At 44.6% G+C, this 140236-nt stretch overlaps 8 protein-coding genes and 1 long non-coding RNA gene across 30 annotated transcripts; 4 read left to right on the forward strand and 5 right to left on the reverse strand.

The window, feature by feature from the left end:
- The first annotated feature begins 3938 nt into the window (after positions 1 to 3938).
- Positions 3939 to 8611, forward strand: TREM2 (triggering receptor expressed on myeloid cells 2). The gene is made up of 5 exons (XM_067753015.1): positions 3939 to 4102; positions 5565 to 5915; positions 7349 to 7439; positions 8173 to 8366; positions 8449 to 8611. Exons 1-5 carry the CDS (start codon positions 4063 to 4065, stop codon positions 8463 to 8465), a joined length of 693 nt encoding a protein of 230 aa, XP_067609116.1. The 5' UTR covers positions 3939 to 4062; the 3' UTR covers positions 8466 to 8611.
- Positions 8612 to 12428: 3817 nt separating this feature from the next.
- On the forward strand, positions 12429 to 17510 carry TREML1 (triggering receptor expressed on myeloid cells like 1). Of its 3 annotated transcripts, none has more exons than XM_067755831.1 (6): positions 12429 to 12511; positions 12699 to 13031; positions 15062 to 15179; positions 15568 to 15650; positions 16147 to 16199; positions 16559 to 17510. In XM_067755831.1, the coding sequence occupies exons 1-6, from the start codon at positions 12469 to 12471 to the stop codon at positions 16871 to 16873; spliced, it is 945 nt and encodes a 314-aa protein (XP_067611932.1). In that variant the 5' UTR covers positions 12429 to 12468; the 3' UTR covers positions 16874 to 17510. The 3 variants fall into 3 exon arrangements, with proteins under 3 accessions (XP_067611932.1, XP_067611931.1, XP_067611933.1); XM_067755830.1 differs by having other exon boundaries at positions 15565 to 15650; positions 16559 to 17509; XM_067755832.1 differs by lacking the exon at positions 16147 to 16199 and having other exon boundaries at positions 15565 to 15650; positions 16559 to 16728.
- Positions 17511 to 23782: 6272 nt separating this feature from the next.
- Positions 23783 to 62429, reverse strand: LOC137232005 (adenylate cyclase type 10-like). 4 transcript variants are annotated; one of them, XM_067753017.1, is made up of 31 exons: positions 62226 to 62429; positions 61198 to 61302; positions 58615 to 58653; positions 57751 to 57894; positions 53583 to 53788; positions 53028 to 53303; positions 52228 to 52419; positions 51383 to 51504; positions 46963 to 47039; positions 46669 to 46858; positions 46122 to 46177; positions 45269 to 45422; positions 44919 to 45108; positions 43620 to 43706; positions 41382 to 41653; positions 40720 to 40856; positions 39919 to 40044; positions 37434 to 37703; positions 36256 to 36585; positions 33953 to 34016; positions 32519 to 32738; positions 32052 to 32177; positions 29546 to 29718; positions 28835 to 28991; positions 27243 to 27447; positions 27057 to 27153; positions 26486 to 26604; positions 26105 to 26222; positions 25296 to 25494; positions 24540 to 24747; positions 23783 to 24020 (listed from the first exon to the last, which is right to left on the reverse strand). In XM_067753017.1, the coding sequence occupies exons 1-31, from the start codon at positions 62380 to 62382 to the stop codon at positions 23953 to 23955; spliced, it is 4884 nt and encodes a 1627-aa protein (XP_067609118.1). In that variant the 5' UTR covers positions 62383 to 62429; the 3' UTR covers positions 23783 to 23952. The 4 variants fall into 4 exon arrangements, with proteins under 4 accessions (XP_067609118.1, XP_067609119.1, XP_067609120.1 ...); XM_067753018.1 differs by lacking the exon at positions 23783 to 24020 and having other exon boundaries at positions 24031 to 24747; positions 53028 to 53116; positions 53213 to 53303; XM_067753019.1 differs by lacking the exons at positions 23783 to 24020; positions 24540 to 24747; positions 26486 to 26604 and adding exons at positions 47817 to 47855; positions 48306 to 48350 and having other exon boundaries at positions 25323 to 25494.
- A 962-nt stretch (positions 62430 to 63391) lies between these two features.
- Positions 63392 to 89174, reverse strand: NFYA (nuclear transcription factor Y subunit alpha). 12 transcript variants are annotated; one of them, XM_067753023.1, is made up of 11 exons: positions 88069 to 88238; positions 83140 to 83225; positions 81975 to 82122; positions 80319 to 80405; positions 77449 to 77595; positions 73675 to 73806; positions 73378 to 73483; positions 72047 to 72213; positions 69498 to 69671; positions 68617 to 68718; positions 63392 to 65994 (listed from the first exon to the last, which is right to left on the reverse strand). In XM_067753023.1, the coding sequence occupies exons 3-11, from the start codon at positions 82047 to 82049 to the stop codon at positions 65941 to 65943; spliced, it is 1044 nt and encodes a 347-aa protein (XP_067609124.1). In that variant the 5' UTR covers positions 82050 to 82122; positions 83140 to 83225; positions 88069 to 88238; the 3' UTR covers positions 63392 to 65940. The 12 variants fall into 12 exon arrangements, with proteins under 12 accessions (XP_067609124.1, XP_067609128.1, XP_067609127.1 ...); XM_067753027.1 differs by lacking the exon at positions 88069 to 88238 and adding an exon at positions 87142 to 87258; XM_067753026.1 differs by lacking the exon at positions 88069 to 88238 and adding an exon at positions 85227 to 85422.
- OARD1 (O-acyl-ADP-ribose deacylase 1) lies at positions 88408 to 95120 on the forward strand. Of its 6 annotated transcripts, none has more exons than XM_067753042.1 (6): positions 88408 to 88696; positions 89457 to 89536; positions 89873 to 90017; positions 91051 to 91109; positions 92140 to 92252; positions 93645 to 95120. In XM_067753042.1, exons 2-6 carry the CDS (start codon positions 89498 to 89500, stop codon positions 93745 to 93747), a joined length of 459 nt encoding a protein of 152 aa, XP_067609143.1. In that variant the 5' UTR covers positions 88408 to 88696; positions 89457 to 89497; the 3' UTR covers positions 93748 to 95120. The 6 variants fall into 6 exon arrangements, with proteins under 6 accessions (XP_067609143.1, XP_067609139.1, XP_067609140.1 ...); XM_067753038.1 differs by having other exon boundaries at positions 88408 to 88631; XM_067753039.1 differs by having other exon boundaries at positions 88677 to 88815.
- A 1132-nt stretch (positions 95121 to 96252) lies between these two features.
- APOBEC2 (apolipoprotein B mRNA editing enzyme catalytic subunit 2) lies at positions 96253 to 108043 on the reverse strand. The gene is made up of 3 exons (XM_067753036.1): positions 107770 to 108043; positions 99292 to 99855; positions 96253 to 96670 (listed from the first exon to the last, which is right to left on the reverse strand). Exons 1-2 carry the CDS (start codon positions 107898 to 107900, stop codon positions 99312 to 99314), a joined length of 675 nt encoding a protein of 224 aa, XP_067609137.1. The 5' UTR covers positions 107901 to 108043; the 3' UTR covers positions 96253 to 96670; positions 99292 to 99311.
- Positions 102915 to 107757, reverse strand: LOC137232013 (uncharacterized). Its single transcript, XR_010946836.1, has 2 exons — positions 104862 to 107757; positions 102915 to 103287 (listed from the first exon to the last, which is right to left on the reverse strand). It is a non-coding gene; the product is annotated as an uncharacterized lncRNA (long non-coding RNA).
- Positions 108044 to 117016: 8973 nt separating the features above from the next.
- TSPO2 (translocator protein 2) lies at positions 117017 to 120320 on the reverse strand. Its single transcript, XM_067755833.1, has 4 exons — positions 119824 to 120320; positions 118232 to 118424; positions 117741 to 117882; positions 117017 to 117502 (listed from the first exon to the last, which is right to left on the reverse strand). Exons 2-4 carry the CDS (start codon positions 118402 to 118404, stop codon positions 117302 to 117304), a joined length of 516 nt encoding a protein of 171 aa, XP_067611934.1. The 5' UTR covers positions 118405 to 118424; positions 119824 to 120320; the 3' UTR covers positions 117017 to 117301.
- Positions 120321 to 125961: 5641 nt separating this feature from the next.
- On the forward strand, positions 125962 to 132580 carry UNC5CL (unc-5 family C-terminal like). Its single transcript, XM_067755835.1, has 8 exons — positions 125962 to 126346; positions 126870 to 127170; positions 127904 to 128166; positions 128875 to 128976; positions 129237 to 129304; positions 130172 to 130272; positions 130424 to 130537; positions 132358 to 132580. Exons 1-8 carry the CDS (start codon positions 125962 to 125964, stop codon positions 132578 to 132580), a joined length of 1557 nt encoding a protein of 518 aa, XP_067611936.1.
- Positions 132581 to 140236: the final 7656 nt, after the last annotated feature.

A 140236-nucleotide genomic window follows, 5' to 3' on the forward strand; every position in this document is an offset into this window, starting at 1 on the left:
TAAATGTAAGACCGGACACTATAAAACTCTTAGAGGAAAACATAGGAAGAACATTCTTTGACATAAATCACAGCAAGATCTTTTTTGATCCACTTCCTAGAGTAATGGAAATAAAAACAAAAATAAACGAATGGGACCTAATAAAACTTAAAAGCTTTTGCACAGCAAAAGAAACCATAAACAAGACAAAAAGACAACCCTCAGAAGGGGAGAAAATATTTGCAAATGAAGCAATGGACAAAGGATTAATCTCCAAAATATACAAGTAGTTCATGGAGCTCAATATCAAAAAACAAACAACCCAGTCAAAAAATGGGCAGAAGACCTAAATAGACATTTCTCCAAAGAAGACATACAGATTGCCAAAAAGCACATGAAAAGCTGCTCAACATCACTAATTGTTAGAGAAATGCAAATCAAAACTACAATGAGGTATCACCTCACACCAGTTAGAATGGGCATCATCAGAAAATCTACAAACAATAAATGCTGGAGAGAGTGTGGAGAAAAGGGAATTCTCTTGCACTGTAGGTAGGAATGTAAATTGATACAGCCACTATGGAGAACAGTATGGAGGTTCCTTAAAAAACTAAAAATAGAATTACCATATGATCCAGCAATCCCACTACTGGGCATATACTCAAGAGAAAACCATAACTCAAAAAGACACATGCACCTCAGTGTTCATTGCAGCACTATTTACAATAGCCAGGTCATGGAAGCCACCTAAATGCCCATCGACAGACGAATGGATAAAGAAGATGTGGTACATATATACAATGGAATATTACTCAGCCATAAGAAGGAACGAAACTGGGTCATTTGTGGAGACATGGATGGATCCAGAGACTGTCATACAGAGTGAAGTAAGTCAGAAAGAGAAAAACAAATTCCCTATATGCGGAAACTAGCAAAATGGTACAGATGAACTGGTCTGCAGGGCAGAAACAGAGACATAGATGTAGAGAACAAACGTATGGACACTAACGGGGGGAAGCGGCGGGGCGTGGTGGTGGGATGAACTGGGAGATTGGGATTGACATGTATACACTGATGTTTATAAAGTGGATGACTAATAAGAACCTACTGTATAAAAATAAATAAAATAAAATTCAAAAAAATGAAATACAAGATAATAAAAGAACACCAATTGAAGGGGCAGCAGAGACAAATGAGGGGTTTTCAGGACAGGTGAGACTGTACCCATGTGAACATGGAGGAAAAAATGGCTCTGGGGGTGGGAGGGCAGTAGAACTTAAAGATACTGGAAGAGAGAGGACATAGGTGAGAAAGCAAGTTCCTGGGGATTGTCAAAGGCAGGGAGGGGGGAGAGAGAGACAGAAAGAGAGAAAGAGAGAGAGAGAGAGGAGGGAGAGGGAGGGAGAGAGAGAGAGAGAGAGAGAGAGAGAGAGAGAGCGAGCAGTCATCTTGGAAAAGGAAAATGGAAATCTGGGATGGACATAGACAGGAGGAAGAAAGAAAGAATTTAGAGGAAAATATATTGAAGAGGGAGGAAAATAACGCCAGCTACTTTTTTTGAGCACTTGACAATGTGCCATACACATTTACATACCCAGATAGTGAAGCCAACTGGAGAGTTAGGAAACCTGCCCAATAGCTAGTAAATAACAGAGCTGGGCTTACTCACCATAAGAAGCAGAGCCTGTGTGCTTAACCCCTACTCTGTAGTTTCAATTTCTGTCCCACTCAGCCTACCAATCCTACACTCTGCCCCATGCTCAGGCTAGACATCTTCCCCTGCCCCTGCCAGATCTGGATGACTCCTGATCCAATCAAGTGGCAGGTGAGATTCCCTACACCTATGATGCCTTTCACCAGGTTCAGTGCCTGGGTCCCTTCTTCTAAGCTCTGGTGTTCTCAACCAGATCTTCCCTTTGGCTGGACATCCTGCCTCACTATGGCCCCTGGACAGGGGTTGAGATCTTTAGCTTAGAAAATATATCTTAATAATGGGAGAATGGCCTCAGCTGGAAGTGGCGGAGAGTGACAATGCAAATACAAAGAGAGAGGTGGGAGCACGTCAAGTCTGTGAGGGATCAGGAGTGAGAGAGAGTTTGGGGGTGGAAGGCAGGGGTTTGGATCCAGGAAGATGAGATCGAGCAAAAGCAGGACGGGACCAAAGAGGGAAGTGGGAAAAGGAAATCTTAAGTGGCCGCTTAGCAGCAGATGATGTTTGTAGGCTCTAATGTCTGTGGTTGGTGGTGCCAGCTAAGGGTGGAGTGGGTACTGAAAGTCACTCTCTCAAGCCCACTTCTCAGGCAGGGCTGGGCAAGGGATTTCCCAGGTTGGGCTGATGGTGTGCCTGGATAGAGTTTGAGCTGTTTCAGTTTCGAGAAGCTTATTTCCCTGCCAGTTGTTGGCAGCCACACCCTTTCCCATCCCAGGGCCTGTCTGGGTGCTGGCCATGGTCCTGACCGGACTCTTGTACTTCTCTGGCCGCCCAGGTGGGCGAGAGTGGGGATAGGAGGATAACAGAATCTGAAAGAGGGTGAGGATGTTCACATATGTTGATTTATTTCTAGGGAAGGAGGGGGAGTAGAGCTGTGTATTTGAGGATAGTGACGATTTGGAAGAGCTGCTATAGGCAGTTTACTAGGAAACTTCCAGACATTCTGAAAGGGATTACGCAGCAGCTGTGAAGTCTTAGCCAAAGTTAGACATCAGGAGTATGTCATGTTTCCAGTCATGCCTCTGGTTCTAGGGCTTCCCTCAGCAATGGTCACCACTGTATCCAGGAACACTGAGGCACCAAGAGACCTGAGTTCTCCAGCACGTACATGGTAGTTGAATAATGCATGCATACGTGAATGATGGCATTCAGCTGGAATGATGTATTAGAGGGGAAAAGATCTCTGTGCCCAAGTGTGAAGTGGCAGGTATCTTTGAATTCAGATTTAGCAAAAGGAAAGGAAGGACCCTGTGCTTGGGAGTGGGGTGGTGCAGAAATGTTCCTATGCTCAGACATGAGAATTAGGGGATTGAACTACAAATTAGCACAAGCTAAGAGAAGAGAGAGTTTGATGTGCACACGCTGTGAATTCATATGCATGAATTGGCAAAGATTTCTTGGTACCTGCCCTTTGCTATGAGGCTCAGAGGAATAAAAAATATGCTTTTCTCAGGTAGGAAGGATGTGAGAAGAAGAGGTCAGAATGGGGCATAAGTGGGACAGAAAGTAAGATAAAGATTCATGGGATTTCTGAGTTCTGCTTCTGCCTAAGATACAGAAAGCTAGAAACATTTAAAATAGCACCCAAATCATGAAATACTTAGATAGAAATTTAACAAAATATGTGCAAGATTTGTAGGCTGAAAACTATAAAACATTGGTGAGAGAAACCATAGAAGAAATATGTCCACGGATTGGAAGACTCAATAGTGTTCAGATGTCTAGTTCCCTCCACATCGAGCTACAGATTCAGTGTAATCCCATCAAAAGACTAGCAGGCTTTGGGGAGAGTGCAGGGGGGAGAAATTGACACACAGTGTCTAAAATTTACATAACAAACTTACTAGAACAGCTAAAACCATTTTGGAAAGGAACAGTGTAGTTGGATTACTCACATCACCTGATTTCAAGACTTGTTATATAGCCACAGAGAGTGGTCAAGATGGGGTGATATTGGTAAAAGGATAGACACGTAGATCAATGGAACAGAGCAGACAGTCAAGAAGTAGACCTACATGTCAAGGGATTTTCAATAAAGATACTAAGGCAGTTGAATGGAGAAAGGGTAGTCTTCTAAACCATGAGAAGGCTGGTACAGGCAGGACAGTGGGCTGTCCTCTTGGAGGTCTGGGATCCTCAGCACCGCGCTGCTGGGCTGCAGTGGTGGCTCCTCCTCTCCTCCCCTCCCCCACCCCACTCCCCCTCCTTGAATCATAAAGCCAGATCCCAGTTCTGATGATTACTCAACCTCCAGGAGCCGGTTCCTGTGGGCAGCGCCTGACGAGCCTGACCCTCTCCTTCCTGCAGTTCAAGGGAAAGACGAGATCTTGCACAAGGCACCCTGCGTCTGTCCTCCACAAGGGAAGGGTGACATGGAGCCTCTTGGGCTGCTCATCTTGCTCTTTGTCACAGGTAGGATTCCCTTCCTCCGCTGCCTTCTTTCCCTCTCCTTCCTTGAGTATATGGCAAGTGGGTGGGTGGGTAGGGAGCACTGAGCCAAAGTGTGAAGATGGCTGAAATTCTCGGCATGTCCCGCACCCCCTCTTCTCACTGTGCCCCATATTCTTCATCATCTCCCTCTCTCCCCAGCATCAGATTCTTCATGTACGTGGAAGTGTCAGAGGCTGGTGGATTCGGACACCTAGAAAGGGAAGGAGTTCTGATGGTGGCATCTCAGGCACTAGCTAGTAGTTGGGGGAAGTTTTGGGGGGCACTGGTAAGAGCCCCTAAAATTATGAACCACTTAACTAGCCCCAGAAGAGTAGCAGCGTGGGAGGGAGAAAAGAACCTGGTACTGGCAATCTGCATCTTTGGGGTGCCCCTCCTGTGCTCTGAAGGTCCTCTTGTCCTCAGCCCTGGATGGGAGGTGAAGGGGCTGAAGATTTTGTGATTGAGCTGGGGAGACTGGCATCCCAGATTCTTGCACATGATGGCCTTTTCTCGTTGGGGAAGGGTGCCTCTTGCTCCCCCAGAGCAATAGGCATACCTGGGTGAGAGGAGAGACTGTTCCAATGGAGCTGGAGCTTCTTGGCTGGAGGTGGAGTAAGGGAGGGGGATGCGTTGGCCTGCCCAAAGGCAGAGGGATGGACTGGGTAGTATGGAGGGGGCACTGCTCACCAGGTCTTTCTGGTTCCAAAAGACAGGCCACCAGCTCCCCAATCCTTTTTACAAGTTTCTGTCACCATGTGGTTGAAGAGAGGGGAGGCTGAGGCAGAGGGCACTGGGTGGTTCTCTTATAGCCCCTGCCCTGGCAATAGACTGGCACTCTAAGCCCACCCCAAGGAGGGTCCCTAAAATAGCAGCCTCATGTCTCTCCCAAAATAGTTCTGAGACGCATCCCTCCTGAAAGGGGAACAAAGGCACAGAAATAGGGAAGCTGGAAGCTAAAGGTCAGAAAGAGGAGAATGCAGTGCTGGTATGAGCGTGGGCAGCTGCAAAGGAAGCAAGGATGGAGGGCGTGGGGTGGGGGTGCCCAGCCCCACGTGGGACCAGCCCCAGGCCTGAGAGGGTCACTGGCCCTGCTCTCTTGAGATGGAGTGGGAGAGGGGAGGGCTTGATTTCATGTGACAGGAAGAACATGAGTGGACTAGGACTGGAGGGAACTTCAAGACCAAATGTCTCTGGAAATAGGCCCAGAGAGGGTCAGTTATTTCTCTAAAGACGTCCAGCAAGTCCAATGGTGATAAAGCCAGATCCAGGACCCGGGTTTCCTGGTTTCCAGCTTCCTATAAACACATACCTGGGTTATACCACCTTCTCCCAACCTGTGTAAAGGCCTGAGTTCCTTAAGTGTGGGATTTCTGTCTCTTCTGTTCATTGAACATAGTAGGTGTTCAATAAACATTTGGTAAGTGAATGAATGTCTCCTCCCCAGAGCTATCCCGAGCCCACAACACCACGGTGTTCCAGGGCATGGCAGGCCGGTCCCTGAGGGTCTCCTGCCCCTACAACTCCTTGAAGCACTGGGGGAGACGCAAAGCCTGGTGCCGCCAGCTGGGTGAAGAGGGCCTGTGCCAGAAGGTGGTCAGCACTCACCCCTCGTGGCTGCTGTCCTTCCTGAAGAGGCGCAATGGGAGCACGGCCATCACGGATGATGCCCTGGGTGGCACACTCACCATTACTCTGCGGAATCTTCAAGCCCACGACGCTGGCCTCTATCAGTGCCAGAGTCTCCATGGTAGCGAGGCCGACACCCTCAGGAAGGTCCTGGTGGAGGTGCTGGCTGGTGAGTGGGCAGCTGACTGCACCCTGGCCTGCTCTTGGGCCTGGGGTCGTCTTTAGTATCTGAGCACAGGACCACCCTCAGGGCTTTTGGGGACCCTGGGAAATCCCACAGTGTGGATCTTGTCCCTCCCCACCCCACAACTCAGGGTCAACTCAGGGTCGCTGTGGATAGTTGTGCAGGTTGCTAACTGCACAAGGGGGTCACAATCCAGCCCTGCTGTCTCTCTCCAGGTTGTGCTCCCTGGTGGAGGACTGCATCACTTGCAGGAAGGGTACAGTTCTCTAATTTGCCCAAGGCGCCTTATGAGCTAGCTGTGGTCCTGCTTCCCCCAAACAGCTTTATCCATTTGGCATCTGGTTAGGATGTGAGCACTGAGGTGGTCCTTAAGGAGTAGGAGGACATTCACCTATTCCTTCACCCAACCACCCAACGGACCTACCAACATAGATTAAGCACCAACCTGGTACAGAGAAACAACCCTAGAAAGGAACACTGCTGTGACCCTGGGCAACGTGCTTCTCCTCTCTGGGCCTCCATTTCCCCATCTTGAAATGGAGGTCGTGGTGCCTGTGCTGCTGACCCCACAGGGCTCCCATGAGACACAAATGACATGACAGAGTTAAAATTGCTTGGGGGTCAGTGACAGTCGTTGCCCCAGCCTCCTGCTGCTAACTGCTCGGGATCCTCATTTCAGGCTTGACTAGGTGAGATGCGCAGTGGTGGGGTCCTTCTCATCCCTGAGTTTGCACAGGGGATGCCCTTCAGGAAAGCTTTCTGTCTGTGTCTCCGGAATGTGATTGTGTCCCAAAGGACAACAAATCTGAGGTTACGTGTCCCTTTTCTGACTCTCCCCTTGTCCAACTCCTCTCTCCAACATGGCCCCTTATCATGGAAATGAAGGTTGAAAGTAACATTTGTCTAAGGTGGGGAGGGTAGGGGACACCGCCTGCCTTAGACCCCAAACCCTACCACCATGAGAGTAGGGGGCGAGGACACACAGATTTTCAGCCCTATCAGGGTCTAAGGCTCAGCTGACTCCCAAGAGAATAGCAGGAAAAGAATAACAACAACAACAATAATCCATAGCTGGTACAGGCAGCTCGACTGTTTACACAGGACTTTCAAAAACACCCATTATTTCGTTTGATCTTCCTAAAGACCCTGTGTGATGGGAGGGTGGGAGCTGCAGTTACTGAGCTCCCGTGAGGGGATGGGCATTACACAGGATGCTTTCACTGTATCCTGCAACACTATTATTAAGAAGGTGTTCCTAATTGCCCCACTTTACAGGTGAGGAGATTGAGGCTCAGAGAGGTTAACAACTTGATCCACCCAGGGCCATGTCCCAGAGAGCCTCCCCCCACCCAGAGAGGTTCTCCCCACTGTGGCATCAAGGAGGGGGGCTAGAAGCTCACAGGCTCTGTCTCCCACAGACCCCCTTGATTACCAGGACCCTGGAGATCTCTGGATCCCTGAGGAGTCCGAGCGCTTTGAGGATGCCCAGGTGGAGCACAGCATCTCCAGGTATAGTGACAAGTCTTTCCTAAAATCCCTGGGCAGACCTCCACCCTGCAGAGCCAAGGCATGGGGTGGCAGCTGGGGGGTGGCACGTGCCAGAAGTACAAATTCCAAGGCAATGAGACACTAAAGTGTCTGCATGTGATCTTGTCTAAACACCCCTCCAACCAGCCAGTGTGTGTTGGTATGACTGTGCCAGTTGTTAAAATATTGCAAAACTTCCCTAACAGTTTGTAAGTAGCTGCTGCTCCAAGACTGCTGAGTGGTCGGCCTCCCACCCCCTTCCCTGGCAGCCCTCAGACATCTCCACAATTCAGCAACAATGAAACTTTGAGTATTTTAGTACAAAACTGGTACCCTCAGACCCCTGCTTCCCTGATGGGACCAGAATCAGTTCCGACTGGTTCTTGATTGGTGTTTAAACACTGTGAGTATAACCATGAAGTGCACATGTGCATGCAGACACACACACACCATACCACACCATCATGCAGAAAACTGCTCAGCAAGGGAGGTAACTGTTTAAAAGCAGTCAGCAGGCAGATCCATGCCTGGAACTCAGGTCTCCTGACTACAGGTTCCCCCAAGCCCCGCAAAGCCTCATCCAGGGATGGTGCTGGATGGGGAGATATCCTCAACCCCCGGAGCTCCTCGTGTCTCCCCATTCCTTCTATGAGGGCAGATTCCAGTCTGTGGGTCCCCTCATGGCCTCCCACATGTCCTCTTTTTTTTCTCCAAGGAACCTTTCTGAAGAGGAGAGCCCCTTCCCACCCATTTCCATCCTTTTCCTCCTGGCCTGCATCTTTCTCAGCAAGCTTCTGGCAGCCAGCGCTCTCTGGGCTGCAGCCTGGCATGGGCAGAAACGGAGGACACCCCATGCCAGTGGGCTGGACTATGGCCATGACCCAGGTTACCAGCTCCAAACCTTGACAGGTGAGCTTGGAGAGCACGGTGGCCGCTGGGGGCTGGTGAGGTGGTGCTGAGAGGGGCCAAGTGAGTACTCTGTCTGTTGCAGAGCTGAGAGACACGTGACAGGAGGACCCACGGTGGAGGAGAGGCCCAGGAGAGGTCTGCACGGACCACCCCAGCCTGCTGCACACCCGCCCCTTGGCCACCAAGTCTCCTGGTTCTGCTTTCGCAAAAGGCCACTCTGCCTGTACCCTGCTTCTCTTGGCCCCTGGAAGCAGGGATTTGTGCGTGTGTGCACGTGTGTGTGTGTGTGTGTGTGTGCGTGTGCATGGGAGGTGGGAAGGACATCTACCAACTTCTGGACATTGGACATTAAACACTCTCACAAATAAATCCAAGACTTCATGCTTAACTGATGGTTTAGGGTGTCATGAAGGTCTCTTTTGCTACAGGGCTAGGAGAGTGAATTCAGATGAGGAAAAGATAAAAGGTCTGGCTCCTTGGGGCCTAGGGTTTTAGGATATCATGTCCCTCCATTCCCACAGGCTCCAAACTGGCCAATCTTTTTATTCTTCTCTCTCCCTCCCAGAGATCTGATTACCAAGCCCTGCCTCCTCCTGTGGAATTTCTCTAGCATCCTCTCCTCTCCTCCTCCTGCCTCCTGTCCATCAGTTTCCTAGGATTACTGCTGGGCCCCCTGCCCCAGGCCCCCTTCCTCCCTCCACCCCCCTCAAGTCCATCCAATTCCCAGCTGACTCAAACCTCTAGCAAACCTAGAGGTTACTATGTTTGTTACTCCGCCTCCGGAGAAATGGCAAGGGACTGGGTTGCAGAGTGCAGCAAACCAGAGCTGGGGACTACTGGTGCAAGCCCCTTATCCTGTGGAAGGGAAACTGCGACTCAAAAGGGAAAGGATTTACCCAAAGTCCCTCGTAGAGCCTGGAAATCCTACTTTCACTTGGCGTTCAAGATGTCCTTCCCTCTAGCTCAATCCTACTCATTTATTTGTATATTTATTCAATAAATATTTTCTGTGCCAGGTACTAGTCTAGGCATTGGGGACATAACAGTGAACAAAACAAGCAAAGATTTCTGCCCACACAGAGCCATGTTCTAGTGGGAAGAGAGCAGACAAACAGAGTAAGTCAGTCAGTCAGATGGTTAGGAGTACGGGGAGTGCAGAAGGCACGGGGGATGATGCAATTCTGAAGAGCAGTCAGAAGGAACCGTTTGAGAAACGCTTTGAGGAAGCAAGGGGGGGAAGAGTGCCAGGCAGCTCACGGAACCTTCTCTCTCTCTTCAACACACACACGGCACCTGAGGTGGAGTGAGGAGAATGGGATGGACACTACCCTGAGGGTGGGTTGCCCCGAAGAGGAGGAAGCAAGTTGGCCACATCCTCAGGTTCTCTGTCCTGGGCCTCAGGGAGGTGGAAGCCCAGGAGCCCCTGTGGCCATGGCCACACGGGGCTGCGTTGCCCCCTAAGCTGGGTGTGGGTACCTGGGGTTTTGAATCACTGGGAAGGAGCCCCTGATGCAGTCCTGTGTTCCAGCCTCATGTCAACACATCACTCCCCTAATTGCAGTCCTGCCCCAGCCCTGCCTCACCCACTCCCTGCTTAGGCTGCTCCGCCGTCTCTGTCCCCAGCTCCAGGACTCTGGTCCAGTCTGTGTTTCCCTGGTGTCCCTGACTCAGCGGCACATGAAACTTCCCCATCGGGTCCTGGGGCAGTCGTCTCCTTCCTGCAGACACAGGCACAGTCTAGGAGCCAAGGCTGAGAAGAGCCCAAACTGAGCCCCCTGCACCTCCCTCGCTCCCGCCCGGTCTGGGCACCGAGAGTGATGAGATGGAAGGGGAGGCTCCAGGATGTGCCTGGTGGTGGAGTGCCGCCGGAACTTTCCTCCCCTTGGGAACTCAGCCTTTTCTCCTGCCTGCTCTGCCATGTCAGAGACATCTACCCTGGGATTCAGATCACCACCGGGATCCCCTGCCTTGGACTCTCTGGAGTGCACACTGAACAGAAGGGGTTTTCCAATTTCAAGTTTGCCTCCTACTAAGAAAACTTAAGCAAATTCCTTAACTCCTCTGAGCCTCAGGGTCCTCGCATGTAAAAACAAACAAAAAACCCAACAGCAAACCAAAACAAAACAACTCTACTTTGGTGGGTTTTTATGCGATTGAAAGGAATAATATTAAAGTCCTGGCCAGATGTCTGGCACATAGTAGGTCCTGGATAAGCGCTGGCTTCCTTCCTCTTCTCTAATGCCCAATGATAGGACACCTCCCTGGATCCTGGCCACCTCTGTCCTAGGCACCCAGCACCTACCATATCTGTTTTAGGCACTCAGTAAATATTGAAGAGAGGTCTCCTCCTCACACAATGCTCCCACATGGCTTGTTAGTGTGAAAATAATTTTCTTGTAAGGAAATCAAAGAAAGCTTGATACATGCTGGCAGGACAGATATACGTACTTCCATATCACTCACTGGGGAGACCCATCTGTCCAGTTAGCCGGAGACTCTGCCAGTGTTAGCACTGAAGGTCCTGTCTCCTGGAAAGACCCCCAGTGTCAGGTAAACAGGGACAGCTGGTCACCCCATCACCATGTCCATGAGGCTCAGCTTAACGCAGAAGCCGGCTTTCTCGGGCTCCTGCTCCCAGTTTCCCATTCTCAACTCCCTTGCTCCTGGAGAAAGGAGAGAGGAAGAGAGAGGGGAGGAGGAGAGAAAAGAGGACAGAGGAGGGAGGGAGGCTGGCTTTTTCATGCCCCTTTCCAGGTGTGACCATCTAGGTCAGAGCAGTGTGTCCTCCCAGCCATCCCCACCTTGACTGCTCCTGTCTCTCTGAGCACTGGTGCTCCCCCGGTGTCAGCAGGTTTATTACTCACATTCCATGTAGGATCCCCAAACCCCAGTTCTGCACAAGGTGACGTGAATGAGGGCCAGATGGTCCCTGTGCAGGGAGTGGGTTTGTGTCATAGGACAGGAACCCCAAATTATGAGACTTGGAGCTTATATAGAACATCTGCATGTTGGCCCTTCTTCCTCTCTGGAGACAGAGAGAGAGACAGAGAGACAGAGAGAGAGACAGAGAGGTCTTCACTCTGGAACATGAACTAATCTTCTCCAGGGAGGGAGGGGAAGGATGGAAGCAAATCTCTCTGGAGCTGACACACTGTCTCTAACTCCCAAGGCATGTTTGCTCTTCAATCGCCCTGGAACAAAGCTTGGTGAGTGCCCTTTCCTGGGAAGGCCCGAAAATGTTCATAGAGAACTGTCTCCTAACAAAGAGGATAATGCATTCATGAAACAAAAATTATATGCTATAAATAAGAAATGCTTGGAGAATAACAAGTCTTGTAAATTAAAAGCACTAAGGGATAAAAATCTGAAGGACAAGGAGAGAAGGGATGGAAGAAAAAGATGAAGATATCTTCTAGGAATCAGAACAAAAAGATGGAAACTGAGAGAGAAAAGCTATGAAGATGAGATGAATACATGAGGTTCAATATCCAACTAATTATCAAAGCAATAACGCAAATCCTAGAACTGGAGCACGTGGTCCACACTCAAAGTGTCCAGGGAGCGCGCATCTGAGGGAATGAAGACAGGCCAGCCCAGGGCGCACGGTCAAGGTGGGGCTTCCTGGACGATCTCCTGAGAACTTGGGTGGGGCACTCACACAGAATTTAAAATCAAGATGGCCTCGGGCCATGAGAAGGACACTATACTTCCCTCCTTCACAGCTCTGCCTCATCGGATTCTATATTGGGAATACCCTGAGGACCATCTTCCCCCTTTCTCTAACGCTCTCTGGTTGTCACAATCCTCCCCTCGCTCTTCATTCCTTAGGGGTGGGCAGGCTCCCAGCCTTCTGTTTTTCCTTGGGTCTTCTCACCCTACCTTGCCCATTCTTACCCTCAGGGATTGTTCCTGAGCACTGAACCAACCAGGGCTTGGAAGAGCTCCTTCTCCCCACCCATGGAGGGGCCCACCAGTGCCTGCTTCCCAGCCCATGGTCACTGAGAACCCCACGTGACCGTCTGAGGCAAAAGTTTCCTGCCCCCAAGGGAATGCTGTGTCAGTGCCCAGGCAAGCCCCAGAGCTGACATCTCCCTGCCCAGCCATGGGCCCCAACCTGCTCCTGCTGCTGTTCCTGGGACTAGCAGGTAAGCTTCAGAAGGAGCTGCACTCTGGGTCCCCACATACCCCACTCCACGCCCAGGAATAACGGGCATTACCATGGCAACAATAACATGTAGGCCCACAAGGTGGACCTCTAGATCCCTGTGCCCCTATGCAGTGGGTGGGCCAGGAGGTGCCCTGTCCAACATCCCTGCAACTTTCCTTCCCTAGGCCAGGGCTCGGCTGGCAGCCTCCCTGAGGTGCTGCAGGCGCCTGTGGGGAGCTCCATCCTGGTGCAGTGCCACTACCGACTCCAGGATGTCAAGGCTCGAAAGGTGTGGTGCCGGTTCCTGCCAGAGGGATGCCAGCCCTTGGTGTCGTCAGCTGTGGATCGCAGGGCCCCAGCCAGCAGCCGCATATTTCTCACTGACCTGGGGGGTGGCCTGCTCCAGGTGGAGATGGTTACCCTACAGGAGGAGGATGCCGGAGAGTACGGCTGTGTGGTAGAGGGAATCTCAGGGCCCCAGACTGTGCACAGAATCAGTCTGGATGTGCTCCCTGCAGGTGAGTTATCCCAGCCTGGCCACCACTGCTCTAACCTGCCTTCCTGCCCCACCAGCTGCTCTTGGGTCCTTGGTGGGTAGGGGCCCTTGTGGGGGAGGAATTGGGAGCAGATATCCTTTTGACAGCTCTGCAGGGAACGGAAACCAAACTGGGTGAGAAGTCTGAGATAAACCAGCCACACAGCAGTCCCCTTTCCCCTCCCGCACAAGTGGGTCTCCCCACAGGAAGGCAAATTCTCTTTCCCCACTCAGGGCCTTGGCCTCCTTGTCCAGCATTTTCAACATACTTGATGCTATTATTTTGCTTAGAAATGTTTTAAACAAAGTTTTAATTCAGACATATCAACTGGAATTAAGTTTTTTACATCTTCCAGGTTTTTATGGCTGTAATAACAAGTCTGATGGCTTAAAAACTATTGAATTTATATCTTATTTAATTTTATAGGTCTTCACTGAGCATCTAGTATGTGCCTCACCTACAGGCAGGGTACATTCAATGCCTGAATTCCTTCAACTCATTCAGTTTTACAAACAGAAAATAGTGTCAGCAACAGTTAATATTATAGGGTTGAGAACAGTTAATATTCTCAACCCTATTTTCAGTATAGAAACTATGTTCACAGGTTTCATTTTCACAGGCTATAACTTTCTCATGTCTAAGTATTTATTGAAAGTACATTTTAAAGTAGTAAATTTTCCCCATAAACATAGGATATTGTAAAAAAAAGAAGTGCTCTGTCGGGAACACAGTCAGCTACCTGAGGAAGCAGAAACTGTCCTACCTTGCACTTGTGGATGCTGACATTGTTTTCATTTTCAGGTCTTCCTTTTTCAAGTAATTTGTGCCAAATGCCCAAAATAATGAAATTAAGAAAGGCATTTTTCCTTCTCTCAGTTTTTTCTCCATCTTTTAATTACGAGGATGGACTAAGCTCTCATTAGAATCCCTCTTGAGTCCACAATTATTATTTATATTATAAATATACTTCTGTTAACCCTAGTCATCCTTTGTTCTCCTTCTTCCTTGACACTAAGGTTTAGTAACTCAAGATTACAACTCCCTAAATGGCAAGCTGTGACAAGACAATGCACTGGGAATACGTGGCAGGGAGACAGGTGCCTGAAGTGGGGCAGGTGCTGAGGACCCCAACAGCTGTAGAGAATGGATGTTCAGGCAGGCAGGTAGAGCACAGTATCTAGGGAGGATGTGGGTGATTTAAAAAACTCCAGGAGATCAGGACATATGCAGCAAGATTGGGGCCATAGCGTCTCCAGTTCCTGGATTGGAATGGGTTGGGTAGTGGGAATGGTGAATCTCTGAGAACATGGCAAGCCTCTCCTCTCAGAGGGTCTAGAAGGACTGCCCGGGTTCCCAAGGCAGATCCTCAGGCCCAGAGAAACCAACCCTGAGTCCCACAGACAGAAGTTAAGCATGTTGTTGGGATGACAGAAACCTTGTCACAAAACTAAGTCTCAGGGTCCAAGCAAGGCTCTCAGCAAGGATCAGCTGGCATTGTGTCACATCAGGGCTGACCCTAAGTTCCTTAGCTCCTGAGCGCAGAGCTTGGGGTGGGGCTCAGCCAGCCTGCAGGGGCGGTCACAGGGTTGCAGGTATGTGGGGAGGTCTAGCAGGCTGGGCTGAGGCCCCTTTGGAGAACAAGTGATGAGAGCCAGGAGCAAGGTCTGCAATGAGATGAGTGAGGTTGGGTAGGGAGGTGGGCACAGATTACCCAGTAGGGTTTCTGCATAGTCTGAGCAGCCTGGGTACAGGGGGAGCAGGTGGAGAAGAAATGCAGGGGGGGAGGGTTGGGAGCTGGTGGTAAAGGGGAAAGTGAGCATATTCACAACCAGATAAAGACATAAAGAGGCCATTCCCTGACCTCCAGAATGAGAGGCCCCTAAGGAATATCCCAAGCACCGCTTCTTTGTGTTCCTTACTTGGGACTTCTCCTTCCTCAGCTCTACTCCCCTAGGCCCTTGAACCCTGCCCACAATGGGTATGTTCTCATTAAGTATTTCCTTCTGACTCAGCTCCTGGCCTGAAAGAGAAGGACGAGGAGACCCATCAGGTCGGGAGTCTGGCTGACATCTCCTCTTCAGATCCTGTAGGCAGTGCCAGCCCTTTGGATCCCAGCCGAGATAAGAAGAGGTACTGACAAGAACTGTTATTTGGGTAGCTGGGAAGGGGTGGTGGTGAAGATACGGCTTGTTTAGAGCCCCAGACTAAACTGAAAAGAAACTTTATGATTCTTTCCACTCCTGGGGAATTTCTGACCAGGCAGACAGACAGACAGACAGACAGACTTCCCTCCCAGTTCAGCACTGACCCCTTCATCCCAGATCTCCAGCCAGGATACCCTGATAGTGTCTCTCTCTGCCCTGCCTGAGTCTGTCCTCCTCATTCCATTCCAAAAATCTTTCTCCAACCGTGGCTCACCAAGAACTGCACCTCTGTGCCACTTCTCTAGGATTCCTGGCAAGCAGCTCCGTGCCAGGCTCAGGGCTAAGCTCACCTACTCCTTTGTGTCTCTCAGCAGACCCTTGATTTGGGGTGCTGTGCTCCTGCTGGGCCTGCTGGTGCTGGCGGTGGTGCTGTTTGCTGTGATGGCCAAAAGGAAAGGTACGTAGCTGTCCACCTGCCTATCTCAGAATGGCCCCCTGGTCCTGTATCAGCCAGACTTGAATTCAAGGCTGAGAATCTAGGTCTGCTCCCCCTACAGATGTGCTTCAGTAAGGGTCCCCAGACCCTAGAATTCCCATGGCTGAGGGGTAGAGGAGAGCAAAGAGATTCAGTGGGAGGCGGCCTGGGGAGAAACAGGAATTGGAGAGGGTGAGACAGTGGGATTGGGGACAGGTGACTGGAGGAGGTGGGGGATTTCGGGAGATGGATTGAGTGTTGAGGCAGGTTGAGGGGAGCTGTGGAAGCAGTAAGTGGGTGGGGGGAGAGTTAGGGCTGGCTGGGGGTGGGGGCTGGGGAGATGGAAGGGGAAAACTTTGCTGGTGGGAGTGGGGAAGGTGGAGGCTAGGACAGAGGTTTCCAAAGTTTCTGAAGGGCGTGAGGCGGGCACTGAGTCAGCACAAGAAGCAGACTGTGCTTCTGTCCTCTGTCCTGCCAGGGAACAGGCTTTCTGCCTGTGGACGATTTCAGAGCAGTGGAGTCTCAGGCTCGGTAAGAGATCTCCGCAGGCCCCCAGCCAAATTCCCCAGACCCTCCCTCTGCCACAATCACTGAGAAGTCCCAGGATGATGAGGTGGAGAAAAGACTGTGACCCAGTAGAGGTCCAAACCCTCTTCCCAAACGCTGTAAACTTGGCAACAATGGTCTCCTACCTTCCCACCTTGCTATCCACCTTCCCAGATTTGTAGAGAAACTCGGGGCATGAAAATCTTCAAAGTGAAGCCTTCTTGCCCACTGACATACTCAGGATTGAAGAGACAGATCCAGTCTGGTCCTAGGCTTCCCATCTAAGGGAACTGGGGCAGAGGGAGGCATTTTCTCTTTGCCTGATTTGCCTGCTTTTGTTACAGGCCCCCTCCTCAGTGGTCCACCACATCAGTGACTCTGGACTGGCTGCTGACTTGCCATCGGATGTACCATATGTTAGGCTTGACTCGCCACCTTCCTTTGACAATAACACCTACACCAACCTTCCTCTTGATTCCCTGTCAGGGAAACACCCACCCCCAGCCCCATCCTGTTTGCCCCCTCTGCCTGCTAAGGCTGAGATCTGCTCCAAGCCTGTGACATACGCCACAGTCACCTTCCCTGGAGGGGACAAGAGTGGAGGAGCCTCCTTCGAGCCAGCCCAGGATCCACCTAATAGTGAGATTCCACCCAGCTAAGCTGTTCACCATCCTGTAAACTCACAGAGATCATCCCCAGGGTTCTGTGCAGCCATCCACGCAGTCTGTGCCCTAGATCCTTAGGATATCAGAGCAACTAGGGTCTTTAGGATCTGATCTAGTATCTTGACTTTTCTCACCTGGTAAGTGATACTTGGAATGATTGAGGTGTCTGGGGAAGCCCCCCCCCCCCATGCTAGTTCCTCTGCCATTACACCACAGGGCTAAATAAACTCTACATGATAATATATGAGCTCTTGATGCTTGAGGGGGAAGGAAAGGGCCCAAGTTTGACTTCACATGGCCCAAGAACTGAAAACACTCGTCCAGAGTTTGTGCTGTATGATCTCCTGCCTGTTCTGCTAGCGGGGAAGTGGTTTCCCTCCCTGGTCAGAATACTGCACACAGTTTGAATTAAGGGGCATCAAGAAGACTTCTTCAAAAGTATTTCCTGCCTTTATCAGGATACCTGAAAGTATAGAGTCATTTGCTCGAGTCTAGAAATCTCTTCTGCTTTCTGCTCTATACCTTGTAAACAAGTGACATCTTATGATGTAACAACATATGGTGGGAGAAGGGGGATAATAATTAGTTAAAGGAGATTCAGGAAAGATGGGGTATGAGAGATGAAGTTGAAAAGAAACAGGAGTAAGGTCAGAAACTGAAATAAATACCAAGCTTAATCCTTGGCAGGACAAAGGATTTTCAAGCACCAGGAAATGAAAGAACTTTGCAGACATCAGTTTTACCAGAGCTGGCTCTTTCTCAACTGGGTAATCATCTGGTAGTTCTGTTCCCTTTGGCCTGAACTCTGAGCCTGGGACGAGTCCAGTGGAAAAAGGGCATGGGGGTGAGGGGAGGAAGAATAAATGGTAAGGGTATGGCCATGGTTAAGTGTAAATGAAAGCTAGTCCAGCCTGGGGATAGGAGGCCCTTTAAGGTTTCTGCCATGATTTCTTCTCAACTGTTCAGTTTGAAAATATTTGCCCATACTGAGATGAGAGACTTAAATGGAGAAGATGAGGTGCTCAGGAACCCAGTCTTTTATAATCACGGAGAACTAAGCAAAAAGAGATTTTGGCCATCTGGACCATCTGGAAGGGCCCTAAGCTTGGTCTAGATATCTGAGGAGAAGGAACAGGCAGGGACTGTGTAAGTCTAGCGATGCTATTTTCAGGAAGCTCTGGCAGGATGTTTTGAGCTTCCTCTGATAGAGTCTCAGCCTGTGACAGAACCTAAATTTACTCTGTCCCTTAGGGAGGCAGGAGCTGCCCACCAATCAACTAAGCCCTCATTTCCCCTGGCTAAGATGACTGGGGACTTGCCTGGTGGGAAGGCAAGGTTGGGGGTGGGGAGGGCAGGAGAATGTGGGGGAAGGGCAGACTAGGTCTAAAAAGCACCCCTCTGGGAGAAACTTAACCTGGTCTGAATGTAGTTTGAACTTTTTAGAACGTGAGAGAAGTAAAGGTATATTTTAACAATACAAAAGAAAATACTAAGATAATCAATTGGCTGGAAGAGAAGAGGGAAGGAGAAATATATTAATTCCATCATTGCTTTGGTTGGTATTCATAGACTTCCAACCAGAGTCATAGGTATAAAAGTAACTGCTAAGATGAAAATACTAAACTAAATTTCATTATAAGAAACACAAAAACAAAGCAAAGAAAATGCAGGTGACATGGTGAGGTGACTGCTTCATATCAGAACCTTTGGAATTCAGTTAAAGAAGTTCTCAGAGGAAAATTCACACCCTTAACAAGAATTAAGCATCTAACTCAAATAGCTAATTTTAAAGGAGAAAAATGACATAACTAATACATAAATAAAAGAGCTTATTCTCTGAAGTAAAATGAAATAAAGTGTTAGCTAACTTTACTCAAGAAGATGGATGAAATAAATGACAAGGGGAAAATCATCACAGATATAAACACAAGGAAAAAAAATAACAAGAGTATTTTGCGCGGGTGGTGGTGGTAGAGTGGGAATGACTCTAAAGGGGCCTGAAAGAACTTTTGGGGGTGATTCAATGTTCTCTATCATGTTTGTGGTAGTGGTTACATGGGTTACATTTGTCAAAACTCATCATTTAAATAGGTGTACTTTACTGCATGTAAATTATATTTTGATAAAATTTATTTTAAAAAATACTTGAAAGGTCATTGGGGAATAGTTAAAATAATCTTAGAGGAAAAAAATCTTTAAAGTATTACACAAAACTCAGCAGCCATAAAAGAATTCATAGATACATTAAACCTGACACATTAGGATAAATTAAGAAAAGACTGATACTTTTCCCTTTATGACAAAAACACCATAAACGAAAGTCAAAACACAAAATGAAGAAAAATTTTGCAGCTCATACAAAGGCAGATGGCTCATTTCCCTAACCCCTACAAATCAACTAGAAAACAAATACTTAATAGAATACAGTCACAGAATACATACCTATAGCCCACACAAAAAGAAATATAAACATAATAAAGATGTTTAACTTCATCTAAGGGAAATACAAGTTAAAAGTACATTGAGAGTGATTTTAAAAGAAAGTGGTTAGAGAACTCTGAAAATTCTCTCCTCCATAAAAGAAACAAGAAAACTGGCAAAAATAGAATCAACTTTTTCAGAACTCTGGAAATTAACCAATGGCTTGCATCAATCCAAGGAGTATTTACTCAAGAAAAATGGCTTTCCCCTGCCCCTATTTGATTTAGAAGACAACTTCATTAAGCAATAATTATATGCCTGTGTTGACAGGTACACCATTTATTAAGATGTAACTTCTATGACAATAACAACATGAAGAAGGCGGGAGGGAATGGGGCTATATAGAATCAGTTTTTGTATATTATTGAAATTAAGTTGGTATTAATCTGAACTATATTGTTAACTGTAATCCCTACAACAAGAAAATAACACAAATTATATAGTAAAAGAGATGACAAGGGAATTAAACTTAACTCATTTAATATAACAAAAGACAGTGAAGGAATAGAGGAGAAAAAAAGACATAAGACAAGTAGAAGACAAATAACAAGATGGAAGACATAAATCTTACCTTACCAGTAATTATACTGAATGTAAACAGATTAAACATTCCAATTAAAAGGCAGAGATTGGCAGAATGATTAAAAAACACATGATCCAACTATATGCTGTCTCTAGGAGACAAACTTTGGATTGAAAAACACAAGTTGGCTGAAAGTAAAAGAATGGGAAAACATAAATCATGCAAACTAGCTATAAAACACTGGAGTAGCTATACTAATATCAGACAAAATAGACTTTAGGACAAAGATTGTTACTAGTGATAAAGAAAGGACATTCTATAATGATAAAAGACTCAACCCATTAAGAAGATATAATGATGATAAACATATGGGTACCTAACAACGGAGTTTCAAAATACAGCAAAAACTGATAGAACTGAAGGAGAAATAAACAAAGAGTAACGGTTGTAGACTTCAATATTCCACTTTCAAAAATGATAGGACAAGTAGGTGGAAGATTAGCAAGGAAAGAGTAGACATGAACAACACTATAAACCAACTAGACCTCACAGATACCTATAGAACACTCCACCCAACAACAGCAGAATACACATTCTTCTCAAGCATACATGTAACAGTCTCCAGGACAGACCATATATTTGACCATAATCAAGTCTAAATAAATTTAAAAGGATTGAAATCATACAAAGTATGTTTTCTGACCATAACAGTATGAAATTAGAAGTCAATAACAGAAGTAAAATTTGGAAACTCACAAATATGTGGAAATTAAACAACTCACTCCTAAATAACAAACAGGAAAAAGGAATCTCAAGAGAAATTAGAAATACTTTGAAATGAATGAATATAATTACACAACATACCAAAACTTAGGTGATTCAGCAAAGTCAGTGCTTAGAGGGAAATTTATAGTAGTAAATACCTGTATTTTAAAAAAAAAAGAAGAAAGATCGATCTCAAATTAATAACCTAACTTTCCACCTGAAGAAACTGGGAACAGAAGAGCAAACTAAACTCAAAGCAAGTAGAAGGAAGGAAATAATAAAAATTAGAGCAGAAATAAATGAAATAGAGAAAAGAAAAACAATAGAAAAAAATCAGCAAAACCAAGAGTTGTTCTTTGACCAGATCAACAAAATTTACAAACCTTAGCTAGACTGGACAAGAAACAAAGAGAAGACGACTCAAATTACTAAATCAGGAATAATGAAAGTGGAAGGAGAACTACTGACCTTATGAAATAAAAAGGATTATAAGAAATATTATGAACAACTGTATACCAACAAATTAGATAACTCAGATGAAATGGACAAATTCCTAGAAAGACACAAACTACTGACACTGACTTAGGAAGAAATAGAAAATCTGAATAGACGAATGCCAAGTAAAGAGGTTTAATTAGTAATCAAAAAACTTCCCAAAAGAGAAGCCCATGCCCAGATGGCTTCACTGGTGAGTTCTACCAAATGCTGAAAGAATTTTAAAACCAATCCTTCACAAACTCTTCCAAAAAACAGAAGAGGAAGGAATACTTCCCAACTCATTCTATGAGGCCAGTTTTACTTTGATACAAAAACCAGACAAAGAGATCACAAGAAAACTGCAGATCAACATTCCTTATGAATGTAGATGCAAAAATCTTCAACAAAACACTAGCAAATAGAACCTAGGAACAAACAGAAAGGATTATACACCATGACAAAACGTGATTTATTCTAGGAATGCAAGGTTGGTTCTACATTTGAAAATCAATATGATACACCATATTAACAGAAACCCCCCCCCCCAAACCACATGATCACTTCAACAGGTGACAGAAAAAGCATTTGACAAAACCCAACACTCTATCATGATAAAACACTCAACAAACTAGGAATAGTACGGGATTTCGTCAACCTGATAAAGAGCATCTATAAAAAATTCACAGCTAACATCATACTTAAAGGTAAAAAACTAAAAACTTTTCCCCTACAGTTGAGAACAAGAAAAGCATGTCCACTCTTGTCACTTTTATTCAACATTGTACTGTAGGATCTAGCAAATGCAATTAGGCAAGAAAAAGAAATAAAAGGCATCCAGATTGGAAAGGAAGAAGTAAAATTATCTCTATTCGCAGATAACATGATCTTGTATATAGAAAATACTAAGGAGTGCACCCAAACCAAAAAAACTTAGAGCTAACAAATGAATTCAGCAAAGTTTCAGGATACAAAACCAATATGCAAAAATCAGTTTTATTTCTATACCCCAGCAATGAACAACCCAAAATGAAATTAAGAAAACAATTCCATTTATAATAGTACCAAGAATAATAAAATTATTTAGGTATAAACTTAACAAAAGAGGTGTAGGACTTGTGCATTAAAAACTACAAACATCACTGAAAGAAATTAAAAAAGACCTACATATATGGAAAAGATATGCCACTTTCATGGATCAGAAAACTTAATATTGCTAAGACAGCAATTCTCTGCAAATTGATTTATAGATTCAACATAATCTCTATCAAAATTACAGCTCTCCTTTTTGTGGAAACTGTGGAAACTGACAAGCTGATCTAAAAGTCATATGGAAATGCAAGGGACCCAGAATAGCCAAAACGATCTTGAAAATGAATAATAAAGTTGGAAGACTCACACCTCCTCATTTTAAAACTTACAAAGCTGCAATAATCAGGACTGTGTGTATTGGCATAAGGATAGACATACAGGCCAACGGAATAAAACTGAGAGTTCAGAAATAAACCCATACATCTCATAAAACCATAAATCAACAGGAGTGTTCAGTCATTTAAATGGGGGAAAGAATAGTCTTTTCAATAAGTGGTGCTGAGAAAGTGTATATCCACATGCAAAAGAATGACTTTGGAAACTTACCATTCAATATATGCAAAAATTAACTCAAAATAATCAAAGACCTAAATAAAAGCTAAAACTATAAAACGCTTAGAAGAGAACAGAGAAAAAACATCTTTGTGGCCTAAGATTGGCAATGGTTTCTAAGATATGATACCAAAGCACAAGCAACCAAAAAACAAAAACAAAACAGATAAACTGGACTTCATCAAAACAAAACACTTTTGTGCTGCAAAACAGTACCATCATGAATGTGAAAAGACAATTTATAGAATGAGAGAAAATATTTGTAAATCAAATCTGATAAGGGTCTAGTATCCAGAATATATAAGAAACTCTTCAAGCTCAACAAAAATGCAAATATTCCAACAACAAATGGACAGAGGATTTGAATAGACATTTCTCCAAGAAGATATACAAGTGGCCAATAAGCTCATAAAAAAATGATCAACATCATTAGTCATTAAGGAAATGCTAATCAACACCACAATGAGATACCACTTCACAATCACTAGAATGGCTATAATCAAAAAAACAAATAATAACAATTGTTTGTGAAAAACTGGAATGCTTACACATTGCTGGTGGGAATGTAAATGGTACAGCAACTTTGGAGAACAATTTGACAGTTCCTTAAAGAGCTAAACAGAGAGTTTCTGTATGACCCATTGTCATACAGAAATGGGTATACCATTCCTAGGTATATACTGAAGAGAACTGAAAACATATGTTCATACAAAAACCTGTACACAAATGTTTATCATAGCATTATTCATAATAACCAAAAAGTGGAAACAACCCAAATATCCATTAGCTCATAAATGGATAAACTGTGGCATATACATAAAAAGGAATGTTATTCAGCCACAAAAAGGAATTCTACAACATGGAAGAAACTTGAAAAGATTATGTTAATGGATCTTACCTTATTATATAAGATGGAATCAGTTCATCTCAAAGCCTCCCTGGCCTCCGGTCTAGCTCTGATTCTAATTTCTGCCATAGTTGCATTACCGACTGTTAAGAGTTAAGAAAGATCTAAGTTTCATGCTTTAGAAACACAGGCTTTTATTTTGACAAAGATATAGATAAAGGCTAGCATATTTAATATGTATACTATACAGTATCTTAAAAAGGAGACTTGGGGGCATATCTTTGTATTACATGTAATGAAAGAATCATGGTCCCTTCAGATGATTTTTGTTTGTTTGTTTTAACATATACATTCTTGAATTTCTTCTTCATCTTTATTCTCCTTAACATCAGCCACTCTGACAAATCCTGAAAATAGGAACATAAAGAATAATACAAACACAAAGAACTTCCTCAGCAATTACAAATTTAACTCATGGCCTGGAGGAGGAGATTTGCTGGGCCCTAAAGCAAGAAACTATATTCTTTCCTCTCTTTTACTTGCCCATATCTTATCATTTACCTTCACAGACATTACATTGTGGTTTCTAAGGCCTTCTTTCTCCCTTAGTAACCATCCAGCTACTCCAAGGGAACAATCTATTTGTTTAAGCTGGGACCAGGGAGGAACTTCCTATGCCTAAGGGTTATAGATGCTGAAACAAAGGGCCAAGAGAGGCTCTTACACTGTTCAACAATATAAGGGGTCTCTGTCTAGGGTGGGTCCGGCACTGTCAGAGAAGGACAATTACCTCTGGAGCAAGGACTAATCCTAATTATCTGCATGTCCCTTCTTACTTGGAGGTACAGTCTTTGACTGCTTGTGAGTAAGAATCTGAGACTGTTCTTTATGTCTCTCAGACAAGGGTTCCAGGAAGGAATGCTTACTCTGCAAATTTCCTTCAAAGGAGTTATTTTCCTCCAGGAATTCTCCCTCTATCCAAATCCTGGTCAAGCAGGTGTCAAAAGGTCTGATGACGTTAGTCAAGGACATGGACTCTCTCTTTCCACATCTCATTACAGAGGCTTTAAGCTCAGAGACCCACTGGTGATAGACAGGGCAGGTCACACATCGAGAGAAGAACTCCTTAAAGTACTGAAAGGAAGCGAAGGTCCATTAGCTCAGGGATTAGTACCTTCTTTCCTCCACTCCACTCCATCAGAACTTACAGCAGTCCCCACTCAGCATACTCACTCAGGGCTGGGGTAACAGAAAGGAGTAAAGTAGGCCCAGATGGTAAAGTAGGCCCAGAAAGTCTGTTTTGAGATACAGAGGGACTGGAATGTTTTAGACTCAGAAGGCAGGGATGCAGGGAGATGTGTCAAACTCAGAAGGCAGGGATGCAGGGAGGACAGTATAGACTGAGCCAGAGTGGTCCACTGAGAAGGGCTAAGTGTTAACATTTTAATGGTACTGGGTAGTAGCTGTGCAAATCCAGAAAGTTAAGGAATCCAGTCCTGACCATGCAAGAATATCTGGGAGGATACATGAGGTAGGTGGAAAGACTTTCTAGGCAGAGTAAAAAAAGGGTTCAAGGGGGAAAAAGAGACAGAGGCAGCAAGGAGAAGAGTAAGGGAGAGATGCAGGTGGCAGAAAGAGTACCATAACTTAGGTGTTAGTTGAGGGGTAATGGAGACAGGTACCTTGAGGGTTTGGCGGGGAGTCTCTGAGGCAGTATGTGCGAAGACACCCTCTGGCATCTTCTGTAACATTAGCACATGGCACTCTAGGAATCGGACAAAGCCATGTGAACCAAACAGTGAGGCATTGGTTCTTTTCACCAACTGGTGAGCCTTGGAGAAGTGGTGCTCAAATAGCTTCCACTGTGAGTCCTGGGCAAACCTGAAAGGGAAGAATCACAGCTCTCAGCTCTCTCCCCTGCTTACCAACCATGGCTCTCTCATAGAACTGTCACTTTTTAAGGCTCTAAGATCTCCTGGACAGTCAGAATTGTGATTCTGGTAAGTGGCCAAGGCTACTAACTCATATGTAAGGAGACTTAAAAGGAAACCAATGATATTCAGTCTTGCCATGGGTTATCTTGCACTTAAATGTAACTCTAAACCGAACCCTTAATCTATAAGCCCAAACCTGTTAAGGGACAAGAAGAACCCTACAAATAAGATGGGGGGTAAATGGGAGGTGGTCTTTAGAAGTGGGTTGGATGAGAGAAGCCGCCACAATGAGAAGCCCACACACTGCAATGAAGAGTAGCCCCACTCGGTGCAACTAGAGAAAGCCCGCATGCAGCAACGAAGACCCAACACAGCCAAAAACAAATAAAAAAAATAAATAAATGTATTAAAAAAAAACAAAAACAAAGAAGTGGGTTGGAGATGTGGAACAGTCCTGCCTGGAAGGGCAAAAGGCAATAGTTTCAATGAGTTCATGGTGTCTTCAAATTTCTACCCTTTCCCACAGCCCTGAGTAACATGCTGGTACCCCACATTACCACATGGCCAGAGAGGAGTGGACCCCCAGCATGACATTGCTCTGAGAATTTAGAATGCAGCTGTGCTCGTAATGTTGAATGAAATGCAGACATTCCCCAAAGGGCCGACACAGCCATCCTGTGGAGAGAGAAAGTAACCAGGTTAGTATAAGTTGTCCACGTAGGAAGTGGTATAGAAGGTGTGTGGTACAGGGGAGGAGACAGCACCTGAAAGGCAGACATCCCTGAATCACAACGTGGTTCCTAGACCTTAAGGAACCAGAGGCCAGGAGCAGAGGCTATGCCTAAGGGACGGGCTCATGACTGCCTATGTTCCAAACCCAGGGCCCCACCTGAGGTCTGAATCCCTCAGGAGTACAGCAGAGCCCGGCACAAATTTACCTTTTCCATAGAGCAGCAGATCTAAGCAAGCAGAATAGAAGCAGGCCAGGCCAAGGACATCATGACCCTGGGAAATGAGCACCCACTGACTCTCCAGCACATGGACACACAGATCAAATCTGCCGAGAGACAGAGCCACTGGGACCAGCTAGAGAATGGGGAGGACGGTATAGGAGAGGAGGGGATCTTACACCTTCAAAGCAGCCTAATATCCCCTAAATCTCCTCTCCATAACTCTATTTATAGAGAGAGCATCTGTGCCTGGGATCAGACCTGTCTCTAAGGCAAAGGAAGTGGGAAAATGACTCTGAGACAATTTCCAGGGTCTTGATCAATTACCTACCTCCCTGCAGAAAAATGGGGGAAAAAAGGAATATTTGGTAGCTCAGACTCTGCATTTCTACTCCTGACCCCTCAAACTTAAGACAATGCTTCCTGGAGTGACTAGAGAAGGGACAGTCCTGGCTGTGGAGAGGGAACAGTTTCTCCCTCTCCACTCTAAGCTTCTCTGGAAGATCATACCCTCCCTTCTAAGGCAACAAATACAAAGGACAGAAAATGATCTTAATACTTTTTCTTCAGAAATGCAGATCTGAAGAGAACTGAGAGAACCAGATTCTCCAGAGCTGGTTTCTTGAGGTGTCTGCATATCTCACGAGCTTGAAAACCTAAGGAGGTTAAAGAGCATCATGTGAGGTCTAGAGGTGAACCTGGCCTCTCTAAAAGCCCTAGGCCCACCAGCGTCAGGCCCCATTACCCAGCCTGATGGAGAAGTCAAGATGGCCGAGGCAGAGCTTGGTGTAGGCCAAGGCCTGCATGAGCTGGGCTGTGGCCAACAATCCCTCCCTGGAGAACCAACACAGGCTGTTGTTCTGAATGGCCATCTGCTCACAATGCAGCCACTTCTCCTTGTCACCCATGTTCTGGGAGAACTGGGAGAGGGCCACGTAGGTAGAGACAACCTGCAGGGCAACGAACATGGGGTAAATATTCTGGCTGTACAGTCAGGCTGCATGCATCTCCATCTCGTCCTTTTCCTGCATAAGAGCCCCCTGCATGCTTTGCTGCTCACTCAGTCAGCACTCCTGGGGGCCCCACCACTCACCTCAACTCCAGCTATGAAAACACACTCCTTCTCACCCCTACACTTCTAATCTGGCCATTCTTACTGCCTGTTCTTGAAACAAACCACTTTCTCCATCTGCACCTCTTGTTTCTCCCCAATCCGAGACTTTCCCCTTCAAAACGCTGGCCAAACTGCACCTCTTCTATGTTTTCTCTAATTAAGTCCTCTGATTCTTGCCCCTTAGAACTCTTCAGAACTGCTGCCTAGATCTCTGTTATCAGTTGCGTGCACATTTGACATCATTGATGACACTCTTGAAACACCGTGTTCGTTAGGTTTCCAATAGAATAATCTTATTAAAATATAAGCAGACTCGGTTACTCCACTTCTAAGAAGCCACTAACAGCTTCCCACCTTCTTTAGGGTAAAAGCCAAAACCCCTACAGTGGCCTACAAGGCCGGCACCATCTCCCATCCCCCTCCCTAGACTCTCTGACTCATCTCCTGGTTCTTCCACCTCTCCTCCCTCCCCTCTAGTCACACTGTTCCTCAAACACAGAGGGCATGCGTTGTGCATTCGTTATGCCCTCTTCCTCTCCACTCTTCTCCCAGATAGCCATGTGGCTTACTTTCTCATCTCCTTCAGATAGTTGCCCACAAGCCAACTGCTCAGTAAGGCTTTCCCTACCATCTTATTAAAATTGCATCCCCCCCCCGCCCCACCCCGCACCCAGTTCCCAAAACTCCATGTCCTCTGGTCTTCATGTAATTTTTCTTCATTGTATTTATTATCACCTAACATACGACATATTTCACTTATCTGTTTCCCTGGAACCAAGATCAGTGCCTAGCACAGAATAGGTGTTCGTCAAATATTTGTTGAGCAGATGGATAAAAGAGAGATATAGACAGATGGACACTAAAATTAGGAAGCCTTTCTTCTTTTTTCCTAAGTGAGCAATTCTGATCCTTTTTTTAGACCACTGGATTTGAGAATCTGATGAAAGCTATGATCCCTTCCCTACTTCCTATCACTCCCCAAATGCTCTTTTGAACATACACACAAAAGTCAACATTCAGTTCAGAGAGTTCACAGATAGCTTCGTACCTGGAAGCCCATCTATAAACTGCAAATTGAGAACCCTGCTCAAACACAAGATCAGTGGTGTCCCGTTAAGTCTGGGTTACCGTGGAACCACACTTAACCAGGGACTTGGCAGGGTCTCTCCCCCTAGCATTTTAAGTTTCTGAGTGAGGACATAGGTAAACCAAGGGTGGCTTACCTGGGCTTCACTGGCAGACTCCTTGGCTGAATTCTCCTGCATAAGAGTGGCCAGGCAGGCAAACCTGCGGCTGCTGGCCGTGGCCTCCAGGTTGTAGAGCTGCCAGAGCAGGGAGAGGCATTGCACCTGCTGCTGCAGGATTGCCAGCTTCTTCTTACTGGTGTGAAGAAAAGGGTGGTTAGCATGCCCTTATTCTTCACCAGTGTCCGCTATCCTTCCCCACAAGAAATCTGAGTCTACTCACCCAGACTTTCAGACTCAGAAAGGTTCCTGGGATCCCACTACTTCTAACCCAATATGCCTTTTAAATTCATCCCTCTCAACCAGAAAAAAAAGTTTTCAGAGACGTTTTTTAAAAAAGGTTTCATTCTTTGAATTGCTCTTTTGGTTGAATACATTTCCTATAAATTATTATAGCTCAATAACCAGGTAGCAACTTAGTATTATGTGTATATATATCAGAGAAATAATATTGATATTAAATTGCCACATATGTGTATGTGTACACACAATACACATATATGTATCTTTATTTGAAAGAGACAGGATAATACCATACTCCAAAAACGAAAGAAGTCCTCATTCAGCTCCACTGAATTGGCTGTAAAAAGAGCAGTCTTTATAGTCAAATAGGCAAAACCCCAGGCTGGGTCCTAGTTTACTTCTCTGTGGCCCTAAATGGAAACAGGACAAGTTGGCTAGGCTTCTCACTTCTCACTAGGATTGTCTGAGGGCTGGCTCAGGGAACAGGAACGCCAGCATTTCTCTAGGAATGTTTGGAAAATGACACCAAACCAGGTCCAAGGGAAATTCCTTTTCAGCAGACGAAGGGCTTGCCTAGCCAATTTTTTGGCCAAGGTGATCTGTCCCATGTTGAAACAGACCTGGAGACGGTAAAATGAGAAACAGTAATGTAAATGTGGGAAGATTATTAAGGACAAGGTTCTGCATATAACACACTGGCTTTTATTTTGGAATGTGTACTTGGGGCCCTTGAGGTACTAGAGTGAGCTGAGTTGCAGCAGAGCCTGGCCACACTACCAGGCACCAGTAGGGCCACGAGCCAAGTAAAGGAGTGAGAAAACAGAATTACGGAGAAAGCACTCTCCTTTCTCATCTCCCACACATTTGCCAGTGAGTAGTAGAGGAAGGCTGTGATTTAGAAAGTGATGCTGCTAGACTCAGATGGGATTATCATTTGGGCAGAAACTGAGATGCTTCAGATGCCATGGAAAGCATCTGAGATATCACCAAATCCCGTATCCCTCTTCATAAACAAGTTGTACCACCATAGTGCATTTGAGGGTAGGATCTGAGGAACTACCTTGAGGTTATCATATACCTGCCTGTTCTATGGCTAAATCCTCCAAGAAAATGATAAAGTCTATGGTAATTTCTGAACAAGCTTAGGAAGACTGCACAATAATTCTTTCTTTTAAAGGGAAAGAAATAATTATTTAACTTTGCTCCAAAGACCTTTTGGTTGAAACACAAATAATGCAATACCTTGGACAACTCTAATATTCCCTTTGGTATTCAAAGGCATTTATACACATTAGGTTTACTCTCCTAATCAAGGTATCTTAAGGTTCACACTGAAACTAGTTTTTATTTATGTATTTTATTTGAAAGCTCGGCTCTCTAACAAAACATCCCCCATGGTTTTATGAAGTCATCATTTATAACTTGATAAATAATCATTCCAACATACTTTGTTCTGTTCGATTTAACAGTAATGAGGCCGGGAGAAGTTGCTGTTATGAGTTATTCATCCAGAATAAGTAAGTTTACCCCTATTTGTCCTTTGAAAATGGAATGTCTCATGGCATGCTTTCCCCAGAGTTCCTATTTGATATACAAATCTCATTCCCTGGGGAAATTTGTTATAAATGATATAGAATGATCTACAAGGTATATTTATTTATTTATTTTAAAACAAGATGTGGAATGGAGTATAGTGAGCTCCTATTTGTATATAACAAAGGAAGGGGAAAGATTATATACATTTATGTGTGCTGAGCCCCTCTGGTAGAATACATAAAGAGAGGACACAGTGGCTCAGTGGTAGGATTGTGGGGAGAGACTTTGAAATGTATGTTCTTTTCTTCCTTCTAGCTTTATTGAGATATATTTGACATATAACATTGTGTAACTTTAAGGTGTACAATGGGATGATTTTTTTAATTGAGGGATAACTGACATACAACATTGTGTTAGTTTTAGGTGTATAACATAATGATTCAATATATGTATATACTGGAAAATGATCACTACAGTAAGTTTGATTAACATCCATCACCACATATAGTTACAATTTTTTTTCTTGTGATGAGAACTTTTAAGGTCTACTCTCTTAGTAAATTTCAAATATACAACACAGTATTGTTAACTACCGTCCCATGCTGTGCATCACATCCTCAGAACTTATACCTTTTGACTACCTTCACCCATTTTGTTCACCCCCGCATCCCCCTGAATTAGTTTATATACACTCCAGTGAGCAAAGGACATGACAGGCAATTCACAGAAATAAATGACCAATAAACATTTAAAGAAGACTTATAATATCTGATGCTGGTAAGGATGTGAAGAAGTGAGAAGAACTCAAGTTCATATAATACTGTAGTGGACAATTTGGCATTATATTTATTAATTGTAAAATCATTCATATTGTCTGCCTTAGCATTTCCACTTCTGAAAATTTCTCTTACAGAAACACTCTCACAAGGGAGTAAAGAGATATTTACAAAAATATTCACTGTAGAAATGTTTATAATAACCCCAACTTAGAGACAACCTAAATGTGCATGAAGAAGGAAATGGCTAAGTAAATTTGATATATGGATGTAACGTAGTACTTGGCACCTGTAACTATGATTGGATGTATGTCAATATGCAAATATGTTCAATCTGTATTTTTAAGAATAAAAACCAGATGCAGAAAAAAGACAATGTAGAATTATGATTCTATTTTAAAAATAATGGATAACAATAATGATATGACTATGTGTGTATAGCTGGTGGAATTCACACCAATTATTAACTATGCTGGGCGTGACATGGGATTAGTAAGCGCTCTTTCACCTCCTACATGTATTTCTGTTTTGAATTTGAATCACATTTATAATTGCAGACAAAAAAAGAGATTTTAAAGGAAATAACAGGATATTCCTCAAGGAGAAACAACCCAGACTTCAAGGTTACCCCCTGCCCTCACCTCTGACCGAAGACAGCAGAAAGTGGCCTCCTCAAACTGACAGATCTTCACCTTGCGCTGTTTATAAAACGAGAATGCTGAGGGCTGGCCCAGAAGGCTGCTTGCCTTCCTCAGATAAAGGAAGGCCTCCAAACAAGACAAGGGATGGAGAAACTGGATTAGGATTTAGATGTTGCTAAGCGTGTGACTGGGGCGAGGGCTAGATCAAGGTTATGATGAATTTGAACTGGGGCAGGATTTAGTTAGAAATGGGGAGCTGGACTGTGTGTGTGCAGGAGTTGGGGCAGGGCTGGCAGCACATGGTGCTCCTTCACTCTCACTTCATATTTTCTCCTAGACCCCTTACAGCTCCTCTCTCTCCCACTTTCCTCCACTTTTCATTGCAAGTTACCTGATGGTAAGAAATCCCTATAAAATTCCCCTAGTCATAGGGCTCAGCTCAGGGGCAGAGAGCAGAGCTTGCTCACCATGTAATTATCTGACAGGTCCAAGGAGGCAGCGGCAGCCTCCAGCAGGTAATAAAACGCACAAGTGGTTTCTCCAATGACCAGGCAGTGCTGGGTGAGAGGTGACAGCACTAACTTCAGGACTTCCTTACAGTGGCAGGGCTTCATGGTTAACATGTCTTTCTCAGGGCTGGTCTGAGCCAGTTTCCTGTTCACTTGATCCAGGAACTCTTCCTCTGTTCTTTGTGGAGAGAAGATGAAGAGCTGAGAGTGGCCACCCAGTAGCCACTCTTGCTGAGGCATTACCAGTTCTCAAAGCCACTTTATCCAGGAAGCTTTCCTTTATAATTCATTAATTCTATGTCTATCTTTCTCCTCCATTGCTCCATAGGTTTTGAAAGTCAGGGACCTGGTCTATAATGGCAAAGCCCTATTAGGGAGTTTTAAAAACCTAAAGCCAAAGTACCTCACAAACTAAAGGAAACGACCACACCTGAAGAGTGAACTAACACTGTTACATGCAAACATAAAAATGATACAAAGCAGTAAGTAATAATACCTTTATCTATTAGCACATTTGAACTCCATCATGGCATATTTGAATATTATTTTATACAATACCACCACCTTATCCTACAATAACCCTGCCATTCAGGTAGGCAAAAATTACCTCCCTCTTACAGATGAGGAAACTGAAGCTCAGAGAGGTTAAGTGACTTATGTATGACCTCACAGCTACTGAGCAGAACCAAAACTAGAGTTCACCTTTCTGACTACTAGTCCAATGCACTTTCTACAGGCACCACGAGTTCAAAAGAGGTCTGATCTCTCTGAGATAGAATGATTGAAAAAAGTGGGAACTGAGGAGGGCTTTGAAGGATGGTGACCATTCTGTTAACTGGAAGGATGTGGATGCCACTGAGTATGTTTAAAAGGGAGAACTGTGTGAGCAGAGACACAATAAGTATGGGGGTGATTCATGTAGAACATAGATTTTTGTTTGAAAAATGAAGGAAATCAGGTTGGATAACTATAATAGGAAACGAGAGTGGCTGATGAATTCAAGGTATGAACATGTAAAGTTGTTAAGACAGGCATTAGAAAGCCAGGAGGTACATAGTTATGAAATGTAAAATCATTTTAATATCATCTGGGCTCAAAAGTAATTGAGAAGGCAAATTTATAGCTGAAAACAATCTGCTACATGTACAATACATTTGAGAGCTATTAAATAAAGTTTTTCTTAATCACTAAAAAATAATTTCCCTACAAACAATCAAAAATTGCCTTTCTGATTCTCTGTTAACTTGAATTTTGGGCTGAGTACAAGAGTCACTGCTCCTGGGTGGTCAGATGCCCTCCTTGTCTGCAGGTAAGGTGAGTGCCCTAGTTTAATGGTTATCTGTGTCTCACTTCCTGGCCTCCTCCATGCCCACTCTCAGCATCTCCACCTACCTGCAGTGTTCCCTTGTGAAGGCCTCCTGACTTCTGGGTGATTTTGTCTGGAACTGAAAACTGTCTGTAGGGAGAAAGAGATGATTATCTTTAATTGCCCATATTTGTATTAACTGAGAATATTTAAAATTCCTGACTACCTTTCCACTGCAGCTTAGTTCATGACCTAATTGCCTCCCCCATTATAAAAATGATAAGTTTAAGTTTAAAATTAGCCTTACACACAAGATCAGGGTGCTAATTTTTTCCTTAAATGCAACTATTTGTGATTCAAATAGTAACTCCTTTCGTTCTCAAACTTCCCAAACCAATTCCTAATTCTGTTTGCAAAAGAAATGAATAAAGAATGTGTCCATCTGGTTTGATGACTAATTCTAATAGTAAAAATCCAAGAATATATCTAGATCAGATTTACGACTAGATGGGAGCGAACCACAGATCCTAAGACCTAGTGAAGAAAATCATGAGGGCACAAGATGTCACATCCCACCAGAGTCACAACGACCAGCAGAGATTTTCAGCTTTACCTAGCTGGCCTTAAATAACCTTTATCCTCTAGATTTGCCTTTTTCTCTGCAGCTGTCTTCTGACCAAAAAGAAAAGACTGGGAAGGATGTGGGGATGTTACCTATTTGGGCTCAGGAGCACAGGTGGTGGGATTGAAAAGAAGTCTAAGAGAATAATTATAGGGAGGACTTGTGTTTGTTAAGTAAACACAAGTTTATTATTGATTATTTAATTACGTCACCTGAGGTAAGGTAAAGCAAGGCTAAGGTAACTAAGGAAACTGGAATTTGGCAGCACTACTGCAATGCACAATTCTCAGGGCATCATCATAGCATAGCCCGTGTGAATAACACCCTCTGTTCTACATGGTCATGCACAACAGCCCTGGGTCTGAGAAGCCTACTCAGGGTTCGGATGTGCTGCAAAGGTCTTGGGCCTCTCTCACAGCTAGACTGACCAGGCTGTCGAATCTACAGCTGACAGTGACCTCTCAAAAACGAAAGGCCATATAGGAAATATGAATGATAGTGTGATTTCTTCATAATACCAACCAGGACATTCACTACTACTTTCCTCTTTCCCCTCAGAAAGTACAACAGTGCAAATGACTGTAGAGCTCATCAGCCAGTGACCAATTTCTCCAAGTCACTGGTCCACCTTCGTAGAGTCATAAGAATGTTCTGGCCAGAAGAGGTAGGATCATAGATCAACATCTTCATTTTAGTCTTTTACCACCACCGATTCACCATCTCTCCCATATCCCTCTCCCCTGCTAACATCAACACCAACTTCTCTTTTATCAAAGTAGAAAAAGAGAAGATTTGCCTGGGTCTTGACAGCTGTCTTCAAATATGAAAGAAGGCACAACTCTGAAAAATGAGTGAAAAAGTTGCAGGAAGGCAGAGTTCACCTTGATGAAAGAATCTTTCTAACAGCTACTGAGAATGAAATGGGATGCCCTACAAGGTAAGCTAACTGAAAATGTTAAAACTAAGAGGGTGAACTCTTGGCCCTCAGCAGTGAAATCATGGAGTCCTAACCACTGGACCACAGGGAATTCCCGAGGGTGAACTCTTTATCTGGGATGTGGTAGAGGGCTATAGGCTTTGGGGAACATCTATCCACTAATCCAAACTTCTTTAAGTAGCTAACTCCTACTTATCCCTCAAATCTCACTCAAGGGAGTCTTATCTTACTCCTTTCTCAGGCTGGGCTAATGGCCCCTTCTCTAGGTACCCCAACTCCTATGTAGTCCGTTTTTATCACCTTTATCATGCCACATTGGAATTCTCTATTTATATGTCTGTATCACCCCCCCAAAACTGATAATTTCATTTTGTATTATTAACACCTAACTGCAGCATCTGATACACATAAGGGCTCCATATATGTGTACTGAGCTGAATAATTACTGAGCTGAATAATTATAATAATAAAAACAATAACTAAAACGTATTGAGCACTAACCACGTGCCTGGCACTATTCAAAGCACATTATATATTTATTTTAACTCATTTAATCCTCACAACAACCTATGAAGTGTGTATTGTTATTTTCCTCAATTAACTGAGGTTATGTAACTTGCCCAAGATTGCCAACCAAACCAAGAATAATCTCTAAAGTTCCTTTTAACTCTGAGATCACACTTTTCTTATTTCTGGTACTTCAGTGAGAAATGGCTCTCTCCACCTATTTTTCTCTTTTAATCTGATTTCACCTTTTGAATAAAGAGCTCCAAGTACACGAATAAAGAGAAGTGCTGCCCACGTGTCTTCTTTCTGCCCCCTGGATTTACCTTGGGGAGAAGGCAGCTGCAATTTGTCTGGGATCACTTGTGTTAGTATCGAGCCAGTATCTTTGTAGCTACAGAATCGGGAGGTCCCACTGGAGCTCTTAGTAGAACAGATGGCAAAACGGTGGAAGGGGACAAAGTCCCCCCCATGACAGCTCCCACAGCGGCAGGCCAAATCTCGAAGAAACCAGGCACATTCAAGGTGTAGGGCTGTCTGTTGTGCCTTGGGCCACAGCTCCCAAGCCGCTTCCTGCAATAGAGGCACTCCAAATTCTAGCACCTCGGTTTGAGGTAGGGATAGTTTCTCTTGTAGCCTGAGAGGAGAGCCAGCATCTGAAATATAGGAAAACCTAAATGAGAGTCTCCCTTAAAGTCCTTTTACGCTACCAGGTAGCAAACTCCCAAGCACATGCTGCTAGTGTATAAGAAAATTTTATTTATAATTCCTATTTGGTATTATGGCTTCCTTTGTATAAAAAATTTTATACCAATCTGAGAGTGATAGTGACTGTATCTAGTATAAAGTACAACAGGGAAGAAATGTCTAGTGGTAGAGAACTACACTGGATAGACTTCTTAGTTTTTCCTCCTAAATTGAGCTTTTTTTACTGCAAATTATTATAAACATCAAATAACAGAAAGGCTCTGCTCAAATATAAGGTCCAAATATATTTCAAAGTCAAATTATTTGTGGATTATATATGCTTTGGGTAGCTTATGTCACAATTTTATTCTTTTTTGTGGAGAATATGAGATTGCAGCTATTTAATTTATATCTTGCTTTGTTCATATGTTTAAATATCATGTGTGTTTAACGTCCTTGTGAATTTCTAAAATTAGAAACAGTTTATCCTATTTTCTTATTATTTATCCTAAGAAGCCAGTAAAAGACTACGGCAATATTTTCTGAACCAAAAATCAAAATACAAATACTTAACACATGGGGTTAACATGGAGCTAGAATTCTTGAAATTAAGACAATTCTGAAAAATACAGGCTATTCATTCACTATAACCATGGGTCTTCCATGGTTAAAATAATTAATTTCCCCCATCTCTTAGACATAAGCTTTAAGAGACTGAGGCCCATGATATATGATATTGATACTCTTTCTGAACACAGATACCCTCACCCAAAGCTCTCTATTCAGTCCTGAGAACAAGGGAGCAGCTCTGCCTCACCTGACTTTCTCTCCTCTTTGGTTTGTTCAATAATCTCGATAGAGGAAGGCATTAATATTGGCTCAGTAGGAAGCTCTTGGCTCTTGTTGCACCAGCGGAGCACATGTATATCCACAAGAGCCCTCAGTACCTGAAGTAGCTTATTTTTACCCCAGCCAGGCAGGAGGTGCTGCAGCAGATCTATGTGGAAGGAGTGACCAATGACTGCAGCACACTTAACCAGCAACTGTTCCTCTGGGCTCAGTTGATCCAGTTGGTTCACTGCTATTTCTGAAGAAAAAAAAAAAATCTGTAATGAACAGGCTTTCTACTAACATAGAATACACTGTGTTAACAATCCGTTCATTCAAAAAAAAAAAAAAAGCGTTTGCTTTTTTGTCCATCTGTTCTCCACTCAGCCAAATCTCTTGAAAGAGCCTTATCTCCATGTCCTCTTTTGTCCCCATTTCCCATTCATTATTCAACCAAAAATCAGGTTTTCAGCACAACACTGAAACTGTTCCTCATGGTCACCAAAACCTTTTGCTGGTAGATCCATTTTCTTCTTACTTTCAACTAAACATGGAGGCTGGGCTTCCTGGTCCCAGAACTCTAATTACTATAAAGATCTTAACTCCAAGCATTTTAGTAAATCTCTCCATATTCTGACCCATGTATTAAAGCAGTTGGTATTGAACCAGTAAGTCACCAAGCCCAAAATCTAGGAATAACTCTAAACTTTTCCCTCTCCCTCACAACCAACTTGTCACCCACTCATTCTCTTTCTAAATGTTCTTGAATATATTTCCTCCTAAACAATTTTAGTATAAGTAGTCATTTTCACCTGGATCACTATGCTACCTTGTTCTGAACATCTCCAATTTCCTCTCATTCTTATCTCAATAACACATTAACTAGTGGTAGAACTGTACACCTAAAGTACAAATATAGTCATGTCAGCCCCCTTCTTAAATACTTGTATAACTTACATGGCCTTTTACCATGTAGCTTTGGCCTTTCATTTAGACCAAGGCCTTGCTGACTGGACTGTTCATTTTAGCTTATGAGTTAAATCCTTTTTCCTTCCCTGTGGACAATACTGATCTTGGGTTAACTTTCTAGCTGTTTCCTAGGATCCTTATAAAATTAGAATATCAGCTGAGTTACCAGGTAACACTGCTTATGCAAAGAGTGATCCCTGATTGGAAACTGAATCTGGACTAGGAAAACTGTGAATAAGCTACAAATACCTGGTGGTAAGCCACAGCTTTGGGGTTCCTTGAGCGTAGTAATTCTTGTAACAGGTCACAGTGCCTAGAAACTATGCCTCCAGGACTATTCTAAGAGATACCAGTTCCTTGTTGGGAAATGGGGCATCTAAGCACCCATCCATCATTGTCTCATCCCATCACATGTAAGCTATTCCTTGAGGCTCCAGAGAATAGCAGTGGGAACTGCCGTGAGGACCCCCACTGAAGAAAACCACTTGCTCCTGTACTGCTACAGTGCTGTGTTTCCTGACCTGTACGCTTCTAAGTTAGTAAAGCCAATGCCAAGTGTGGCCTATCACAGTTGTAGGAATATGAACTGTCCAGGTGGACCTAAAACCACCAGAGTGGACAGCTTATAATAGCTAACAGTCATTGACTATTAATTATATACCATGATTTATTTCATTTAATCTTCAACTACCCCCATGAGGTAGGGGCTATCATTATCCTCATCTGAGTATGAGAAGACTAAGGCTTAGATAAGTTTATCTAACGTTTCACAGCTACTAAGTGGAGGAAGCAATGGTACCCAGATTTTTCTGATGCCAGAGCCCTGGCTCTTAATTACCAATGTGTTCTGTACTGCTGTTTCACATGCGTGTCTTATATTCTCAGTAAGACCATGCTTGACTTGAAGGCATGCTTATCCATCATAACATTCCTCAAGAAGGGTTAATAAAGTACCCTGGCCACCAAACATTTGAACAGAACGTTAAAAAAACCATCCTCATCTCTAAAAAGAACACCGCCTGTCTAATTATGCCTACCCAATTCTGACGACTTTATTCTCTATCTCATCAGTCATTATAAGCTTACTTTGCACTCTTTTTATTAAACCCCTGCTATGTCCCTAATACTGTCTCTTCACCAGCACCATGGATTTTCCTAAATCTCAGCAGCATTATCTCCCTTGCTTACTGTCTCCTCCAGCACAGGGATATGCACAAAGGGAAACTCAGGTCATAGTTTTTATTAAACAACTAGAAAACTTTCCCAGGTTATCAGTCAGCCTCAAAGAGAACAGTGGGCTCACTTACATAAAACATTACTCAAGTAGCATTACAAGTCTTTAAGAACTCTTCGGGCAGTGCCAGAATTTATTTCTGGAAGGCAGATTTCTTTTTTGAAGAAATGAAGCTAGCATGATAATGAGGGATCTATACGCAATCATCCACCAAATTACTAAGTGCAATGACACCTGTAATTGATTCACTTGAGGTCTTCAAGGGACCTGCCTTTTAATAACGGTGGAAGAAGCACTGTATCCAAGTTCACATCATCCTTGACTGTGCAGACATAAAGTTCCTGGTCTTCAGAGCTGGCAGGAGAAATACTATACATTGTGGATTTCATGGCATTGGCTGTAGAGAAAGAAGACTATGACTGAGGAAAACACCATGCTCAGTGACTGTAGTTTTAAAGGCACAAAAACACATTTAGTCAAGAAACTGAAAGGATTAAGATAAATGGAGCATACACGTTTAAAGTGGTTTACCCCACCCATCCTGCCTGTCCTCTCATTTTCTCTTAGGAACGAACATTTCCTGTACCACACGGTACCTAACATTCTCACTCTTCCTGTTTACCTTTCAATAGCCCTCTCTTCTATTACATCACAGCTCTAGGATGCCTTTCTGGATTTACACATACTTCTATCTCTTTCCTCCTCCCTTCTCCCCTCCCCCATTCAAACCCTCAAGTCATCTTTCTCACCAGTAATGTGCAATTCTCTATTAGACTGTCATGTTTATCAGTCCTCTCTGATGTTTATAAATCCTATTTTCCTATCCCCGCCTCCTAGGCTGCTCAAAAAGGAACTAAAGTAGATTGACTCAATTACTTTATCTGAGGCACGTATTTAGTGTTTTCAACACAGTTGCGTATTATTTGTATAGTACACTTAGCCAAGAAGGCCGAATCTTGCTTATGATGGCAGCAGGGAAGAGGCACATGCCTAATTAGGACCAGGTGATGCCATGTTCAAGAATGAACTCCAGCAGTGGGATCAGGGTAGAACCCTGGGAAGCTCAGCTTACCTGACAGGGTCTCCCACTTGCTGTTCTCCCCCTCCTCCTTTTGGAGGTCATGAAAGAGCAATATGTTCTTAGAGAGAAGGTCCTGGCATAAGATCTCACAGTAAAGGGCGTTTCCAAAGCACCTGCGGAGAAGGTAGCTGTGGAGAGGTAAGCAGGGGATTGCTGACTAAAGATGCCCACTTGAAGAGAGCCAAGCATAAAGGTATTTCATACTGAGGAATATTTCTTCTTTTGTTAAAGTCAGTTCTTGATGATATACACTAACAGAGGGAAGCAGCAGCACAGAAATGTAAAAAAAAGTTTCTGATTGGTTTTGGCAGTAACTTTTCTCTCAACTATTTTGCTTCTGTTGATGTTAAAAGGAACTAGCATCCCCTTGCTAAAGGGTCCGGCAGAAGTTGGCCTGACCGCACATACTGGACCTATTAAGAAAGCCATCCAAGTCCTAACTGTCCTGTGAAAACCTGGGTGAAGAGCCCAGGGGAGACAGCCCTTTACTGGGTTACTAGGAGACTGTCTACTCTTAAATCCTAGTTTTGGGCCTCCTCATGGTTTCTAATGCCATACTCTCCCCCAACTCCGGTGTGAGACCTGAGCCTTCTCTTATACTATGGCACTGGCTCCTCCCTTAATGAAGTGCCCAGCTAGTCCTAGCCACTCACATCTGCAGCTCTTGGGGGATGCTCACCACCCCCAGTTCCCAACATGCCATTCTCAACAGTGAGGTCGCTGCCAACTTCGAAATGGGCACAAAGATAGCCTGAGGGCTCTGCAGGAAGTGCTGGGCCCAGCCACAAAGGGTGAAGGTAGGGGTCAATGTCATCACCATGATGATGGGCACACTGGAGAGCAAAGTTCCCAAAAACTCCCAGGAGTCTGCATCCATATACTGGGCCTCATCAATGAGGAAAATCAGCGGTGTTTCCCTCATTGCCTGGAAATAACAGTAAAGAAACAATGACAAGCTCTGATTAGAAATGAAGTCATCTGATTTTCAAATCTACCATGAATTTCCCATCAACAATTTAAATAAAATGTCAACAAAGGCTGGGATTTTCAGAGTAAAATGTATTCTTAGTCCAGGTAATATTTTACTTTATAAATATAAAACACAGCTTATATATCTAATTCCTAAAGAAATGTACTGAGTTTCTTTGAACAAGAAAATACTAACTGAAATATGAAATAAGCATCAAAATATTCTCCAAATCAAACTTGAAGCTTGCAAATATTTCATTTTAGCAAAAGATTCAAACTGTGTGGGAATTCACAGTATTTTTAAACCAGTAATTTCCAAAACAGGCTGCACATCAGAAATACCTGGGAGTGCTATAGCTAAAGCTACCAGTTATAATGCCTGCTCATGTAGACTTTAAAAAAAATGTATTCTCTTTTATCCACATTCCCTACTCCCATTCCATTCCTCACTGCCACAGGTAACCATGCCAATGTGTTTATCATATTACCTTCTGCCTGTATTATGTTCTTATAAAATGTGCACTGCTGGTTTGTCATGTAAATTGTTTTTATGTAAATGGTACTGTATAACAGGTCTCATTATTTCTCTTTTTACTCAGGATTTAAAAAATTGGTTTATAACATTATATACTTTTTATGTGTACAATATTATATTTCAACTTCTGTATACATTACATTATACCACAAAAGGTATAGTTTCCATCCATCACCATACAGTTGACCCCCTTTACCCATTTTGCCCCATCCCCTCTGGTAACCAATACTTAGTTCTCTGTAACTATGTGTTTGTTTTTGTTTGGTTTGTTTGAATTTTTTTTTTTGATGTGGACTATTTTTTTCTTTAAGTTTATGTTTTTGTTTTTTGGCCATGAGGCATGTGGGATCTTAGCTCCCTGACCAGGGAAACCTGTACCCCCTGCATTGGAAGGTGAAGTCTTAACCACTGGACCACCAGGGAAGTCCCTGTTTGATTATTTATTTACTAATATTCCACATATGAGTGAAATTATATGGTATTTGTCTTTCTCCATCTGATTTATTTCACTTAGCATGGTACCCTCAAGGTCCATCCATGTTGTCACAAATGGCAAGATTTCATCCTTTTTTTATCCAGCTATTCCACTACTGGATATTCATTGGAAGAATATAAAAACCCTAATTCAGGAAGATATACGCACCCTTGTGTTCATTGCAGCGTTACTTAGGAGAGCCAAGATACGGAAAGAACCTAAGTGCCAGTTGATGGATGAATGGATAAAGAAGATGTGGTGTATATATACACACAATGGAGTATTACTGAGCCACAAGAAAAGATAAAATATTCAGGATTGTTTTCAGATTACTCCATGTTGCTATGTTTTCATCTACTGCCTTACTTCTAACTTCTGCACTATAAACACTCCATAGTGTTCATCTATGAATTCATGCCAATACCTCCCTAACCTCCACAAACAAACGCTGCAATGAACAGACTCCCTGCAATATATATCTAGGAGTGGAAGTGCTAGGTATAGAGGATGAATGTTATTAAAATTTGACTAGTTACTTCAAGATAGCTTTCCCGAATGGCTACATCAGCATCTCCTCGTACAGATTATTGACTCTGTAATCCTAGGTTGGGGCCTGAGTATCTGTATTTTTAATAAATAGGAGGTAAAGTAGCTATCAACCTGCATCCAGAAGCTACTGTTCTAAGTTACTAAAATTTCATTAAGAAACAGGATCAGGAAGGAGCAAAGACCTTTCCTTGTATGCTGTGCTGTAGGATGGATTCAAGGTTAAAGGTAGATAGAAACAATGAAGATATCAATAAATAGGCAGGCCGAGAAATGCCCAAGTGAAGGTAAGATGTGGATAGATTGAAATGAGCATAAACCATCTCCACATATTAAGAGTTAATGGTATGTAGCAAAAGTACCCACCTTCTGCAGCACTTGAAAAAAACATGCTTTAACCTTCTTTTGTCTGGTCAGGTCATCCATGTGCGAAACTTCGAAGGATAAGGGAAACTGACCGGGAAAATTATTCATATATTATCATTCAAAATGACAATCTAATAAAAATATACAGGTTCTCAAAAGGGAACAGAAAATTATTCTATTTTGAGTGAGAATGGATTTCTACAGGATTAGGCATAGGGTTACAAATACCAATCCAACGTCAATATACAGTTCAGAGGGTGAGACTGAAAGTCCACTGGTGGTTAGAGAGAGATAGCTCCTTTCCATACTGGACTCTGGCAAACTCTTAAAGGATCATGACTAAGGAATAAAGTGACAGGTCAGAGTTAGCAATGTCACTTTGGACAACTCCAGTACCCCAGTTATTCCAAATATACCAGAATGAATGTGTGCATGAGACTTGTGAGAAAGAACTGCAATGGACATCTGCAACACTGTGCTAGGCTAAGGCACATGAGCTACGATGGACCTGAGAGCCAAAGTGAGGCTACTCCTTGACCACTTTGTCCAGGGCCCCAGGTAAGGCCTGTCTTAAGACAGGGCTATGCTGAGGGACTGGACAGATTTTTGTTTTCTCTATTTTTCATTAGATACAATGCCCTGCATGCTGGGTAGATTAGGAGAAGTGATGGAGGATGGACAAATGGAGCTGTGGACCAGGGAATTCTTAGCCTACTCGCTATTGGGTACCACATAAATCCTAGACCACTGGAAGCGTCTGAGATTCAGATGCTGGTTCAAGTGACATACTCCATGACCCAGGAATAGAAAGGTAAGGTTAAAGAATAAAATGCTGCAACCAACTCAAGAACACATGCATATAATTGCTGGATATGCACATCTGGTCAATATCACAGTGACAGATTTTAGTACCTTCACATTTACGATGCAGTCTCTTATATACTACATCCTCTAAAATCCATGCAAAACCCATATAAAGTACTACTACTGTCATTTCACAGGTTAAAAAAATTGAGGCTCAGAGAGGCCAAGTGATTTGTACCAAGATATACAACTAGCAAGTTTCAGAGTCAGTCCTAGAATCCACTCTCCTCAAATAGGAGAAAGCCTGGGGTCTGGTGTCAAAGACTTTTCAAATCTCAATCCTGCCACTGCTGACTGTGTATTCTTAGGCCATATATGTATACGTATATGTATATGTATATGTGTGTGTGTGTTTTAGATTCGAAGACAATCCTGGGTCCAACTAGCCACCAAAAATATCAGTAATCCAGTTCAGAAAGCCACTGCCTTTGTTACCTTCACAAAGAAGAGGTCATTAAACAGGCAGTGAAGCGATTCCTCCACCATCCCATGGAGCTGTTTGTGGAGGCGCTCTTGCCGGTAATAGGCTGGGCACATATCAATCTCAAAGAAGATGGCCATGAGGGTCTGGATGGCATAGAAGCACTGCTTGGAATCTGCTTCCTTCAGCTTCAATGGCAACACCCTGGTAAACGTTACTATGGTCACTGGGAGTCCCCTGATCCAGAGAGGTTACTCAGTCCGCCAGCCCAAGGATGCTGAATCTAACGATACAAGAGTCTCACCAACAAGGGAAAGGAGCCCCAAGAGAAACAGACGCCAAGTCAGAAAGCAGGAGTCTTTACCTGTGCCCTTCTTTCTGGGCCAGGAAGTTTATTTCAGCCAACAGCTGACTTTTTCCACAGCCTTTTCCACCTTCATACAGAACTGCCTGGCCCTTCTTTTGTTGCAAACTTCCCTGCTGTGCCATTCGGAAGGCTTCCAGTTCTTTCTCCCGGTCTGTGAAGAGACAAGGAGAACCTAACACTCCTGTGCTTTTTAGCAGACACTTATTTATTTGAATTAATTTGTAAAGGTAATTCTCAGAACGGCTTTTTCCCCAGAATCCTTGACAGAATTCCATTATTTGATAAGCCTTCACGTCTTTTTCCAGAAAATCAACTCCGGACTATAAAGAAATGTATGCTGGGCTTGGGGGCTTGCTCCAGAGCCTACATAATAACATTTAGAACAACTAGGCACCGCATGGACATGGGGGCTACTACATCTTCTTAGCTTTTTGTAAAAATTTCCATTATAACAATTTAGTGTTCAAAGTCTGTCACTGCTCTGTGAAAATAATGGACTAATGGATCTAGATAAAACAAATATAAAGATAGGGAATATATAGTGTGGGTGGAACAGTCTCGGTGCTACTGTCACTATCTCAGGATGAGGAATTTCCCTCTAAAGATTTCTCTCTAAAGATGAGAACCCTTACAAAGATTCTTACTAAATGTTGGAACCTGAAATTTAAACATTCAACATGGAAAAGAAATGGCAAGTCCTCTTCAAAATTAACACACATTCACTAAGAAGGTTGCTCTCTATTTTTTAATACAAGCTTAGAAGCATTTAGTCTCAAATTTTGCTTTTTAAATCACATTTAACCATCTACAGCTGAAAACGATATGATTTAAGGTAAAAAAGAAAACTTACCTAGCAAAGAGTGATTTTTATTTCTCTCTCTGGCCAGATGTCTCTTCCCAAACATTCTGGGAAAAAGGACAAAGGGAAATGTGTTAATTAAAAATAGATTGGGATAGACAGATAATATGTTTTTAAATAGATAGAGGATTTGTCCTTATAAATAAGTACTTTCAGACAACTAAAGAGGTCCAGAGTTCTGTATCAAAGAGTTCTAAAAAAACTAAAAAATTTTGGAAGGGGAGACAAACTATTTATTGTTCCAGGCTCAGGGAAGTAAATAAATTGTGAAGTACACATAGAAAAAAGAACATCTAGACTAGTGACCTATTGCTATTCTCTTCCTGTAGGACAGAAGTTGTTCCCTGAGGAACTAGCTAAAAGCTAAACATAAAAGCTAAAGATCTCAGATATGAAACCCTCCTCTTATGTCTCTTATTCCAGCAGGCCAGTACTAGAAGCATCTTTCTTTCTAATTTCATATAATCAAGCATTCATTATTCCTATGCCCTGATTCTATAAAAGAGATGGGACTGAACTATCACATAATGACACTCACATACATCTTCTATGGCCAAGGTATTCATACATCTTCCCTGGGTTGGAGATGTTTTTCATCATTTTCTCTGGGAGTTTCTTAAAGTTGTAAGCAGGTAGCATAGATCTTAGATATGTTACCTCATCACAGGACACCAAACCTGGATAAGCAGTTATCATTCTTGCCACAAGGCTTACTTTTGGGCCAATAACTGTATCAGGGAGACAGAGAAGAAAAGGATGGAGAATTTTTAGATCACCTCCTTTACCATCACCCCCTAAGTCACAGAGCGAACAGTCCAATGTCCTATTCTACCTGCATATTCGTGTCTTGCTACTGCCCCAACCATGCCACAGAATACTGGTCCACTGGTGATACTGATGGAAACAAGCCTGGGGATCAGAAAAGCAACAGTGGGTAAATATGCACTCAGAAGCCACCAAGTCCAGCACTAGATCTGCCACTCCCTAGATCCAGAAGTCTAGTTTTAGAGCTCAGAATGCAAAAGGCCAGAGGCTGCTGTCAGTTTGCATCACATGGTGGGTACAAAGTACTGAATATTAGGGAAATAGTCAAAAGGAACAAAATGGTCCCCCTACTCTAGGAATTTTAGTTGAGGAGCTATTATTAGCAAAAACACCTTATATCTGTCAGATACTCTTTATGTGCTTTTTGAAGTATTTTCAAATTCATTACCTCATCTGATTCTCTGAGGGATAATTAACAACAAACATGTGAGGTACGTAGGGCAAATATTTAAAACCCATTTAACAAAAGAAAAAAAAAACTGAAGGAGTTAATTAACTTTCCCAGAGTTATACAAGAGTTAATATTAGTGCCAGAATGAGAATCCAGGCCTCCTGACTCCCAGACCAATGTTATTTCCACCACACCATGCTGCTTCACATGAAACCCCAAAATGAAAAGTAGATCAACAGATCTATACAGGGTTAATGGATCAAATAATGCCAGAGTGTGAGAGTAAAGGAATACTCAGAATGTCAGGCTGCTGATGGAAGGCTTGCTGAAGCAAATTAGTCTTTGAAATAAATTTTTTAAAAGGAGTAATATTTTTTCATTCATCCATTCACACATGCATACATTCACTCACTTAATAAGCTCTGAGAAGCATGTACAGTACCAAGTACTGGGCTAGATGTTTATAATACCCTGTCCTGGAGAAGTTCAGTCTGGGCTGGTGGTGGAGATTGAGGGAGGAGAAGAGATATATTCATAAGTTAGCAAGAAAATACTACATATTAGAGATCAATACAGCAATTAACAGAGCAAAGAAAGGGATGCATTAACTGATACTGGAGATTAGAAATAAAGTATTCATAAAGGAGAGGACATATGATCAGACCTTGAAACCTGGAGTACTGCCAAAGTGAGGCAACAGCATTTTGTCCAGTGGGAAAAGGCACAGGCTTTAGCAATCCTGGTGTATTTGTGCAAAACTAAGTAGTTCAAGATGGCTAGAACACAGAAGGTGTTTGAAATAGGAAGAGGCGGAAGGAAAAGTGGTCCTACCTAGGCCATGGATGGAAAAGCACTAGAAATATAAATTATTTTTAAAAAGGGCATATACTATTCCAGGTGAGGCAAAGGCTCAAAGGTGGCGATGAACAATTCATGCATAACAGAATAAGCAGATTTACTTGACTGACGTGAAAATTTCATGTGACAGGTAACAAGATATACATCTGGAGAGAGAAGGTGCAATGAAGCATAATTAATTTCAAGTTAAATTTACAAATGAACGACTTTCAGTTGTTCACGGAGAGCACAAAAAGTGGCAACAATCCTAACACTGACGTCTCCCAGACCATCCAAATTTTCCTGTCTTCCTCTAAGGACAGGATTGAGGACTCTTATATTCACTCACTGGGCCCACTGCCCAGGGTGAATCAGAGACACTCAAGACAAGAACTAGGCAGTTGGTCCTGATACCACCCCAAGAATGACTGAAAATCTGCTAATGTTTCACAATGTTTCCTTGTCTAAAATACTCTTCCCCACTTTCTCCACCTGCTGAGCGCCTTTCCTTCACAACTGGCTAAAAAATCATCTCTATAGTCAAGACTTCTCTAGTACCTCTGGGGAGAACTATTTCTTCCCATAGCACTTTTTTGTAGCTCCTATGGCATTTTATTCCTACATTTAAGTTTCACTGTATTAAAATTAGTTGTTTACAGAGCTGAGGAGGTAGTGTCTTATTTCTCTTTATGTCCACCACACCTAGCACAGTGCCTGGCTTGAGGCTTATTCAATGAATGCTTGTTGAATGAATGCATTTATGCATGCCAGAAACTCAGCTGTTAGCAAGACTAAGATAATGAAACAAGTAATACTTTTTTCCGCTTGGTTATTTCTTATTTCTTTCTGTTGTACTTTATAATTCCCCCTTGCTCTTCCTGGTGGTCCATGTTCTATCCTTTCCAAAAAATATTTTAAAAAGGGTTCTTCATTGAGGAAATATATATTATTTACTCATATATGTAAAGTATTTCTGGTGCTGCCAAACTGTTATGATGAGATATGGAGACTGCACTCCCTGGGTCTCAAAAATATCCTGGAGAAATAGTCACAAACCAGAAAAGCCTGATCAATCACTGGACACAGGGAATCATCTTTCTTCTGTGAATGAACTGAAAACTGAAGGTTATTTCCTAGACTAGAAAGAGGAACTTAGAAGATGACCCAAGGTGAACAGGGTCATTGAGAAAGGAGACATGGATGTGGTTTTGGGTCTGGGTGAGGCTGATGCAACAGTATCTGCTACCGACGCCACACAGGCACCTCTGAGACTCTGTCTCTAAACTTGAATTACAGGTGAAGAAGGCAAGCTTCAGCATCTGGTTAGTGCAGCATTTCCCAAAATATGCTCCTTAGAACATTCATTCTTCTGGGTGTTTACAGGTCTTGGTGTTTGGTGATCAAGTAAATTTGGGAAATGTTGAATAAAACCAAATATAACAAATTTCTTTACTGTAAGACTGCTCAGAAACTTTGATGTTAATGTATATTGTGAATCTTTAAGAAGGAAATATAGTTGCATCAATTCCCAAACATATTTGGCCATGAAAATATTTTTTTCAGGATTTTTTAAGGGACTAATGTTCTACCAAACACACTTCGGGAAATTACTAAATTAGTCATTATCTTCAAGGAAAAAAACACTGACCTGGAAACTAGCTTTTAGGATCTAACACTGTCAAACTATTTGGCTTTCCAATGTAACCTCTGGATCTTACTTTCCTTAAGTTAAGGAGGCCAAATGAGATGAACTCTTAAGATCCTATCTAGTGCCTAACATCTACTATATTCTCAACTAAAAAAGACCAAGTTATGGTCTAAGAGTCACAGAAGGCATCCTTAAAGGCACTGTAAGATAGCCTCTAATGACCAAGAAATGACTATCTTATTCAGGAGTAAGGGCTAACAGCAGGACTCTTGAAGACCAGAGGTCAAGGCAAAATTTGAAAACAGAATAGACCAGCACTGAAAGGAATGGCTTAGCCACACTCACACTGGAGATACGACTGGAAAGTAGGCTGTAGGAGTATCTGCAGATCTCACTGAGCCTGAAAGAAGTGCCACCACGTATCTGCTTTGGACTAAGAGTTTGAGTATCTATGAAGCAACTGTAGCATCTTTATTATCTATAAAATAAGGAGTTGGATCAGATAATCTCTAAGTTCCTTTTCAGTACTAATGTCCTATGAGTATGCCTCTACAATGGTATCACAATAGTAATATATGCTATCCCTTTTGGGGAATATTTGTATTTTAAAAGAGGCAGCTGTGAGGTAATGAAAATAACACAGGATTTGAGGACAGAAGTTCTGGGTTTCATTACCAGCTTTGCTACAGTATGCTACTAACTACTCTTCTGTGGTCTTAGTTTCCTCATGTGTAACAGATACAAATAACTGTTCACACTGGTAGCACATACTAAAGTATTCTAAAAATGTTAAAGCATTATGTAAATATGTGATATAATTTGTATTCATCTTGAATAAGTATGGCAAGCAAACAAATCTTTGACTCAGTGTTGACGTGAGGAATGAGCATTTTTCAAATCTGTTCATGTACATGCTTTCCTCATAGCTTTCTAGTGAAAAAAGAAAAAAGGGCATTTGAAAAATTCCAACCAAATCATGTCATAGTTGCACTACAGAAAATGGAATTTTCTATAACTTCATTAGGGCTAGGCTTTTGTAGGTGGGAGGGTGGGGTGAATATGGAGGCAGGAGATCAGTTCAGTGTGAATTCCAAAAAAATCAACAGGACTGGGAAAGACCAAGAGTGAAAGCCAAGGGGAGCACTAACCAGCTGTGGTCCCTTCCTATCTAGGCAACTGTCCCACAACATCTCTTCCCACGCCTACCCTCCCCATAGACAGGCAGCCGTCTCTTCACATACAGATGTATTATGTGCATATTAATTTATATGTTTGCTTGTTGCTTGAATCTTGCTATGCGTATTCTATACTTCCCCCTCTCCCAACCCACTTGACAGAAACTTATATCCATTTCCCCTGGGTATCTAGTACATAGTTCTGTACCTAGTAATTTCTTAATATATCTTGTTTTCTGACTTCCCTCAGCATGTTCCCACCCCTACAGGCAGACTCTGGACGCCCTCAACCCCTGCTACTTGTTACTGCTTCCTACACTGCCTGAAAAGCCCCCTGGGCCTGAGAAGCTCCTCTCTGCCCCACCTTCCTCCTCACTTGGTCTCAGCAAGATTCTCCCAGCAGAAGCTGAATATGCTGAAGGAGCTCTCCAGGGCATGTGCACACTCATCTGGCTTCTTATCCCCAGGAAGGCCGAAAACACAGAGGAACATGCAGCTCTGAGATAGGTGACAAAGAAAGAAAAGGGAAATTGACCTGGGAAAGAAATATGGCTCGCCTCAACTGAACCAACTTCCCTAAATGAAGCCAGACCCCTTCCTGGCTGGTTTTCTATTAGGAATGGAGGATTCTATAAGATTCATGAAATGGACGTTCTAGGCCACATCAACATGGACATTTTAAAAAAAAAGAAAAAAAATCTTGATTTAACTATTTAAAGAACTGAAATCTAAAACATAAGAAAAATCGATGTTAAGAACTTTTCAAAAATTCAATTTCTAGTGTCTACCTTCAGCTAAGTCCATCTGCCTATATTTTGTTTACCTATAATGTCAAGTATGATACTGCTCTTTTTCAAGCTCCTAAATTACCTCAGAAGGATCTGATTATACTTACTTTACTAATAGAGCCAGAAAAACATTCTTCATGCTTTCATAAGGATTTTTCAACAAGAAGAGAATAAAAAAGATATGGAGGATAACACTCAGTTACCCTGAAAATTAAACTACCTAGAACATCCCGTTCCTTAAATATTATTACTTGAAGTTTTAATGTAACATAGCTTATTACAAAATAAGAAGCAGAGAGTCTGACTTATGCCTGTGTTATGTGAGAGATAACATAAGACGTTATAATAATAACATAAGACTATTATAATTGTCTTAAGACTATTATTCCTCACTCACCTTTAATGTTGATATGTCAAGTTCCCTTGTACTTACTGTCTCAGACATAAAGATCCGGCTCAGCTGGCCACCCCCTTTCTCTATCACTGTGGAGATGTATAAGGCAGCCTCCTGGATAAGATGACACAAATGCAACATCCATGCTGTCTTGTGGAATTCTAGGCTGACCAAAACCATAGTCACAGTACGGAATTCGGATATATACTCCATAGGTTGGCCTTCATCAATCTACAAAGACACAGTGAGTTACCTTGACTGTAACTTCAACTTTTAGTATCATGTTTAGGCATTTAAATTCTATATTCCATGGTAAATATGAGAAAATGACTTATAGATGCCAGACAAAAAACTTAAAATTCAGGTTCAAGAGGTATAGAAGATATACAACCAGTGCACTTGGGAGTTAAAATCGTTTGACTTTAAACCTAATTCACTGATGAAATTTGCCAAGCTTTTATATTTCCTCTCTAAGACACAGTTTGATATGTCCAGTTCTATTAGTCATTATATCACTTACTAAGGGATTCACATATAAACAATCAGTCAACACTTAATTACCAAGCACATACTCTATACCCTGTTTACAGTGTACTAGTTTCTAGAGGGACAAACAAACAAAAATCAAATATGGTTTCTATTTTCTAGGACTGAGAAATCTAAATTTATAGGACATGTCATCACAGTAACTGGTGCAGATGGGAAAATCTGCTGGTATTACAATGGGAAGCGGGAGATGAACTGGATCAATCAAATGGTTGTCACATTTGTACATGTACACTTGTTTACACAAACACACACACAGTCTACACACAATGACTCAAGAGCTAGGAAATAACCTTCTTCAAAAGGTTTTTCATTATGTGCTTCCGCAGGGTTTGCTCAAGTGCAGAGTCTGGATCCAACTCCAGGGCAGCTCTTAGAATGTCTGAGAGAAGGAAAGCAAACAAAATGTCTCCAGCCATGTGGAAAATTAATCTTTGAAATTTTGGGCATGGGTATAATAAAGGACAAAATAACTTACCAGCACTTGTCCGGTAATGTGGCAGGTAATCGAGGCACTTGTAAAAATGCTCATCAAAATCAAATGGGTCAATGATCCGCATATCTCTTAACTATAGAAAGGAAACTGCTCAATTCTATGCCCACCCACCAACTGGATTACCTTTGGTTCCTTAATAGAGGGGCTAAGGATGCCATCTCCCTTGTTTATCACTTATCTTTTTAGCCTTACTATTCTGCCTCGTCTGTCCTCCTGGGAGAAGATCCCTCACCTCCCTCCAAAATAAAGTTCCAGTGGTTGGTCTGGTCTGGTGTTGAGCACCACCAGAGCACTGCCCTATGCAGTAGGAAGGCCTTTTCAGGACGTTCAATGGATGTGACCAACCTCCTACCTTCACAGCTTCATCCTCCCTCATGATTTCCACTTCAAACATGTACTGCTCACAGAGCTTCCAGCAGTTCCAGGACAAGACAATCTCATTTGCTTGAGCCAACCGCTGAGCTAACTGGACACCATCTACATCACGCCCAATCACCAAGAGGTACTGTCGCTGCTCGTCTCCAACAATAACCTGGGAAATCCGACCTGCAGACAGACCTATCCAGAGAAAAGGAGACAAGTGGTGAATAGACAAACTCAGCTGGAAAACTACGCAAAGGTTGGGGTCTGGAATCCTCACACTGCTTTATGCATCACGCCGTATCTCGTTATTACCCACAGTTGCAGAAATATTAGGTGAGCTCCCCCTCAAAAAGAATACCTTGCCCCAGATTTCCTTCTGTCTTAAACACACCTAGAGACAGACATTCAGACAAGCCTGAGTGTATGAGGGAAGAAACTCTTGGATCCTAGGCATCCAAGAGTTTTGTCTCTAAATTGCTCTTCTAATGGACAGCTAGGTCCTGATGGCAGAGACCAAATGATTATGCTCAGAAGCTGCTGCCACCATGACCACACCAGCTCTCCTCACATGTAACCAGGGCTCAGTGAGTAGACAATCAGTACTTTACCACACACGGGCTTCACCATACCCTTTATTTCTGCCTCCTGTTTTTCTTGTCCTGGGGGATTTCTTACTGCTAATAACAGCTGAAAAATGGGTTTGCTTGCCAGGGAAGAAATTACTATAACCAGGAGAAGTATGCCCTTAGGTAAGTCACCCAATCCACACTAAAAAGAAGGGAAAAAGCAGTTTTAAAAGAATGGCAGAGACATATACTTTTGGCCAATGTGCAGCAACAGGCAGTGAATTTACTTTAATGCCTGGAACAACCAAGGAACTGGAAAAATACACGAAACAACAGAAACAACAGTTTTCAAGATATTGGACATTAGGTAATTAAGGACAGTATGCTTGAGAGATGAGAAACAAGGCAAACCCTCTGATACCCCAGCTCACCGCCTAGAGAGAGTTTCCAGTACACATCTCAGGGAGGGCGAGCCCAGGTGCAGCCCGGAGGACTCCCTGAGTTGAGGAGACAGAGGTAGGAGTCTGAGAAGGCCAAGCTAGCTAGAGGTCACAGGGCACTGTGAGTGCTGGAGAGGAGAGTGTGTAGAGAGAAAACGGCACAGAACTCCAGAGAACTGAGTCCCCCTCAGGTCTTTAAGTGCATCAGTGTGAGGAAACAACCTGAGGCTAGGGAAAGAGCCCCCGGAAAAGATTAGAGGGAACAATCTTAGTATCACACAGGGCTGGGAATAGTTCCCATTTCCACTAGCCAGAGTATTAAACTTCATACTTCACAGGACATTAGGTACAGTACTCGAAGTGGTCTGCCTCAACAATTGGGCAAAACTAGCTCTGGACTAAACACTGCTCTGGTCCTATCCAACAAAATTTGAAAGCAAAACCTATTAAGCTAACCACATCTCAGAACTAAGTTCAAGAATATTTACAGAAATATTTAAAAATCCAGCACTCAACAAGGTTAAATTCACACCTGGCACCCGCCAGAAATTACCAGGTATGCCAAGAAAAAGGAAAATATACCCACAATGAGAAGAAAAATCAATCAATCAAGCCCAATGTAGAATAACACAGACGAAAGAATTAGCAGACAGGACATTAAAAGTTATAACTATATTCCATATATTCAAGAACTAGAGAGATCCTAAACAAGTAGGGACATGGAGGATATGGTATCTTCATATGGATGAAAACCACAAGGCCTGAGATGAAAAATACACTACAAAAATACACAAGAAAATATATTAGATCAAAGGCAAATTAGACTTTTCAAAATAAAAGATCTGTAATCTTTAAAACATAGCAACAGAAACCATCCGAAATGAAACACAGGGAGAAAAAAGATAGAAAAACAATGAACACAGCATCAGTGAGTCGTGGGACAATTTCAAGCAGCTTAATATGTGTGTAACTACACAGAGGAGGAGGAAGAGAGAAAAAATTATTTGAAGAAATAATGGCAGAACATTTTCTAAATTTTATAAAAACTAGAAACCTAGAGATCCAAGAATCTCAATGAGTCCCAAGTAGAAGAAAAATGAAGAAAACTGTACCAAGGTACATCACAATCCGATTACCTAAAACCAAATCAAAAAGCAGCTGGGGTGGAAGGGGAGAGACATTATATACAAAGAAACAAAAATATAGATGAAAGCAGATTTCCTGTTGGACATACTGCAGGCTAGAAGACAGCAGAACAACAGCTTTCATGTAAGAGGAAAAAATTCCTGTCAATCTAGAATTCTATACCCAGGGAAAATACCTTTCAAAACCAGAGGTGAAATAAAGGTTTTTTTCAGACACACAAAAGCTAAACTAACCCATCTCCTGCAAACCCACACTATGAGAAACGTCAAAGGAAGTTCTACAAACAGACAATAATAAATGTTGACTAGGACATGGAGAAAGTGGGACCTTTACACACTGCTGGTGGAAATGTAAAATGGTACAACCACTTTGGAAAAAAGATAAGCAATTTCTCAAAAAGTTAAACACGCATCTACCGTTATGACTCAGCCCTTTCACTCCTAGGTATTTAACCAAGAGAAATAAATGCATAAGTCTACACAAAGACTTGTATACAGATGTTCATAGCAGCCTTATTTGTAATAGCCAAAAATTGACAATAATCCTATTGTAGATCAAAAAGTGTACAAATAACCCTAGTCAGAGAACTAAGATCCCGCAAGCTGGCCAAAAAAAAAAGCAATGATAGAAAGATCTGTGGTTGCTTGGGGATGGGGAGGGGAGTAGTGGGATGGAGAGTTTATAAAGGGGCACAGGAAACTTTAGCGAGTGTTGAATATGTTCGTTATCTTGATTGTGGCGATGGTTTCTAAAGTATATAAATATGTCTATGTACAGTATCAATTATGAATTACCTATAAAACAAAAACCAGAACAAAAAAAGATGGTAGGATAGGAGAGATGCCATATAACTCACAATATGATTCTTCACTTCTGTTCCTCAAAATACAAATGAATAGCTAGAGCCAACTTTTGCCCTAACTTCAGAAACCCCTTGAGGTTTCTGGACTCCTGTGAAGCAGTTTTTCGTATAGAGCTTCGCCTTCAATCCTGACCCTGTTGAAACTATGGCCTCTGTGTACAGCTTTTAAATTTCTATGGCATTATATTTTTGATAATGTAATACAGTAACATAATTAAAAAACCAAACTATATAAAGGATATACATTGAAAAGTCTTGATTCCACCTATATACCTATCTACACTATTTTCCCCCAACAGGTAACTTTTATTAGTTTCTTACATATCTTTCCAGTGTTTCTTTATACAAATATAAACAAATAAGAAAAATTCTTATTTTTCCTCCTTACTCAAAAGTAGCATACTAAACACAGTGCTCTGCATCTTGGTTTTTCTCATCTATATTTTGGAGATACTGCTATATCAAAACAACTTTTTGTAAAGTGGCAGAGAATCTCATTGGGTAGACCTACTATTGTTTATTTAACCAGTCTCCTACAGATAATTTTCAACCTTTTATCACAATCTATATTGCAATCAATAGTCTTATACATATGATATTTTATAAATACTCAGGTATACCTATAGGATAAACGTTGGGGTTGAAGGATAAATGTTGATTGCTGGGTTGAAGAAAAAATGCATTTGTAATCTTGGTAGAGATTACTGAATCACCCTCCAGGGAAGTTGTACCACTGTTGACTCCCACCAGCACTGTGTGAGAAGGCTTATTCCTCACAACCTTATCAACAGTGTGTTCAGCATCTGAATTTTTCCATAGCTCTAGGTAAGAAATGATCTCAATTGGTACTTTCAATTGGCATTTTTCTTATTATGAAGTTGACCAGTTTTTCCCAAGTTACAAGGGATGATTTCTTTGTTTATGTGTTATTTATTCATGTTCTTTGCTCACTTTTCTGTTAGAATGTTAGTCTTTTCTTGATTTCTAGGTGTTTTTTCTATGTTAGGAAAATTCACCTGTTGTCTATGTGATATAAGTTGCAAATATTTTTTTCCAGGTTGTCATTTATCTTTTGAATTGTTTATACTGTTTTGTTTTGTTTTGTTTTGTTTTCCAACTGATCACTCTTTTGGTAGCTAATACCTATCTTTAGCTGCAGGTCCTGGCCTTCTCTGGTATGGTAGATCCCAAATTTCTCCTGTATCTCCAGACTGCATTTTGCCACCAGGGTAATGATGTCACTCAGTTGATCCTGTTCCACTGTCCAGAGTGCCAGGAGCACATTCCCTGTAGAGACACAAGATAGGCTGACAGAGATCAAACATCTGGATTCACTTGCCAGAGCAAAGCCCCCAATAATGCAGAAGATATCATGCAAGGTGTCAGACAAGGTTTCTTGGCCCTATACATCATACTAGGTTACAATACGGCCTTAGATCCTTAAAACTATTCAGCATATAAAAACATGACTAAGTAGAAGCTGAAATGTTCCTAAAACCTAGGGCTATTTTTGGTACTCTTCTCTCCATCAGTATACTAACAGATCTAAGAGGTTCACGAAGTGTAGGTTTACATTCAAGTTGAATTTTAAGATTTTAAGTGGTTTGTTTAAGTTTAAATGAAAAGACAGGCCAACTCTATGGCATATAGCTGTTAAGAATCCTAAGAGTTTTCCAGATAGGAAACAAGCTAGACTTCTTCCCTACTTAGCTTCTGCTATTAATGACCAAGTTTCTCATTAGTTTTCTCATGAATGCTTTATAGGCACTTATTTTCCTGTCATTCAATGTGAACAAAATGTAAAGTACGTGGGAGCTTAATATGGACAAGGCTTTTCCATTAGACTGGGAGATCATGTGAGGCAGAGACTGTGTCTTCCTCATCTTTGTTTCCCCAGGGCCCAGCACATACTAATCAAACAATGCTGAATAAACAAACATGCCAAATTCCACCTATAGGCTTCCTTGCTTACAGTGCTTTAAATATTCAGGAAAAAAAGAAAAATACCTGTGATATTTAGGATATCCCCTCCAAAACAGAGCACATCTGAAATCAAGTAAGGGAGAGAGAGGAAAATGAGTCGAAATCAGAGACATGCCAGATCGTGGCAGAATAATATATGATGAAAAGAATGGCCTACAGAGTTTTTCCTCATATCTTTTCTGGTCAATTTATTCACTCCAAGGCTTAGACTCCTTCTTCCTTTCCCCTAGCTTCTCCTCAAATCTGCCTGTTCCTTTATCCATCTTCTCTAAAATGGAAGAGAAGTCCTCCTGTTATCTTCAAAGCCATCCCCCTATTGGTGCTCTGCATCTTAGTCCCTCTCACCCTCCCAAGAACTTCACTCCTTTCCTTATCTTCTCTCTACTCCATCATTCCCATTAATATCTTTTTTTTTAAAAAAGAAAACAAAACACATCAAAATTAACCCACCTAGTCTTGACTCTGCCTTCTTCTCTAGTTACTAGCTCAATTTTTGTTACATTCCCAGCAAAACAATTCTCAAAAGAGCTGGCGATATACAAGTTTCTCCTCCTATCAAATTCATGCTTATTTTTTTTCCTCTACCATTCTCTTCTCAGTTTATTCCAATCTGACTTCCATTTCCACCACTTCACTAAAATGATCAAAATCAACACAGCATTCATTTTGCTAAATTCAGTATTTTTCAGACATCACTATTTTTGACACTTTTCATTTTCAACCCAGCTAGAATGGCCCTCTTCTTCTAGAGACACTATCTCCCCTTTGGCTTCAGGAATACCACAGAATCCTACCTGACTGGCTGCTTTATAGTCTCTTTTGTAGGTTCTTTCTTCCTAATCTTCCCCTGGAGTTCCTCAGTCTTAGGTTCTTTTTCTTCATTTACACTCTCTCCACGTGGACTCAATCAGTTCTTTAAGTAACCTCTTTATGCCATCAATTCACTTTTCATCTCTAACAGATCTATTCTCTGAGCTCCAGGCTCAATCATACCCACTAACTTCATTTCTCCAGTTGACTGACTTATTAACATCTTAAACTCAATATACTTAAAACAGAACCCTTGATTTTCTCTCAAAGCCATCTTTCCCATCTTGATAAGTGACATCACCATAAATTCAGTATGAAAGGCAAAAAACTTGAGGGTCCCTTTCCTCACCACTTCCCACTGAAATCCAACACATTAGAAAATCCTGTCTGCTGAACTGCAAAATATATTTCAAATCAATTCATCTCTATATAGCTCCCTTCATAGCATGTATCTAGACCAATGGTTTCAACTTTTACTGCACACTGAAATCACCTATGAAACTTTAAACATCCTTATTCCTGGGGGAAACCCAAGACATTCTGATTTAACTGGGGTGAAGCCTAGACCTCAGGATTTTTAAAAGCTTCCTGAGTGGTTATCTAATGTCCTGCCAAGGTTGAGAATCACTAACCTAGATGAAATTTCCATCATCTCTCCACAGCTGCTCCAAATGCCTCTTCCAGCTTTCATTCTTACCACCTACCCTCCATCAGATCACAATAATACAATCTCCATGAGGGCAGACACTGTGTCTTTCTTATTTTTCCATGTATTTCTAGTACCCAGCGTCTCCTGGTGTTATCATACACATGATTATGTATCATACACACATGATACATAATTTCTATTTCTTTCATCTAAACTTGATCAATTGAAAGACTTTTTATTTTTAAATTAAAAAAAAAGTTTTGGCAGTGCCGTTTGGCTTACAGGATCTTAGTTTGAACCCTGGCCCAGGGATTAAACCCCGGCCCCGGCATTGGAAGCGCAGAGTCCTAACCACAGGAACGTCAGGGAATTCCCAAAATATTTTTTATACTTGTTCCTCAGGGGTAAGGGGTGAGTCACATAGCCACTTTATGTGGCTAAAGAAGATGCCACAAAGTAATCATTCTGGTGAATCTCAGAATGATGGACATAACTCAACAGGATACTGTCAGTACATGAAGGGAATGTTATATTAGTACTAAAGGGTATAGGGCCAGAGTAATTTCTGTTAGGTAGACCTAACTAGACTGAAAACTCCTCGAAGAATGGGTTTTTGCACTCCCTGCACCTATTACACTGTTATGTCACAGAGTAGGTACTCAAAACATGTTTACTGTACAAATGAAAAGGTTTTCTTTTTCCTCCTCAGATTAGGCAAATATCCACAGCTTAGTATTGATACATGGCAGAAAATAAAACTCAGTCCTACTTCACAGGATCAAAATGCAGTAATACAATGGGAAGGTGTTCTGTAAATTATATCTGATATACACACGAGGCACATTATATTACTGTTAGAAGACACAACCTGAGGAATACTTTATTTTGAAATAAAACACAAACATGCAAAGTAAAAATCAGCATTTTCCCCCTTTCTGAACACCGAGTCAACAGGATGTGCGACTGCGTAGAATGGCAGATACAGGCAAAGATCTAGCTCGTCAGAGGCAACCTGAAGAAATAAAGGATGAGTGACACTAAAGGGATGTCACTTTAGTATGTTTTAAAGTGCCCCCGAGCCCCCTTCTGCTACAAACCCTCAAGAGCCCATCACCACACCTCCTTGCTCCCCTACAACGGTCACTCACGCTCCACGATGTCACTAATGTAATTACTGAAGATGTGGGCCAATGTGTCCATGTCACGTTCCGACTTGCAGCTCAGGCTGAACCTGTCCATTAATGCTGTAAACCCTGACCAACAAAGAAAAAATTACTATGTTAGCTGCAAATCCTAAACTTTTAGGCTCTATTCCCTCCACACATCAGGCCAGTGGAACAGAAGCAGATCTATTCAAGATGAGTAATTTCATTATCCTTTAACGTGGTGTTACTTAGCAAGTACTCAGGGCCAGGCTGGCTGCTGCTGCCTCTGGGAGTCCAGAGGGCTACCTTCCCCATGTTTCTAGAAGCTGCAGATGGTGAAGATTCACCCACAAGTGCCCTTTTCATTGGAATCCAGCTACTACTGCTTTCCCATCATACTCTCTTAAGGCTCCCTGGCCAAGGGAACCTGTAGGGTTCCCCTCTCCCCACCCACGTGAGGGATAGAGAAACCACTGACAAGGAGAATGGATGAAAGCTTTGTGGAGAACTCATATGGTGAGCTCCTCCGAGGACAGGCACCCGAATCACTCATCTTCATATCCGTGACACATAAACTCCACAAATACCTGTTAAAGGAACGACTCTCAAAGTAGCTGCTAGGTCTCAACTCCTAGAACAATGGCGGGCACCTACTTATGGGCCCAAAGAAGGAAATAACTAAACAAAATCATTGGATGAAGCAGAATGCTTACTGGAAAATGCTCGGGACTGGGGAAAAACTTGGGTCCAAAGCCTGACATATGGCCCCGAAAAAGCCCTTTCCCCTTTCTGAGTCTCAATTTCATCATCGCTGAAGTGAACTCCAGGGCTACGACAGATCGTCCGAAAAGGCGTCCTCCTGCTCGGAAAATGACCCTCAGGTTCCGGCGGCGGCGGCGAAAGTGCAATGAAACCGTGCCTTTAGCTCGCCCCGGGGCCAGGCCCGTAACCGCCGCGGACTCTACCAGCTGTGGCCCAACGGCCGCCCCTCCGGCAGGTCGGGAGAGCGACGCACCTCCCCTCGCCCTCACCCGTCACGTGGACGCCAAGGAGGACGCCCTGGGCCGTGGCAAGCTCGTGTTCCGATCCCCGGGGCTTCCTGAAGACCAGCAGGTCTGGAAGCAGCGCCGCCAGCCGGGCCTCTACTGGCCACAGAGGCGGCGGCGCCACCCCCTTACCCGTCGCCATAGCGGCGACGGCAGCGGCGAAATTTTTCGCCGAACGACCTGTAACAGCGTTTCTTCGCGTAGTAGCCAATCCGCAACGACGGCCCTGACGGGTCCCTCCCGCCAACCAATCAGTGCGGGCTTCCTTGGGGCCCCGCCCACCTGTTTTCAAAGCTTTTGCGCTTGCTCTGGATTCCGGGGGCGGAGGGGCGGAAGGAGGGCAGGGCGGCGCGTTCGAAGGAGCAAAGCCTGACGTTTTAAAATCTCTTTCAAACGTGAAGCTGCTTTTACGATAAAACTGATTACCTGGGATAAATATCAATAGGGTGGTCTTTTCCTCGTATTATTTTCTAAGGACAAGTTCCATTGGCATCTGACTAAAGCAAACTCAGGATGGTTTTTAAATTTAACACCGTTAGACTAAGGCCGTTTAGCACAGGAAGTCTTTTTCCTTGTTAGGGAACTTATTCCACTTCTGTTGTCTGCCAGGACAGGTCATTTGGTCTCACGGGAGTACTCCCCCTGCGCGCTTTTTCTCACACTTCGTGTGGTAATGGCCCATTTGAGGCTGCCGGTCTGTGGCTCAGATTGGTGAACACAAAGCAATAAAAGGACGAGCGTGTTGTGGATTTTTAACAATCAGAAATGCATCTATGTTTTTCTGCATAAATAAAAAATTACATCTTTACTATTCTTAGTTCTACAATATATCATATAACAATGCTGTTTGGTTGGTAACTGAAGGGCTAATTTTACTCATGGAATTAATTCATCGTGTTTTCATGAACACTTACAGTGGGAAGACCAAATGTATGATCAGTCCACAGGCGACAGAAAATATTTCCTCAGTAGGGTGGGAGGGCCGAAAGGGAAGGAAAAGAGATCAAGGGGAGACACAGCTGAAAGGCTGGACACTCTCAAGTTTGACACACTGTCCAGAGCTTACATGTGTGTTTACAGAGTTCACAATATCAGCATTATAAACACAACCCAGAACCCAGGGGATGTAGACTCCTCAAAATTCAAGACACTTTTAAAGCATTTTATAAATTTATTTTAAAAAATAACAATTGAAATGACATCAATGATCAATCACCTGTGCTCCCCCTACAGCTGAGGGAAAAAACCTTCCGTATAGTTGAGTCCCAAAGGAAAATCAAGACATTATTATCAGGCACCCATTAGCCAGAAAAATGCTGTTGGTCCAGTGGTATAGACACTGACATGTTCAATGTACCAGTGCAATTAAAATATATATTTACAATTATCCTGCGGAAAAAAGCACTCAAGAAGTGAACTATGCATTAAACCAGTTATTCACTCATCCATTCACTCTTTTTGCATCTATGAAGCCATCACTAGTCACAAGGACAAATGAATAAAAGAACTTCTAGTAACAAAAGAATCCAAACCTCACCCCCACTTTGTGGGTTATTATGTGCTAAAATGACCACAATAAAAGGGCCATGAGCTACCTGAAATGGCAATGACAAAATGACAACTGAAGCATTTCAAATAAAACCAAACTCAAACTCGTGAAAACAAAAATCCGCAACAATATGAGGTTGGTATTACTATGTACAAACTTACAGACACAAATAAATAGCATTTTAGAACTGTTGTTGGCTTAAGTACTAGAAATTAGGTCTGAGGAATTTCTTTCTGAACTCTGCATCTTGAAGTTTCCTAAACAAACCAAAGGATATAAACTCTTCATTGTTTCTAGTAATCTATCATCTGAAGAACTTGAGGCTTACTGAGTAAAGTTAACACCTGAAACTCACATAAAGAGCCAGAAGTTTCTAGTGAGCCCACAGGTCAACCCTGCCTAACATCCGCAAGCCAGGACAGACGGCTAGATTCAAGGGACTTGGGAGATACTTCACTTCCTGCTTTCTTTGCATAGCTCTGTACCTCTATTTTGTACCACTACAGTGATTTCCCTTTGTGATGTTTTCTTTAGAGGGTTTAATTTCTTTTCCTTCTTAATACAGCTAGAGTGAAATCAAAGAAAGAGCCAATCTCTACTCTTGGTATTTAAATCAAACCCAAATGTTCTTCAAAAGGATTGTTTTCCTTCTTTGTTTCCAAGAAAACAGCAACTCTTCTGAAATATCATCTTAGTTCTCCCAGGGTTCCACGTTTAGAAAAGAAACAGATTACTGAGGCACAATCCACTCTGGGAGTTGTGGTCCTGTTCCTGACCCTGCAGGAATCTCTATTTCCAGTCCGCAGTTTATCCCCAGAACATGGATGCAATGTGAAAACCTTTCCGCACAATGCCTACGGAGAAAAGGGGAAACAAACAGAAACTGGCACCAAAGAATCAGCTGCCATGGGAAGAATGAGAATGTTCGCTCTCCAGGGCCAGCACAAAGCGCAGGAGTGAAGCCAACATACATCTCAAGCTCTAGTAGGCAAACCTGGACTATGTCCAGGATAGCTTGATTGAACAGTGCTTTCCAGAAATTGTCAAGGACCAAATCTCAGACTTTTCCCTTTCCGTGCTTGTTAAAAGGTTATAGTATAAATGTAAATTATTCTCTTCATCTTAATGATCCATCCCAGGTATCCATCCACTGGTGAATCGTGCTATGACAACATCAGAGTATATATACTACCCTTTGTCCTTCTAGACGGAAACAAACATGAACCTTTCTATTCCCCAAATGCTGTCACAAAGCCTGTGATTGAAAATCTCTAGTTCTGCTCTGTTAAGGAGTTACTACAAATGTCCTCAGCACTTCGGCACAGAAGTTCTATAATTTTGTTCTCTACTTAGGAAAGGCAGTGTCAAGGCCCGGCACACTCTAAGTTGTCCTAAAAGTAACCACAGCAAGAACTACAGTCCATATGACCTGTCGACAGACAAGCAGACCACAACTTGTCAAAGCTAAGAGATTCAGCTATATTTTTAGTGCTTGAGTCTTTTATCAGTCTATCCCCAGAGTTAGCTTCTTCTTGGCTGGAGTCCAAAAATACCAACCTATCATCTGGGTAGAAGGGATTCTTATTATTACCACAGATTAGATGCATGTATCTCAGAGAATTTATTGTTTCCATATCATGAGATGAAGCTTCCTTGCCTGGAAACCATCTCTGAATACAAAGTGTCCATTAGTCAGCCTGAGATCCCCCATCAGAGGGATGGGCGCTGTTTGGAATCCATGGGAAGGAGTGGGCTGCAGCTTCCCTGACTGCAGTTTAGGTTGAGAAGGTCGTTCTCCTCTGCTGAGATGGCTGGCTGGCATTACCAGTCAACATTAAGTGCTAGGTGTGGTACTGCTGGGCTGGCATGGGTCCCCTGCATCATCCCAATCCATGAAATGTCAATGTCACCAACAGTCTGAAATAAGTCCTGACTGAAAGGGTGAGTCAAAGGCTTGCAACTTCAATTTGCCAGACATCCTTGCAATTATAATACTAAGCCACTTATTAAAAACTAAGTGGTTTCTGTCCTGTAGAAAAGGGCAGAATGTAATCGTCAGTGTCCCATTGGAAGAGGTGATCAGTTTCCTTGGAACAGTGGGAAACAGTGCGAGGAACATGACCGTGATCAGTTCCATCACATGGCCTGGGGTTAGGACACTCGGATGATCTGTGTCATAGCCTCTTCATCTGCTTGATTTGGATCCTACAAAGAAAGCATAACAATTAAAGTCCTTTGCAAAAGAACTGGGAACTCATGGCTCTCACTACTTATCACCAAGGGAAGTACACAAACTAAGTAAACCAAAGGCTTGTGATGTATCTAAGTCTGCACACACGGATTGAAACGCAGCTCCATTAGCAAAGAAGAGACAATACACCTTATTCTTAAAAAGATTCCAAGTCTCGCCTGGCATTCCATTAATAAACACTCCAGAGTTGAGAGTATCTCTCTTTTCTAGGCACCTATGCTGTGCTCTATGCTTAAGGATTAAGGGTCCTTAGGCGGCTAAGAAAAAGACCCAGAGAAACCAAGTCATGTTGTATATTTTCTGATCATCATATTTAAATACTGAGCACTTAGCAGGGCTGGAGAGGACGCTGGAATTAATTTACTTTAATGCACTCATTTTGTAGATAGACCTGAAGCCTGGATGGGTGAAGTGATTTGCCTGGACTAGAGTCAAAAAGTTACGGAGGAGCCCAGCAAGCACTAACTCCCAAATCTCTTGGCTCCGATTTAATCTTCTTTCCATTAAACTCTGCCTACTGCCTGCCTTTTACAAAACACCTGCAGTGTTCAGACAAGGAACAGCCCTTGGGAGTTCCCTGGCGGTCCAGTGGCTAGGATCTGGCGCTTTCACTGCCATGGCCTGGGTTCAATCCCTGGTCGGGGAACTAAGATCCTGTAAGCCGTGCAGTGTGGAAAAAAAAGGGGGGAGAGGATCAGTCCTTGGAAGCTTTTTGCAGCACTCCACAATAACCACCTTCAGTTCCTCCAACACTCTGAAGCCTCAACTGGTGTGATCCAAGAAAAAGCTGAAACATTTCTGGAGGTGGTAGGAACAGAGGCTGGGTCTTGATCAGTGAGCATGAACAATAACCAGCCTCTACTGAGCTCTCACCATGTGCTAAGCACTGTGCTAAACAGGTGCCTAATGTGACTTACTGCATGAAATCCCAACATTCCTATAAAGTATCAACAGCATCCCACTTTACTGGTGAAGAAAGTGAGGCTAAGTAACTTACAGAAATAGTTTGAGATCTGCTGCAGAAAGCAATGAGCAACTAGTATGCATCCTTGAGCACGGGACTGACATGATTAAGAAAGCACCATCTTATAAAGACAGATTTGACAGTAGTGCAGGTGGGATGTGATGGGTATACAGAATAAAGCATCAGTAAATGGGAGGAACGCATTAATTCAACAAACATTTACTGAGTGCTTGTTCTTAAGTGGGCATCATGCTAAGTACAATCGAGAACAACAATCCTCGACTTTCTACACAGCTTACAGTCTAGTGAAGGAGATAACTACTGCATGATCACACAGATAAAACAATATGATTATTATCAATATTGCACTCAAAAGAAAAGGAAGATGTGAGAAAATAATGGGGTAGAAGAGACCTCTGGATATGGCCTCTCAGATTTAAACCAAGACCTAAAAGAAGGAGATAGCCAAGCAAAAGGATGGCGTGAAAAGCTTTACAGACCAGCTACTATTTTGAAGTCAAAGGTTCCTGAACACTATAGCAAGAGCATAAAGACCAAGCAGCAGGAGGAAATAAAGCCAGAAGTGGGCAGGAGCGAGATCATGCAGGGCCTTGCTGGCCATGGTAAGAACTCTGTATTTTAGTCTAAGTGCAAATGGAAAAGGGTGGGAGTAGAAGGGATTTAAGCAGGATGGCGAGGTGATATGATACACGTTTAGAAAGATCACACTAAGATGTGGAGAGTGAACTAGAGGGGCACAAGAGGGGAGGAAGGGAGACGAGGCAGCTGCTGTAACTGAAGCAAAGAAGAGCAGGTTAGACCAGGCTGACAGCAGTTACGAGGGAAAAAAGTAACCTGATTCAGAGTATATTTTAGAGTTAAAACCAAGAGGACTTCAAGAATTGGACAATTGTAGCTTTAATAACTGGGTGAATGGACATGTCACTTGTTGAGATGAGTGTTTGGTTTAGTCATAAAAAAATAAAATAAAAACCAACAGTTCTATTTTGGACACACTGACTAGAAATGCCAATACGATATAATCAGTGAAATTAGATGTAAGAACCAGTATGGTTACAGACTAAGTTCTGGAATTACACTGCCTAGGTATGAATTTCAGTTGCACCATTTTATTAAATATTTTACCTTAGGCAAATGACTTAATCCCTCTAAACCTCAGATTCAAATGTAAAATGGAAACTATAATTCTTACCTCATGGGGCTTGAGCTTGTTGTAAAGATTCAATGAAAAAATGCTTACAAAAGAAAAGTGCTCAACATAATGGCTGGCTCATAGCAGTTAAGTGTTAGCTGCTGCTGCTGCTACTACTACTACACTAAGAAACAAACCTGTTCTTTGATAATCAAGAAAAGTGAGAATTTCAAGAAGGAATTAATAGTAATAACTGGCAAAGACTGGAGGGAAAAAAGGCCACTGATTAAAGACCTTAGTTCTTTTAAGGTGAAGAGGGCTCTAAGACACACAATGTTGCATCTAGTTTAGAGACTGATTAGTACCTAGTTTGAAAATGTCAGGAGGACAATGCGAAGGCTTCCACCCAAGAAAATACAAGGCAGTAAAGACAAGAATAAATGGTATAAATCTTCTTACCTGCATATGGGGACTATCTTTTTCCTTTGGAGAGAAAAATCGTCCACCTTCACCACGCTTCCGTGCCATGGCGTGACGGTGCCGAGACTCATGCAGGTATTTCTAAAGTAAGAAAAATAAAACTACTAGCTGAAACTAGCATAGCTGTCTAATGCTCAAAAGTTTAGGACAGCTGTGATCAAAGCCACCGGGGGCAATTATGACCTTGTATTATGGAGAAATCTTTGGAGAAAACATAAACAGCAGCTAACCATATCTAACTATCATAAGAATGTAAATGCCAAAAGAGTAATAACTAAATAAAGATTCCCCGAAGATATGAGAGAGATCACTACCTACCTCCCAATATATATCCTCTCTTTCACTTTAATAACAAACCAAATTTTAGTTGGCTGCTCAGTAAAAAGACTGCATTTCCTATACTTATTTGCAGTTAGGTGTGGCCATGTAATTAAATTTTGGCTAGTGAGATGTATGGAACTTCTTGAATGTTTCCGTGAAAGAATGCCTTTCTTATTCCCTTTGCTCCGAGGCTAGAGCCCAGACAGTCATCTTGGACTATGGACAGCACACTAAGAATATCAGGACAGTAAGAAAGGAGGAGAATGGGTCTTGAGGACTGGCAATGTGCTACCACAGCCCCAGACAATTTATCTCTGGACTTCTTTTACGTAAGATAAAAAAAACACCCTATTTATGTCATATTTTTTAAATATTGCAGTTGCAGCTCCATATAGCAATAATAAATGCTTTTACAAAAGGTAACAGCTATCTAACTTCAATGTTTGGAAGGTACTCAAGGAAACAAACTACATAAAAGGTAATTTCAAAAGTAGAACCCTGCCGTTCTCATCCTGTATCCTTCCCAATGTTATACATACCCTTCTTTCCTTTGGAATTTTCCCTTCTGCCTCTAATTTAGCCCGGGCTTGCCTCCTCTTAAGTATACGGTGGTACTGTTTGGCATTCACATAGAGAGGCTCTTCTTCAAGCATCTCTGCCCCAGGGAGAGGGATTCTCTGGATAGCAGGCACAGAGCCAGCACCAGGTACCATCTGTGTGAAAAGAAAATCAGAGCTTATTAACTAGTGACATGAAGCATGGACATGGGAGACAGTTTATTGGTCCCTGTTAGTTTTCTTCTGAATGCTACAAAAAGCAGCTTTTATAGGACACTTAGTTAAATGCAGATTCTTGGAGAACATTTACACCAAAGGCCTGCATTTTATTTTTTTTAACGTCTTTATTGGAGTAAAATTGCTTTATAATGGTGTTAGTTTCTGCTTTATAACAAAGTGAATCAGCTATACATATACATATATCCCCATATCTCTTCCCTCTTGCGTCTCCCTCCCACCCTCCCTATCCCACCCCTCTAGGTGGTCACAAAGCACCGAGCTGATTTCCCTGTGCTATGCAGCTGCTTCCCACTGGCTATCGGTTTACATTTGGTAGTGTATGTATGTACATGCCACTCTCTCACTTCGTCTCAGCTTACCCTTCCCCCTCCCCACGTCCGCAAGTCCATTCTCTAGTAGGTCTGCATCTTTATTCCCGTCCTGCCCCTAGGTTCATGACCTTATTTTTTAGATTCCATATATATGTGTTAACATATGGTATTTTTTTTTAACATCTTTATTGGAGTATAATTGCTTTACAATGGTGTGTCAGTTTCTGCTTTATAACAAAGTGAATCAGTTATACATATACATGTTCCCCTATCTCTTCCCTCTTGCGTGTCCCTCCCTCCCACCCATCTAGGTGGTCACAAACCACCTAGCTGATCTCCCTGTGCTATGCGGCTACTTCCCACTAGCTATCTATTTTACGTTTGGTAGTGTATATATGTCCGTGCCACTCTCTCACTTTGTCACCGCTTACCCTTCCCCCTCCCACATCCTCAAGTCCATGCTTTAGTAGGTCTGTGTCTTTATTCCCGTCTTACCCCTAGGTTCTTCATGACCTTTTTCTTTCTCTCTTAGATTCCATATATATGTGTTAGCATACGGTATTTGTTTTTCTCTTTCTGACTTACTTCACTCTGTATGACAGACTCTAGGTCCATCCACCTCACTACAAATAACTCAATTTCGTTTCCTTTTATGGCTGAGTAATATTCCATTGTATATATGTGCCACATCTTCTTTATCCATTCATCTGTTGATGGACAGTTAGGTTGCTTCCATGTCCTAGCTATTATAAATAGAGCTGCAATCAACATTGTGGTACATGACTCTTTTTTGAATTATGGTTTTCTCAGGGTATATGCCCAGTACTGGGACTGCTGGGTGGTATGGTAGTTCTATTTTTAGTTTTTTAAGGAACCTCCATACTATTCTCCATAGTGGCTGTACCAATTTACATTCCCACCAATAGTGCAAGAGGGTTCCCTTTTCTCCCCATCCAGCATTTAGTTTGTAGATTTTTTGATGATGAAGGCCTACATTTTTAACAAAGATTCCAGATGATTCTGTAATAGGGGCCAAGGAGCCATACTGAGAAATGACACAACCATGTCCAAATTTTTGTCCACACAACTGCTCCATTTTCTAGGAATGTCTGCTGCCATCTAATGGTCACGAATGGTAATCGTAAGGCAATAAAAGAGCACAAGGAAAACACAAAGGAACATAGGTTCAGATTGACCAAGTGCTACTAAATGCTTTTAGTTATATAAATAATTTAATTAAATTGTTAACTTACTATATAATTCAACCCATATTTTCCTAAACAAACAAAAACAAAACACTGTACTAAATGTATGAGGAAACAAGTAACGGGCTCCCGTGCCCCACTACCTTCCCAACTATAACAACTTTGAATGGTTGTATTGTTTTTTCTGGTAGTTCCTCTACTTCTGTGCAGGTTTCTACTACTCATTCTTAATTTATCCATTTTAGGTACTGTATACTGGCACCCTATTTTGACATATATGAGGATTTAGCTTTCACTCACACCACCCAACTCTCCTTCCTTATTTTCCCAATATATCTACATCACAGTTTTTGGTTTCTCTATTGATTACAATCTTTCTAATTTTGAACTTACTTCTTGTTTTACCCACGCTGGGCAATATACTTTCCACTTCCCGAAGATCAGTAGTTTGTATCTCCCTTCATTATTTGAATTATGAATAAGATTACAGAAAAGCAAATACATCTGTTTATCTTCTGCTATATCTCTAGCACCTAGAATAGTCTCTGGCACATAGTAGGTGCCCAGAATGAATTATGGTTTGTTGTAATGCTTATTGTAAAAGTAGATCTCTGTAAGTGTCTTATGGGATTAATTGCAATCCCAAGAGGTCAGCATTATAAACAAGCTTTATGAGAGATATCAAATTGCAAGTTGAAGAAATTTTCAAAGACAAAGATACATGGAAAAACAAATTACAGGTGAGAACAGTGAAATGAAAAATCAATTTTCTTACCATGACCATCCCTCCTGAGTTGACCACATTGCCTGCCACTGGTAGTGTCACAGTGACAGTCCCTTGCCCACTGCTGGTTGTGTTGGTATTGGCTCCGGTCTGAACAATCTGTGCTCCTGCCAAACTGGCTGCAGGGATGGTGATCATGCCTGAAACAGGGACTGTAACTTTAAGAAAATAAAACATAAAACAAACAAAAAACAGGTACACAGAAAGGAGGGAACACAGTTAGTCCCTCTTCTATGTGGCCCACACTTATGCACCCCGGAAAAACATACTCAATAGCACAAGGGGAAAAGAAGCTCTCTTCCATTCTCTCCCTGGTTTGCTGTATATAATCCAAGTAATCACAATCTTAGAAATTCTATCAACTATCTGGGTTCCAGTTCTGAATAAAACTACCCTTGAAGTGGATACTTCACTGGGTATTCCAATAATAGTTTTCAATGGGTGACCAGAAAGTTTGGAGGCTTCCCTTTCTATGGGTCAGTATGACTCCAGCTATATCAACCGTTCTTATATATATGAATAACCTGCTTCAGGATGAAGATTTTTATAAACTTTTAATTTGTCTACCCTAAATTGACAATGAGTCAAACAGCTGCAGGACTAAAACTTCCAATTAAACCAGGTACTCCAAGCCCCCAAGCTATCAACAGCAGCACTTGAGAATTTGTTCATCATTCTCTGAGCTCCTGCCAGTTCAGGCCCGAGTCATGGGAGAGCACGCTTACTGCACTCACTGGATCTTGTATACTGCCAAATTTTAATCACAGGTCAAACCTTTAGTCATAGAATACAGACCTCTAATAAGGGCTATGCACTGTGTTTATTTGGTCACATGCATGTCTCACTCACTAGACTAGAGGGTCTTTGAGAAGAAAACTACTTCAGTAATGTGCTACATATACACAGTGGGCATATAAGTCTTCTTGGAATAAATTAATAATGAAGAGTGGCCCAGAAAAAAAAAAAAGCAGCAATAGCAATAAATGCCAACTTGACTTATGATGTATGTCTCTACCACTAAAGAAACTCCATATTTCTAATCTTCTATTTAGAAAACATTTCTCCCCAGAAAGAATAAAAAGCTTATACAATCCGTAGGGTCCTAGTGGTTGTCTTTAACAACCACTGTAGTTCTACAAATGGAATCAACAATGGTCGCATACTGGTGACAAGGAACTAACAATCAACGGAGACTTAGAGGAAATTTTGTTGTTTTTCAAAAATATGTCATATAGAGGTCGCCACAAAATTTCGAAAGCAGTCATTTGCTCAGGATAAGAAGGATGCCCCCAAAGTGCCACAGAAATGACGGGTACACGTACCTTGCTGGAGAATGGTGCCATCTGCGTTAACTGGCTGATAGACGATGGTCTGCCCCTCGGCAGTCTGTGCCACTTGCTGCCCCTGGACAGCAATCTGCTGTTGCGTCTGTAGGAAATAAATAATGCCACAGTTGAACGCATTCCGAAGACACCACAAGGAAAAGGACTATGTAGTCCTTTTTAAGAAAAAGAAATTTTTCTTCCCCATTTCTACTACATGTGAAATATCTGACTCAGTTGTCTAATCCTCCCAAAGCAGCTGTGCTCCTGTGTTGACACAGTGGACAGTGGAATTACCTGCGTCTGGCCAGCAGTGACGGCTGTCTGGGGCTGCTGGATGATGATCTGCTGGGTCTGGCCCTGCTGGCCCTGTACCTGCACAGCCTGCCCACCCTGGATCTGGATCTGTCCAGGTGGGACCAACTGTATCTGCGGAACAGAACATAAAAGATTAGTGTCCTGCTGACACTGGCCTCCTATGGTTCTGGAGTGTTAGTTACCCAAATTCCTCTAGAAGGCAGGGAATGCCCTAAAGAGGAAAAAAAAGAAGTCCTGTTTTGCTCTATTATGAATTAGAGATAACTTGTTTTCCATTTATGAAACAATGGGGGAATTTTGAACACTGTCTAGGTACTGGATGATATTAAGGAATCAACGTCAGTTTTTAAAACGATGATAGGCTGGCATGTGTATATATTTTTAAAAGCATGTTCATTTAAAAATATACCCTAAATATACCTAATATACCATATTTTTAATAGATGAAATGGTACTACATATATTCAAAATAACCCTTGAGTAGGGGAATACAGATGAAAATGGATTTACTTAAACATAATACTAGTTTGTGTGTTAAAATGGGTGATGAGGATTCACCATACCATTCTCTTTGTTTTTGTCTGTTTGAAGTTTTTTATAATAACATATTGAAAAAAAATTAAGTAATTCCTAATTTTTCCAACTGGGATTCTATAAATATGCATATATAAAATCCTTAAAAGATTTTGTATAGAAAGGTTGAGACTATCATATCAGACATCCCTGCAGTCAAAACTGAGATTTAACAAATTAAATTAGAAAGTGTTGGTAAATAAACAAGTAAAGAAATTTATCTGGTTATCTGGATCTTTTTCTACCTGTTTTGGATAGCAAGGAATACGTGTTACTGGTCAATAGGGTTTCCTCTTCTATCTATTCATATTCTTTGCCCATTTTTCTACTGGATTGTTATTTTCATATCAATACATAAATTTTTTTTTTAATGTATTCTGGATACGAACCCAGTTAAGTGTTAAAAATACCTTCTCCAAATTTTGTCTTCTACCTTTGTTTTATGATATATTTTGATGTATACAAGTTTTTATTTTAAAGTAGTCAAATCAATTTTTTTTTGTCTTTAAGAAATCCTTCTCTACCCCACAGCATAAAGAAAATATTCCTGTAAAGAGAATATAAATGTTTCCAAGTATGCTTTTTTCCATTTAGATTTGTAATCTATCTAGCAAGTATTTTTGATATAGCATGAGGTAGAGAATAATTTTCTTTTTTGATATCATTCTTAAACCATTTCCTCACTGATACTTTATACTATTTTTGTTATATACCAATTTCCAATATTCTTGCATCTATTTTTTGGCTCTCTACTTTAGTTCCATTGTCTATATCAAGCCAGGGATATTAATCTGAGAGCATAGATTTCACTGGAATTCTAAAACAGAAGATGCAATCCAAAAAAAAGGTTAAGTACACTTCTAAAAGACACAGTTATTCAAAAAACACTAAAGCAACCTCTAATAAAAATGTATCGAAATTTTAAGCATTCTAAGGGAGGCTATGGGATCTTACCTAGAGCCATATTATATAACATTAACAGAAAATAAATTTTCCAAGATGGTTTGATTAGTTACAGTCCTGCTTGGAGGGAGGGGAATAAAATAACCATTTCAATGTCTCTTAAAGGCCAAAAAAAAAAAAAAAAATCCCCAAATTTAGAGCTGAAAAATCACAGAATTTAGAGCTGAAATGAACCCTAGCAATCACCTGATATAAACTGCATTTTCAAATGAGAAAACTGACACTCAAATGACTTGGCCAAGATCAGAAAGTTTGTTTAATGGCAGACCTGTGAATGAAGTCAGGTCATCGCACTCGTGGTACAATGTTCCTAGCACTGAATCACACTATTTCTATTCAACAGAGAAGAGGGAGTGGCAAGGGGGGGGTTGGAGACGAGGCAATGACAGCAAGGACAGAAATGAAACAGCAGTGTGAAACTGAGGCAAGTACACACACTAAAATATATTTAAAGGCTCACACATTTATGCATGGAGAAAAATGGAAACTATTTTTAATCCTAACTAAAACTCTATCTTGGCAAAAATATGCCAAAAGCATTAAAAATGATCTTACCCTTTGCCCAACCAATTCTTCCAATCCAAAGAAATTACCATAAGATTAAATTCAACTGACAAAATAAAGCTATAAAATTCGAATACATTTATAGTAATCTTACCTATAAAAGCAAAAAAAGAAAAATGAAACAAAAATCCCTAAATACACTTTGTAAATTAGAAATTCTGATTCATCAAATTGACCATTATGAAGGAATTAAAAATGATAAGAAAATCATGTGGGGGATAAAAAAAAGCAAAGTAAAACAAACAAAAACACCAAACACACAACAATGAAAACTATATGCATGTGTATAACTATGTCTGAAAGGTGTGCACAAGACTACAAGGGAATATGCAAAACTTAAAAGTTTGATTTATCAAGCATGGCCAAATTCTTTCAACTTATATTACATTCCTCCAGAAAAATGAAGACATTAATGAAATAATTGTAACTGTTAAAACTAATTAAAGATGTAAACAGCTTTAGAAAATTTTAGTAAAAAGTTCATAAACATATATACTCATTGGGATTTAGCTATTAATTACAAAGGTGAGATGACTTAAGTATATACCTCTCTGAAAATTATTTCTCACTAACAATACTTCAGTATTAACCCCTCACCCAAAGTCAACAGTTCATCCTTTTTAACAAGGACATAACACTCCACATGAATAAAGTATGATGTATTCAACCATTTCTTTATCCTTATTAACACTCAGGCTACAATTATTTATTTATTTATTTGCTACTAGAATGCTGCATGTACAAATGTCTTTGTGTATTTTCCCCTACATATTGATGCTTTTCTTCCTATAGAATAGATTCTCAGAAGCAGGACAGGTAGATCAAAAGGCTTATGTATTTAAGAGTGAGATACCTTTCCAAAATGGCTTTAGAATTTGAAAATTACCAAAAATAATGAGTGTTTCATTTTCTTCACACCCATTCTAGCACTGGATATAATTACTGTTTAAAATTTTTGCCAACAAGATAAAAATCCCTCTAAAAATTTGATGCCACAGAGTTGTGTGTCCTGTTTACTTTTGTTTTCTGTTTCCAAATCAGTCTTTCCAGTGGATTTACCTAACTATATGTCTGTTTAAGGAATCAGCTTTTATTTACTTTTCTACATTTGTTGGTTTTCTACTTCATTAATTTTAACCAATCTTTTGCTCATTTTGTTCTTTTCCCAACTTTCTAAGAGAAATACCATTGTTTATTTGCAGTTCTTTTAAAATATTTAAGTTTATAAATTTTGCTCTAAGTACAGCTTGAGGTGTGTGCGACAGGTCTGAACTGAAATATTTCCATCACTTCCTAGATAACTCAAGTTATAAATTACATGGAAGGAAATGAAGACTATAAAATTCCCTCCCCCAGTGCCCAAAAGTGCCAACTGAGATCACACCAATGAATTACTTTTATTAAACTAGATTCTTTTTATATTCTTTACATTGATTTGAGATCACGTCTAATATCTTAGTCCTTACCAGAGATGTCCAATTTCTGTATAGCTCTGCTTTATATCACTGACACTACAAAGGTGGGAAATCGACTAAATGCGAACAGAAGGTAAGAAACAATTAAGTGCAATATCAATTTTCAGTTTGCAACAACCTATTTCTTAAAACCTGTATCCTATTATTCTGTCTAAACATTTTTAAAAATACCACTCACCTGCTGCAAACCCTGTGTCCCAGATACAGGTACTTGCATGATGGTTTGACCTTGTCCACCAGGAACAGCCTGGACCATGATGGGTTGGCCAGTTGATGTGATTAACTGGCCTCCACTGACTTGTACCATTAATGGCTGCCCCTGGACCTAAAATAAAGTAAAATAAGAACAATGAAATAACATAAGACACAAAATGGTTTTTACCAAAAGACAATCACTGCATCTACTCTGCTGCCTTGCTAGAGGAGGAGAAGGTAGGAGAGACACTAAGAAAATAAGTCTCAAGTCCTCATCCTCAAGTAGTCTTCTTTGAAAATACAGTATCTTTGACTAAATGCCAAGCTGAATACTTTAAGGTCAGATATAATGGAGAATAGGCAGTCTTTGGGAAGTCTCAATAGATACAAGGCATTTATCATCAAATACAGGCTAAACCCATGAGAAGTATTTAATCAAATCATCAAGGCTATTATTTTTGTTTTTAGACCAATATCCAGGAATACTCTCTAGTGAAGGCTGGAGAGGAGGCAATGAGAGGGAGGGCTGATGGTGGGGATGGTGGTTGACTGCAAATAAATTCTAAGTAACTTGTAAGGAGTAAATCAAACTGAACCTAGCAACCACTCCAGGTTAGGTAGTGAGCAGCTCTGGGAGCTTTTATAGAATGCCCTTCCTCCCTACAGTTTCTCAAGCATAAATGAAACATGTATCTTTTACCCTCTTCACCTCACTAAGAATTCTAATCCTGTGGTTGCTCAAGGAGCCCACTAGCAAAAATGCCTAGAAATATATTGCTGGTCAGTTTGCAGTCTCTGTGGTGGAACCTCTCACACTGGACCCTGCAATACCTGCATAGTTATTTTAGCTTTAACAAATATGAAAATTATACAAAGCACTCAAGTGCACCAAAAACTCCCAACTTTCAAGCTCCAATGAGTAAATGGATTACTCCAGAAGCTGGGGCATTGTAAGTGCTCTGTGACATCTTGAGTCTCAATATAAAAATATCTAGCCAACTGCATTCTGAAAGCCAAAAAATAAGCCACTTTAGTTCAATAGAATAGCTAAAAGTCCAAACTTTCTATCTTTGTTTTGAGGAATTATTTGTAACAGATCAAAAGAAAATCCGTATATCTGAAATAATCATTCTTAATGCTAGTGAAAGTATGTTCAAATAAGAGGAATTAGTTAAAAGACCGATCTGTCCTAGATTAGTAGATTAGATATTAAGCCTCCCCCGACCCCCAAGCATATCATAATCTTCAGGAACATTCAAATCCTGTATTTTGTTAAACTGTTCATTGAGAAATTCCACTTTACTTTTTAAAGACTTGCATATGCTCTATGAGGAAAGACTTTCCAGAATATTTATTGCATGACTAACTGAAAGAAGTATTTAAAATTCTCCAAAATAGTGAGAGCGCTAGAGGAAAGGTTTCCATTATTTTCATAAAGTACCTCCCTTTCTTTAAATAAAATCTGCCTAAGTAGGAAACACAAGTTTTAAGGCACAGCTATTAGTAATTTTCTGGCTATCCATCATCTTAACTTTTCCCTTCATTGACACACTTTTCCCTATATATGCACACGATGAACTATTTGAGACTCCAAGGAACCCACTGTTTTTACAACATGTGAATGAATACAAGCATACATGCATCAGACAAGAAGCCATACAGTTAAGAGCAGGTTACATTCCCATTCCACAAGTGGTTAATGACAGTATTGTTTTATATTTCAATAAGATGAAGCAAGCATGAGAAACATGAATAACAAACTGCTGAACTGAGATTTGAATATAGTTTGGGAGTACCTATGAGCTCAGCTTATTTCAGCTTAATTTATGTGCGGAATTGGCTGTACATCATCATCAAACACTATTAGTGGCAGGTTTGGGAGTGGGGCTGAAAGGGTAAAGTGAAATGAGTACAATAAGGGGTAGTTCACTGCAGGATACTTGCTAAGCAGCACTAATAATCAAGTGAGATGCCAGTTTTACATTCTAGGTCCTACTCTGAATCATTTCCATTCAATGGAGGGAAAAAGGCAGGGTACTCAAATCTTGTCAATTTCTCAAAAATATGGTCATTTTAGTTAAAGTAACCTATAAACTCAGAAAAGACTTATGCTTCTTCACTTATCTTTATATAGGAACCGGCCAAAATATAACCCCAATTTACATATTTAACTTGGTCATACATAATGTTAGGAAACTGCATTGTTTAAGTAGGAATTCTAATGGTGGCTATAATACTTAAGACTTACAGAAAGCATATTCCACCTCTGTCCAAGAGCTATGGGGCAATCTCTGCAGATCTAACAATAAGACAAGTCATTATTTCCCCAAGAAAGGTAATGAAAAGATAGCAGTTAAGAGATTAACAAGATTCAGAGATTAGATCAATCTTGTCAAGTGCAATCATTATTGCAGGACAGGACAGCCAAGTTGTCCTTTTAATAAAAATAAAGCACAATCTACCCTAGTAAAATGTATATATTTTCTTCTCCACTATCATAATACAAACTCAAGAAAAGTTACCATGCAATCTTATTACAGTTTGATCTCTAAATAGGTTCTAAAGCCACTTGTAAGAATTTCTTCCTGTCCCTCATACTGATTCTTTCCCAGACATTCCCAAAGAAACATTAGCCAAACGGCACTTTTCAGAAAATTGATACTGGGGTCACTACATGATTTAGCATGAAACATTAGGAAACTGGCATCTTCTAAGCCTAAAAGACAAGTTAGCAGCATCAAAGACATGCAACTGACTTTGCCATTTCTCCATGAGATCCTACCACAAACAGCACCAAACATGAGGAGAGGAGAAGTTCATGCAGTGCTTACAGAGAATCAGAGAGGGCACCACTACCTGGAGGGTCTGGACTTGCTGGCCTGAGGCGGATGCCACCTGGGCCTCAGTCTGCAACTGGACAGCAGTAACACCACCCTGCTGCTGAGAACAGGAACAGGAAGAGCTTGAAATGTGTCAGGAAGGAAATGTATAGTTCAAGACATGAGGTCACCTTACCTCTTATGGGAGAGGGAGGGTCTTCTTTCAATAGCCCCACCCTACACAGGACTTTCAAACTGTAGACTCCCTATACTGAAGCTGTTTTGTTGAAGTAACAGATTACAGATATTAGCCCTTTGTCCCCAGAGTGGAACTCAAAACACACTTCCATGACTCAAAAAACCCAATATAGCTGACATCATTAACAAAAACATTTTTAACACAGTCCTTCCCTCCAAAAATAGGTATTTGATCCTTCTTCGTGAAGTTATTTTAAAGCTCTTTTTATTTCCTCAATTGAATTCACAAGAACAAAAAAGTTAATCAGGTTTTAGCAGCTTTGAAGCTACAATGAAGAATTTCTGGAACTGAAATGCAATCCCCAGAAAGGAAGAATGAAGGTAATCACTAGAGCCAAAATCATCTTCAAGAGGTCACTCACTGCTCTTGTGTCCCCAAACTAGGATTACTCCTACTCATCTGGACTACCTTAGAAGCAATGTTTTCACAGATTCAACCTAATTTTTATTACTCCGAATAGTAAGTTCTGACAGAACAAGAATTCACCCACCAGGGCATTGGTATGAATGGAGGGTCCTCTGTGGAATCCCCTTTTCTACCAAGGCAGTTGAAGGAAGCTGCGGTTACGTGGAAGGAAAAGCCAGCAAAGGAATTTCGATAATTAATCTCTTTTAATCAAGGGTAGCTCCTTTCTTTGATCATTAGATGGAACAACTCACCATCAAAACATCCTCTGCCCTCCCTACTAACTACTTTTCTATATTATCTAAGTTCCATTTTGGAAATAAAACATTCCCAATCTTGGCCTAAGGTTAAATCAAGGCATAATAAATTTCTTTTCTTCCAGGGAGAAAAAACCAGTGAAGTTTTCCTAAAATAAAGCCAGGTATAAATCATCAGAAAATGTAATCTGTGTATAAATTCAAGAAGGCAACCTATATTAATTAGGATAAACCAGCAGCAGGGAATTCCTTTCTAATATGTGCTTATCCATAAGTGTGGCTATCTAAATATTATCCTCATGTTAAACTAGAGCTTTTCAAAATAAGCACTGTGATGGATCAAATCAAAGGACAGTGGATTTCTTAGAAGCTATCTTGGTTTGTTTATTGTGGCCAAAGCCTTACTAGACCACAAGGTAGCTTAATCAATAAGAGAAACAACCAAATTGAATCCAGGAAGAACAAAAAAAACCCCTGCATAATTCCATCTGAAAACAGACTAGGTGTTTGATTTCTAATACGATAAAAGGGGGCAATTTACTATTAAACCAGGCTCCCATGAAATCAAATTCTAAGTGGTTATGGACTGGATATAGACTTCTGAACAGAGAAAATGAGAGAAACTGCAAAACACCCAATCTTTGAAAAGCACTTCAGCACAAGTCACCAGACCCACTCTTATAAGATCTGAGACCTCTCAATTCCGCTACTGAGCAGTGCTATTATCAGCTCTTTTGCTGTGATGTTTAAAGCAGTTTTACTTCCATACCTGCTGCTGAATCTGTCCAGCCTGTACAACAATCTGCTCTGTTGAACTATTGCTGTTTGCTGTATACTGTTCCATCGTCCCTCCAAGTTAGAGTCTTGACCACAGTGATTTTCACTCTGGAGATCCTAGAAGACTTCAGGATGCACTCCTATTAGAAAGGTAGGAAAAGTAAAGTGAGATTGTTAATAAAGGCTTCACCAGATGCTTAACCTTGATAACGCTATTTAACATATGTAAAAAATGCTTTGTCATTTCTCATCAGCAAACTTTCCTTTCAAAACTACTAGAGCAACACTTAAGAAATTCTCATTAAGCTACAACATCACTTTGTTACAAGGCCTATTTAACACTGATTTTCAGGTCTGCACATGTACTTTAGAGAACAGTTTCTTTAATTTGTAACACATTTGCACTACATATGGCAAGCAATTTAAAATTTCAGGATTTATTATTTAGTAAGTAATTACCCAGACCTGAAGTCAAACACGTTGCTTATCAAAATCTCCATTAAGTAGTGTTAAGTAAGAAAGACCGAGCAAAGGTTCAGGAGTTTGTGTTTTAATCCAGAGCAAGGAATACAAAGGAATTACAGAAACAGCAGACTATGATTTTCTCTGAAGACTTTAAGTTTTCCTCAGTCATGAATCTGAATGCCTAATAATACCCCACCCTTTATTGTATAATTTTAACTTTTACTATGATAATTTTCAAAAATGTATCAAAATAGTGAGAACATTATAATGAACCCCTATGGCCATTACCCAACTTCAACAATTTTCAACCCATGGTCAATCTTATTCCACATATATCTTATCCACTTTCCACCCACCCCTGCATTATTCTGAAGCAAATCCCAGACACTTTATTATTCCAAACTCCAAAAATACATCAGCATCTATCTCCAAAGAGTAGATTCTTTTCTTTATCGTTTTATCACAATGACATTGTGCCTCTACAATCACTTCAAAACATTAAAAAATTGTAAGCTCTTAATATCAAATATGCAGTCAATGCCCAAATTTACTATTCTCATACACTTTAACAGCTGAAAGCTCCTTTTTGAAATAAGCACACAATTAGATAAACTGAAGTGATATTTGAGAACCTTGAATGAAGACCTGATTCAAAAATTTAAAATTATATAAATTATCAAAGGGTAATTCACCTTGGAAACATGGGGGAGGTACAGCTGTATCTAAGCAAAATGTAGATAAATCTTTCCCCAAACTTTTCCCCAGGCCTTCATGAATTCTAAAATTTGAATGACAAAGTTATGTGAGTTACATGATCTGCGCATCACAGCAGCAAAGCAGTGCACCACTCTCCACAAATCCACACATGGTGGAGGATATGAATCACCCAGCATGATTGTAAGGTGTCTCAACGTGATATGAAGAAATCAAAATATATTCAAGTGCGTGCCCAAATATTAGGAAGAAGTATCTTGATGGATGAATAGATGGAGAGATAGATATATATAGGTATCTCTCTGAAAAGGCAAGTATAGTACATTAACAGTAGACTCTAGATGAAGGGTATACAGGTGTTTATTATAAAACACTTTTAACTTTACTGTATGTTTGAAAATTTTTATACTAAAATGTTGGGAGGAAAATCTAATAAAAATCGATTGAGCCTATTACTCATAACCAAATTGGTATGTAGTATAAGAGTGTAAGAGTTATAAACAAGTGACAGGATGACTATGTCATCACAGCATGATGGTGTGTGGCGATGTGGTTCTTCAACTCACTACCCTTGCTCTAATGGAATACTCACCAAGCACACATCTAGCTATAATTTGGATTTACATATACAGTAGCCAACAGGGAGCAGATATGATCAGAAACACAAGTAAACTTGATAGTTATTTCTCATTGCATACTGAAAAACTGGCTTTCTGATTTTTATGTCTCTTCTGAATTGGGTGACTCAGTTGGCTCCTGAGAGATTCTGGGAACAGTACAGAAAATCAGATTTGCAGCCAGACGAAGTGGCTCTTCCAGGGAAGCGAATGGTCTTCCCTGAACTCTATCTTGTCTCTAACTGTAATACACACAATACATTTATATTTCTAAACTAATAAAATTAAAAATTAAGGGTCATGATACAAAACAGTGGTGTGATTGCATTTATATGAAACCCTGAATAGGTAACAGTAATCTAGAGACAGAGAACAGATCAGTGGTTTCCTGGAAATGGAAAAGGGGGTAGAGGGGAAGGTGGGAAGTTGACTGGAATAAAGCATTTGGAACTTTTCTGGGGCGATAAAATGTTTTATATTTTCACTGTGCTGGTGGTTGCATAGGTGTGTAAATTTGTCAAAATTCATCAAAATGTACACTTAAAATGATTATCCTTTATGTCTAAACTATATCTCAAAAGAGTTGATTAAAAAAAATAAGGATCAGGAAGGAATGTCCTCTATATTTTAACAACCCATCCCACCCCAAATCCCCTTCCTGTATAAGATTTTTTCCTTGACCGCTAATTTCCAGAAGTTTACATCGCACTGGAAGTGCAGGGAAATGACTAATAAAACGTCATGCAGATTTTCTTCTTAACTAGTTTATCCTGGTAATACAAATGCTGCAATTTAAAAACACTTAAATTCACTATACTTTGAAGGGTCAAAAGGAAGCAGCTTCAAGTCTAACAGCAATTCTCTGTCATATTAACGAGGGAGCGATTCAGCATGGAGCATGATATTGAGACTGCTAATGGTGAAGGCTGGACGCAACTGGCTTCTATGAAGCCACATGTTCCCATTACTGTGAGCTTCAATTAGCAGAACTGCAAACATCGTCCTCTTTCCTCAAGTGCCTTTCGGCCACATTCTGACAGAATTAAGCCAGCCAGCTTTAGTCTGTCTAGCTCTCACTCCTAACTCAAAGTTTGAATGTTTTTTCCTCAAAGAGAGAAAGTGAGTATGTTTATTCCGGTTAGCAAGAAAATTTCCCTTCCTCTTCACTTCAAGCTGCAGAACCTGAAATGCAGCTAACTACTTAGGAATCCATTCATTGTGGAACAACACACATTTTTATTTTAAAGCTAAAACTTCCAGAAACTCAACTATAAGCAAGTGAAAAACCCCATAGAATTATCATATTTGACAATCACTACCAGGTAAAAACTAGAACGGCAGCTTTCAAACTTTGTTGACAACTCACAGTAAGAAAAACATTTCACATCACAAATGCACATGCAACATGTTAAAAAAGTAACTAAAACAAAAGTTTCATGAATATTTACCTTCATAACATAAGATGAACTGTGATAGTTTCTATTCTATTGTAAAAAATTACCAGCATTGGCCCACTAAATTGACTTCACAACTCAACAAACAGGTTCTGATCTGTGTTTGATAAAAGACTAGAGAACAAAGGGCTGTCCAGCTTCCCCATCATCCAAAAGGTTCTGGATTGCAGTTCCTAACTTGCTTCTTAATCTCCACGAATGATGTACCACCTGTCAGACACCGTCCTGAAGGTTTTAGAAATAAAAGTAAAACTGTGACTAAGATTTTAACTTCAAAGAGTCTTTAAATTTAGTAAAGGAGTAAAAATCTGTACTGAACCCCTAAGAGAAAAACAAATATGGGAGTATGGAGGACACAGAGTTCTTCCAATTGGGAATCGATAAAAAGGCTTTAGAAAAATGTGGCATCTGACCTGGTCTTAAGCATGAGCAGGATTTATATATGTGATGAAGTGGGAGGGAATGGAGTGCTCCAAATGAGGATAGAGCATAAAAACAAGGAGAGAAAAATTTCCACATATGAACAGTATATACAAGGCCACATGTCAAGAGAAAGCTAAGGCCAGATTACTGTATCTCAACATTCCAGGCTAAATTTTTCTGCAGATAGGTGGAGTCTCTAAAAGGGTTTAGCAAAAAAGTGACCAGACTATAACTGTCGCTTAGAAAGAAGTCTAGCAAAAATGTTTGCTGGTGTTTTAGTGACTAGATATAACCATTTTTAAGTACCAAGGTATTCATCCAGTCCAAAGGCAAATGTAAACATTCTAAAAAATATCTAAACCACAGTGCTCCATCTGTTAGATATTTTAAGAATTTAATAAAATTTAAAAATGACTTAAACAATGAAAAACTCATTACAAAAAGTGAAAACAAAAACTGTCCTCAAATTTTTAGTAGTGGAAAGAGCACTCCTCCTCAGGAGTAGTTTTCTGCAACCTACCAATTGTATGACCTTAGTAACTGTGATTATACTAAAGGCCTACTCTATGTCGCAAGGAGTGCTGCACTCGGTGCTTCACATGAGTAAAAACTTTTAAAGTCCTAGGAGAAAAATCTTCCTTTTCCCCCCAAAGTCAGCTGCTATTGTGGAGCAGAACCCCATAAGCCAGAAACTTATTTTTCCAATCTTAGAAAAAAGTGTGTTTCTAGATTTCTCCTATCCGAATTTCCACAAAATAACTGCTTCCGAAAAATTCCTTAGCAAGATATACAAGTGTTTTTACCAACTGGGCTTTCCAGCCTAAACTCTCACGGCAACTGCCCACTGCCCTATACTTTCTTCCCCCTTGAACACACAGCAAAGCTTGGTGCCTCTGCACTTGCTTTTCTCTTTGTGAGCAATGCTCTTCCATTCTTTCTTGTCCGAAGAAATCCCATTATCCTTCAAGGCCAATCAAAAGTGTGGCAATGCTGGCCTTCCACCGGGGCTGTTGGTAGCTCACACATCAGTGCACCACAGAACTGAACCTGGCCCCGTTACAGCACTAACCGTGAGATATTAATTACTGTTCACCTGTCAATCTCCACCAGGCTGGGAAGGTTCTTACCGACCTCTAACCACTCCCTCCCCAGCACACAGATGGACGCCTGGTACATACGAACTGTTCGATACTTGGTTGTCAACGGAGATTTCCTTTCACCCTAACCAAAACCCCACAAGACTGTTACGTTTCTATAAATACCTGCTGAGAAAACATCAACATACTGGAAAAAAACAAACCAAGAGATGGCTGTGGACTGAGCTAATGAGTGAAACCTGACACGTTCAAAGTGACACAGAAAGGTTAAAAGAAAATAATTGTGCATTCCCAAGGGAGCGAGAGTTCACAAGATGAAAAACAACAGATAAGACTAATGAAAGCAAATTGTGCAGCCTTCGGGAAAAGGAATGCACAGGGCTCGCCACCTTCTATAGTGAGGTTCCAGGCACCGAATGGACAGGCCTTACAGCCCGGGCAAGGACGGGTGACCGCCTGGTTGCGCTCCAAGACGGAGGTTTGCAGTTCTGCCCGGCGATCGGGGCGGGGAAGAGAGGAAATGACGAGCCAAAAGGGGGTGGTAACGGCGCCGGGCCGGAGACCCGGGACGAGCGTGCTGGGAGGTGGGGCGCAGCGGGGCCGGGGAGTGGGTGCACTAATGGATCCCCTCCACCCATCAGGGGGACAGCGGGGACGGCGGGGTGGGCAGGGCCCCCCTTTCGGGCCACCCCCTCTCCGCGCTGCACGCGGGTCCCGATGGCTGCGGCGCGCGTCTTCCCCGGGCCTGCCTCCCGACCCAGAAGGGCTGCAGACAGACAGACCCGCTCACGGAGGGGTGGGGTGCGCGGGCCCCGCGGGGGGAGACTTCCCGTCCCGAGGGCCAGAGCGTGTTGAGTGCAAGGGCGGGCTTAACTGTGAGGCCGGAAGGACCAGGAGGAAACCGCCAAGGCCCCGGGCCCACGTGTGTGTGTATACCTGGGCTTAGGGGCCTTGGTGGCAGGCAAACCCAACACCCCCCGGCCTGGGGCCTGAGAAGCTGTGCCTAAGGGTCGGGGGGACGGGGACGCATCGCATCCCCAACTGGCTCTGGCACCCTGCGAGGCTCTGGACCCCGAGATGCCTGCTCCCGAGGGCGCCATCCCCGCGCGGGGCGGCCCCCTGCAGGCCTCGGCCGGGAGTGCCCTGGGGCGCTCGCAGGCTCCAGCCTGGGCCGTCGGGAGCCCAGCTCGGCTAGGCTCAGCTTGACTCCCCGGGCTCGACGGGCGCCTGGGCCTCTCCTGAGTGGTCAGCGAGACCCGCCAATCGGGGCGCTGGGGCCGGCTCTGGGCCGCTGGATATTGGCTCCTCACACTCACCGTGCCTCGCTCCCCCGGTTCGCTGCCCGCGCTGATTGGCTCCAGTACCGGACCCCGAAACCCAATCAGAGGCTCCAGCCGCCGCTGCCGCCGCCACTGCCGCTGCCTAGCAAAATGGCGAAGCCGAACAAAGGGGAATCGGGCCTCCCTCCAACTGCCTCCGCGCAGGCGCCTCTGAGATCACGCCCCCTAACCCGAGCTCGGGCTCGCCCCACCCCCAGCTGAAGGAGCACTGCTCAGGCGTCCCCTGAAGCCACGCCCACTTCCCTGATTGGATCACACCCCCCGGCCGAAGGAATACGCAGGCGCCTTCTAGACACGCCAGACCCTTCAACCCTTCAACCTTCAAACACCGCCCTGAGCATAGTACCACGCAGGCGCTAAGTTACTCCTTTGCCAACTGCCCTCCCCCGCCTATGCGGCCCCTGGAGACACGCTCCTGGGGCTAATGCGCAAGCGCCGTTCTACCCAACTCGCTGTCTCGTTACGCATGCCCGGGCGGCGGCGGGGTACTCTATGGAATTTACCAACGGAAGTTCGGCGGCCATCACCAAAGAGTGCAGGTTCGGCTAGCTAGCTAGAGGGGCTCGTTTCCGCCCCGCTCCCAGGTGGTGGGCGGCCATCTTAGGTGCGTGCAATTAAGAGCTTTGGCGGGATTGGCTCCACATCTGGGCTCTTCTCCTGCTCCCCACCTACCAGAGCCTTTCCCCGCGGGGCGGGACCTCCTAACGGCCGACTCCTTTCCAGGTGAAGGGTAACCCCGGTACGTTGGGGCTTTGCACGAGCCTCCCCGCTCCCTACCACGGGACCCCGGGACAGGCCCCACGCCCTCGCTGATCCGCCCTAGGGTAGGAAACAGAGAATGGGAGGCCTCTCTAGACTTCTTCCCGCAGCTCCCCCCAAAAGATGGGGGTGAGCCTTCCTTGAGAGGCCGCCTTCCCTCTCCACCTGCCCACGCCTCGGCAGTACACTCCCCCAGGCCTGTATACTCCCTAGATGCGGCTTAATGGGACTGTGGCCAAGTCCCACCTTTTTGCTTCTTGGCCAGATCCAATGGGGAAATACTTTTGCATCTTGCAGGGAAAAGGAGACTGTCTTGAATCAGCCTTACTCGGCGCGGGCGCGGGGAAAGGAGGAGGCGGGTCCTAGGACCGCCTTTCTTCCGCTCCAGGAAAGCGCGAAATGCGAGCGGGGGCCGTCCGCCTCCGAAACCCGGCATTCTTTCTTTTTCTTAACCCCAGAAGAGTTTTGCATTACTTCCTAGAGGCGAACTTACTTTCAGCGATAAACGGTGGGGGGGAAATGTTTGTACGTGGGTGGTCAGGGCAGTCTGAAAGTAATATATTCAGGTTGCCTAAGTATTTTTACTTACTTTCCCCTTTTTATAGTTGAAGAAACACTTAAATTCTGGAAATAGCGACTCAGTATCATGGCTGGCAGCCCTAATGAAGATTCAGAAGGAAGCAGAGTGCGTAACAACTATTAATTTACTGGTGAATTGAAATTCAGAATAATTGAGGTCAAAAGCGTAAACACTTTTTAATTAAACCAATAATTGAATTGTCTTTCTCTCTCCTGCTGATTTACTTTAGAAAGGCTGATACAGTCCTAGGCAGAGACCACCCATCACTTTCTTATGCACATGCTTTAATTCGCTTTAGATAACCCCTTAAATTAAATTCTGAGGATTTGTCTTTAAATGAAGGAGGGACGGAGAAGTGGTGGTGGGCACAGTAAAGGAAAAGAAATAGCTTAGTGTTTTTCTGTCACTAATGAAACTTTTCTTTCCCTTTGCACATTTTAGATTACTTATGTGAAAGGAGACCTTTTTGCATGCCCCAAAACAGACTCCTTAGCCCACTGTATCAGTGAGGACTGTCGAATGGGCGCTGGGATAGCTGTCCACTTCAAGAAGAAATTTGGAGGGGTACAGGAACTGTTAAATCAACGTGAGTTTTGAAAACAGCTGAACTTATCTGCCCTGGCTAGAGCATCTTTTGATGCTCTTGTTATACTTAATGATTAAACAAGATATACATGCACAGATGGGGTTCCTAACTACTGAGTCCTTTTAACTCTGCAGATTAAGTTTTTCCTCTACAAAAATGGCCTCTAGTTTGGGTCCTTATCACAAGAAACCTGAATTCTTGTAAAAGTTTTAAATTTCTTCCCCGTCTTTTATAAATCTTTCTTGATAATTTTACTCCGTTTCTCTGAAACCTTTAATAACTCGGGAAGTGCTTAGCAAAGTCCACAGATTTTAGCTTGACATTCAAGATCCTCTGTTTACCCATATTGTGCTATGCTTCAAAGAGTTTAGAACCTTTTCCTTACAGACTCCTCCCATCACTTTCTACCAGTGATTTTAAACCAGAGATGTGTATCAGAATCACACGTGGGGTTCTGAAACAGTTGCTCAGACCACAGTCCAGGCTTACTGAACCAAAGTTTCCACTGGTGATTCTAATCCCAGCCTTTAAGAAAGCAACTTCTTACTGCTTTGTATTATATTTATTTCTAAACATGACATGTTTTCCTGATTGAAATCTCTTTAATAATTAAGAACTTTTAAATACATCTGTGTTCCCCTTAATGCTTAACGCATTAGCTGTTTTTGTATGTAAAAGGATTATTATTAAACACATTTGGCAAGTAAAAAGTGCTGTGCATTCCAAAACATTTCACGGCAATAGACATTAAAGTTTTTTAAGTGAACAAGTAAGGGTATATTTGAAAATGCAGCAGGACCAAAGATGGGGTGTGAGGAAAACATGATTCAGAAAACATTAAGAAGAAAGCTGGAAGTTAAGGAATACAGTATTTAGGAAGGCTGATGAGGATCAAAGTGTTCTTCAGGGTTGAAAATTAATTCTAGTTCTGAAGTAGACTCAAATTTATAAAGATTTTTTAAAAATCTAAGAATGGAGATCAGTGTTTCGGTTTTCTTTTTCTTTTTTACTATTAAATAACTGTTTTTCTTAGAAAAAAAGTCTGGAGAAGTGGCTGTTCTGAAGAGAGATGGGCGATATATATATTACCTGGTAAGATGGGGCCAATTCTCAGTAAGTTCTAAGGATTGGTAAACCAATGGGCTGTACTGCATTTATGTCGATCACAGTGTTTCATTCCAGACAACCAGAGATGTCAAAAAGCTGACCTCATGCCAACTCAGATCCGGAAGTGGTGGCCATTTGGTGCACTGGATTAGAAAGGAACATGAGGCTGCGTCCCAGCTCCATGGGAAAGAGTAGTGACATTCACCAAAGACCTGTGCTGTGAGACTTGGAAAAGTTAGGGATGCCTCCCATAGTTTAATTCCTTCCTAATCATAGTAAGATAGAGACAATAAAGTCTCAAGAGATAGATTGCCCAAAGGAGTTTTTCTCTCAGTCTTCCCAATCAAATGCAGTGCCAAGTAATACTCATCTCCTTTCCTGCCTGCTTCCTCAGTGTGGGATTCTTCCACTATCCAAAGGGTCTTTGGCCTCAGAAAGAGTGCAGCTTTTTGGCGATGGTGCTGGATGACTTATAGCCAAGTCACGACAAGCCTGATTTGGACAGCACACTGAGTGGGGACATGTCCTAGCCTCTTTGAATGTCCTTAATGCTACTGTGACTTCCAGTCTTGTTTGGAATGCTACCAGTTTGTCTCTGTTCTTTTATAGGGAAATAAAAGGCAAGCACAGTTTTTAAATAAATAAACCTAACAGGAAATTTTTAGCTGTTATGGATTCTTCCTTGTTACAGATATGCGGCTTATCTCTTGGAAGTGGCACAGAAACTTTCACCTACTTTGCTTAAAAACAGTAGACAATAGGCATACCTGCTAATATGGTTTTCTTGGGAAAAGGAAAGCTTATTATATGGCAGTGTCTGGGTTTCTCAGGCTCTATGTAGTGGATTCCTGAGGAGCTCCCGTAACTGGAAGGGACAGTATGACATTTGTCATTTAGACTATTCTATAAAAATATACTTATTATTTTAATTATCGGGATGTTGGGAGAATATGATGACTTTCCTTTGGCTCTCATTTTGGACTAATGGAAATTTGAATTCGTTCTTTGTACTTAGATTACAAAGAAAAGGGCTTCACACAAGCCAACTTATGAAAACTTACAGAAGAGTTTAGAGGCCATGAAGTCCCACTGTCTGAAGAATGGAGTCACCGACCTCTCCATGCCAAGGCAAGGAAATCCAGGGCCCTAAATGAAGACTTGATTAGTGGGGTTTACTGTCTTACCCAAAGACAGGTGACTTAAAAGCTTAATGTAACCTAAAATACAGACTTAAAGGTGGAAAAATTTCAAAACATTTAAAAATCATCAGTAAACAAGTTGTCAGATCTTAGCCTAAGGTGTGCTCATCTTTTAGCCTGGGCTGAATGAATCAGGATGATTAAACCACAGACCTGCCTCAGCCTACTTAGTAGGGAGGAACCATTGTTCACAGACATTAGTTGAATTCTGGGCATCCTCTACCTGAAGCTTGGCCTCTATTTCTGAAGCAATACAGCTAAAGAACAAAGACTGATCAATTGTGATTTCTCTCTGGGCCACTTCAGGTGTCCCAAACCTGTTAATTCTGTGTGAAGAAAGTTGTAAGTTACCACTGCTTTTTAAACTGCATGCTTGTTTGTGTTCAGTGTGGACAATAGCCAGAGGATAGGTCCCTTATGTAATGTCTTAGACCCTAGATATTGGGAACTTAAGGGACTGACGTTAGGGGTTCAATATCCCCTTTGTTTCCTTTTCAGGAAATAGGCTTGGGGTCCCTTCTTCTCTTCTTGTCAGACTAGTTTTGTCAGTGCTGAGCATGCATGCAGGTTTATTCCAAGGTCCAAGTTACTTACGAGCATGGCTACATGGTCCCTTATGTTACGCTGGTCTTTAATATGTTCATCGCTTATGTACCAGAAACTTTTTTTTAATCACAATTTTTTCAGGTACTTAACCACATTTATAGAAAATTATCAATTTTAAGCATCTCTTTTCCCTAGGGATATTGAGGATCAGTTAAGTAACATCTTGGAAGAAAGGTGCCAGGTAGTAAGAGTTTTGTGGGCCGATTGGGGTTTCTCACCAGAGTGCTGCAAAGATCCGAATTACAATCAGCTTGGCATTTCCCAACATTCCCTCTTGACTTCCTGTGTGCAGAGATCCTGTCCTTTGTCATTCTCCTTTTTATCTTCCTAACATTTCATTATCATAAGTGTATTTTAAAAATACCAACCTTTTGCCATCCACCAACAGCTAGTTTTCATCAGTAGAAATAGAAGGATAGTAAGTTCTTCCATCTCACGGCAGTTATACATTTCTAAACGTAGCCTGAAGTAACTGGGAAGTGGTACTTTATTAGGCAAAAGAGAAGTGACAGCTGTTGGATGTTAGGGCGCTCTAGGAAACAGCCTTAGGTGACTCACAATAGGAGTTAACTTCCCAGCTCCCACCATGGCTGCCTATAGGTGTGAGACCAGATGATACCTTAGGCTTTGGGTGGATGCAGCCTAGAGGAAGAGGGAAGGAGTGTTTTCCCAGATACCTTCGTCACAACCAGTGGGGATGTTTTGTCTTTTTCAGGATTGGATGTGGTCTTGATCGTCTGCAATGGGAAAATGTATCTGCGATGATTGAGGAGATCTTTGAGGCAACAGACATCAGAATTACTGTGTACACACTCTGATCAGATGAGCATTTTGGATATGTCTACCTTCTGTGTCATCTGGGCCTTAGGACTGAGCAAACTGATCTTAAAATGGTCAGAGGAAAGTTTCATGTGAAGTAGTCTGTTTCACAGGCCAGACTTTGGTTGCTGTATTCTCACGATTGGGCTGGGAATTTGGAGGAGGGATTGCTTGGGAAGTGTTGCTGGGAATTTTTTTTTTTTCCAGGAAGGTAAGGCCTAGATGGCCTGATACTAGGTGGGGAAGCCAAATGTTGGGCCTATGACCCCTGTTTTGCTAGGGATGCTACTTGATTTGTTTGGGTTGCCACTAGGTGTCAGCATTGCTTCTACTTCTGCTGTTTAAGAGAAATTTCAGGAAGGATGAACATTTCAGTTAATTTTGCATCTTTTGTCATTTGTGCACTTACCTGGTATTATCCTTATGTCATAATATTCATCCTAGGAGAGAATTATGGGTTCAGTTTTGTTTAAATTACAAGAAAGAGTTTTATGTTGTTAACAAGGAATTTGTGGTGACAAGAATGGAAAAATAAATTCTTGGGCGGGGGGGCGGGCAGTGAGGTTCTGTGCACATGTCTGTGTTGTTCTGGACTTGGGTAATGGAGGATTCACCTGTAACTTAATCCGGAGGAGTCAGATAGAGGGTCCAGTACAAAGAGCAGCAAGGTGAGAAATAAGACATCAGAATGGGCAAGAACTGTGGGTCAGCACACTGGAAAGGCAGGCTTTTAGAATCTCCCCGTGGTGAACTCCTGCTCTCTTTTGTCCACCACATAGGTTCTGTGATTGAACCTGTTTGAATTCAGTCATGAAACAAATAAAATACTATGAAATATGTGGCAAAGTTCTTAGTGTGGAGTAATGAGTCAATAAATCAGTAGTTCTCAACAAAACCCATATGAATCTCCTTAAAAAAAATAAAGGTCCACTTCCTCCAAAAAGAATTCTAATTTGGTAGTGGGGGGGGTGGGGGAGAGTGGCCAGGTTTCTTTGTATTTTTAAGCTCCAGAGGATTCTGATGTGTAGCCACCTGGGATCGAAAACAGTAAATATTAGTCCCCTTTTCTTCTAAGCTAAGAGAGCAGTGCTTTGTCCACTCTTGATTTCGATGGTGGAAGAATAAGGTTCATGGATTTAGCCAGTGGTTCAGTATCAGAGGTATGGGGAAAACTAGTAGAGTATTTCAACCCTCCACCCCCTTACTGTGGTGTTGAGTTCAAAGAGACAGACCTCCTATTGATTTTCTCCCTAGAGTGAATTCTGGGTCTGTCATAGGACTTGCTGCTTTCCCAAGTGTAAAAGAACTGGATTTTAGAAGCGGCTTGTTAAACACCAGGAAAGCACTGGTTAAATATAATCTTTGTACCTTAGACTTGTGTTTTTATTGCATCTCAGCCTGAATGAGGCAGCAGTTTCAAAAAGTATTTCACTTCTTTTGTATCTATGTGTAACAGACAAGTTCTCCATGTTGTTGGGGGTAGGGGCAGTGCCGGGGGCAAGTTCATTGTCAAACTTTTAGACTAAGACTTTTTTGGAGCTTTGTTTCTGTCCACATACACACAGTAAAATTGAAGGGGGAAAAAAAGGGAGAGAATGTCTATACAAAACAAAATGAGAGTGGAGTGGTAAGAGGAAACTTAGAATTCAAGTATTTTGCCTAACTATGCAAATAAATCTTAACACTGGGTCAAAACATTGATTTTCTAGGCTGCTTCTACATTTTAAGGGATTAGGGTTAATTTTTTTCATGGAGTATGAGCCTCGTTCATATTTCTTTAACAAAACTAGTCTTGTGGAGGTCTGGCTGTGAGTGGAATTCAGCAGGGATGTGATAAAGTGCTTTGTCATTTGCAGATAGTCTTGGGGTCAAATTCCAATGACTTACCACACTTGAAGCCTGGGGAAGAGGCATGGCCTGATACTCAGAATGGACACATTATTCCTGGAACCTAGTTAGAGTTTGGGAAACACCCAGAAATTCACATGTGAAATTTTGCTTCTACATAGGACTCAAACAAGCCTTTTAAGAAATGAGACTTTTGACACCATCCTGCCGTTGCCATCAAGTACCACATACTGACTATTCTTACATTATGTGTATCTGAACATTGAAATCCTACTTCTTGTCCTTTCCTCTTTAATCAAGGTGCTAATTGCCTATGAGTTGGCACTTGGGATGTTTATATACCTTAGAAACAGATTTCTTGTGCCTTTTGTTTCATCCTCTGCCATACTCCTTGTCTTCAGAGGAGGGAAAAGGTACTCATTTACAGCTAATCTCAGAAGAAAATATTTCATGAAGGTCAAGACCGAGGTGTGAAGTCTGCATGGGAGAGTTAGTACATCCCGTGTTGCCTAGGCAAGTTCTGGTTTAAGCCTTCCTCCCACTTTATATATTGTCATGGCTTGGTTCATAGCCTGGGACATCCCTATTCCTGGGACTTGCTTACTGTCCATAATAACTTCTAAATGTCCAAGTTCCTTAAAAAACTTGGTCACAGAAAGACCACACCACCTCTTTTATTAATGTTGCTGTTTTTCTTAAAAAAAAGAACCCAACTTAAGATGCATTTCTGGACATATTTCAAAGATCTGTGCAGACTTTGGGTCTGAGGCTCTTCGACCTAAGCAGCCCAGTTGAGGGAAATGCGGACCTGCAGCCCCGTGGATGCCTGGTGCCCGTATATGGTTGCCGTTTCTCTCTTCGCAGCTCATTTTCCTCTTTCCCAAGAGCAGCCTTAGAGAGAGAGGCACAGCTTAAATGATTTACAGCATAAGTGTATTTTGAGTCCTCGGAGGGCGTTGTGCAGTAGGATTGGTTCGTGTCAAATGTTGTCCAGCTCCAAGTGGCATTGGGAAGTCAGGCATGTCCCAGATGGCCACATGTGTCATTGCTGTCTCTTGGTGGCAGCAGACAGACCTTAGTGAGAAAACAGAAAGCATGTTACTGAGAGCCTTGCTGGCCCTAAGCAGTGAAGGGTTTTCTTTTTGAGTTAGGGATTCTTTGTGCCCTCGCCAGCAAGTGCCTGAATTTCTCCATAGTCTCCTGTGATTTCCGGTTTACTCAGGACTGGATTTGTTTCATTCATGTTTTGGTGTGGTTCGCACAGAGAAAGCCCCAGAAGAGATCTGCTTTAAATATGTTATCTTGAGTTAAATATATGGTTAAATCCTATTCTGTCATTTTTCAAAAAGACGGAATAAGAAATATGAGACAAATTTTCTTTAACAAGTGCTCATTTCTTGAGAGTATTTTAATTAAGCAGAGTTCTTTGCTTTTAGATGACAACTTGATTTCATGCCAATTTTTTTTTTTAACTTGGTACATTTTAACCTTTCCCTTCAGGAATATGAGCAACTAAAATAGAGTACAGGGAAGCATGTTAATGGGTCCAATAATACGGTTATGTACACTAATGGAAGGAGGCTTATAATGTGGAACATGTCCAATAATATTTTATTTAAAAATAATTTGACTTAGAAATGGACTTTTCCCTCAAACTGATTTATCTATTTTACTTGTTTATTTAGATTAGCAAAAGATATAACTCTCAGTTATCCAAAATTAAAGGCTCTTTTTAATCCTCCTTGAAATGCTTAATTTTTATAGCAGGTTTAGCTATTTAATTATTATTATTATTATTATTTTTTGCAGCACACGGGCCTCTCACTGTTGTGGCCTCTCCTGTCGCGGAGCACAGGCTCCGGACGCGCAGGCTCAGTGGCCGTGGCTCATGGGCCCAGCTGCTCTACGGCATGTGGGATCCTCCCGGACCGGGGCACGAACCCGTGTCCCCTGCATCGGCAGGCGGGCTCTCAACCACTGCGCCACCAGGAAAGCCCTAGCTATTTAATTATTTGACTTAATGGACAACACACACACACACACACACATCCATCTCTGACGTCTGGTTAGTTGGGCAGCTGGAAGAAGTGGCCTGTGACTCTGAAAGATGCATAAGAAGAAAGCACACGAGTTAAAATTAGGCTACCAGTCATCATTCTACATAATCTATGTAGGGTTTATAATTACGAGTGACAGTCCCTATACTAATAAAATCTTCGAGGAATTTAAGTTAATTTTGTATTTTCAGAGGCCATCCTTAGAAATCTGTTTGTATTACTACTCACCACCACTCAGAGGGGTCTTATTTTGTGTGAGCAAAGTACCATGTGGCATTACCTGACCATAGTCTCACTGAATTCAGTGAATGGGTCCTGCTTTTTGTAAGAAATGGCCAAAAACTGTGTCTTCATGGATTGGGGAACGCTCAGCTGGAGAATGATCAGGCACCCTGTGTGCATGTCTAATAGCAAACACCTGCCAACATCAAGCCCTGAACACTTACGTTTCCAAAACGTGTCCATGAAGCAACATCTCTTTAGACTATTACGAGTGTGAGACACCAAAAATAAGTTTAATATCTTCATGGAAGCATGCCGCTTTCATGTTTTATTAATAAGTGAGGTGTTCCAGAATTAAAGTTGGATAAGAGGGTGGTGAAGACCCTTTCTCTGTTACGGGAAAATTTTGATCGGTAACTCAGGTCTTGTAAAGAGACTTAGTCATTGCACTTCTATGGGCGCAAACTAGATCAGATGAAATTCAAAAGGAGGTAGTAAAGGATCCTTTACCCTCTTTCCTGAGGGCAATCGGCCTGTTTCTCTAAGAGTCTAATTTACCCTCAGCAAGAGGCCAAATTTGCCTTAATCGTGTCCTAATTATTTGCTTAAATAGCTAATCTTTACTTCCAGTTCTCCTATCACATCTTGATATCTGTAGGAGGCTACTTCTGAGCTGCTGCCTAATTTACAAACATCTTTTAAACCTTTAAACATTGCTGTATAGCAGAACTTGTTGCTATATTATCCTCATTCCCCGCATTCATTTTTTCTGCGAGTTCTGATGAGGTCTTCTCAACATTAGGGAAATGTTCTTGCATTGTACATTCAAACAGCAATTATTGGTCTCCCTCAAAGCAGAACCATTCGTCTGAAAACATGAAAGCTTCTCTGGCCCCCAAAAAGTTGAATACAGATCCATTCGAGGACTTTCAAAAGTACCAAAAATGAAAAAAAAAAAATGCCCCTGTAGGAATGCAGAACCTACATTAGAGAAAAATGGAATGGTAAGATTGCAAATGGGGTGGCGGCAGGGCGTCTAGAAGGTGTCCAGAGTTAGTAAGTCTGAACAGGTGGACATGGGGACATGCTTAGGGGGCTGAAATATCTTTGCTGTTCAGTAACAGGTCCTTGCACCGTCTAAATCTTACTATGAAAGTCATTCTGTCTCATCAAAGCTTCTGGATTCCTGTCACCCTTGAGCACTCCAAGTTATGGGGAAAATCAGTTTGATATAAAAGAGTAGGAGAGAAAAGGATTTAGGGAGAGGAATTGAGAAGAAAGAGAAAAGAAGGAGGGATCTTCTAAGAATGTTTTTACAACCAACCAAAAACAGAGATGAAATCCTATCAAAGGAAAATCAAAGAGACCACTCGTTCCGCCTGACCTTCTACCCAAGTTAACATTGAAAAGACTCACGTGAGGCTGAGCCCACTCGCCTACTTCAGGATGTCGGCCAACTTCTCGTCATAGTACAGGAAGTTCTCCTGAATGTCCTCCCAGGGCTCAAAGGCCTTGGATTCACCCTCTTCTTGCTCCACGAAATTCTGCCAGACGTACTCGAAGTCTTGGGGCTTCATGATGCGCAGTTTGCAGCCAGCCTCCTTCAGCTTCCTGAGGGCCGCCTGGATCTCAGGCTCCTCCCACATGAAGAGCCGCCCCACCAGGAGGAGCAGACGCAGGTTCTTGGTCTTGTTGAGGGTCCTGACGATGCGGTCAGCGCAAGCCGCGCAGGGGCTGGAGGACACGTACCAGGTGACCAGGTAGCGCAGGGCCGGGTCGAAGGCTGGCATGATGGTGTTGAAGAAGGCTTCCTCCGCGTGGGCGGCGACGTGCTCGTCCTCTAGGTATCCCTTCGAGGCCTGCACTTGGCCTCCCTTGCTCTGCGCTTCAACCACATAGCAGAGGAAGGTCTTGTTCCGCCCGGAGCTGTACTCCACATTCCGGAACTGAAACTTAAAGAAGTTGGCAGGCAGCCGCTCCCTGTGGGTCAAGGAGGCAAAGGCACAGGGAAGGAGAGAGAATGATGAGTTCTTGTTCTAGGACTAGCATGGAGTGGATGGCTCTCCAAGATAAGTACCTCTGAGACGCATTCACTCTCAATACCGAAACAGGACTTGCCTACGCTGACAGCAGTGACAAAAAGACACGAAGGAATTCAAATGTTTATCTAAAGGAGAGGAGAGAATTTGGAGTGAGGTGTGCATCCTGGACACCTCATTAGCACAGGTCTCCAAACACTCCACCTTCACTCCCAGCACACAGCACACGCTCACATTTCTAAATCAGTGACTCTTTAACCTGGCTGTACGTTAGAATCCGCTTGAGGAGCTACAAATGTCCATGCCCAGGCCCCACGCCAAGCCAATTAAATGAGAACATTTGGAGGAGGCCCAGGCATCAGCATTTTTTAAGTGCTCCAGGGCTTCCCTGGTGGCGCAGTGGTTGGGAGCCCGCCTGCCGATGCAGGGGACACGGGTTCGTGCCCCGGTTCGGGAAGATCCCACATGCTGTGGAGTGGCCTGGCCCGTGAGCCATGGCCGCTGAGCCTGCGTGTCTGGAGCCTGTGCTCCGCAATGGGAGAGGCCACAGCAGTGAGAGGCCCGCATACCGCCAAAAAAAAAAAAAAAAAAAAAAGTGCTCCAGATGATTCTATGTGGCCAGGTTTGAAAAGCAGTGTTCAAATAGTAATTTTACAAAGTAGCAAGCCTGTAAAATATCTCATGACAGAGCAAGAACATTTCATGCTTTCATATCTCTCCTTGTCAGTCACGGATATTGCATCTTAGGTACAGGATGGCCTAAAACTTGCAGTCCCAGGCTCTCCCAAGGACCGTTTTTCTCAAGTCTGTCTTTTCCCTCAGGTGAAAGAAGGGTTGTCATGTAAGTGTCCAAGAATGTTTATCTTTGAGGCCAGACTACCTAAGGATACCTTGATATGAATTAACTTGTATAAAAGTTAAAAGACTTGGCCTCTGCCTTCCAGATGCTTGTAATCTAGCAGCTAGATTATAGCTGGAAAGAAAAGATGTAAAGAAGACAGCTGAGAACAGTCGAGGACTACTAAAAATGAAGAGGTAGAGTGGAGGACATGTGATGAAGGTTCTTGAGAGTTTAGCCTTGACTCAGTAGCCAATAGAGAAGTGTTACAGGTTCCTGAGGAAAGAAAGGTATCATGAAAGTGAGGTCCATGGAGGAGTACCGGGGTGGCATTAGGCAGAGAGAGGGAAGCTGGGGGAAAAGCCTGGAATTTAGAAAGCCCATTTGGTGTCTTAGAGCACCAGACTTGGTAATGAATATGTCCAAGGGGAGATGGATGATTAGGAAATGAAAGCAGCATAAAAAGCCCAGGTGTTTTGCAAAGTTTAGTAGTAATAAGGGGAGAAAAAAGGAGAGGGCCTAAAGAAAGCATCAGAGGTGAAGATTGTTTTCATCTTTACGTGTATGTGCATGTTTTTCTAAAATAGGGAAGATTTGTGCAGGTTCGAAGTCCAAGGAGAATGAAGAGGCTGCAACAGGAGAGATTGAAAAGGTCAGAAGGAGAGGAGTGGATGAGGACCAGCTGGAGAGGCTGAATGTTTTCTTTTAAAAAATGTAATCTCTGTGGTTGCCCCAGAAGATACCCTATGGCAACCATTAACTCTGCTCTTGCTTCTCTACACCCCTTCCCTTCCCCCAGAGAGGTCACCCAACTCCCTGGGCTGCAGAGGGATCCCTGGTATCCCAGGGTCTTGGCTTCTTAGGGGTAAGTAGCAGGTGCCAAAGAGCTGAGGAAACTTGAGCCATTTTCCTGCAGTCCTTCCGTCCCCCATCACCACATTTTCTCCAGCCAGCTTTCCATGTCCCCTGCTGTCAGGTTAAGTTTCCATCGTGGAGATGGATGTGTTTGGGGACCCAGCCCTGGGATTCCTTCGGGTACTATCTTTAGCTCCCTAAGTCCCTCTGTCCCTGGTTGAATGTGTTTATATTTACTTAACATTTGGGGAGGATGGACGGCCAGATGATTCCCCTGTCCTCTTTCAATCCCTGCTGGGAATTCACTTACACTGGGCTTTCCCCCACCAGACCACTCCTGAACTCAGCCAGTTGCTAAATGATCCCTTCACTTCCTAGAGTGGCTTTTTTTTTCTCCCGAGAAGCACAGAGCTTACCTTCCTTGCTGAAACTGTTTTTGTTTGTTTATTTTTTAATTGGAGTATAGTTGCTTTACAATGTTGTGTTAGTTTCTGCTGTACAGCGAAGTGAATTAGCTATAGGTATACATATATCCCCTCTTTTTTGGATTTCCTTTCTTCAAGGCCTTTTGCCGGACCACTTCCCCAAGTCCAATCCAGAGCTACCTGTAGGATGGATTCTCAGGTAAAACTTTTGGAAGGATTCATGGCTGCTTGGTTGGCTTGGGGGCTTCCACAATAGCTGCCTGTTGGTCCCTCAGGTTTCCTTCTGGAAACCCCGAAGTATTGCTCCAACTCTGCCAAGTACAGCCCAGCCGAGAGGACATGTGTGGCCCAGTGTGCAGTTGCAGGTTGGCTGGATGGTCTACAACTGATGCTTCTCTCAGCCCATCCTCCTCTTCTTTAGGCAAGAGGAGAGGACCCAGAGAAACCGGAAACCCAAGGGAGAGGAAGAATTTTCACCTCTCTGTAAATATGTTTCCACCGCCGTGGGCCAACAGCCCCATGGTCTACCCTGTCCCTCAGCAGGGCCTTCTGGACTAGGGACCTCAGGAATGGAAGTGCATCCAAGGGGCAAAAGGGAAAGTCACGGAAGGTCCTGGCTCCCCAGAGATTAAGCGTGCTTGCCTTCCCCGTGGGATTCTTGGTCTTCTAGAAGGAGCATAAAGGTTGAATGAGGTTCTTTGGGCTTCCCACAGACTGAAACAGCTCGGCCCTGGAGGGCTACCAGGAGAATAGAGGCAGCAGAGGTCTGAAATTTCTCCAGAGAGCTAGCCAACATGGCCATCTTGGGTTATATTATAGAATCACATAACACTATTATGCCCACTAGTGGAAGGAAGGAAATAGTGACAGTGATTTCGTAGATAATCACAAACATCTTTTATTTTCTAGTAGCATGATATGCCCAAGTACCACACTTACTTATATTATAGCCCGTTGCTGTCAACCCCAGCAGATATTTTACTGCTAAAGTGTGTGTGTGTGTGTGTGTGTGTGTGTGTGTGTGTTGGAGTGGTGGTCAGGAGAGAGATGCTGATGGTAGATTCCTTCACCTGGACTCAGTCCCTTCTTTAAGCACAGAAACCAACAGCATGATTCCTACCCCCTCCTGCCAACTTCAGCACCTCTTTCGGCACCACTTCCTCATACTTTCTGCAGACAAGGCCATTCATACTTCATCTGCTTAGACCCCGGTTTCTGGGCAATTCTCTAGGCAGGACGTGGAGGATCCTTATATCTAGAAAAAAGTGGGACAAAGGTCTGCTTGATGGAGGGAGAAGAGATGTGAGTCAATGCAATATATATATATATATATATATATATATTCTCACTTTCACATTAAAAAACATTTGCATTTCCTAAGCATAAATCTAGACAGTGAAAGGAAGCAACCTGAAGGGCAGTGGAAGCTACTCCAAGTTTAAACATTTGCCCCCAAATAATCCATGGAGTAGAAAATCTACTCACAGGTAATTGAGTGTTGACTTGTTTCCGCTTTGCTCACGAGACCTTTCGTGACCTACTTGAAAGAGGCAGAATTGCCAGTTTCAGTTTCCTTTTCCCTTTTCCAGACCACTTTTCAAAGAAGATGCTAGGAGTGGGCATCGTCAGAGGAGGAGTGTAGGGAAGCAGAGAGTTCTAACAGCCCGACTTCCTAGAGCTAAGAAGGGGTTTGAGGAACTGCTGGCTCCTGACTGACAGTTCTGGATGGGATTCCCAAAGCCCTGGGCCCGCCCTGTTTCCCGGGGAAACACCATCTCTGCACATGAGCTTCCACCTTCCCCCAACCCTCAGTGGAGGCCAGGGTGGCCAGAGTCAGTGGCCGTCTTCTGTTCTTTATAGAACAAACTTTCCCAGCCTACTCCAGACTCCAGGTGAGGGGTGAGGGGCCATGGCATCAACAGTGGTGTCGAAGGCCCCTCACTCTTTGCCTGGCCCTTCTCTGAACCCTGCTTCTCCTCTCCATTCCTCACATGGGTGGAGTAAACTCCTGGGGGCTAGAGAAGTGGTTGGAAGGAGACTCGTCGCCTGTGCCATTTATCTCCATTCTAGAATACTCCCTTTGATAGCAGGTTCAGCTTATGTAAAATCGTACATAACATAACTAGAGATAAAGACAAACACACAGCAAGGGGAGCTGCCAGGCAGGGCTGCAGCTGGGGTGGAGACATGGGGAGCCAACCCGTTCCGGCGCCCCAGAGCTTCCCTCAAGCATGCTGAGTTAAGAGGCAGGCATGATCCAGTGGAATTCTCTTGTGAGCCTAGCGCTGCTAGATCTTCATATATATTTCCTGAACTTCTCTCCTCAAGAAGCCCTCCCCGCAATTAATTCCCTACCCGAATGTCTGGCAGAGAGCCTACCACACAATAGGTGCTCGATCATGAGTTCACTCACTTATTCAGCAAATGTTTATTGAGTACCAGTTAGGAGCTGGGTACCATTCTTGGTGCTAGGGAAAGCAGCTAAAAGGCAGAGTCCCCGTCCTCATGGAGGTTAAATATTTCTGGGGGAAACAGGCAGTAAACAAATGTCTCCTATTCAGAAAATATTTGTTGAATATAAAAGACTCTTCTTTATGGCCTTTTTAGATGCACTTGCATCACTGTCTGATGCAAATCAGAGAGTCTTGGGGTTCACACCCTACTCCATCCACTAGCTTTGGGCAAATTATTTCTCCCTCTGAGGATTGGTTTCCTCATCTGAAAGATAGGTTGAGTAATCCAACCTCTCAGATTTTGGACAGCAGTCGACACTCGAGAAATTAAACCTGGTACCGATGGATGGTACCCTCTCCGGGCCTCAGATCTTACCCCTTAGGCACATCCCTCCTCTGCTCTCCTCCTGTTCAGAGGGTTCTCTCTTTCAGTGCTGCGCTGGTTTAACAGCTCTCTGAAAGAAAATTTTTTTAAAAGCCCTGATTTCTAACATTTGCTGATTCCTGTAAACACACCCATTATGGAGATTTCAGGAAACCAACAGGATTTAGTGAACACAGACTTGGTAAGAGATGCACCCAATTGACTCTCAGCTGAGAGGCATGAGCGGGCCTGGGCACACTGCCACGGTTATAGACCTTTCTCTAGCACTTTCTACCACATTATTTTTGTGTGTGTGTGTTTTTTTTTTTTTTTTTTTGTGGTATGCGGGCCTCTCACCGCTGTGCCCTCTCCCGTTGTGGAGCACAGGCCCTGGACGCACAGGCTCAGCGGCCATGGCTCACGGGCCCAGCCGCTCCGCGGCATGTGGGATCTTCCCGGACTGGGACACGAACCCGTGTCCCCCTGCATCGGCAGGCGGACTCTCAACCACTGCGCCACCAGGGAAGCCCTACCACCTTATTTTTAATGTTCTTAGGTCTGCTTTCTATTTTTTTTTTTTGGCCATGCCACGAGGCTTGTGGGATCTTAGTTCCCCGACTAGGGTTTGAACCTGGGCCCTCGGCAGTGAAAGCTCCAAGTCCTAACCACTAGACCACCAGGGAATTCCTTTAGATTTGCTTTCTTTCCCGAGTGCCCTATTCAAACAAGAATCACGATAAGTGGGCATGTCTCTCCTTATTCCTACCCAGTACCCCCTCCTCCCCTCAGACTGTTTCCTGAAAAGCCATCTGCGGTTCTAGTCTGGGGCCCTGTTCTAAGAGTCAGTGTGGCTAGACCTCTCCCCCGTGGAAGTCCAGGCTCTGCTGGTCCTTTGATGCCAGGGCGCCTGGAGAGCGAGAGAGGAGAGCTGTTCCCTCTTCCTGTCCCGGCACAGACACAGCCACATCTCTAGGCTATTTTAAGCTGTCTGTTTACTTGGAGGGGCCCAGGAGACAGATCTCCACAGCTGTTCCTTGTGGCTGGGAAACACGAAGGGCTCCACCTCCCTCCTGAACTGCTCTCAGAGCACCCAGAAAGCTGCCCTACTGTGCCTTTTTTTCTGAGCCTTGGGTCAGGGAAGCCTCTGAGCCTCACCATCTCGAGGATGGAGAGAGCTGGAGCTCTGTTTGGGAGATCAGTGGAAAGGATGCTAGGGTGGAGTCAGAAAACTTGCCACTTACTGTTTCTGTGGTCTTGGAGCCATGACTGGATCTCCCCTACTCTCAGCTTCTCCATCTGTAGAGCGGCAATGATATAGCTCCTCTCCTGGCCTTGTGCTGAGGCCTGAAGGCACTCAGGCCTGCGGAAGTGTGCTGAGATTATAAAGCCCCAGACACATGAAGTGACATCAGAGGATTGAACCTTTCAAAACCAACCACGCTGAGACCTCAAAGCACATTCAACTCAACAAACATACTCTAATTCTGTTCTGAAGCAACCCTGCCCCTGTGCCGGGGAGATCACAAGATCACGACACTGTGCAGAGTGGGTGTGCGTGTGCCTGTGTGTGTGTGTATGTGACCAAGGCCAGCATGGACCAGCATGTTTAGGTGTTAGAAGAAGGATCTCCTTCCACAGAGAGCCACCGGAATCAAGGATTCTCCTGTCCTGGTGGCCCTAGGCTCTCCCTGTGAATGTATTAATCTGTGCCCCATTGCTCCTTTAATCCTGGGTTGAAGGGGACATTACTTGGTTGGCCATGGGTGAGTGCAAGTTCCGGGGCTCTTTCCTTAAGCCTTGCCTCAGGAACTAGGATGCATTTCCCTCAGGTTCTGTTAGAAATCGGAGAATATCTGAGTTGGAAGGGACCTTGGGAATCAACTAGCATAACTTCCTCATGTTACGAATGAAAAAACTGCAGCCAGGACTGGAAAAGCACTTGCCCAGCTTCAAACAACAAGTCCAAATTGCCTCCCAGGGCCCCTTCTGCCCCTTGAAGGCATCAGGCCTCGGTTCTTCCTGAAGTTTCTCTTCCTGTGGCCCTTCGTCTGCTGTGGGCATTGTTGGAGACTCCCGTGAAGGAATCCTAGTGGCCCCACGTACTTCCTTCTTATTCTTTGATTAGGAACTTAGCAGAATCTTCTGCCAAAGGGACAGAGAGGGAAGAGGAGGAAGACAGCTTGCTTTCATTCCTGGAAGTGGCATAATCTGGAGAAGACAGGGGGACCCTGTGTGCAGCCCCCTCTTTGGAGCTCAACACTCTTTGCTCTAGATTCTGCTTCCTGCAGGCTGTGGCTGAGGGTGTTGGAACCCCTCCTCTGCCCAGAAGCTCTGGGCCTGGCCTGTTACTTCTCTGTTTCCCTGGGGGGCGATGTAGGCAGCCCCTGGGGAGACTCAGAAATGATTCAGCAAGCAAAAAAAAAAACAAACAAAACGCTTCTCACTTTAGCTTGGGAAAGGATGGATCTGTCTTTCCTGTCTTAGGATCTTCTACTCCAGGGAGAAGCTCTAAAGAAAGAGTGAGAGACATACAGGTAGAGGAGAGGCCCACTCAGAAGCAGAGAGAGACGTTGAGGGAGGGGCTACTTTGGGACCATATTGAAATGTACCGGTGGCATCCCATGTTTTTACCAAATTCCCTGGGACTAAACAACCTCTACCCAGAGAGGCAAGTGATGCCTCCGGGGTAGTTTCCTCCTCTGGGCCCTGGCCTCCACGGAGTTTCCCCACCTCCCCTGACTGGAGGTGTCTGAGAAGCCAAGAGAGATTTGCTGCTGCGTCCCCTGCAGCCCCTGCTGTGCACACCTGTGCACTCTCATGGCTGCAGCAATCCCTACTCTTACCATCCTAAGTCCCCCCAGCCTGTCCCCAGCTGGTGCTCTTCTAGGGAGGAGGAACCCAGTGCACACCCAGCTCTCACCCTGTGACGATCTCAAAGGGCGGCAGCTCCTCCAGTTCCTTCAGCTTCTTGGGGTCCTCCAGGTTCTCCAGATCCTCGCCATCCTGCGAGGTAGGCGCCGTGGCCGCGGCGGTCTCTTCTTTCTGGGCCATGGAGGGGCTGAGGCTTGGGAGTCTGAGAGAGAGGAGAGACGGTGGGTCTGGGCCAAGGCCTGGAGGCAGAGTCCCAAGCAGCTGTCAGCAGCTAAATCTGCCTGGGGGTGACAGGAAAAGGATCTGGCCGTCCGGGAGTGTGCTCACCCGCTGGCCCACAGGCTTTATAACCAGAGGCCCCTCCCCCAGGCTCTCTCGCTCTGTCTTTTTTTAATTGAGTGACGGCGGGTGCCGGGATGGGGGGAATGGAAAATCTGGCCATCGGTATCCCCTATTTATCAGCAGCAGACAGGAAGCTGGCAGGTGGGGATGGCTTGGCCTGCTCTCCCTCCCCGCACCAGGTCACACATGTATGCATATTCTCTTTGTTCTCACCCTCCCTCACCATGTATCCCTCACCTTTTTTTCCCACCCAGGTCGCCTGGGGAGATCGTGGAAGGGACCTAGGGTGGGTGAGTTTTCGGAGGGAAGCTCTCTCAGAGGTTTAAGCAGGACAAGGCTTGTGTTGAAAGGGGCATTTGCAAAGAGACCCAGGCCAGCTTGGTTGGGGAGACTTGGGTTCAGGGAAAAAGGGTCCTGAGACAGGGGGCGATGAGTAGTGCAAATTGGGAAAGAAACTGTGAGTTGTTACTCAAAGGGAGTGGTTGCTGATTTACCTGTTACGATGCATAAGCAACGTCACGTCGACTGGGCGCCTCCAGAAGTAACACTATTGCCATTTACTAAGCTTAGTTTTGGAAAGAGGCCAGGCAGTGAGTTTAGTGTTTTATATGTGAAATTGGACTTAATGCTCTCAATAGTCCTGGGAGGCAATGTGGATTATCCCATGTTACACATGAGGAAACTAAGATGCACAGAAGGGTTAAGGGCCTTTTTACGGTCATAAGCCCCAAAATGGCAGGGCCAGGATTAAAACCAGGCCTTTTCACTCCTGAGGCCAAATGTCCAACTGCCATGTATGTCCCCTCTCAGTTGGTCCTTTATTCATTTAACAAATATTTATTGAGCATCTACTATATGCTAGGGGCTGTTTCAGGTACTGGGGTATGGCAAAGAACAAAACAAATGAAAATCCTTGCTCTCACAGAGCTTGAGGGGGTTGAATAATATACAGGATAAGTAATATATATGGTCTATTTGGTGGTGCTAAGGAGAAAAGGCAGGGAAGGGGGACAGAGTGACATGTTTTTATAGGGTGGCCAGAGAAGAACTTTGAAGAAGGAAATAATTGAGAAAAGATCTGAAGAAGGTGAAGGAAATAGTCATAAGCTTATCTAAGGGGAAAGTGTTCCAAGGGAGGGGCAAAGCAGGTGCAAAGGTCCTGAGGTGGAAGCTTTCCTGGTGTGTTTGAGGAACAAGTAAGGACATACACATGGCTGGAGAGTCCTAGGAGATGAGGTCAGAGAGATAAACAAAGGTTAAGTAGGCTGGGGCCTTAGGGACTGTTATAAGGACCTTGGCTTTTTCTCTGAGTGAGATAGGAAGCCATTATCTTTGAAAAGATGGGACACATGGTCTGACATATTTCTGTAGGATCACCCAGGCTGCTTTGTTGAGAACAGAGCAAAGGTGAGAAAGAGCAGAAGCAGAAGAACTGGTTTTAAGACTATTGAAACTAATGAGAGTTGACTGTTGCCCCTGGAATAATCCCTGAGCTGGGACAGCATCGGGAGGGGCTGGATGATTTTTGCAGTTGACACGGTGGGTGCTTAGCCGGGGCCATGGGTTTTCGTGTCTGGGGCAGTGCAAACATTCTAGGACATTCTCAGGGCAGCAGAAGTGTGGGTCAGAGTCACCTAGATGCTGAAAATGAGGAACCTAAGAACGCTGGGGACCTGATCTGAACACAGCTCCCAGTGCAGGTGGGTGGTGGGAATGAGAAGGTAGGGGACCCCTTCCATGGTCGGGGTAGAGAATAGGAGTTAGGATGATTTGGAGGATTTGGGGCTCTCCCCTCCGGAGAGTTCTGAGCAGCTTTGCGTCCTATGAGTAAGATGTCCAAGCATTTTGGTTTGCCCAGGATAATCATAGTTTATATCTGTTGTCCAGGCATAATTACTACTGCCTTCCCTTTCACTCCCAAAGTGCCCCAGTATAGGTGAACTATATGGTCACCCTACCTATTAGGCTTATTACTAAAAGCATTCTTATCCAGAAGTTATTTTTTTTAATTCAGTCATTTTTCCAGTGATGTAAAGCACAGGGTAGCCGTAGTAGTGCCTGTGTCCACAAAGAAAGGCAGTGATAACTGATAAATAGCAAACACACATTATTATTATCATCACACAAACATACATGATTTAAATGCAAAGAGTTTACTTTGTTCTTTTTTTTAATCAACATTTATCTAGGGCTCCTACATGCCAGGCACTACTGTAGTAAACACCAAGAATCCAGAGAGGAATAAGGTGCTGCCTCCCCAGGAGCAGCTCCCAGCTTTTATAGCATTTGGGGTCATTCAGGCACTCAGCCTCTCATTATCGCCTTTGGTCCTCATGCCAGTCTCACGCGGGTGTGTATTATTGTGTTCATTTTGCAGGTCAGGGCCCTGCAGCTCAGAAAGGTGATTTGTATAAGATCACACAAAGATTTAAGTCCAGGTCTTCTGAGCCTACCTTCTTATTTCCAGGGCTGCACCCAGCTAGTTCTGATGAATACATCTTTAAAGCATCCCGGTTGCAGCTACAGTGATATGCTTGGATCAACTGAGGAAGAGTAAAATGTCTTGCAGGGAGGAAAGTGGGGAGAAGGGATCCTTTCAGCTCACTGTTCCCTCGTGGGGAAGACTTCCTCCCTGAGGACAGGTTCTTATATTTTGGCTGTAGTGTATACCCTAGATTGGGAGTAAAAAAAAAAAAAAATCCATGTTCATATCCACATCTCAATCCTTGATTCACTGTGTGATCTTGGCCAAATCACTTAGCTTCTCTGGATGGGCCTCAGTGTTCCCACCTGCGATGCAGGCTGAGTTATTGCTCTCTATTCCAGGATGGTAAAGGGATGAAAATGAGGAAGCAGGGCTGGCTCCTGAAGACCTGCAGGGTGGAGATGAACAGTGTGGAAATTTTCTGACTCTGAATGATGTTGGGAGATGGTCCCCAAGCTGGTCCTCTCTGAAGATGTGACCACTTACTCCTACCACATCCATACACTTTTACCTTTGACATTTGGGAGAGTGCCCTGGACGCTCCCTGGACTGATGACTGACAGTTTCCTTTTCCACTGCTCCTTTCCAACCCTCCTTCCCTGGAGGCCCTCTGACTCCCTCTGACTATTTATGGCATCTCTTGGGGGCACAAATTCCTGCCTGGTCCGTGGCTCTCCTTTCCAAGTTAGTCCAGTCTCCCCTGCTGGCCCCAGAGCGCAGTAGCTAATCTGTGGGATCAGGTGGCAGGAGCTGGATTCCTGCGCCTGCAGCTGCCACTATACTCTTTTTAGTGCAGGCATCTCCCCCCCACCGCCCCGTGTTAACACTGCTGGGTATGTTTCTATCAATACACCCCTTTTGCAGAAGAGGAAACTGGGAAATAAGGTATCTATTTATTTCAGTGGGGTCAGTGGAGTGCTGGGATTTGAACCCAAGTCTGTCAGCCTCCGAGTTCCATGCTTTTCCCACTGGGTTATGCTGCCTGGAATTCAATAACATGAGAGCTGACCCGGGCCCAACCCTCCCTGGGGCTTGACGTGGCTCTAAGCAGGTCACGTAAATGAACTCATTTACTCCTCATAAGGATGTTGGAGTAGGTACTATTATTATCCTCATTTTATTGGTGAAGAAATTGAGATCAGAGAGGTTAAGTGACTTGCCCCCAAAGTCACATAGCTAGTGAGAGCAGAGCTTTGTGGTTCCAGAGTGTTAACTCCTTTACCATTGAGTCCCTACTGCTACCAGGACCCCTGAGGCCAGGCTCTCAGGGACGAGGGGCAAGAAGGGGACTAGGGGCAGAAGGAGTTCTTGCAGGGAGATTGGGCTCTGGAAGCAATTAGTATATGAGGGGTGTGTGTGTGTGTGTGTGTGTGTGTGTGTGTAGGGGGTATAGGTATAGAGACACCAGACAGCGGGTGAGTGGGGATGGAAACCCGAAAGGGAATTCTCCCAATCTGCCTCCGTAGGCCCCAGCCCCTCTCTGTGTCTGGGAGGAGATGGCTTAGGCCCAGGGTAGGCTGCGGCCTGCCTCTCCCTGCCCCATTTCCCACGGTCATTTCAGAAAATATTCCAACGTTCTAGGAGGTGGCTGAGAGGAGGAGACAGGGTCAGGCACGGCTATTCCTTGGGTCTCGGCGGGCTGCCGAGTTGCCGTCACGGGGAAGGGGGTAGAGAGGCCGGGGTGGGCTGGTGGGCTGGAGGAAAATAGCGGCCTCACCAGGGGAAGGTTTACATTCTCACTCTGCGAAGGAAGATACCTTGCGAGCCCGTTGACAGAGTGGGTGCTTTATGTGCAGGGACAGCTGGGACCCCAACAATGCGTTGCCCCAGAGACCCAGCCCTGGCGTGCCCGCCCCTCGGTCACTGCCAAGACGAGGTACACAGACAACGGGCCACGGGCACCAGGCACAGCCCTGGCGGGCAGGAGCCTGACCCCGCTAGCAACCGCTCTGTTGACATAAACACAGGGGTGTCCAAGAGCCCTGGCAGGGTGTGGGATGGGGGCCAAGGGCCTCCAGAGTCTGAGGCCAGGAAGGCAGGAGGCTCTAGAGTCACAGGGCCGGCAGGAGTTTCCAGTCTCCTCCTGTGTGGGACATCACGGTTGGCTGGCCATGCAGGACACACCGCCCTGGGGAAAATGGTGACACCTGGGACTTTATTCCTGGTCACCGCACGGTCTTCCATTCCAGTGGCCACTCCTGGCACTGCCTGGCTCCCGCAGCTGGTGCTTTGAGTCTCTGAGGAGAGCGATCTGATAAGAATCATGCCCATTAAGGTGACTAATAGTGTCCCCCTTTGAAAGGGTGTTTGAAGAACCTACTGGGAGAAAGCGATAAACGTAACAATCAACGTTTGAGAGGAGACTTTCAGCCCTTAGAAATGTGTTGGGGTAGGTGAAGGTGGAGGGGGGAGGGGCTTTTCCGGGTGCTCCTCTGAGCAGATCATTTCTGGGCAGGCTGACGGACCTCAGAGGTATAGACACTAGAGGGACAAATGGGGTTGATTAGATACCGCTGAGGCTCCTGGCGTGACAGAGGGCTTCTCTTAACTCCCACGCCAGAAGAGGGGACCTCTGTTATGAAGGGTCCTTGAAATCTAGGTAGGATGGAGGGGCCTCGGTGGACTCTGCTTGAGGATGGAAGTGGCAGGGGTGCCAGATCTGAGTGGATCCCCCCAAAGTCAGGCTTTGTTTGGATGGGTAACTAGTTCGTCACTGACGAGGATCAGCAATAAATCTTTAAAACAAAAGGGTCTTGTGCTTGTTTTCTGGAACAACGGGAAAAGGGATCTCTGGGAAGACTCTGAAACTGGGCTTGGAGTGCAGGGAGACCCCAGGAAATAGAATGGATGGTGGCCACCACAAGGGAAGCAAGACTTTGGAGCCCTGGCCCGGGCCTGACAGTTACGCCTCCACTAGGGCATCACCTCTACCTGCCCGTAGGTAGGAGGGACCAGAGATGCACAGAGAAAACACTTCCTGCACTCTGCCCGCCTCCCAGCCCAGCCGACCGACGTTTATCCACTGGACATACACCTACCGTTCTGCCCCACCTCACCTGCCCCTATGTATCCCCATTCTGCAGACATTGGCAAAAGGAAGAAGAATGAAGGGATCAGGAGAGAAGAGAGGGAACTAGGATACAGTAGAATGAGACATCACACTGCCTCCTGGGGTTGTTTTTTCACCTGGAGCTGCTCCCCGCCTCTCCAGACACTGGTGAAGGCCTTGCCTCTCCCCTACCCACCGAGTGAATCATATTCAGACACCAGGTGCCCACTCAGAGGCAAATGGAAAAACACTGCCCAAGGACACAGAAGCACACACACGTGATTTGGATGGTGGAATCCCGGGACACATCTGGCAAAGAGAGAAGGCAGCTCCGATTCGATTTGGGCACAACTCTAGGTAACAGGAGAGGAGGGGCCGAGGGCAGTGTGTGCTCCAGACCGGGCTCAGAACTGGGAGGCGGGGTAGAGGAAGGGCAAGAGGCCAGGCAGGTGGGGAGGCTGGAGGATTAGAGGCTCCCACTCAGGAACCAAGGAGCTGGGGCTGAGGGGGATTTTAAGGATGACTTTGGGGTCAGAGGTTATGAGTTTAGGGTTGGAGATCCTGCCCTTTCCAGCTGTTTTTGCACAAAGCCAGGAAGCTGGGCCGGGCAGTCATGCTATCCCAGGGCTTGGGACACTGCCCAAATCAAGCTTCCTTCTAGGGCCAATATCCAAAACTAGAGGCATCTGGACCCCTGGACTTGTGGTATCAGCTTGCCCTGCGGAGGTCACAGTCACGTGACAGGCATGGTGCATCCTCTCAGAGGGCCAGTTTAATTTCTAGAATTAGTCGGCAACATGAATAAAATGTGGTAGCAAGTATCTGCAATGCCTACATGAGATGGTGATGGTAATGACAATGACAAATACTTCTGGGTGTAGACTTGTTTAAGTGGAACTAGGATAAGGACCCATGCAGTGTGGCTCCTGAGCCTGTCCTCAATGAGTATTTACAGATTACATTTATAGATTTATATAGATTTTATAGATTTTATAGATTTATAGATTACATTTATAAATTTAAAACAGTTACCTGGATCAATGGAGTTATCAATTTAACTGAAAGCTTTAAAAAATCTGATTGAGGGGAAGTCAAAATCCACGTGAATGTGTAAGAAAAAGAGCCCATCATTTTGTGTGTGTAACACTGGTCAGGCTGGCCCACAGACCTGCCGGGAAAGTCACTTACTCTCCCGGCCCTTAGGAAGTCTGGGAAGTACTTCCGGGGTCTCAGAGCAGGGTGGGTCCCCATTGCAGTGTGAATCAGAACCATGGGTGCTCATTAAACAGGTGGCCTCCCGGGGTCCCCTCCTAGGACAGCTAACATTTATTGAGCACCTCCTCTGTGCCAGACACATTTACTCTTACCCCAAATTCTCTGAGGTCCCCATTTTACAGACGACGAAAATGAAGCACAGTGAAGTAAGTTGTACCCAGTTACCAGTTACTGACAGGGTCAATATCCGAGCCCAAGTCGGTCTGTCTCCAAGGCTGGAACTGCAAACCACCGTACCTTATGGCCCGCATTCCTCAAGTTGATCTGATTCCGTGAGTCTGGAGCCAGGCTGGAGTCCAGGCCATCAACAAGGGCCCCAGGAGATCACTGGGCCGCCCTTTGAGAAGCAACGCCCCACGGCAGCTGTTCTCAATCTGCCCGCACATTAGAACCACCTGAGAAATTTCAACAACTATTAATGCCTTTCCCTCCCCAAGAGAGAGGCTTTTTCAATTGGTCCAGAGTGGGGTGTAGGTGTTGGTGGGGTGCTGGCTAGCATTGTCTTTTAATGGGATCATGTGTTCATTTATTCAATCAACCAATCAACATAGATGTATGAACACCTTCTCTGTGCTGCTCTGGAGCTGGGGACACAGAGGTGGGTGGGACACTGTGTGTGCCCTCCAGGAACGCCGGGGACCGATGTGCCCAGTTGGGCAGAACACACCCTTAGTGGAGGCGGGGAGATTGCAGATTCCTTCTCGCTTGTCCTCGCTTGGTGAGCTCCAGGAACAGCCAGTCTCCTTCTCAAATGATGATGTCCTCTGTCTGTTCCCGCTGTGTGGTCCTTGGTTCCAGACCCAGAACTCAGCTCACAGAACCAAAGGTTGTCAAAGCAAAAAAGGCCCTGAAAGACCATCCATGCCTGGAGCTCTGAGATTTCAGCGAGCAGCTGACTGAAGTGCTGGGAGCTTGTTAAATCTAAAGATGCCTGGAGCCCACCCCTGAAGTTCTGATTCCTAGGTCTCGGGTGAGGCCCGAGGAATACGCATTTTTAATAAGCTCCCAGATGGCTCTGGGACGCCCTCAGCAGTGTTTCTCAAGTGGGTTGCACATGAGGGGTTCCTGGCAGTTTTAAAAACACTGATGCCCAAGCCCCTCCCTAGAGAGTCTGGTTGGTATTTTTAAAAGCTCCTTCCGCAAGGCGCCTGGGTCTTCCAGCTGGCCTTGTTTAAGATTTGGGGAGCCAGCCCCGGGGCAGTCACTTCTTGCCACCATCAGGGCTTTCAGACAAGAGGAGAGGAAAACAGAGGAGGGAAGCGAGGAAAATAAAAAAAGCCAATAAGAAAGTTTAGAAAGAGAAGTAAGAGAGAAGCCTGGACGAGAAGCTCCTTCTGAATTCACCAGCCAGCACCGAGGCTTACATCTCTCCTTTTTCAACATTTTTTCTTATTACGATAATAATTAATTGATGTAAAAAACTAATAGTATGAGTATATGAAAACAAAAATAAAAAAGATCTATAATCTTATCAGAGATAATGACAGAAGGTCTTAATACGACAAATATAATGTATAATATATCATAGAACCATAATATATACTATGATACTGTTATTAGTGAAATTAATATAATATAGTAATTAAAATAAATTAATTAAATAAAATTAATATACTGTAGACTATATAATATTTTATATGTGATACATAATATATATTTATATTTATATATGATACATAATACAAAATATATAATCAATATAATATATAGCTTGACAAGTATAATTGGTATCCTTTTTACTTTATCTACTTTTTGGTTTTGATTTTCTGTAACTTTTCAAAAACACTTTACTTTTCAGGTAATTAAAAATTTAAGTCCTGGGAATTCCCTGGAGGTCTAGTGGTTAGGACTTGCCACTTTCTGTGCCAGGGGCCTAGGGTTCGATCCCTGGTTGGGGAACTAAGATCCCACAAGCCTTGCAGTGTGACCAAAAAAAAAATCTGTTAAAAAAAATCCGAGTCCTAAATTTTGGGGTCAGGTATGTGAGGGCATGTGAGCGGAAATGGTGTGCCCACTCTTCCCACACGTGCGCTCACACCTTCATTCACATGTGCACATGCACACAGATGTACAGACACGTCTATTCCCACCCTGCAGCCCTGGACATCATACACTCAAGTATACATTTCACATCATACCCTCAAAGATAGTTAGGATTTTATTTATTGATACTACTAAATTAATTCTTATTAATACAGAATTTATTATTTTATATTAAGTGTGAAATAAGTTTCCCTCCTTTCCCATGTCTCTGAATCCTAACGGAAAGTGGCACCAGGGGACCCAGGACAGTGGCCACATTGGAGCGAGTCACCTTCAGGAACTCATCAAGCCCTCCCCCCTCCCCCCTCCCCCGTCCCCACCCTAGCTCCACAGCCCTGCCTGAGGTCTCCTCTATCCCCACCCTGGCCCTCTCTCCTCTCCCCTGCCTCAGTCACTCTTCTCCCATGTGGGCTGGGGCTGGTGTTCTGGACAAAGGCTGTCCCTCCACAGGCGATAGGTGATGGAAGAAACCACGGTGAGCCAGGCCAGGTAGGGCAGCAGGAGCAGGGAAGCCAGCTTGTTGATGGGGTGCCAGATCAGTGCCATGCTCACCACCAGCCCGAAGAGCAGCAGCAGGTGCAGCAGGGCCTGGGCAGGGGCAGGGCGGTCAGGCAGGCTGCCCTGGGAACCGGCCCTCGACCTTTCTGCAGCACCCTGGACCTAGCGAGCCAAGTTCCCAGCGCTCTGTGCATGCCACGGAAGCTCAGAGAAGTCTGCCCAACCGTTACCTGCCCACACCTGATTGACCTGCTGTGCTATCAGCTTCTGGGGCCTGGTGGCCTCATCTTCCCCTACCCTATTCCACTGCTGAGCACTGGCGCCTTACCAGACCGGGGGTGTGGGCTGTGAACAAGAGAATCAGGACAGTCCAGCTGATGGCAAGCTGCACAGCATAGAGGCCGAGGGGCAGGGCCAGGGGTCGCCCAAAGCCCCCTCCCAGGTCCTTCCACACAAGGTAGGAGGCATATCTGTGAAGAGATGGTGGCAGAAACGCTCAGAGGAGGGTGTTCTGTGGTAAAAGGAGAAAGCCCTCTGGCTTAGGGCCTTTTGGTTACCAAGAGGGAATCCTTATGGGCTGAAATCGGGGTAAGTGGGTCTAGGCATCATTTGAGGGCCGGGGGTGGAGAGGTGGGGGAAGGGATGGGGATACTGGGAGAGGGTAGAGGAAGAGGGAGGGGTTGGAACCCGAGGCAGGCACAGAGGGGACACCCCAGAAGAGGCAAGATGAGGTACCATCCCTTTAGAGGTCAGTGTACGGCAGCAGTTCAGGGATAGGAGACTTGTTCCCACCCCAGGGCATGAGAAACAGACACTCACCCCGTGATAGAGTAGATGGCTGTCCACACCAGCAACAAGACTCTGTGGGATGGGCACCAGGGCAGCTTTCTCAGGCTGTCACACCAACCAGACATCCAATGATGGGTGAGCAGCCAGACCAGGGTGGGCCCCAGGAGGGGCAGGGCCACAAAGGCGGCCCCTTGAGGCCACATTCTCCTTGAGGAGGTACAGCCTGGGGAGGGAGAGAACACACTGACGGTGGCCTTCTCCTAGTCCTTTCCCCGTGTCTGCCCGTCTGTCTCCTCCTACCTGCCACTCTTCCCTGGCCTGGGCCCCTCATAGGCCTGTCCTGGGCCTCCTCCCTATGATTGACAGGATTAGAAGGGAAAAAAAATGTGGTTATTCTCAGTGTCCGGAGTGACTGCCTACACCATCCTTTCCTGTCAAGTGTCCATGAACATGTCCTGGAGGTGCTGGAGACAGGGAGAACCACCCTGTCTGCCTGTGTGTCTTTCTCTTTATGTTTCATAGAAGCCCCACTGGGTGAGCAAACACCCTTCTCCTCTGAGCCCACACTGCCTTCCCCCTTTTCCACCCTCCATGGACTTCCTTTCTCCACACTGCTTATTTGGCACTGAGAGTGTACTGTCTAGTATTGATAACTGCTTCTCAGTGAAGGACTCCTCTCCCCCAGCGTGTGTCTGGCTCCTGATCTCAGGTCCAGGTAGGCCCGTCTTTTCTGCCTCTCTCAGTGGGTGGCACTTGGCCAGGTACATAGCAGTCCCTCGATGGGGACAGTGTCTCAGACTGAACTCAACCAAGCTGACATAACCAACCTGGAAGAACCACATTTGGAAGGCAGGAGCCAGAGATCCTTGGGGGTCTTTTCTAGTCCAGAACTGGCCTGCCCAACTGCCCCGGGCTTATCTCGCTATACCAGACCAGCAAACCCCAGGGGCCCACCCTGCCCGAGCTCCCGCCCAAATGCAAACTCAGCCGAGTGACACTGTAGATTCCTTTCTCCAAAGTTCTCATCTTCCCCTCAGGAGCTGGGGGAGGTTCCCCCTCCATCCCTCTGCTTCCAGAGGGTCGGGGCCACAAACACAACCACCCAGATTTTTTTGTGGCCTGACTTCTCAAGGAAACCACCGCTTGGTCTTTGATTAAAACACTGCCATACTCATTTGCATGTAGCTTTGCATGTCCTTTGCATGTGGGATGATGCACAGACCCTCCTCCAACCAAGGCCCCCACCCAATACCATGCTTCTCATTTGCCCGTGATATTTCAGCCTCCACCCCATGATTGACAGGATTAGAAGGAAAAAAAATGTGGTTATTCTCAGTGTCCGGAGTGAGTGCCTACTCCATCCTTTCCTGTCAAGGGTCCATGAACATGTCCTGGAGGTTCTGGAGACAGGGAGAACCACCCTGTCTGCCTCTGCGTCTTTCTATTTCTCTTTCTCTGCTTTTCACCGTCCATTTCTTCACCTTCTGCCTTCCTGTGTCTCTATGTCTGTGTTTTCTACTTTTCTACCCAGTGTTGGAGGTCCCCCCGACCCCCTTCCCTTTTTCCTGTCCTCCCCACTCCTGGCGCCCCTTTATTTATTCCCAGGCCTGTGTTCTCCTTACCTCAGGCAGCATACCTCGCAGACGGAGTGCCGGGGATGTAAGATGTGTGGAGGGCAGAGGAGGCTTGGGGATGGGAGGAGGGTGGAAGGGGGCTCCTAGCTGGCCTGCCCTTCTCCAGTGACAAGGGTGGTGACACTGGCTGGGGAGTCCAGGCTGCTGCCTGCATGGCCCGGAAGCGTTCGTCTCAGCAGGGCAGGCCCTGGTCTGCTAGACCCGGCCTCTGGAGAAGTCCCCTTGATAGAACTGTTGAGGTGTCGGTGCTGTGAGACCCGGACCTCTTGCGACGGCTGAGCCCCAGGCTGCCAGGCTACTCATGCCTGTAGTCACTGCATCCCATGAACCAGCTTTGTGTCCGTGGCGGTGGTGGGGACCCTCAGATTTCCCCGGAACTGGGGCTGTAACTGGGGCTGTCCCCAGTGAGGCAAGCACCAGCTTCAGAAATGATCTCATGAGACATGGACACAGCCCCTAGCTATTGTCTGCTAGTTGGCTTGGAGCTGAGCTTGACAGTTGTTTCACAAACCCCTAGAACCTCATGACTCAGGGGAAAAGGCAGCCAACCTCCTGTGTGACTCAGACAGAGCTTTGTCCAGCAAAGTCCAACACGTCTGCTCTTCATTCCTGTCAAAGTCCTGAGCACCTCTTCCTTGCTTGTCCTTTAGACATGAGGTCCTCTCCCCAGGCTGGCTGCTCTCCACCACTCCTTTGCCCCATCTTTCCACGTTGCAGACCTGGGCACCCCTGGGAGGTGTTTATCCCCTCCTCCTGGGGAAGGCAGCCCAGGGGAAGGGGGTGCAGTCCGGGACAAGAGGCTAGAGAATCATTAACTAAGACGAAAGCAGCAGCAGTTACTTATTTTCCATGGTAGACGATCACTTCGGGCCTGGAGGAGTGACCTCCGCTGCAGGAGGCCAGAGCACAGGGACAAGTTACCACTTGCTGAGTAACCATTTCGCGGTGTGCACTTTGTATTTATTAGCTCAGTAATGACCATCATTATCCCTCGCAAAGTAAATATTATTATGTGCATTTGATAGACAAGGGGAGTGAGGCTCAGAGGGGTTGAGAAACTAGCCTATGATTGCACAGCCAGCAGGTGGGTCACTGGTTTCAGTGTTGGCAGTCTGGATTCAAAATGCCTCCCCTTTTCTCTCAGCTGGCCCATTCATTCATTCGAGTCTTTATTGAACACCTACTTTGGATTGGGCTGTACTGAGAGCTAAGGATACAGAGCAAATGGCTGAAAAAACATCCTTCTGCACAGGGAGCTTTCATTCCAGGGGCAGAGTGTCAAAGGAAGGACCAGGCTGGCAAACGGCCTGAAGTTCAACTCTCCCCCAAGTGGCAGCATCCCTGTGGGCAGTGGAAAGGGCACCGGGTAGGGAGCAGATATGGCTGTGCCCCAGTGCCGCCAGCAGCTGTGGGTCATATCTGTGCAGGAAGGATGTAGAACTAGGTATTGTCTAAGCTCCCCGGACAGGCCGCGATGGCATCACCTGGGGGCTTCTAAGATGTAGAACCTTAGGCCCCGCCCCAGACCAACGGGATCAGAACCTGCATTCTAACAAGGTCGCTCAGGCGGTTCGTGCACGTTACAGTTTGAGGAGCCCTGGTTAGGGTTCCTCTTACCTTGTTCCGTTTTAAGTCTCTGGTGGGGGACAGCCACTGACCAGCAGAGGGCACTCTAGAGAGGTCTCACCTGTACCCAGGTTGTCTCCCTCTGTCCCCTCCCTTCCAGACCTAGACTACTAGTCCTAGACCTAGTCCTAGACCTAGTCCACTGACTCCTGCGATCCTCCCTCACCTTGGCTGGACTTTGCCAATAGACAGGGACAGACTCCCCACCCCTCCTTAGGGCAGCTGAGAGGCAGGACTTTGCCGGGAAACGGAAGTGCCAGGTCACTCCTGCCTGGACTCCCCGCCCACCTGCACTTGCCTGCTGGCTTGGCGACGGGGTCTGGCTGACCTCTCTGTTTCTCAGAGAAGGAACTACTGTTCCTGGACAAGCCGGCAGCCTCTGGGAGCACCTACACGGTAATGTGAACACCCTCTGGGGCAGCTGGGGGTGGGGTGAGTGTTGCGATGGGGCCACCTGGGGCTCAGGGGAGGAGCCAGGCCCAGCTGAGCTGGGCCTGGCGGAGTGTGGAGACCCTGTGCTGGAGGAGGAGAGGTGGAAGGGGTTTGGGAGAGGGCCACTGCCCAGTGGGTGTGAGGACCAAGGGGAGGCACTATGGAAATATAAACTATGCTCATGAATGCTGCCCATGACTTAGGTTTGGACGCATGCATCCTGGTACCTTTTATGTACTTCAGTAACTGGAGATCTTTCAAGGAGTAGACACAATAAGAACCAGTGACGTGGGAGAAGGGTTGAGAGTTTCCTTAAAGGATATGAGCAGAGCTTTGCAGCAGGAGCCTGGATCCTTGTGCTGGAGGAGGCAACTCCCTAGGGACAAGTGATGGCAGCATCCTAAAAGACCCTCATCTTGGGGAAGTGCTACCCAGCATGATCAAGGGTCTGGGGCAAGACAAGCCAGAGGCCTGGGTAATAAAGGGTCAGCCATGGGGTTGGGAGGCTTCCGTTGGCATTTACCTAGTTGCTGTGCTAATAGATTTGGGACCCTTCCCCTTCCTGGGGCAAAGGGGAGAATGGAGTGAGGGCCAACGCAGCCTGGAGAGCTGTCAGCCTGGGAGAAGGGGGCTGAGCTGGGGAAGGAGTTAACCTGCTTCTGGCTAGGTAATGAATGGGCCCCTGTGAGAGGCCCTCCAGATTGGAAGGTTGGGCAAGGGAACTCTTCTGGCCACCCAATGGGGTGGAGGGGATTTGGACTCTGGTCTTTGGAAGCCCTGGAAAGGTTGTTGCTGTAGAAATAGGGCAAGCCCCTCCTTTCTTTCCCAATAGGTAGCCCGTCCCCTGCGGCTGGTGCCTTGGTGGGCAGGGGGTGGGGGGAAGCATCACTCGTTGTAGCACCAAGGATGTGCCTTTAGTTCCTTATGTTTATTTTTCCTTGTATTTATTTTTGTTTCTTTCTCTTCCAACTTCATTTCCTCTAGAAGTGGAAATGAAGAGACCCTGGGGAAAAAGAAGGGGCAGGGAGAGAAAGGGAGTGTTTCTGGAAGCTCTTGTCATCTTTGCTCATTCTTCCCTTCTGCTTTCAGTTGCAGCTTAATAATCTACCCTCTGTCCTCCCTGGGGGAGAAAACTTGGTTTCCTTATCTGGGAAATGGAGATAAAAATAAAAGCTAGCTCATAAAGTTGCTGTGAGGATCAAATGAGCTAGGCCACGCAGAGCGCTTTAACGCACTGGCTCAGCAAATCTCCGTGAACGTTAGCTATTATTACTACAGTTATAATTCCAATTGTCTTTACTATGGAAGGACCGAAAGGATTGGATGGGACGTAAAGGGAAGTCTGCGGCTCCGACCCCCATCCCCACCAGATTCAGGCGTCACCGGCTCACTTACTTCACTTGTGTCCCCAGCCAGGGGCACGGTCTGCAGGGTTGCATGCTAAGGCCAAGGGAGCAATGCCACGCCTTCCCTTCTCATCTACATTTTCAATGAGGACATGGGGGAAACAGATCCCGCCTCAGTGCTCCATCCTGACGATACAGAGGAGCTGTGACCCCTGTTGGGGATTGGCGGGGGAGATGGGAAGGGGGCTTAGGTTTCATGGGTCCTGAGAAGGAAGGAAGAAGTTGGGCAAGGAAGGACCAAGGGGTGTGGGGCAAAGCCTCAGCTCCTGGTGGGTGGCATAAGTGAAGGGATGATTCACTAGTGCAGATCCTAGTGAATCAACCATGGGAACCCTGGGGACTTTGAAGGAGGATATGGTGTCTCACAGAACTCAGCCTCGGAGTAAATGAACCCCATGCCCTCAGAAGCTCCGTGAGAGCCGAATAAGACATCATTGTTGGCAGGACTGAACTTCCCACAGTTCCTGGTCCACAGCTGGTGCTCAGAAATTGTTCATTTGAGTGGGAAAGCCACACGTGACAGCATATGGTCAAGAGTTACTTAGGGGCTTCCCTGGTGGTGCAGTGGTTGAGAGTCCGCCTGCCGATGCAGGGAACATGGGTTCGTGCCCCGGTCCGGGAAGATCCCACATGCCGCGGAGCGGCTGGGCCCGTGAGCCATGGCCGCTGAGCCTGCGCGTCCGGAGCCTGTGCTCCGCAACGGGAGAGGCCACAACAGTGAGAGGCCTGCGTACCGCAAAAAAAAAAAAAAAAGAGTTACTTAGTATGGTGGGAGGCAGCAGTGAGAGATTTCAGAGGGCGAGACTGTCAAGGGCTGGTGAATGGGGGCCGGGAAGGTGGGTGGCAGTTACTCCTGAGCAGGAGGGGTCCAGGCAGGTAGATGAGGCAGGTGAGGAGAGCATGAAACAGAGAACAGCAGGACCAAAGGCCAGAGGCTAGAATTAATGAGCTGTGAGGAGCCTGTTCTTGCCGGAGGGTGGGGAGGTTGGAAGTTAAGGGAGGAAGAGGGAAAGTAGGAGGGGGAGGCAGTGGATCCCAGAGGGCCTGGGGAAGAGCTGACATCTTCACGGGAAAGTTGCTGGAAGGCCCCAGTCTGATGCTGGGAACCGGGTGAGCCTCACTGGAGGCCCCCACCTTTGGTTTTCTTTCTCTTTTTGCTTCCACTTTTAACTTTTGTTACTCTTGTATTTCACATATCCCTGTGAACTACGCTCCAACTTTTCTGGCAAAAGGAGGGGCATAAATAAACAAACATATTTGGACAGGGTTTTATCATCTACAGAATGATTTCCACATGATCTCATGCCATCTTCACCATCACTCTGAGAGGCTGGGTTTTTTTTTTTTTTTCACTTTTATTCGTTTTTAAAAAGAATTACAAAGTTAATATACAGACACGCTTGGTGGGGGGATTCAAAGAGTACAGAAAAAAGAGTTTAAGAAAATAGAATGTCCTCTTTCACACCTTCCAGTCCCCTAATTTTTCATCTTTCAGTAATGACCAATGGCAATAGTTTGGGGTGTGTCCTCCCAGACCTGCACGTCCAAGGCAGGAATCACTAGTACACGTGGCTACTGAGTCCTTGAAGTAAAGAGAATCCCAATTGCGATGTGCTGTGAGTGTAAAATACACATGGATTTCGAAGACTTAGTAAGAAAACAGAATGTGAAATATCCCAGTAATTTTATATTGATTACCTGTTGACATGATAATATTTTGAATATATTGGGTAACATAAAATATATTATCAAAATGAATTTCTCCTGTTTCTTTTTACTTTTTTTTTTTTTTTTTTTGCGGTACGCAGGCCTCTCACTGTTGCGGCCTCTCCCGCGGAGCACAGGCTCCGGACGCTCAGGCTCAGCGGCCATGGCTCACGGGCCCAGCCGCTCCGCGGCATTTGGGATCTTCCCGGACCGGGGCACGAACCCATGTCCCCTGCATCGGCAGGCAGATTCTCAACCACTGCGCCACCAGGGAAGCTCTTCTTTTTACTTTTTTAATGTGGCCCCTAGAAAGTTTAAAAAGAAAGCCATATCTGTGGCTCACGTTATAGTTTTATTACAGAGCACTGCTCCAGACCTTTCTCTATCATTGACATCTATACACCCATAAATAGGTAGCTACAGCTGTATATAGTCTTGTTGTTTACATTAATGAGATCAGAGGATCTCTAGCTGTTTGTGACTTGTTTTTCTACTTTAAGATTTTCCTATGTCAGCCCATGTAGATCAAGGGAGCTGTTTTGACAGATGAGGAAACTGAAGCACATTAAACAATAGGACAAACTCACTCAGGCAGTGACCAAGGTGACTCACATTCTCTAACTCCAAACCCAAGCTCTTTCTGTCTCATGAGAGAGAAATTTGATGTACTAGGTCATGGGTAGCCTGGCACTTTCTTAAGGAAGGGAGAGAGGAAGAGAAATTACTAAAGAAATTAATTTCTTTAATTTCTGTTAAAGAAATTGATCTGACCGAGGTGCATGGGTGCACTGGGATGAAGACAATTTGATCCCTCATTGCAGCCGCTTAGAAGTCAAGTCTTAGCCTCCACGACCTTGAAAAGGCTTACCTGACACTGACCTCCTTTTCCCCCAGGCCCTTGGCCTCGGCTGGCACAGGGGTGCAGGGGAACTGGCAGCATCAAGTGACCAGGCGGATGTGCTCCTATGAGGGTTCCTTCCAACTCGCCCAGTTCCTACTGCTGGTGGGGGTTCCAGTGGCAAGTGCTGTCCTTCTGGCCCAGTGCCTTCAATGGCGCTGCCCCCGCCGGCTGCTGGGCGCCTGCTGGAAGCTGGAAAGCCAAGAGGAGCCAGCGTCCCATCCCACTCCCCTACCTGAAAGTGAGTCCTCCGGGGAGGCACCCCCGGCCTCGCTGCAGGAGATGGCCGCCTTCTACCAGGAACTGCACACACCCACCCAAGGCCAGACTGTCATCCGACAGCTGATGCACAAGCTGTTGGTGTTTTCGGCTCGAGAGGTGGACCACCGCGGTGGCTGCCTGATGCTCCAGGATACGGGCATTTCCCTGCTCATCCCGCCAGGTAACGGCACCCGGCTTCCTTCTTAGTGTACAGTTGTTCACATTGCCCATTGGACAAGGGCACCAACTCCAAGGGAGCACCATTCAGAGACATCTTCATAATTTTGAAAATTGCTTCTATGTTTAGTATGACGTTTTTGACTCCAAAGATGGATACATTACATATTTTTTATGACAGTTTTGTGGCAGGTGGAGGTAAAGGGCCTTGTTTTAGTGAACAGTGTGTTATGACGATTCTCCCATAAAGGGAAGTAAAATGTCTGGAGGAAGAGCACCTTTTGCAAATTCACACAAGGCCCTGAGTGAGCTGGCAGCAGCCCTTGGAGGAGGGGGCGACTTGCTCAGGGTCACGTCCCAAGTCAGTCACAGTCACCTTGTTCTCCTTCCGCACTGCCTCTCCACGTGCCCTGCTGCACGCCCGCTCCTGGGCTCCCGCCCCACCTCCCCTCCCACTCTGGCCTGGCCTCCTCTGCCGCAGGGCTGTGCCTGCCTGCTGGGCCCATCTCAGCTCTCCCCCTCCCCAGGTGCTGTGTCTGTGGGCCGCCAGGAGCGGGTGGCACTGATCCTGGTGTGGGATCTGTCAGACGCCCCGTCGCTGTCCCGAGCCCAGGGGCTGGTGAGCCCCGTGGTGGCGTGTGGTCCCCATGGGGCCTCCTTCCTGAAGCCCTGCACCCTCACCTTCAAGCACTGTGCCCAGCAGCCCAGTCAGGCCTGTACCTACAGCAGCAACACGACCCTGCTGGATGCCAAGGCCTGGAAGCCGCTGGGGCGGCCGGGAGACCACATCTCCCGGGATGAATGTCGCATCCACCTCTCCCACTTCAGGTAGGCACCAGCCCGTCAGCCTGTACTTCCTGCCCCCTTTCTCTGTCTGCCTGACCCTCACCTCTCAGTAGGGGACTGCCCCTTTATCTGTTCAAGAAGGCCTGCAAACCCCGTGTCCCCCTGTCCTTCCCCAGTCCCTCTGTCCTGGTGCCTGTGGCAGCTTATCTTGCTCCAACCCCATCCAGGACCATGTGTCCCACCGTGGTCCCTCTGCCTGTCTAGGTCTGGCCCAACCCTGGTCCTGTGTCTAGATGGGGCCTGTCCCATCTCCACCTCTGTCTCTAAAATTGTCTGTCTCTTCCCTGTGCCCCAGTTCAGGACTGTCCCCAAGCTGTCTAGGGCACTTTGCCCCTCCAGTTCTCTGAGACTCTAGCCTATGGCACGCCTGTCCTTAGCTATGTCTCTCTAGGGTCTTAGGTCCCTCTGCCTCCCAGTCTCCTTGCCACCCACTGACCAGAGCAGGGCGATGCAGGGTGGCCCTGAGCCCAGCGTCCTTCTTTCCCACGCTGGCTCTTCTCCGGACCCAGTGACAGTCGCTGTGCCATGACTCACGTTCCTTCCCCCTAGCTCACCCCTCCGCCCCAGTTCTTCCCTACATGCCCTGGAATGTTCTCCTCACCTGGGAGCCCACACAGAGGCCCCTGGTGCGGTGGGAGCCCGGGGGAAGGTGGGCTGGTCTCCCAGCCTCCCTTGCCCCACTGTGCACGGTCCCTGCCACCGTCTCTCCCCGCAGCCTCTACACCTGTGTGCTGGAGGCAGCTGTGCACCGGGAAGCCCGGAAATGGCTGCAGCTGGCCGTGTTCTGCTCGCCGCTGGCCGCCGGGCAGTCTCACCTGCAGCTGCGCGTCTACTTCCTCAACAACACGCCCTGTGCCCTGCGGTGGGCTGTGACCAATGAGCAGCCGCACGGCGGGCGCCTGCGTGGGCCCTGCCAGCTCTTCGACTTCACCGGGGCCCGAGGGGACCAGTACCTGAAACTCAAATACATCTCCGAGGGTGAGGGGGACAGGGCCAGGCATGGCGCGTCGGGGAGCCCGTTGGAGGGAAGGGTCTGCGCCTCCCCTGTGGTGGAAACCTGGGGCGTTGAGTTTCTTTTTGAGATTCCTGGGCAGGCAGCAGCTTCAAGGGGGCCCTCTGGCTCTTGCTGCTGCCTCTTGGAGACCCCGGCTTTCCCACTTCCTCCCTCTGCTGCCCACGGAGCCCCGGTCCTTCCGTGGGAGGCCAGCCGAGTCAGGTGGGTGGTGAGAGGAGAGGCGTTGCACTAGCAGGGGCAGGGAGAGAGCGAGGGGCTTCTCTTGTCCCACCTGGATGGGGCTGGTGTCGGAGGGGGAGGCCCAGTCTTCTCTTCCCTCGTTCGTTTGTGGGTCGGCTGCGGGAATTGACAGGGTGGCTAAGGGTGTTTGTGGGGTGTCGGACAGGGGCGCATGCGTGGCTGCATCTGGGCTAATGGATGGGAGGGAGGGGGGTGAAGGGGAGGGTGGAGAGGTGGGGGGAGGAGTCTGTTTGCCGGTAGAAGTAGGACCGCTCCCAGGGTCCCCACCCAGGCTCTGGGGTCTCCCATCCACTTGAGTCACCCTCCTGCCTTTGCTCCCTCCCCATCCCTCCCCTCAGCGCCCTGCACAGTGCCTGCCACAGGGTGACCTCCTTAAGCCCTTGTGGAAGTCTCCCCTCTTGAGGCCCTCTGTCTCTCTGCCCCCTCCCCAGGTTGGGAGAACGTGGACGACAGCAGTTGCCAGCTGGTTCCCCATCTGCACATCTGGCATGGAAAGTGCCCCTTCCGCTCCTTCTGCTTCCGGAGAAAAGCAGGTAGCCCAGGAGCCCCGTGTCTACCTCCTGCCCTCTCCTCTCCCCTCCTGGTCACCCTGGAGCCCTACAGCTCCTCATTCGGCCATGCCTGCAGACCCTCTCTAAAGGTTAGGGGCCGCAGCAGATCTCTGCAGAGAGAAAGATGGGGGGCTACGCAGCTGCTTCAGATTTCCAAAGCCTTACATTGGAGTCCCTTTTGCTCTCCTGCTGTCTTCTCCTGGGCCTTTTCCTCTCTCACCTGCTACGTCTCCTCTTTGTAGCCAATGAGAACAAGGACTGCTCAGCACTGACCAATGAGATCATTGTCACCATGCACACCTTCCAGGATGTGAGTTGGAGCTGAGGGGCAGAGGAAGGGCAGGCCCTGGGGGAGTCCTGGGCAAAGTGGGCGAGGGTCTGGGGCCTAGGAAGTATGGCTCTAATCACATAACCAAGCAGGTGAGGAGGGCATTCTTCCAGGGGCAGGGACTGCCTGGCCTCCAAGTTACCCTCCGTCTTTGACTCTCCTGTCTATCCCTGGATGAATCTAGCAGGCGGGTAAAAGAACCAAACCCTACATGAACCCTTTCTTCCAACCTGGAGGAACTTGGGCATCAAAGAGAAGTGGTTTCTTTCTGGACAGATTGTCTACATCTGAGAGATGGTGCTGTGTATCTTCAGGTGGAGAGTGACCCAGGAAGGGGGCCTTGAGTAGGTGGGATGGGAGTCAGAGCTCCCACTCTCCCGAGGGAAGACATGAAGAAATCAGGATTGGAGAGTCTTTGGGGAACCATGTGGCATCTTACTGGAGAGTAGGCAGATACCCTTAGGGGTATCACTTGGGGAGGAGGAACCAAGGAGAGGAGGAATGGAGGAAGGGGGCATGTATGCCCAAGTTCAGTGTCTTTATTATTAGATGACCTCCCCTGCCCTTGACCCCACCCAGGACTTCTCCTGGTGTCTTAGGGTGTACCTTGTTTGGTCTTCATGTCCCAGGTCCCAAAGAGCTCTGAGCAAACTTAAGGCTGAAGGCTGTGAGGTTGGGGAAGCAGAGGGTAGAGGGTGTTGATTGGGGTGGGACTGTGTCTCCTGGTTAAGTGTCTCCGGTGACAGGCTGAAGGAGAGACACGAGGCATGGAGATGGGTGCCCCAGCTTCTTGTTCAGAGGGGTGTCCCATGATCCCTAAGTGTGTTCCCTGCCCCTCTGTTGGCTCAGGGCTTGGAGACCAAGTACATGGAAATCCTCAGATTCCAGGCATCGGAGGAAGAATCCTGGACAGCGCCACCAGCTGTGACCCAGCCACCCCCATGCAACAGGTGAGGTGGTGGTTGCTTGAGCTGCTGCCCGGGGCATGTTTGGGATTCCTGCCCCTGGGCTTGCAGGGCAAGCATGGCATTGAGGTGTCTGTGGAACCAGGCTGGGTCTCTTGATCCTCGCCTCCAAGGCCACCCTTTCCCCCTGCCTCAGGCTGCCCCCAGAGCTCTTCGAGCGGCTGCAGATGTTGTTGGAGCCAAACAGCATCACTGGCAATGACTGGCGACGACTGGCCTCCCACCTGGGGCTCTGTGGTATGAAAATCCGGTAAGAGGGATGAGGTGTGCACAGGTGGGTGGGGGAGGGTGGACTGGGATGGGTGTTCTCAGGCCCCTTGGAGACTGGACCATTCACAAGAGTGACTTCAAAGTCAGGGAGCGGCTACTCCCCACCCTATTTCTCAGAACAGGGTTGATTTCATTGACAATGATCTCATTGGTTTGGGCCGAGCAGTCCTCGTTCTCATGGCTACAAAGAGGAGAGGAAACGGCAGGTGAGAGAGGAAGAGGCCAGGGGAGAGGAGCAGGGGAAGTGAAAGGGACTCCACAGGAAGGCTTTGGACATCTTTCTATTTTATCACTGTTCTTGGTACCTAGAATGATGCCTGGCTCATGGCTGGTGTTCAATACATAAATATTGGTTCAATAAATATTCAAAAATGGATCAGTTGACATGTAAGTCATTGGTACATACTGAGTGCTTGACATGCTGTGCCCTGAGGGGCAGAACGGCGGACTATAGGATAATGTGTATAAAGCATGTAGCTGAGTGCCTAGCACTAGTGGGGACAGCGCAGCCATGGTCTCAAGAGAGATCAGTAAACCAGTTCTGAGCTAAGCCTCAGCGCCCGGAGGATGACGGGTGGTCAGGGAAGACTTCGCCCAGGAGATGGGACTAGAGCTGGATCTGGAAAATAGGGTAGACTTTAAAATCACCTTCTAAGTCCTGGAAAAACTATGCTAAGCATTGGGACACAGGATGAATGAGACATGGTCCCAGAACCAAGGAGGTCACCCTCTAGTAAGGGATACAGAGAGCTTAAAAAAAATCAAGGCAAGTGCTCCTTTGACCTTACTGTATGTATCCCATATTGCATAGCAAGTTGAAAACAGAGACACGAAATGGCTGAAGCAAGAATAATGAAGACTTATGTCAATTACAGTTGACCCCTGAACAATGTGGGAGTTAGAGGTGTGACCCTCCATGCAGTCGAAAATCGTAGTATAACTTATAGTCGGCCCTCCATATCCACGGTTGTGCCTCCACAGATTCAACCAACCAGGGACCATGTAGCAGTGTAGTATTTACTGTTGAAAAACTCTACATATAAGTGGACCCACATAGTTCAAAGTGGTGTTGTTCAAGGGTCAACTATATATCTCAATTAAATAAAAAAGAATAATAAAGACTTGTGGGAGCTATGACCAGAAATCTGAACTGAGGGATGCAGAATGGTCTCCTCCACCTGGGAGGTGGGAAGGAGGGCTTCAGAAACAGGTGCTGGGGAAGTAGGGGATCCACCTTCCTGTTTTGGGGGAGGAGCAGAGGAGGTGGTGGGTCTGGTGTGTTTAAGGTGAGAAGGAAGCTGCGCGATGGGAGCAGAGAGAAGAGGTCAGAAAAAACAGGGCAAGGCCAAGTGGTGGGTAAGCCAGAAAGTCAGGGGAGGGGGCTTGGTTAGTAGGTGAAAGAGACTCTGGAAGGTTTTTGAGCAGGGGAGGGTCCTGCCTGGGAGCAACTGTTTCCTTAGTGGTGGGCAGGATGGGGCCTGGGATGGGGGGAAGGGGAGAGTGTGTTTGGGCGGGGGGTGGGGGGTTGAGAAGGCAAACACAGAACATCAGAGCTGGAAGCGAGCTTAGAGGTCCTCTCTCTCACCCAAGCCCTCGTGTAAGAAGAGCAAACTGAGGCCTAGAGGGGAGTAGGCTTTGAGCCAGGGCTATCTCCGATTTCAAGTCCTGGGCCCTCCCACCATCCCAGAGTGTCCTGGAAGGCACTTAAGAGCAGGATGAGGACCAGAGCTGGGGGAGGGGGTGGATCTCCCTGCAGAGCCCCTCCTCCCCCTCACCTCCTCCCCGCACGCTCCCGGCCAGGTTCCTGTCCTGCCAGCGCAGCCCCGCGGCAGCCATCCTGGAGCTGTTTGAGGAGCAGAACGGCAGCCTACAGGAGCTGCACTACCTCATGACCACCATGGAGCGGCTGGACTGCGCCTCCGTCATCCAGAACTACCTGAAGGGGACGCAGAGCGGCAGCCCACCCCGGGTCTGCTGGGTCGCCCAGGAGAACCAGGGCCTGGAGCTGGATGAGAAGCTCTGAGAGCCCCGCTATGGGGCAGGGTGGAGCTCTGTCTACCGGGATGTACCCCTACACCTAGGAAGAAAACAGCTGCAGTTCCTGGCTGTGCCCACCGACCTCATCAGGACCCTTGGACGGTGCCTGGGGCCACCGCGAGTCCAGACGCCTCCTCGGGTCAGGACCACCCTTTCGACCCGCGTCATCCTGCGTGCAGATCCCTTCCTGGCCGGCAGGGGGCGCAGGAGCCCAGGAGATGGCCCCAGCGTGGCCAGCCTCCGGGAAGCTATTTAATAGACCAATGGACTGTTAGGCTGCCCTGTTGGCACTCCTTGGGGACTGGTTAGTCCACAAGTATTCACTGAGCACTTAGTGATACCTGGCACTGGACTGGGTATCATGGGGACTCCTGGAATATATGAGGTCGGGTTTGGAGCCTTGTGGAAACCACAGTTCTCCTGTGGGAACCAAGATGCCCTCGTAGGAGCTGAGGACAAACGCTAAACCAGCAGCACGTGCCCTGTGGTTAGGGGATGTGGATGTGGTATGAATTGCACCTGCATTAGGAGTTAGGAAGGGAGGGAGCTGAGTACGGGCTGGAGCGGTGAGAAACCATCATGGAGGATGTAGGAGAAATGATTTACAGAGAGTGAGATCTTAAGGTGGGGGAAGGCGGGGATGTGACTGGACTTACAGTAGGAGCCCGGTGAGCATGGGGTGCTGAGTCATCAAGGAGCCCAGCGTGCTGGGTGTGAGGTGAGAGCAGGACAGGGGTTCAAGGCCAGATCTAAAGATGGACAGTCATAGCTGGCTGTCCACCTGTCTCCTTTGACTTCCTTTGTCTCTTTATCCTCCCATCCTTGCCTTGTCTTCCTCTCTCTGTGCCATTATCTCTGTCATAAAACATCAAAGCTGAAAAGAAACTTCAAGATTATTATTGTTGTCTAACCTTTTAATCTCTTTATCTTGAACTGTGTGAGTTTTAAGTCTCTCTGACTTCATTTTGCTGTCGCTGGCCCCTGCAGTGGCTCCATCCCTGAATCTGTCTCTCTTTTAGATGAGATGTCTTAGCATCTTTTTGTCTTAGCATCTTTTTGTCTCTGCCTACTTGCTGTACCTGCCCTTGTGTGTTTCTTTCTTTCTCTGAACTCCTCAGTCATTTCCCTCAGGTAAGGTCTCTAAGCCACGGTTAAGTATCAAAGGCTGTTGAAAGGCACCGGCCTCCCCTAGGCATGGATGGGCGGGGTTTTACCCCATGAGTCAAGATCCACTTTAGGGTCAGGAAGTAGAGGATAGGGATTAAAGAACGTCCCATTCAGTCAACTCTTTATTCAGCACCTACTGCCTGTTAGACGCTGTATAGAAGATAAATCAGTAGGCTGGGTCCTGAAAAGAGAACAAAGGATTTGACTCAATTTAAGCAAGCCTTTTGTTTGCAAACAGGTGTTGTTAATTTTTTCAAGGGCAGACAAATGATCTCTCTGGCAACACTAACAATTTCTTCTGTATTTAATTAAAAATATTGAAGCTTTTTCTATGATGGACAACATTGTATAATAAAATATGAAAACTGCCTTTCTTTGTTACTAGCTGTATTTTGCTCAGACGGATACATTTGAATGTGGGTATGAATGGTTTTATGTGGTAAAATTGTACCGATGGGGGCCGGCTGGAGAGAAGCATTTTGTAGATTGTGCTTCCAGCGTGGTAAATCAGGGAGGTTCTCTTCCCTTTCTGTTAGAAGCAGGCCTTCAGGGTGGGGCCCTCTCACCCTCCCCTCTTCCCCTAACCCCATCCATTCTCTGTTAGTCCTCCCACCGCATCGGGGGCTGCCAGTCCCTCCAGGCTGGTACCTTGGCCTTCTCCCTCTTCATTTGACTCAAGATTGAACTACTAAGAGCATCATTCTCCCCTGGAGTCTGGTACAGTTTTCCCCTTTTCTCCTATTGTCTCTTCCTTGCTTTCCATGCCAGCGAGAGTCATCTTTATTTTGTGTTACTCCCTACCCTGGAACAAATCACTTTAAGAGTTTCAAGTCTTTTGGAATTGTAAGTAAAAGCCATGGAGGAGGGACTTCCCTGGTGGCGCAGTGGTTAAGAATCTGCCTGCCCACGTAGGGGACATGAGTTCGATCCCCGGTCTGGGAAGATCCCACATGCCGCGGAGCAACTAGCCTGTGCGCCACAACTACTGAGCCCGCATGCCACAACTTCTGAAGCCCGTGCGCCTAGAGCCCGTGCTCTGCAACAAGAGAAGCCACCGCAGTGAGAAAACTGCGCACCGCAACGAAGAGTAGCCCCTGCTCGCTGCAACTAGAGAAAGCCCGCACGCAGCAGCGAAGACCCAACGCGGCCAAAAAAAGCCATGGAGGAAGGGGGGTTCTAGGATGGGAGGGACTACCTTCTGCCCCCCACCTTAATCCGTCAGAATGGGCTCACAGTGCAGGGAAAGGAAGTCTTGGATATCTTGAGGTAGGTGGCAAGCTCCCTGATGCCTGTAAGGTGGTTCTTTCCTTTCTCAAATCAAACCTGATTGGCACACATTTGCCAGCACCTAAAGCCAAGAGATGGCGTGTTCCGGGGGCATTGGGACACTTAGTGGGCAGCCCTGACTGTAGTGCTAATTAGCCTGGCTTTTCCCTTCTGGCTTCAGTCTCTACTTTGGGATGAAGGGACCATGTTCAAGGCTCTCCAAGGGCCTCTTTTGGTCTTATGGGCCTGTGCAGAGATGGCACACAGATGATCCACTTGGGGAGTTTTCTTTGTGTATTGCCTTTAAATAGAGCAATTGGTCACTGCTTGTGGCCTTACCTCCAGCCCTTTCCCCAGTAGGTTACCTCCCTGGTCCCTAAAGACACCAAATTTGTGACTTCTCTTATGCATGTTGCAGAAGCCCATGCCTAAACTTCCACCTGTTGTGTTTAGAGCCGGGAGGAGAATGAACAGTAAAGGTTGTGTCCAGGTCTGCAAGGTTAGAGGCTCCAGTGCCCAGAGGTAACACATGTCCTTGGGACCTCATCTGCCTGCGACTGACATTCATGCCAATGTCAGATCCAAGCTGTCCATCAGAATACAGTGAAAGCCACATAGTGAAGCCTACAGTTTCTAGTAGTCACATCAAAAAATGTAAAAAGAAACAGGTGAAGTCAGGTTATGATATATTTTGCTTAACCTAATATATCCAGAATATTATAATTTCCACATGTAAGCAATGTAAAACTTATTAATAGCATATTTTACATTCTTTTTTCATAAAGTATTTGGAATCTGGTGTGTATTTTACAATTACAGCACATCTCGATTTGTATCAAAAATGTGCTCAATTTTCACTGGAGATATTTGATCTGTACTTAGCCTTCATAAAATTTATAGCTGAAAAAGTACATTTACAAACACGAATTAAGCAAGCTGAAAGTTTTCCAAAAATGAAATGAGGTATGAATTAAAAAATTTAAATGAATTGAAATAAAATAAAAATTCAGTCCCTCAGTGGCACTAGCCACATTTTAAGTGGTCAGTAAGCATGTCTGGCTAGTGGGTACCGTGATAGACAGTGCAAGTCTGGATTATGGACCCAGTTGGGTATAATTTTATAGTATACTCGCCTATTCATTCATCAAACATTTACTGAACACCTGCCCTGCACAAAGTGTTGGTTATAAAACTTCAATGAAGAAGAGCATTCTTGTTCTGTTAGAAGCTCCTGGGATGGTGGGAGTCAGAGAAGAGCACTTGCCTTCCATCCCTCTCTGCACCTGACTTAAGAAGGAAATAGGGGATGAGGCCCAGGCAGACATTCTGTGCTGCAGAAATGGCTCAGATGGCAGCGTGGTACTGAGGCATGGATTTAGAGTCAGGTGTTCCTGGCTCACCCAGCACATCAGGTGGATTCTCAGTTGCTGACAACAGAATCCACTCTTGCTGGGGATTACAGACAGGAGATCTTACCCTGAAGAATAAAGAATCATTTGGAGGGCTGAGAAAAAGGACTGAGGTAAAGTTTCCAGAATGATGCCCTAAACTGTGTGGTAGCATCATCCCAGGGGGGGGAAACTGGTATTACTGTGGCTGCTGCTACCAGGCTCTGGAGAGCAGGACCTCAACTTTACTGCAGACCCTCCTGCCACCACCTCTGCCACTTCTGAGTTGGGAACCAGACCTCACCACCACCTCTGAAAGCTGAGGCCTCTGCTGTCATCCATGTCGGCCGAAATGGAAGCTCCAGGCACTGCCCACATTTTCATACTACCCATTTCTGAATCAAACCTCAAGTGGAGGGGGAGAACATCAGAGAGTCAGAGCCCAGATCACATGGTGAATCCTAGCTGCAAGGGAGTCTGGAAATTTGAATTCTGACTTTAATACTGGGAAGATGGGACTCATTACCTGCAGATATCCCCAAATATGGAAAAAACTACTCAAAAGGTGAGGGACAGCTGTGAATATGATAGATGTCCACCATAGCTAAGGTGTGGTTAATGCTGTGGTTCCAGGGAGCAAAATGCCCTCAGCAGGTGTCAGCCCTAGTCCCTGACTTGCAGAATCTTCTCAATAAAGCACAACTGCACACAGCCCTCCGATCCCTGCACAATCCAGGATCAGACTTGGACACGTTTCATGAGCACACAGCAAGAGTTCACCAGCAGTAGTGAGCTGATTTACTCATTGCCTTCTCCAGCCCCACTCGCCTTCCTGTACTGCAGAGGCTGAAAACTAAACCTACATTTCCCAGACTCTCTGGCAGATGGGGACCTAGATGTGTTTAGGTTCTTCCAGTCAGCTGAACTCAGGTCGGACTCTGACTTGGCATTGAATAATGGGGGGAGTTGAACAGGGCAAGAGGCTGGTGCCTGTTTTGAGGAGTGGCCGGAAGCGGTCCAGGAACCAGCAGCTGTGGCTACACCTTCCTGACGTGGCAGCTGTCTCGGTGGCGTGGTTCTGTGGTGTGGTTTGGGGACTCAATACTGGAAGAGCTACTTAGAGTCTATTCCTTTAGCCCTTCCAATGATTCTGTGAACTATCTAGACTCCATAATATATTGCTTTCTGCTTAAACCAGCTCGAGGGAGAATCTATCATGTACAGCTAAGACCCCTATCCAATGTGCCCATGAGTCTTTCTCTGGAAAAACTGTCCTTTGTTCTGTGATCATACCCTTTCTTCTTTGCTGGTGTAAAAGGGCCTATTAGCTTATGAAAGAATAGTAATGGAGATGATAGTTTTATTAAAATGCCCTTACTTGTCAAAATAAGAAGGTAGTGATCCTATGTTTATTTTGCTCTTCCCAAGTTAAAAAACAAAACAAATAAATTTATGGGTCTTTGAAATTCAAAAGCCTGGGAATATTCTTTTATGAGAACTGTCATCCTTATTCACCCTTTTTAAAGCCGTACACAGGTATGTTTATTCATCTACTCAGCACATTTTTGACTATTTATTATGTGCTTAGAATCCCTCATTTATTTCCTTATCTTCAGGTGATCTTTCTGGCACTGGCTTTGTTCTAATCTATGCTAGTTTCTTATTGGTAGAGATGTTATGGCTCCTGGCCAGCAAAAAGCTATCATCCGTACTAGCTGGTTAGTGTCATGTCATATAGACATTAACCTGAGGACAGGAATATGCTTCATACTAGCTATCAACCCTCAGGTGGGAATGGATTTGTTTTCCAAATAAACTAGGAAAGATGCACTCCAAAAATTAGAATAATATTTATGAAATGCTGAAGTGGGTGAAGATGGGATTGTAGAAAATTCCTTAGTTGGGTAGAGAGTAGAGATGGGAATGGGGAAGAGTCTAACACTTGATCCAGGGAGGAACTGGCCATCCTGCCCCTGGGAATCCCAGAAAAACATAAGGAGAGTGTGTGACAGAGAAGGGGACCCAGTGGCATTGGTCATCTTGGAGATCTATCAGGAAAACCTTCACATCTTGCTTGTGCCCATCCACGGGGCTTCCCCAAAGTTGGGGCTCTTGAGCTCTGGCTGAGGAGGCCATCTGTGGCTAGGTGGCAGAAGCGGACCGCTTTCAGTGCACACAACCTGAGCCCTTGGGAAGTTTCAATTTCTGGAAACTCTCCTTCTTTGTGTGTCTGTGCTGTCCTTTCTGCCGATGACTACCCTCTTCTTTCTGGGCCAAGCTGGTCAGATATGGTCAGAAGGTACATTCCATCCTGGGGAGAAGACCAGGTGACCTTTTTTACTTCAGCCTTTGTTTCTCTCCCTTAATGAACTTTTAATGTTATTCGATTTTTATCAAAGCATAATGTGGTTCCATTCCCTTGAGGCCAAGTCTTGGAAGACTGGAAATGTGGCCTGACTCTGCTGTTTACTAGCTGTGTGACCTGGAGTGAGTTGATTAACATCCATCTGATTCCATTTTCTCATCTGTGAAATGGGACTAACAGCAGTGCCACGGTAATAGCGCCAGTGTGCAGGGTTTTCAGGGTTAAATGAGATAGCATATAGAAAACACTCAGCTTTGTGCCTGGCACTCAGTAAGCCCTCACCAAACGTGAGCTGCTGTAACGAGTATCAGCTTCATCTAGATAGATTATATATTTTAGTGACTTGCACAGTGGATTGGTTCGTCTCACTGTGAACACACTCACTGACGCTTGGAACAAGAAGCCTGTCCCTTCTCTAGTGTTTGCTCTTTCTTCCCCTTCCTCCTCAGTTATCTTTTGTACTATTCCAATATTTGAAGAATGCGGCGTTGTAAAAATTTATAGGGTTCCTGTATAGCATCCAATTTACTGCAGGCTTTCAGGAAACTGTGTTCAATAAGTACTTGTTAACTCAATCAAAAATCAAGTCATCCATGTGGATAAACGACTAGCTGTCCAGCTGGCTGAAGCAGCGCACATGCGCGCCTGCACAAACACACACGCACGCCCACACCCACACACAGAGGCAGAGGTGTTCTTGCCATGCTCCTCCAGGCTCACCTTTGGAAATCTACTCATCTGAAGCCCAGACCCTGGACAGGGTTTCCACAGGCAGCTTTGGTGGTAGAATGCACAGGTCCCCTCAGACCAAAAATAATCCCAGACATGTGACAGCAACTCTCAGCTTAAGAGGCCATGTGACGCCCATTGTCTTCCTGGATTGTCTTCTACAGAGAACTGAAGGCTGAGGGGTTTAGTGATTTTTCCTAAGTGAAGGCCCTGGACTCAAACCCAAGCCTCCTCATGCTAAAGCCTGGATTATAATGCTGCTCAGAAAGGTCTGCCCAAATCCCCACCCCCGTTAGAGCTATACTTCTGGGTTAAGTCTTGCACCTGCATTAGATCCCTGTTAGTAAAACATGCAAACACACATTTTATCTGAAGGGGACGCAGCTCTACCTCGATGGCTAGAATTAGTTTGTCAGATTGGATAGCTGTTACCTAGAGTGAACATTTATCCATATAAGCATCTCTGAGCGTAACTGAGTGGAGGCTGACAGCTGTCTCTCAGAACACGTCTCCCTCTTCTTCACTGTAAAAGAATTGCCCTGGGCACACACTTCCCAGCCTCCCTGCAATTAGGTGAGGCTGGGTGACAAAGTTCTCACCAGCAGAATGTGAGTGGGGTGGGGCATGAGACTCCCAGGCCCGGGTCCTTGGGGCAATCAGCATGCCTCTTCCATGCCCCCTTTCTCCTCCCCACTGGCTGCAGACAGACCTGGCAATGAACCAGCTT

This window comes from Pseudorca crassidens, chromosome 10, assembly GCF_039906515.1.
Source record: "Pseudorca crassidens isolate mPseCra1 chromosome 10, mPseCra1.hap1, whole genome shotgun sequence".
NCBI classification, from domain to species: Eukaryota; Metazoa; Chordata; class Mammalia; order Artiodactyla; family Delphinidae; genus Pseudorca; species Pseudorca crassidens.

Excerpts from the sequence above, each read along its gene's own strand:
- TREM2 (XM_067753015.1), top strand. The coding sequence starts at position 4,063 with ATGGAGCCTCTTGGGCTGCTCATCTTGCTCTTTGTCACAG. Across the intron at positions 5,916-7,348 it reads CCTGGTGGAGGTGCTGGCTG|ACCCCCTTGATTACCAGGAC; the intron begins GTGAGTGGGCAG and ends TGTCTCCCACAG. Across the intron at positions 7,440-8,172 it reads GTGGAGCACAGCATCTCCAG|GAACCTTTCTGAAGAGGAGA; the intron begins GTATAGTGACAA and ends TTTTTCTCCAAG.
- TREML1 (XM_067755830.1), top strand. The coding sequence starts at position 12,469 with ATGGGCCCCAACCTGCTCCTGCTGCTGTTCCTGGGACTAGCAG. Across the intron at positions 15,651-16,146 it reads TGTGATGGCCAAAAGGAAAG|GGAACAGGCTTTCTGCCTGT; the intron begins GTACGTAGCTGT and ends CTGTCCTGCCAG. Across the intron at positions 16,200-16,558 it reads GCAGTGGAGTCTCAGGCTCG|GCCCCCTCCTCAGTGGTCCA; the intron begins GTAAGAGATCTC and ends CTTTTGTTACAG.
- LOC137232005 (XM_067753017.1), bottom strand. The coding sequence starts at position 62,382 with ATGGCGACGGGTAAGGGGGTGGCGCCGCCGCCTCTGTGGCCAGTAGAG. Across the intron at positions 41,654-43,619 it reads TTTTTCAAGTGCTGCAGAAG|GCAATGAGGGAAACACCGCT; the intron begins GTGGGTACTTTT and ends TGTTATTTCCAG. Across the intron at positions 40,857-41,381 it reads ATCCCCCAAGAGCTGCAGAT|CTACCTTCTCCGCAGGTGCT; the intron begins GTGAGTGGCTAG and ends ACCTCTCCACAG.
- NFYA (XM_067753028.1), bottom strand. The coding sequence starts at position 82,049 with ATGGAACAGTATACAGCAAACAGCAATAGTTCAACAGAGCAGATTGTT. Across the intron at positions 80,406-81,974 it reads CTGGACAGATTCAGCAGCAG|CAGCAGGGTGGTGTTACTGC; the intron begins GTATGGAAGTAA and ends TCCTGTTCTCAG. Across the intron at positions 69,672-72,046 it reads ACTCAGGAGGGATGGTCATG|ATGGTACCTGGTGCTGGCTC; the intron begins GTAAGAAAATTG and ends CTTTTCACACAG.
- OARD1 (XM_067753042.1), top strand. The coding sequence starts at position 89,498 with ATGGCTGGCAGCCCTAATGAAGATTCAGAAGGAAGCAGA. Across the intron at positions 91,110-92,139 it reads GGCGATATATATATTACCTG|ATTACAAAGAAAAGGGCTTC; the intron begins GTAAGATGGGGC and ends CTTTGTACTTAG. Across the intron at positions 92,253-93,644 it reads ACCGACCTCTCCATGCCAAG|GATTGGATGTGGTCTTGATC; the intron begins GCAAGGAAATCC and ends TGTCTTTTTCAG.
- APOBEC2 (XM_067753036.1), bottom strand. The coding sequence starts at position 107,900 with ATGGCCCAGAAAGAAGAGACCGCCGCGGCCACGGCGCCTACCTCGCAG. Across the intron at positions 99,856-107,769 it reads CCCTTTGAGATCGTCACAGG|GGAGCGGCTGCCTGCCAACT; the intron begins GTGAGAGCTGGG and ends CTTGACCCACAG.
- TSPO2 (XM_067755833.1), bottom strand. The coding sequence starts at position 118,404 with ATGTGGCCTCAAGGGGCCGCCTTTGTGGCCCTGCCCCTCCTGGGGCCC. Across the intron at positions 117,883-118,231 it reads GCCATCTACTCTATCACGGG|ATATGCCTCCTACCTTGTGT; the intron begins GTGAGTGTCTGT and ends ATCTCTTCACAG. Across the intron at positions 117,503-117,740 it reads CAGCCCACACCCCCGGTCTG|GCCCTGCTGCACCTGCTGCT; the intron begins GTAAGGCGCCAG and ends GCCCCTGCCCAG.
- UNC5CL (XM_067755835.1), top strand. The coding sequence starts at position 125,962 with ATGTGCTCCTATGAGGGTTCCTTCCAACTCGCCCAGTTCCTACTGCTG. Across the intron at positions 129,305-130,171 it reads CCATGCACACCTTCCAGGAT|GGCTTGGAGACCAAGTACAT; the intron begins GTGAGTTGGAGC and ends CTGTTGGCTCAG. Across the intron at positions 130,538-132,357 it reads CTCTGTGGTATGAAAATCCG|GTTCCTGTCCTGCCAGCGCA; the intron begins GTAAGAGGGATG and ends GCTCCCGGCCAG.